The following is a 142,170-nucleotide window of genomic DNA, read 5'->3' as shown; positions in this document are numbered from 1 at the left end:
GGAGCGACTTCCAGGAACAACTGGAGATGCAAAGTGACTCGCTGCAAGAAGCGGGGGTGGCACTTGAAGCGCACCAGGGGGAAGTAAAGAATGACGCCGCTGAACATGAACAGAACGATGTAGAGGAACTCGATCTGGGGTTGGTCGATGATGGGAGCCAACACCAGGTACACGGCCGCCATCAGCACAATTATGGGGATGATAATCGGGACCTGTGAAAGCAAAACATCAGAGTAAAGACTCATGTAATCCTTGTGGGTCTGGACAACCCTAAAACTTGTGCAGAAGGCTTTTAGCTGAAATTCTGCTGCAGCCTGAGGTATTACCCAGAAATCCCAATTAATCCAGGCATCCTGTTTCCCAGCCCACTCCATTCTAAGCTTCTGGCAGGCCTGCAAGAGCTACGCCACCACCACGTACCCCAACCCCTTGACTTCCCTGACCTCCCAGACTCAAAGATGCAAACAGCACACAAAACATTACTGCAGAAACAGAACTTCATCTGCTTGAAGCCCATTCAGCCAACAGGTTGGGTCCTCACCCAGTGTCCTAGTCGCAGGACAGAGCCACAGGAACAAGTGACAGGAAGGCCTAACAGAGCACTGCTCTTCTTCATGCTAAGCCCTGCAGGACACTCGCTATTTCTTCGCACAGCCTGGCAGTGTCACCCTGTCATCTGTCACCTGGAGGAACCCCATGAAAATGAGGGTACTCATTCTGCTTGTCTCAGGGAAAAGCCACTGTCCCACCCTCACAGTCTCTTGAGCCCCCTGTTCTCCCTGGTCACTAACAAGGCCTTGCAACTCAACTCGCTCACGGCACCAGAGATAAAGCAGGTAACTCCTGATTTCCTTCCACTAAGCTGGTTTGTGGGGGGCAAACCCGTCCCCTGGCCATGGCAAAGGACTTGGGGCATTCTGGCTGAGTTTTCTCTCTTTGGCCAGGCTCTCACACCTGGGCTACCCTCTGAGGAGTGTCACTGTGCTCTCGGAGCGTAACCAGGTGGTTGTGTTGCTGATCAGAATCATCCTAAATTTTTCTCTTAAGTCTTGAAGGAAGAAATAGAATACGGTAGATATATTTACCATAGTAAGGGGTCATTATTAGCGTATCGAGAGAGAATTCACACTTGACTTATGGCTGCACACTCACACTATCTCACCCTCTGTAGACTTTTCTGAGACAAAATGTGAAATTAAAAAAGGAAGGACAACCACACTAAATCCATAGACAACTAACCCCAGTGCTCTTCCTTTCCTCATAATGCTGTCTCATTCATTCGAACAATCAAGGAAAAGGGTTGTGGGGGGTCCATGTTATTATTTCACCTTATAAGATCTGGGCAGTTCTGGTTTCTTGATTTTTAAATATAGGAGGCCGGAAATGGTCATGCCATAGAAAAACCATGCTATAAAACTGGAAAAAAAAAAAAAATTGGGGTGAGATCGTACAGCAGTGTCAGTCCTGCCTTGCATACCCCAAATGTACATATCTCCAATTAAACAGGAGAATATTGATATAAATGTAGTAGTCCTTGCATTCATTTCCTTTCCAGCACAAACAATGAGAACTTTAGAATGACCCGAATGTTGCAGATTCATTTCAATATGAGGATGAATCACACCCAGTTAAGTCTGTAGTGACTGAAGCATTAATGCATTGCAGAGATGCTGGGTCTTAAGCTCTTTTCCCTGCTTCCCTCCCCAATATGAGTCAGAAAGCAGTAGTTCAGGTTGAAAAAAAAAATAAGAAGAAACAAATAAGCTTCCAAAACAATGCCAAGAACCAGGGGCACAAGGGGATGCAAACAGAAGCGCTGTGCTTACCTGAAAAAGTTCACGATGCTGGTGAAGTTTCCTGACATTACCATTACCAGAGACATAGCGGATGTAAACAGCAGGGCAGGGGAGGGCGTGAGGCACCGCACGTGGGCCATGGACAGGATTTCTGGCTGCAAGCCGAAGCACAACAGCGTGTGGTCACCTCACGTTCGCGCAGACACGCACCCATCCCCTCGGCAGCTGGGGGCAGTTCTGCCTGCAGCCAGACCCTCTCTTAATCATCAGGCGAGCACTGTGATATAAAAGCCATTCAGCTGCAAGGAATGTAAACACGGAGCCCCCCGCAAGGATATTTTTATCATGTCTCGCTGATTTCCTATCAGATTGGCTTTGGTTCAGGCAAACATGATGAGCATGGCCCCGCTCTTCTGCCCTCTGTCACCTTGCTCTGGGACTTCTCCTGGGCTGACTGGAAAACGAGACAACTATTCCCAATATATGCATGCAGCCAACCATAAAGCAAACCAGGATTTGCTCAAGAACACAGAGAGGATCACTAGCCTCTTAATTTCTTGGCTCATTGGGAAAGTTTAATGGAAAGGTTTCTTGTTTTATTTTCATTTTCAACCAAAATATCATCCAAGTACTTCTCCTAAAGCTCAGAGAAATGGGGCAAGGGGGATGGTTGGTTGGTATGGTCACATTCATATCCACAATTTTGTGGACTGCCTGGCACAGAGCTTGCCACGGTGCAGCAGACACTGTCACCAGTAAGAGAAGCCACCACCCCAGTCATTTATAGATGTAAAAGATAAATAAACCACTGAAGAGCTATTGTTCTACCAGTTGAATGTATGTGGTGTTTTCCTTTCTGATTTAGTGCCACAAGAAGATAGAGTTCCTCAAAGCAAACCAGACCCCTGTTATGGGGTCCTTACCATATGGCCTTCCCTCGCAGCAATGTAGCACACGCGGCCTCCGCTAAAGAACGTGCCATTCGATGAGCCAAACGTAGACAGTGCCACCGACAGGGAGATGAGCCATGCCCAGCTGCCCAGGACTTTGTCCCTGAGGTGGGAAAGAATTCACATCATAACATCCAGCATATAGGTGGACCGGTTGCACACCCTAGAACAAGACAGGTTTCTTCTCTCTGTTATTTTCACTGAAAGTTTTCATGTATTTATTTGTTTTTTCCCAAAGCCTTTCTAGTGATTTAAAGTCTTCTCTCCATTCCTGTAATATTTAGTTGTTAGTCTCATCCAGAAGCGGCAGCTTTGCTTCCTGCCTGGTGTAGATACATTTCAATGGTGCACAAAGCTGTCACGACACACAAAACGCTTTGTGTGTACACATGCTGTGGTGTGAATCCTGGAGATGCTGCTTGTAGCACCAACAATATTAAAATGGAAAATGCAGAAAGACCATTGCCACCAGAGCTGACAAAATATCCTGCATTATAACCCCTTCCCCAACAGGCATAAGAATTTAACCCTCTAATCTCACCTGCACTTATTTCTGTTCTGTGGACTAGGTTAGAACCAAAGCAATAGTTTAAATTTCAGAAGTTTGGTTTTAGAACATGCTCAGACATTTGCACTTTGCTTTCTTCAGAACAGAAGAAGTAGCAGGGCTACAAATATTTCGAGGACATATAATTTTCTCACCTAGAAGTGAAGCCTGTCTTTAGGAATGAAACAGCATGAAGAATATTAATTGAGTAATAAGTGCTGGTGGTTTGGGGTAATTATCACATACATGAACAAACACACAAACACAGTCTTCATCAAATTGGCAAAAATCCAAAGTTTGAAAGTGTTTTTCTTTTTTTTTTCTTTTTTTTTAGGACAGATTTCCATCCGAATTGTGTGACTTTAAGCCTTATGTAGCAGTTTTTAGTATCACCAATCCCAAATGTTCAAAAATCAAGAGCTGGGCTTTCCAACATTATGGCAGCAGCTTATGTACCATAATAATTTCAAAAATGTAGTATGTAAATTTAATATCTGGGTTATGGGCCATTGGGATTCAAGTTATTAAGCTACTTGTCATAGACAGAACTAAAAATTTCCTTTTTTTAAAATGATGAAATGATGAAATCTGGGCATTTCACATGATCACAAGACTCCATAACCTCAAGATCTCAGGGGAAAACAACTTATATCACAAAAATGGTAATAAAATATTTAGCAATTGGGTATTTTGCACTTCTGAGATTAGTGTTGTGCTGCTTGGGCTCTCAAAATGAACTACGGGGGCTGCCATGAATAACTGTACACTTTGTATAACATATAATATATATATACACACACATTTAACATATATGTGTGTTATATATATATTATATGTTATATGTGTATACATATACAGATATATATATGTATAACATATTTTTAATATATATATATATATATTGAGATCTACACTTCTGTTAAACCACTGGCACCAAAGACATGTTGGGGAGAGTTTTGTGAGCCCATTTTCTGCCTGCACTTCTCATCTCTAAACAGTGTTTCTACCTAGCAATTTCCTTACTATATGGAGAGTAAATGTATTTAAATGTGAAGTGCCCTCCTCTGGCTTCTTTATGCTCCTCTCTTTCCTTAATGGCCTGAAGAGCTGCATCTCTTGCTCATGAACCACAAATATTGCACCCTCCTCAGCCAGTGGCTATCCACCTGTCCTCCAGGCTTCGAAGTGCCCAGCTTTCCAGTTGCTAGTTCAAAGTTTCTTCCTGAATTGTGCTCTTGGGGTGAAAAGGTTAATCAGGCAGGAAAACAGAGGCGTTAAAAAGGAGGAAGCTCACAAGTAAGTTGTTAATCAGGAATGATGGGAAAGGAAGTGCAGAGAAAGTTCATGACACTGCAGCTTAGTAAGGCTTTGTAACCTGTTCAAACAAAGCACTAGGCCTTTAAAAGCTCCTGTTTATAATGACATGAAAGGCTATTAGAGAACACAAGAGCTCGCTCAGATCTTCAAACTGGAGATCTTGCGAAATGCAAACAGCAGCAGAGCCACTGCCGACTTTTTAGGAAGAGGACGAGCAGCGACATAATCCCTGGATATAATGTGTCGTTGCTTCTGCAAGACTCATTTTCAGATATCATAGATTCTATGTCTTTGGAAAGATTTAGACTGGGTTTGGATATTCTGGTGGCAATATCAGTTGGTTCAAAGTCACTGGTGCCTACATTTCTCATGACAGTCCTTTCTATCTTATCCTAAAATCCTTGTTGCACACAGAGCCTATTCTACGTCACTAAACACTTCAGGTTGATGGAAGGTACAAACAGTTTGTAAGCAAATTTGGAAATTGAACCGATACACTCTGGTCTGGTCTAATTTCCGCGTGAAGAGTGGAGAGGATTAACCCAGCTGGCTTTTGTCTCTCTCCCAAACCGCTGCTGCTCCTTTGGTGGGGCAGCACATTGCTCTCTCCACTCTTATGGAAATGCTTAAATTGAGGGACATTTCCCAGTCCCCAGGCCTGGATATTCACTTGTACTGAGCCTACATGGCAAGGGTTTGATAGCAGGGGGCAGCAGGGGTGCCCTCTGTGAGCAGAGCCCAGCAGCTGCCCCATGTCAGATCAGAGCCAGCTCCTGCCAGCTCCAAAGAGGACCTGATGGTGGCCAGAGCCAAGCCAGTGAGCGATGCTGGGTGAGCCTTTGGGAGAAGAGATGAAGGAAAGAGAGGGGAAAAAAATAAAAATAAAAATGTTGTGCAACTGCAACTGGTAGAGAGGGGTGTGAAAATGGGAGAGACCCAGCCCTGCAGCCCCCAAGGTCAGTGCAGCAGGAGGGCAGGAGGTGCTCCAGGCACACAGCAGAAGTCCCCCTGCAGCCCATGGGTCCCACATGGAGCAGATCTCCACGCTGCAGCCCCCCCATGGGTGGAGGAGCCTCCGGTGGAGCAGGTGGACGTGGCCTGGAGGAGGCTGCAGCCCATGGAGAGCCCCCGCAGGAGCAGGCCCCGGGCCGGAGCTGCAGCCCGTGGAGAGGAGGCCATGGTGAAAGAGGTCTTCTGGTAGGAGCTGCTGCCTGTGGGGGTCCTGTGTTGGAGCAATTTGCTCCTGAAGGACTGCACCCAATGGTATAGAACCATCTTGGGAGCAGTTCTTGAAGAGCTGCTGCCTGTGGGCAGCTCCTACAGGCTCAGTTCGGGAAGGACGGCATCCCATGGGAGGGACCCCATGTGGGGCAGGGGCAGAGAGGAACTGTGAAGGCACGATGGAGGCAAAGTGTTGATCACAGCCCCCATTCCTCATTCCTCTGCGCTACTCAGAAGGTAGTTTTGAGGGAAAGGTTGTTTTAGTTTGCGTTCAGTTTCTCAGTGCTCTAGTCTGTTAGTAATAGACAATAAATTATATCAGTCTCCCTATGCTGAGTCTGTTTTGCCTGTGATCTCCCTGTCCTTATCTCAACCCTTGAGCCCTTTCCATCGTATTTTCTCCTGTTCCTTTAAGTAAGGGGAGTGAGAGAGCAGTGTGGTGGAGCTTGGCTGCCCATCAGGGTGAAACCTCCGTAATCCCCTTACTGCATCCTCATTGTTTTCAGGGAGATGCTCCTGGTGTGCTCTTCACCCTTTCTTTATAGCCACTCTCCATGGAGAAAAGCATGGGCTGGAGGACAGCCACAGTTTCCCAGTGTAAATGAGCGGGGATGGGGAGCAAGGAGTGCTCTGCAGAACATCACGTCTTGGCAGACCTCAGAGACCATGGGCCCGATGGGGCTGGTCAGCTTGGTCTTTGGTCAGGGAAGGCTACCTGCTGCTCTGAAAGCAACAGGGAGCTGCATGTCAGCATGCTTCCTTGTCTGCTTCCATGCCCACTGGGAACAGCGCCTACATCTCCTGCAACTCAGGGGAAAACCTGTGTTTTGTTAGATGGCTTTGGCTGCTTTGTTACCAGAAGCAGAGCTCACCCCCAAGTGACAGCCACAGCTCCCGAGGTCAGCAGTTCTGTTGGAGTCATGGCTGCAAAGTAACTCACGTTCACCAGCAAGTACAGGCAGGTAACCAGGGGAATAGCAATCATCACGGCTCTGGGAAGGGTCACCTGGAAAAGGGACCACAACTATGTTACAAGAAGCTTCTTGGTTGTTTTAACATTGATTTATTTGTTGGTGGTGTGTTATGGCTCTTGGTGTGATACATCTTCCCTTGAACATCCCACTGAAATGGGTGACATATCGGTGTGTTTTCCATCATATTTAACAACTCTAAGGTCTAAATCAAAGCTGGGCAGTACAAGGGAAATTTGCTCTAGGAAGGAATTATATTTTTCTTAATGATAGGATACTACCGTGGAGCTCCACAGACCATTTTAAGGCTCACAAAAATCAGCAAACACTGCTTTATGCAGGTGAAAGCACTGGAAAAGAACACCCATAAGGTGATCACAAAGCAACTTTCTATGTCTAAAAACCTGAAATATCAATTTTTGCATTCCCTGTTCTCACTGTAGGACAAGATATGGCGATTCCTTGTGCCGTGGCTTCCACCTTGCCAAGGTCTCAGTATCAGTGCACACAGTCCTCTGGGAGACAGCGCCGCATGACTCTGGGATCTTTGTTGCCATTTAGATTAATATTCAACTGCATATTTTCATGTAATCTGTAATATCATGTGCTCTGCACAAGCACAGTCTATACCCGCTGCACTCACACAGCTCTTTCTAAAAGAGGGTCGATACTGCTGTAGTGTCTGATCTGTGATCTCCATGGCACAGAGAGGGCTGCTGTGAAATGCGAGTGAGCTACTTCAGCGCCTATACCATGGACAGAACAATGCCCAAAAAGCAGATATTGCTTGACTTTCTGTAAAGTTCCCTCCAAGCAATGAGGAGTAAGAAGTGGGTTTTGAACTACACATTATAGATCAAATATTTTTCAGAGTACTTGGTGTTAAGAAACCTTTGTGAATTTTAGCAGAAGAGAGGCTGCAGTGCTTTTTTGCATAAGTTTGGGTGTCCGGAGTGCTATTCTCTGAACTCTAAGACAAAAGCTCATCCCCAAGACATTCAACTGCCTATAAGCTTTTTTTCCCAGCTAGTGAGGCAATGATTTCTTGTGGGTAGGATGTTAAATTGCTTAACGACCTATTTTTACTCTCCCTGTAACCTTTCCAAACACATCCATAGGTGTCCTGCCCCAGAACAACAACAACAACACCACACAGGAGGGAAGCTCAGCAGCCTTTCCTCCAGCTCTAATCCCTCGATTACCCCTCTTAACATGCTAATAGGCAGCAACAAACATAGCAGCAGCAGCACGAAGCAATAAAAAACACAGCTCACTCACCTCAGGCTTCTTCAGTTCCTCTGTTACGTAGTTCAGGTTGTTCCAGCCATCGTAGGACCAGAGCCCCTGATAAAACGCCACCCCGACCGTCCCGATCCCCGCGGTCGTGTTTTGAAAAGCGTTCTGAAAACTCTGAGTTTGTCCCTTGGCCAGCAGCACCATCCCGCCCGCCACGATCACTAGCAAAGCCAGGAGTTTGGCAGCCGTAAAAACGTTCATGATAGACGTCGCCAGCCTCACGTTGAGGCAGTTGATGATAGCTAAAACCAGGATGCAGGCGGCAGCTGCACATTTGACGACAGCCTGTGGAGACGAGCAGCCTGGGTAGAAGGGCGCAACGGCGTACTCAGCGAAGCTCAGGCAGACAGCTGCCAGCCCAGCTGGCCTCACCAGGATGACAGAAGTGTAGGCGAAGAGGAAAGCAGGAAAAGAGCCGAAAATCCTCAGGATGTAAATATATTCGCCTCCAGACTCTTTAATTATGGTTCCCAGCTCAGCGTAAGACAAGGCCCCGAACGTGGCCAGGACACCGCAGGCTGCCCAAATAAGCAGGCTGCTGGCAGGGCTCCCCATGTGATGTAGCACCCACTCGGGGGACATAAAGATCCCCGAGCCTATCATGGTGCCCGCAATTAATGACACCCCGCTAATTAGGCCGACCTCTTGCTTCAGTCTTAATTTCTCCCTTCCTTCACTCAGATCTGCGGGTGAAGGAGGTGGATCTGTTGTCTTCCTTTTCCTCATTATGGACTTGTTGGGAGATGTTTCCTCAGAGAAAGCGTGGAACAAGACTGAGTTGTTTGAATAAGAACCACCTCAGGCTTTTAGGGTTAGGTTAATAATTACAAGAGTCACACAGAACGCTGCCAAGAAATACAAACTCTCTTTACCTGTTTTGCATTCTTTCATTACCCATCTTATCTCGCTACTTTATAATGGTTCAGATGCGGCCAAGTCTGATGATCTTTGGTTGTCATTACAAGCAATGGGAACGGAGAGCATTCGGCACCACCTCAGGATGATGTAGCACCTCACTGGACTGTGTCCCTTATTGCCCCTCCTTTAAATCATGCTTCAAATGCCACCTGAAGCAAAATATAAGATAAGCAAAATCCCGTTGCAAATCTGTACTTTATTCTTTGTTTCAAAGTCAATGCCCAAGCACCTCCTTCAGTGCTGAATCATATTTTCATTCCCCGCTATAGCGTGACCCTAACAAGCCTGCCACCCAGCACGCTGTGGCTCTGCTCAATGAGCAACCTTTCCAATGTCCTCATCAAAGACACAAAGTGTTCTGCTAAAACCAGTCCAGACACTGCTTTCTTGCAGAGTAGTTGGGGCAGTTCTGGCTTTTCCACATTTTAGAAGCCACAGGGGAAGAGTGAAGAGGCAAAAAGTACATTTTTATGGGCCCTTTTTGCCAGTGTCCATGAGGTTTGCAGATTCTTACCAGACCATGATCATCAGAGGATTTTTTGTCACCACTCATCATATGCACATTTCATTGCACACTCAACAGAAATGTCGAAGCACAGGGTTCTGGCAATGCCACTGGCATCTTTTTACCTAACATACAATTTTTGACTTTGGAGAAGGTTCTGCTGAAAGTCTGAAGGTTGTTACAAGGCATGAGGATGTGTTTTGTGATCTGTTAGATGTGCGAAGCATTGAGCAGAAGGGAACGTCCATATGGATTCCTTTGGACATGAAGTAAACTTTCCTGACTGCAACCGTAAAGAAGGAGACTTAGTGTGCCTGGTGCTCTCGTTCAGACCGCTGTTGTGATAGATACCAGAAAGAATGGGGGAGACCTTCCTCAGCCCTTCACAGACACAGCAGACCTTGAATCTTTAGAACTATTTGTCCTCAACCACTCTGGCTAAAAACAGCATAAATATAAATAGAGAAGTATTTTTATTGTTTGTCTAAAATTTTCTTCTCTTCTAAATCATTTAGCTTTCTCTTTCTCTGCTTTTATTTTCATGAAATAATCTTCTTAGCTTTGCAGTTTTCTATGGGTAACTCTTGGACTCTTAACAAAACTCAGGCACCTGTAAGAAAAACAAGGTATATGAGTCACACCATTGCTCATGTTAAAGCAAATAAAGTAGAACAAATTTTAGCATCAAGCTTCAGGTTTTAATTTTTTCAAAGATGAAAAAAAAATCTCATTAAAAGTAGGTTTTCAGTATAAATCTTATTACCAGACAAAGAAAATCGCTAATATTTTATCTTTTTTTGTAAAAGTACACTAGATGTTACTCTTAATACCAACTCACAAGTACTCACTGGGAAATGGATCCCATTTTGATTCTCATAATTTCAGAGTCACTTATAAAAATTCACCGCTGACCAAGCTGTAGCTTTAACAAAAATGAAAGGTTACTTTGTCTGTATCAAATAAGTTTTTTAAGTCTCTCTAGTAAAGATGTGAGTTCTGAGAATAAATGTATGCACCTTGTACTGCAAGGATGTAAATTAATGCATTTCAAGTTAATGGTTTGCAAAGTGCTGGAAAACTTGAAAGCAGGCACATTTGGCAGAATAATTTGTTTTACTGCTACTAAGTGAGAGTGCTCATCTTGTTAGCTGGTTTAGCTATCTGTAGCATATTCTTTTTAAAATTAGGTGACAGTGAAATCCTTCAGAGGTCTAAAGGCCTGATTTTTTTCTGCACTATAGACACTCAACTTCTGTGTGCATCCAGACATATATTACGTATATTGATCCAATCTGAAAATGTATTCACAAAACAGGGCTAAATCAATGCTGAAGGAAAACTTAATGTGACTACTGGTAGCTAAGCACCCTTCTGGTCAGGTTACAGAAATATTTTAATAACTGTTCTCCTGTTTTAATGAAGGGTCTTTTCTGAAGTGTAAATGCAGAGTTCTGTGAAGGAGCTGAGAGGAGCTTTTCAAACCTTTGCAGTTCTTGCTTGTACAAATAAAGGATTTCTAATTGAATGCTGTAGAAACAGAATTTCTTCAAACTTGATCATGTCAAAAATTTCTGTAAGACCACTCAGATAACATGGATTAATTAATTGGTATGTCAATAGCCTCAGTCAGTTCCTAAAGGGAATCTATTTCTAATCCCAAGATCATTGTTACTCAGTTCTAACTGCTGCTACCTAAGGTAATAATTAATCTAATTAATCATGATAAGGACCTGAGGCTATTCCTGTTGAAGCTGAGACAGTCTGACTTCTCTGGATCTTTTTCCATTGACTTCGTTCATTTTTTGGCAGGTATCAGCAGTATGGAGTAGCCATAAGATATTTTAGTCAAATGGATTGGCACAACTATCAATGCATTTGTCAAAAACGGCTATATAAAAGTGCACCTCACCACTCCACTTCAAAAAAAAAAAAATATGTGTATGATCAGGAGTGAAAATAAAATACTGTTTTCCCTTCTGGGGAGTAGCAAAACTTTGTTCTTCAAGCTGTTGTGCAATAAATCTGCTACCCAAGCAACTCTCACTTTTCATGTACCTTTGACATTGCGATGGGTGGTTGCCATCTACTGGTCTCTGAACAATAAAGCAGCTTTGGCCAGTAAAATACGGCTCATTCTACATTAGGCTTTGATATCTTGCATTACAGATTAAAAAGAAACCCTACAATAAAAGTTCTTAAATATTAATGTAGCACAAATAGAGAGCATACTGGATTTGTGGATGAAAATTCTCCACAATGCCATTCGGGCTATTTTTATCCCAGCAATAGCTACAAGGACTAGAGGAAGCTAATTTAAGGTAAAGGCCAATGTCAGTAGCAAGATCTAGACAAAACATGTGGGCAAGTATTTCGCAATATTTAATTTTAGGCCCCAGGAGTGGTATTTGGAACACAGCTATAGGTTTGGCTTCCCTGCACTGTGCTTGGGAAAGAGTTATAAATCTCACAGTGGGAAGTAAAAATAACCCACAGTCTGAGGATGGAGTGGCCAAAGCCATAGCCTGTAACTTCCTTCTGAGGAAGGCAACTCTTTATACCCACCAAAAAAAATAATAATGATAAAAAAATGTGCAAGGATCAAGATTTTCTTCTTTAGAAAACAAACAAGCAAATAAACAACAAGTTGTGTGAGATGAGCTAACAGTTCGAGAACTCATCCAGGACATCAGATGTGGGTCTGATGGCCTTCTCTACCTGTGAACATGGGAAACCATGAATCCAAGAAGGATAGTCTCGCCTCCAAAATGCAGCTTCGAGCTGTATTTGAAGGCAGATCTTGGTATCTGTACTTGCAATATAAATAGAGATGCACGCTTGAAAAGAGGGAGGTAGGGAGTAAAGGCTGGGAAAGTGGAGCTCTGAAATAGGTCTTGAGCCCAGAAGAAAAAATGGGGGCAGAAGGAAAACCCGTCCCAGGTACCCTGTGTGAAAATAGCAGAAGGGAAAGAGGACTCATTTAGAGATGTCTGCCTGGAGAAGGGGTGCCCTAGAGTGTTGGACTCTGATCCCCTACCTCCCCACTGCCTCCTGGAGCTGAGACCCAGCCAGCCTCACCCCACTGGAGTTGGTCTGGACTCACCAGGTCTGTCTGACCCAGGGGCCTGCAGGGCTTGGTTATCCCTCAGGGGTCAGCAAATAAACTCTGGCTGTGATTCTAAAAATGCCAATGCCTGTGAGCTGCAGCTGGCAAAAGAAAACAGCTTGGGCTACTGGGAGTGGGATGAAAAAATAAAAATGCATGGCAGCCCTAGGCTTCACAACCACAATAATCACTAAAACTGAGCTTGTGTAAGTTTGGACAGAAACTGCCTTTCCCTGTCACGTTACAATAGCGTATCTGAGCCCTGGGGATTAGGAGGGAATCTCAAAAACAAGAACTTACCGTCAACTGAATTAGCTCTTCCGGCCGGGTCTGCAGGCAGCCTCCAGCTGGGGCCTCCGAAAGGTGAGCTGGAGGCTGCTGCTGCTGCTCAGTAAGGGCTCAGCACGTCCTGGGTCTGCAGCTATTACACTTTGAAAGATTTCCTTTAGTTTTGCTGATCTTCTGCATGAATAAGTAGTTGGTATCCCACCATTTTGCCAATCAGATAGTAAATATTTTGGTTGGTTATCCTGTTGTGTTCAGGAGGAGGCTACCCGTGTCGTCCTGTACCTTCCCTGTGCTGCCCGATGGAGCTGGACACAAGGCAGTAATAGCCCCACACCTCAGTGTTTCATGGAAATACGCTTAATTAAAAGAAATTACAGAAAATAGTAATGCAATGACACAAAACAAGAACCATTGCTGAAAAGAAAATAATTACTGCTTTCATCAGTACTGATCCCGCCACTGCTTGCAAAGGTCAGGAGTAGTGACTTAAGTTTAAACAAATATCAAATAAAAATAGACAATTTCATTAGAAAGGTTTATAATTAAATTAGAAAAGATAATTCTGCTTCTAATACGGCTAGAATAGCATTCTGAAGGTAAGCAGGCAAATAAAGATTGCATTTTTACCAATGGATACTGCAAACATCAGAAGCCAATGCAACCAGAGAAGACCCCAAGAAACCCATGGAGGGAAACAGGAGAGTATCTGTGTAAGTGCTCATTCCCCAGGCTGCTGGAGTAGCAATTTCTACAAAACAAAACAAAAACTATCAGAAAACAACAGTCTTAGACTGATGCTGGCTCCAGAACTCCCTGCCTTGGCCTTGCAGACAGTTACTATACCAAGTGCTGTTGCTACATTTTCTTTCTCCCAGGAAGGAATACTATATAATTTTTTTTTCCTTCATTTCTGTCCATATCTATATTTCCTGATTTTATATATCCATATACACACATAGTGTATATATGCATAAATATACAGTGTTCTAAAACTGTCCTGTTTTTTGTTTTTTTGTTTTTGTTTTTTCTCTTCCTATCATTGCTTTAAATTTGTCTTAATAATCTCTCGGCGTCTGTCTGCACTCTTAAGAATTCCTTTCAAAATTTGGAATTAATTATTTTTATTTATTAAGTTGAATTCAAAATTAGATTTTCTTGTGCTATATGAAGTCTGTTTTGCAGACTCATTATCAAATGAGTGCAGTCTTTCTAAATACCAGGATACAAATTGACATTTTCACTGAAAACTTTCTATTAAGAAAGATTAAAAAAAAAATAGAATTAAAACACGGCTGTGTTTTCAACTTGGAAATCACTTAAATCACTTAAATTCACTCCTGAATTTATGAACAGGGGTATAATTGTACTTTAACTGATACTAAATGATTTATTATTTTTAAAACAATCTTTTACAACACATGCTTAGGGTTTAATCTATACGCTCATGCTCACTATGTTAGGTATCACTCTATAACAAAACAGTGTTGTCTGTACAATTCTTTTTTTAAACATCGTAATATTACCGGTCAAAATCATTCAATTTTTTCTTAGATGAAAAGGGGACAAAGCAACTGGATGTACATAACTCGAAGCCTTCAAGACTTTACCAAAACTGACACCAATTTTTTAATGAACCCCTGTACTGTAAGTGACATTTGTGGTTACACTGGCTGTTAGAAAACAGGACGGAGGACTGGGTGAAGTGCAATTTGTTCAGTGAATTACAAGGCTGTGTTTTACACCCATATAAAGAGCCACTCCTGCACTTTGTGCCTGCTCCTTCCTGCCCTGTGCAGCTGCAGTGTTGTGTCTGGGGGACGCAGCTGGGGGCCCAAAGGCTGCTGCCTTTGCCATCGCTGCTGTGACAGCATCTTCCTCCCAACAGCCCAAGTGCCGGAATTGCTGCTCGCCCATCTCCCACTCTTCATGCATCCAGCTCTGGTGGTGCAGCAGAGCAAAGGGCCCACGTGGGGACGAGGAAACACACTTAGAGAACCACACCGAGGAAGAAAAACAGGGTAACATGGCCTGCAGCAGCTCATGAAAGTTTCGTGGGCTGCCCCTCTGCCTGTTTACCTTCTTTTGGTCACTGTGTGAGTGCAGGGCAGGGCTGGGTCGTCTTATCCCTGCCTCACACTGCCGTCTGCATGTGTGGCAGATCTGCCTTCCACTGTTCTTCCCCCCCTCTGGGGTGGGATGTGTTTCAGCGCCGCATCAGGCACAGCACGAGGTCAGGCTGTGCCCACGCATACTCAAAACATTTCTTCTGTGGAGTGGTATGGGCTGTACCACGGGCTCCTGGCCATGCTCGGAGCACTGCGAAGTCGATCTCCTAGGATAAGCTCAGTCAGGGACAAGGGGGCTCATCCTGTCTCCATGCTGGTTACTGCCTCGCTTTTCAAAAAGCCAGGACAGGGGTTTAATTTTAACAGTCTGTTTAATTATAACCTTGCTTTGACTCTGCCAAATGTCAAGGAAAAAAAATAATGTTTGCCTGGAAAAGTCACATAGGTTATGATGCTCTTCTCTATCTGTCTCTGGCTGGTCCTTTATGAAGTTGGAGCATGTATTTTGCACTTAATGGCTCATCTTTCATGGCGTTACCAATAGAAAAACTAATGATCTTGGGAAGAAAGTGATGTGTTGAGATTGTAATTACTCCCATCTGTAGCTTTGGTTGAAGTTATAAATAGATACGAATAAAAGGATGAAATGAATTACACATCTTTTTGTGGGCCTTACAGGGGAAGTGTGTGTGGGAGAAAGGAAAAAAAAAAATCCTACCAGGTTATAATTCCATTTGTTATTTTCATTCGAGATTGTATGATGAAAAGGACTGTGCTTAAAGGCTTGCAGGATCCTTTCTGGTCCTAGATCATAGCTTCCTAATTGCCCTTGTCAGTGATGCAGTGAGCTGATAAATTCGTGACGTAACGACGATGCCCAGGAATCCCTGTTAAGTCATACTGTTCTCTTGAATGCAACTGGGTGAATCTACAGACGTTGTCTTCCAGTTTTTAGCCCTTAGCTGAAACGAGTGGAAAAGGACTCTCATTTATACACGTAAAGTTCCTGTTTTGCAGTCCACCAACAGGATGCATTAGGAGGGAAGAAGAAGTTTTCCAGCCGAACTGGATTTCCGTCTGGAGCCAGCTAAAGCCAGTAGGCAGGGCAAGCCTCAGGCTGTGGGGTGTGGGCCGGTGCCTACTTTTCCTGTGCCGGGGGAAAGGGAATTGATTATTCCCCTTTGAACAGCTAATCTCTGCTTCCCACTTGCACAGCTCTTTGCCCCCAGTGGTACAGGAACAGCAAGGGCATAGCTGGATGGGTGGTGGGTTCTTCCCCGAGCGGTTCCTGCAGAAAAACAAAGTGCTGCTCTTCCTTCTTGCCCCGCCTTTCCCATTTTCTGCCACAGACACAGGCTCGCCCTCGGGCCCCCACCCCTGCTCTGGGGGGTGCGGGTGCAGGAGCGGCTGTTGGGCCCAGATAGGAGATTAGGTGAAGACAGGGGTCCTGTACTGCAAGGGAGGGAGAGCTTATATCATCGTGATGGCTTCTCTGTTTGGCTCTGTGTTTAACTAACTGCCTAGGAAGAGGAATGCATTGGAAACAGAAGAGGTACTTCAAAAGTCTGTAAAACCTGCAGATGTAGCTAAAGGTAAGCCCACATATGTATGAGTACACTGGCACTATTTATGCAATACTTTATGCAATACATGCATAACTTTGACACCTACTTCTCAGTATTGCAGTGCTCGACCATTTTGTTTACGCTCAGGAAGCAAGCTGGTATTTTCCTTCCTGAATCTCTGGCGTTGTGTATTCATTGTGCGATGCCTTGTTGCTCCGAAGGCACATTTGGCATAGAATATGCTTTGCATTCTTTATGTGCCAAGGAGGGCTCGTGGGTATGCCCTCACAGCAAAATGGCAAGCCAGAAGGGTGGCCTTTACCAGCTCTGAGTCGACGTGGCTGTGCTGCGTTTTGGTATTCAGATGATGTGTTCAGCCATGTAGACATATTCTGTTGCTCTTGGTCAGCCCTCTCGACACAGTAAGAACAGGAAATTCTGGGGAGCTTCAAGTACCATTAAAGAGAAAAGAAAAAAATATAGTAAATTACAACACAAGTGTAAGGATGTGTTGTAGTAAAATATAGTAATTACAACACAAGTGCAAGGACGATCACTGATGTCCAAGGCTGCCTTAAGCAAAGTCCCCTTGGTGCAGAGCTGTTTTTTTTTGATCCCTGCAAGAAGAATCAGCTGAGGTCAGGAGGAGCAGTATTGGATACAGCAATAGTTAGTATATGAGGTGTTGCTGAGCCTGAGAAGTGATAGAAGCACACAGTACTGTTGCAGATCTTTGTTCAAGTTTATCCTCTGTACTATGGCTCCTAATCTGTAAAGATTCAGAGAACTTCCAGTTCATTTAAGTTGCTGAAACTTCATGCAACAACATTACAATTTACAGATGTGCTTTTAGGATTTGTAGAATGGTTTTCCTTAACAGAATAAATAAATAAATAAATAAATAAAATCCCATGTTCCTCCCACTCTCCCTTGTTCCGATATGTCTAAACTATCTTCCTCCTCTTCTAATTTGCAGAAAAGAAAATATTATCTTTTTTATTTTATTTTTTTTCTTCCAGAGCTCACATGATTACTTCCATTGTCTGGGATAGTTCTTTGAACTTCTTTCCCTTCTGTCAGAAATTAGAGTGTTTACTTATTCTGGCTTGATATATGAAATGAGTGAGAATCAATTTAATGCTTATCTTGGAGGCTTCATTCTTTGTACTGAGTAAAATATAGGATCCTCAGTTCTGAGAGCCACTGTCTGCATTCAGCGTGAAGGGTTTCTGGAACTTATTTCTCCAATGGAAAGAAAAACATAATTCTATTGAGACATGCAGGCGTTTTTCTGGAGATAAGCACTGATAGCCACTCTGTTGTGAATGAGGTGAATATGAATCTAAAAAACAGCTGGCGTTATCTCTGACTTTGCCACTCCACAGCTATTCACATTCATGTACACGAAGTAATGTCATTAGTCACTCTTGTTCAGTTACAATGACCGACTCTGGTTGTTGTGACTCTGAGGTATGTTTATGAACCGTGTTTATACCTCAGCCAATTACCAGGAGGTGAATGACTCAGGGAGAAAAGCTGTCTTACTGGTGAAACAAGTGCTCAGCTGACACCTCTGCAATTCTAGCACAGACTTACTTGGCAAAGCACTTCCACAAAAGATACCTCTTGCTTGTAACAAGTTCGGGGAGACGTACTGCAGGGCAGCACGCTCAGTTCCGTGACACCTCCTGTCACGCGTTCCCTTCAAACCTCTTGCAGAACAGCTCCTTTGGAAAAGATGATACATTTACAGAAGCAATGACCATCTAACTGAAAGGCAGTTCAGCCTCCCTACATTTGGAAACAACAGCATAGTAATGAGAAAGTCCAAAAATTGGATCAGTGACAAAAGTTATTATAATTCAGTTTTGAATATTCTGGTGGTTCTAAACAGAAGCATCCTCATTTGTACTGGCTTAGTACCTTATGCCAATCCCTAGCTTGTCCAGAAATAAATAAATAAATAACCCACAAAAGAAGTTCTTCCTCAAAGAAATTTATAGTTGCATGGACAGGGGAAACCTATGAGCAATTTTGAGCAATACAGTGGAACTGGCCTTCAGCATGCTGATAGTGTGGCTGCTATTGAATGGTTTACAGGAATCATGCTAAAGGAAGGCCTTTTTGTAACAGTTTTTGTGTTGTTAAATGAGCAATTTGAGGATGCTAAGGTAGCTCAGAAGAGTTCTTCACCCCATACACACACGGAAAAAGGTTTAAAAATGTGTAGCTTTAACCATTAAAATTAGGAGTTGCATACATTGGACCAAATGTTTCTGTGTTAGAAGAGAGAGGACTGAGACAGGAGCAGGCCATGAAGTTTGTAGGAATTAAGGCAACAGCATCAGCAAAAGCAACCGGACTGAAGAGTCAGCCCCGAGTTAGCATAGTGAATGGCTATGGCAGGGAACTGCTGTGCTTGTGGAGCAATGGTGTGGCAAAAGGATGTGTGGGTGGGAAAGTCCCTCTGTATGAAGAGCCTGCAGCATGCAAGCACAGCTCTCTGAGGCCCCAGGGAGAGGCTGGCCAAAGGGGACGTTGGGTGCACCAGGCTAGAGTTCTTATCTCAGTAAACACTCCCAAGTATCGTAGTCACTGGTGGCCTAAAACATGAAGTGCCAACTGATTCCTATAGCCACACATTTAGCAGTGTGTCTGGTGAATGCAGTATTTCAAAATTCCTTTGGTTTTGTTGGTGGTGGTGGTGGTGGTTTTTTAATTAACAAATTGTATGTCTGTTGACAAAGTGGAATCCAGGACTGTGCAGTAGTTGCCCAGATGTACTACGCAGCATGTGGGACAATTAATAACTTCAGAACAGGATCTGCTCCTGTGGATGCACAAAGCATACATCTGGGTCAGCATATCTCAGAGATGGAGGTAACGAGGGATGTGCTGAGGGTATATACCACGACTCCAGGGCCCTGCTCTGGAATGTGGACAGATAGCTCTAATCGCCTCAGATCTGCAGTGCTGTGCTTCCCTGTGAAGGCAGTAGGTAGGTAGTTAACTGTGGCTCTTATTTCAGAGAGCTGAGCCAGGCTCACCCTTTTATGACTGCTCCTCACAGGTAGTAGCATGGTAGCTAGCCTGCAAGGCTAGCAAGATCTGAGACAAAGCAACTTGAATTCTTCTCTGCACCGTGACCGAGCTGGAGCAGAGGACAGCCCAAGTAGTCCGGTGATGTTCAGGATGCTCTGTAAGGAAATCAGACCTGTGGGGCTTAAGGAAAGGAAGCAAAGCTGGGTGCTCCCTAGTCCTGGAAGTGTAGGGGGGTTCACACTGGTTTAACTGAGTGCAGGCTTCCTTAGGAACGTGCTTCTTTTCTGGAGATGCTTTGAGAAGGTCTACCGTATCAAGTTGTTTTATTTCCATGGAGAAATACCTCTGTTTTAATTAATTCAGGTTAATTATTTGCTACCATCCAAGATCTAACAGCCTGGTCTGTCAGAACTGCTGGCACACGTGGATGTCCTGGCACAGCAAGAGGAATTTTGTTCATGTGGAGAGTTGTAGGTCCTGAAGCGTGTGGCTTTAGAAAACGTAGACATCTCCAGGATTAGACACTAGCTGAGTGGGGATGGTTAGGACTGCAGCTTTCGTTTTGAGTCAGTGCTCTTTGGTTGAGCGACTTGCCAATGGTTGCACAGGTATACAGTGGAGGAAGGCAACATTATCCCAGTTTTCTATGTCCTCATATACTTTTCTAAACTGTAGGCTGTACATCTGGCTAGTGTTTTTCATTGAGGATGATTATTTGAAGGGAAAAAAAAAAAAAAACTGTTAGCTTAGTTTATCAGAAACATTTGGAGTGTAAGCAGAGCCCAGTCAGCTGTTAATACCTCCTTGAAAAAAAAAAAAAAAAGCTAAGAAAAGCATTTTGTAAGGAGTGACATCGAGTTAACATATCTAAAGTATTAAGTACTTTTGAAGTTTCTTCTCAGAAGAAAGTAAGAGAGAAAGATTTCTTGAACTTTCTTTTTTTTTTTAACCTTAAAGATGTTGTTAAACTGCAATGTATGTGGTTGTGGAATTTCTTTATTAGAGAAACACTTCAGAAAATAACAAAGTGATCGTATTTCTCAGAACAAATCCTGAACTGATCGCACTTGAGCATTTTTCTGTTTCTTTCTTGATCAGCTGGGGTTTTCCAGAATTGAGGAGCTTGATACAGAAGTTCTTCAAGCTTGTGCTTATTGTATATACGTTGAATTCTTCCCAAACAATTCTTCATACAAGCACAGTTTGATGCTGATCAGAATTATCCAGGACAAACTGGGTCTCCAAAAGGGTCTGAGCTGTAGAGCTGGCCTGACATAGACCAGCTGCTGTTGTAACTTCGGGAGGGCAAGAACATTAATGGGGTTTCTTCAGTCCCAGCCTGCCTACATGAAGGGAAGGTTGTGAATTGGGGCTGTAACTTGAAGGCCTTCTCTCCTCAAGCAAGCAGAGGATACGGCTTTCTGGCCCTGCAGCCTCCCTGGGGAGCCCAGAGGTGGCAGTGGGACAGGACGCTTGGGATCACAGGGATTAGCAGCATCAGACGTCTGGCTACTTAGCTGACTAGGATTAAACTGACGAATTCATCTTCATTAATTGGGAAAACACTTCCAGCTCTATCGGGAGCCGGGTGCTTTTATGCTTTAAATCACATCTATAAACAGTGAAAACGGTGAGTTTTCTCCCTCAATCCACCCCTATTTTTAAGAACACGGTGGTCACAGACACCTTGTCCCCTACGGGCTGCAGCGAGCGGCAGCAGACACGAGTGGCGTTCCTGCACCCCAGCTCCCTCCTCCTTGTCTTGTAGCACCCAGAATTGGCACTGGGACCACGGGCACTGGGACCAGGCCTCCCTTGTGCCTACGGGCGGCCGTGCTCCCAGTAACCCAGAACGCCAGCCCTGACGGTTCGACTGTGGATGGCATCCGTGTGCCGCCTCCTGAAATGGAGTATTCCCCAGCGGGGCTCCGCTAGGAGCTGCTAAGAGGACAAAATAGCACGTTTCCTGACAAAACCCATATTTTGAAGTGCCACGGGCAGCCAGAGCCCCCTCTCTTTCTTTGGGGCTACTAAATGTGTGGGATTTAGGCTGGAACTCCGCGTGTCTGACAAGCCCCCTTTGCTAGCAGTGTTTATTAGCGTGCTGTTCAAGGTCCAATATTTAACTCTCAAGGGGAGGAAACGACCGAACCCTCCCCACACCACCACACACCAACTACCGGCGCGTTACTTTATTAATAACTCCGGCCATGCCTTTCTCTTTATTGTAAAAAACAAACAAACAAACGAAACGTGACCCGCCCCGCGAGCCGCGCTTGGGACGAAACCCGGTGAAGTCGCCCATCACCTTTTCGCCCACCCTTTTGTCCCCCAAACCCCGGCCAGCCCCGGGTGGGTGCTGAGGCGGGGGGGCGTGAGGGAGGAGAAGGGGAAGGAGAAGGGGACGGCGAGATGGCGGCGCAGGCGCCCTGAGCGGCGGAAGGAGCCGGGGGCCGCCACCGCCTCCCTCCCGGTGCTGGGGAGCGCATGCGCTGGGGAGAGAGGCGGCGAGGAGGAGGAGGAGGAGGAGGAAGAGAAGGAGGAGGAGGAGGAGGAGGAGGAGGAAGGGGGGGAGGGAGGTTTGCCGCGCTCTCGCTGTCCCTCTCCCTCCTCTCCCTCCGGGCTCGCCCTCCCGCCATGTTGTTGTGAGCCCCTCGCCGCGGCCGAGGGGGGGGTGGGGAGGCGGCAGGAAGGAGAAGGCGCCGAGAGGAGGAGGAGGAGGAGGAGGAGGGAGGAAGAAGAAGGAGGAGGAAGGAGGAGGAGGAGGAAGGAGGGCGGGGGTGTCCCAGGGCCCGCTCCGGCTCCATCGCAGCGAGCAGCGCCGCCAGCCAGCCCGTGAGTACCCGCGGGGGAAGGGGTGGAAGAGCCGCGGCCGCGCTGCTTCGCTTCCCCCCCCCCACTCCCTCCCTTCTCCTCCTCAATCCCCCTCCTTTTTCCTTCTCCTTCTCCCAACCCACCCCCCTCCCTTCCTCCAGCCCCCTTTTGTCTCCGGGCTCGGCTGCGCGCCGAGGGAGGGGAGAAGCAGAGGAGGGGAGCGGAGGGAGGGGGCCATGTTGTGGCAGGTCCCCGGGCGGCGCGGGGCCTGCTCGGCGCCCGCCCGCGCCTCGCCGCCTTTGTGTCCTCCCGCCTCGCCGGGGAGCGGCGCCGAGGTGGGGACGGGGAGAGTGTGTGTGTGTGTGGGGGGGGGGAGGCATCGTGCTGAGAAAAAAGGGGAAAAAAGGGAGCTGCCCCCATCCCGGGGTGGGTTTTGGGATGGAATTTAGGGGGTGTGGGTGAGGGGGGAGCCGCGCTGAGGGGTGTTCGGGGACCCCCCCCCCTCCCCGCCTCGTTAGTCCTGTGGGGTTGGGGTGAAGCAGGCTTTGTTTGGGCGGAATGGTGAAAACTTGTGGCTTTGTTTTTCTTAAAAAAAAAAAAAACGCGTTTGGAGGGTGGAAGGAGAAGGCCGAGCGCTTGATAGAAGTCCTGGGGTTTCATTTTTCTCCCGACCTGGCCGCGCAGACAACAATAAAGAGGAAAAAAAAAAAAGAAAAAAAAAAACCCAACTTGAGAAAAATGCCAGCTGTCCGAGGGGATCCGACTCGCAGCTCGGGTTTTTAATCTCCTTGGCAGTCCTTGCGCAAAGATTGCTGGCATTGTTCTGTCTCGTGTTTTTCATAACCTCGGACTCCGGTTCCTTGAGAGAAAAGGAACAAATTCGGGATGCTTTCTGCCCGCCCGCCCGCACGCTGGCTGCCCACCCAAACACGCAGAGTATTTTTAGGGGGATGCGATGAAAGAGGTTTTTACCTGCTGGTTTTCGGATGCTTTTTCGGCGTGGTGTGGCAGGGCACGAGCTATGTAGGTCATGGCAAATGAGAATCGGGAAAACTTTTTTATATCGCCTAATCGTTTGTCACTCGTACGCAGCGTGTTAACGGAGTACTTGGAGGTTTCTTTTTAGTGTAGCTTTTATTCTCTTTGTTGAGCCTCAACTGAGAGGTGAGGCTTTTTTTACTTATCCTCACTCGATGGTATGGATCTTGGGCTGTGGAACATGAGTGCGTTTGAGACATAATTACTACCTCACGTTACCATTTTCACATATAAAACTTGGTTTTCTGTTATATTTAGCAGTGTCTAGGTCTAAAACCAAGCGTTGCCAACAGATGCAGCTTTGTGGAGAAGCCAAATTATTTTCTACCTTTCTCCAATCTACAACTCCGCCAATCCGAGCACAATAAATGTGTTAGCTTGCAGGGAGAAGGAGGCTAGACTGAAAAGGCACATGATAATTTGGTGGTGGTGTAGCTTGGGCTGTATGCTTAGAACGGCACAAAATCACCTGGTGGTTTTCTGAAGTGTTCAGAGAGTTGAAAATTTGGAATTTGTCCCAGCAGAATGGTTAGTAGGCAAATGCATGTGAGAAACTGCTTGATAATGCACATTCTGTGGTTTATTCTGTGGATATTGCACGTACGGAAGTATATTATTTGTGTAGGTTTTTTTTCAGCATTAACTGGAAATAGCAGCTCTTTTCTGTAGCATCACCCTACTACTTAATGTTTTTCTCCGGTGTTTGGGATGCTGGCACAGTGCTGAGGTAATTACGGTCATATCTGATGTCATGACTGAGTTCATAGTGCGAGAAGCGGTTGGCTGAAGAAGCTGGATTTGCCTGTGTTTCAAAGAGAAGCTCTCTGGTATATGTTGGATATTGTGTAGCATTGTGGTGCACTGAAAGCTTTGGGTATTTGTTTTCCTTATGGTTTGCTCTCTGGAGAGTTTCTTTGCTGTGTTCTCATTGGGTAAGGTATTGCAGATGTTTGGGGCAAGTGTATTACCAGGACATCAGCTTGTAGAGTACTGTGAACTAGATCTGATTTTCAGCAGCAGTTTCTGGTTCAGTTTTCAGTTTATTTTTTCCCCCTTTGATTTATTGATATAAGTGTGCATTGAATAATCTGCATCTGTAGAATTTCTAAAAGCATTCTCTTTGATAACTTCATTCTTTTTCTTCGTGCAGTGGTTACTAAAACTCCAAAATGATTAGACCAAGTGCTTATACACAGAGGCAAGTAATGTAGTAGATTGTTTAAATTCCTGCATGTCTTCATGCCTTTTTTTTTGAATGTGGAAGTACAAAAAGAAAATTTCACTGTGTATTGCACTAAAAAGAACCCTAAATTCTCTTGAATGTTATTTGTGTTGGGCTCTCCTGTGAAGCAAGCATTAATGCCTTGCTTTCAGAAATTTCTGATAGAAAATCTAGAAAGGAAACCACGCTAGGCTGTAGAAGAGACTTTATAAATACTTCTCGTGGTGTGTATCACGTGTATAGGTATGTGAGGGTTATCAATCTTCTTTCTGTTCTGCAGTAAACTTAGTTGAAGATGCTTACCTCATCTGATGTGAATTTCCCCCACCCATAACATAGCTGTTGTCTTGATTATTCCACACAATGCGACCGTTCCAGTGTTGTCACAAAGCCAGTGCCCAGGCTCCTGGCCCAGAAAAGGGACAAGAAGTCTTGCGCTTAACAGCTTGTTTCCTCCTGCCTAACAACAAATACCAGCTATGTCATGCTTCTAATAATGAAGTCGGAGGCACTTCATCATCACATAGTAGAAAAGAGTTTCAAATGGCATCAGAACACATGAACGTATTCAGTCCTAGCTGCCTCAGTGTAATTTCAAACAAGTTCTGTAAAATTTATTTTATAGTAATGGCTTGTATACTGAAGCTTTATGGCAAGGTTGAGTGTAAGTCCCACTCAGAATACCTGCTGGGGCGTTTAGTGCTTTCCAGGCTGGCATGTGAAATGTTTTGCTTACAAATCAAGACCAGGTGTTATCTGTAGAAATATCTTTAAAGATTCTATCTCGTAATTGGTTAACTTTTTTTTTTCTCCTAAGCACATTTATTTAGGATCAGTTCTAGACATACAGAAGAAATGTGTCTGAAGAGGTTATGACAACCATCTTATGAGTAGAGAAAAAAGAGTAAAACTGAGATGTAGCAAATGTATCTCAGTACTAATAAAAACTTGGAATTACTGCTAGTTGCAAGTCTGTATCTATTTCTGCATTCAAGTCCCACACTAAACTTCAGAATGGCAGTGTGATCCTCTGTCCTGTGCAGGCTGTGCTAACACCACATCTGCAGCCTTTTTAACAGGCAGAATTTTACAATGTGTATTTGTGTGCATTGATCTAAATGATCTGATGTACTTTTTTTTTTCAGTTTTAATTTTTCATAAAGTTCTAAAATAGGTTACTTCTGACTTCACTGAGGAATTGGCAGAACTCTGTTAAAAGTAATAGGTCTGCCTGTCTTTCTGCTTTGAAGCACTCTGCAGGTAAATCTTAATGGAAGAAGGTGGTGTCAGACCTATGTTTGAGAACTTTGCTCTTAGTTTTCATCTGCATTATTTTCAGAAAGAAGTTAAAGGCTGGGGTATCAAACTAGTTGTATGCATTTTATGCTGTGTGGCTGGTCTGAAGTTTTACATGGAATTGGCTCACAAATTTCTTCAAAGGGGAAGTGATTTTGTAAAAGCTGGGTTTGTGTGCTTAGTTCATGAGTGTTTACATGTGCCTATTGTTTAAATACAAAGCTGGACTCTCTAGATTCTACTCACCTTGTGCAGTTTGAACTAGAAATAGTAAATATTACTTTTTTGATTCTCTTTTTTTTTAAGCATCTTGCTGTTTATCTCCATTGTAAGTTCCTTAAACTTCAGTCCTGTGAATACTGAATGAGTTGTGCAGTGTGAAGAAGCCACAGAACTGATTTTAGTAACATGTTTTCATAGTAAAGCAAATACCTACGGTAGCAATACAAATAAAACAAAGTAGCTTTAGACCTTATTCACAAAGCCATGTTTATTCAAGATTGTAAAACCATCCTGCTATCATATATCTACACATAAGATATTTTCCCTTAATGATTGGATATGCAATAGTTGAACAGGCTAGATTAAAAATGTAGGAACATGTAGAGGGATTAGAGGGCTGTGGTTCCTTTTGTCTACATCTTCAGATCTAAGTGGCCTATTTTGGTTAAGTATCTTTCTATATATGTCAGTTTTATTGTTTGGACTTGACATTCTTGTTTAGCATGAAAAGTGAGATATTTCTGTAACTTGAAAATTCAAGTAACTCCTTTTTTTTCCCACAAAAGTACTTAAGACTGTAGAGGAGACCTGTTTTTTTTTTTTATATTTGTAGTCCTATTGACTTAGAAATTAGACCATTTACCTACTAAAGATTGATAATACGTCAGTTATGGTAGATTGAGAATGGTGTGTCCAGGGACAGGTATTTATTTTTTTTCTTCTACCTGCAGAAGATTTTTCCAACGTCGGAGAGCAGTTTTTACTATTGCTGTTTATACTCCTTTCAAGTAGAATAAGTATTTTGAAAGGGAGTTGGCAAATTTCATTTTAATCTGAGCCTGAAATCTTTGTTTCATGGAAAACCCAAAATATACTATATATATAAAATATATATTATACTGTACTGGGTTAGTGGAGTTTAATGTCCATAGCTTACATAGTGTACCAAACTTGAAAGGAAAACCAAAGTTGAAATACCAGAATGAGATGAAGTTTGGTGAAGTTAAGTTTTCTGTGCGACTTCATTTCATGGTCTACAAATGTATAAAATCAGACATAACAGTATGGCAGAATTAGTGGCTTTACACATCATGCTGAGTAATAATGCAAAAGAAACTACTGCCATTACGATCTGAAATCATATTTTGATTGTTTCTAGCTAGAAAATTTGCAGGCAACCATTTATAATATATGGAATTCTACCATATTAATATACTGCCTTGACAAAAAGGTTTTATTTATTAATAGAAGCCATATTTGATAACGGTATTTAAAATTTAAAGTTTAAATAAATCAATAAACCTTTTGACAACGAATGGCTTGGATTTTTTGTTGAAATCCTAATTCTAAGAACCGCGCATTTCAAGATACGTAGAAAAGCCTTTTGTGTTATTATTAAGACTTTTTCTTTTTAGGTTTCTACATGGAATGAGCATTCCATGTGTCCTTCTAGGCATGAATGAAGTGGCCTGGCAGGAGACCAGAGGAATGATGCATGCCAACATCGGTCAGGAAGCGAGTGGGGTTGGAATAGGGGTTGCCCCAGCTGGAATGGTAGTTGGAGGAGCAGCCGGGCTCAGTGCAGGTGGAAACACTCCTCACCCCATCCCTGCAACTCCAGTGTCAGGTGCTTCCCGTGTCCTCAGTGGATGGACGTTCTCAGGATGATGTTGGGTATTTCTTCCAGAGACAGGCTGGTGAGCAGTTGAGTGGCTACTCCAGCACACGCTGCTGGCCCATAGGAGATAGCATTCATGTATATCATTCGGTAGGTAGCCTGTTTGTTTTTCATTGAAACAGCCATGTTTTGTGTTGAATCCGCATCTTAAAGAAATATACCTGTGAGTTAAGCTACCTTTCAAAGCCTGTAGCAATCCAACGTCTAAAATACTCAGTTACTGCTATTAAAGCAGTTATAAATCAGACTGCGTAAAATAATTTCAAAATGCTCAGTTTGGACCTTTCCTGTAATGTATATAAGCATTTCATGTTTCTGGGAGTACCTTGTTTTAGTCAGAATACTGTCAAATAAAACCTGAATTCATGCAAAACAATTTTTCTAGTTTAAAAAGGGACTAGCTTCTTGCCCGCTTTCTGAGAAGTAATACGGATTTTGCACACAATCATACTTGTTACACTTGTAGGTAACAAGTTTTGGTTAAGGTGCGATAGAAGCAGTGCAATTAAGTGTAGATCAAAACTTAACGCACTTCTGTTGCAGATGATAACCTGGGGGAAAAAAATCCAGTTTTAAGCTTTTACTTGCAAGTGTTTAATTGATAGAGCTTCCTCACTTTTCTTTAAAAACTTGATTTTGCACTTCAGATAGGAATGCTTTTCCCCCAGTGACTCTTGTAATGTGCCACCCTTAGGGCCACAAGGAACTTGTTTTACCTTCCCAAGCACAAGAACTTACGGGATGTGTTCCAAACATGTAGTAAATGCAGGAGCAAGTGTAAATAAAATGTGCTGCTCTTAAAACCGGGAGTATCTGTTGTCTCTTTGTTTTCCCTAATCTATTTTTTTCTGATTCTTTGGTGCTTTTGACTTTTTTTTTTTTTCTGGTTTTACTCTTCCATTCTTTTTCTTCCTTTTTCACTGATCAGTATAGCAAAATAAATCTTTTGCCCTGACATCCAGCTTTATGCTATATCCCATTCTGTGTGACATTTATACAGAAACTGTCGTGCAGCTCTTTAAAAAGAAAACTGCAATATTCTACTTGTCCACTTGGACGTACTTCCTGAATGTGTGAAAATGTTTTTTTTGACGTTCAGTCTGCTACAAAGGCAGCTGTGCTGATTTTCACTGGCGTTTCACAAGGCTGATAGGTTGTGTAGATAGAATTATCACATCCTCAGTGGGAATCAGAGCCACATCTTAATCAACAGCCTTGTTTAATAATTGGCTAGATCCATCACAATATTTCTGCATTCCTTTAGCAGGTAAATGTCATAAACATAAGGTGTGTTTTCAAGTAACTTGGATTCAAGGGAACTACTCTTATCTTTTGTAGTGCTTTCATAATTTTATACACTATAAAAATTTGGTGAGGGGAAAACTGCTGTGCATTATCACCTGTAGGAAAATAATATCTTCCAACGTGCTGTAATCAATACTGCGTCTGTTCTGCCATTTTTCACTGTTCCCATTCATCCTTGGAAACATGAACTAGCAGCAATGACGTACAGATCAGGAGACTTCTCTACTTGAGTTCTGTGATTTGAGTCTTCCTCTGTGTGCCAGTGCTTTTGGGGATTTTTGCTGAGAGAAGTTACTGCATTTATTTATTTATTTTAAAGAGGCAACTCCCGAGTTTAGAAGCACTGGATCAAGGGGGGGGGGTTTAAAACCTTAAATTATGCAGACTGGTAGGAACTCAGCTAGTCTCTATTGTGTTCTCAAAGCACTGGGTAGATAAGATCTCTGAATATACGGAGATTTTTTTTTTTGATACATTTAGAGAGAAATTGCAAAGAACATTAATAGAAATAAGTATAGTAGATAACAGTTGTTCTAAGTAAGTAGAAATGAAGACACTGAAATCTTTTATTCAACATACATTATCTAAGCATATCTTAAAACTGTGGATTTGACATAGTTTTAGCACATCTTAGTGAAGTCACAGCATGTGAGACTGCCAAAACAATTTTTAAAATGCTTTTTGGATATAAATAGCAAGACTGAACCATTTTTTGTAAGACAGCGGAGCTCTAGCTCCACCGCTTCCAGTAAGAATTTAAACTGTATAGAAAGTAAAATACAAAATGGAAGCTAGCAATTTCAGCGGGGATTTTTTTAAGTAAAAATAAAGCAATCCTTATTTACAATATATGAAAAATTCTTACTTATGGTGATGTGAAACTTTGCAACTCTTATGGCAAGAAACCAGCATGAGCCCAAGGCCTTAGCAGGAGGATTAATTAAACACAGAAGGTGGAAAAGCCTTGTGTTCTCTTCCATATTAGAACATACTGAGACTTTTGAGTGAGTGGTACAGAAAAGTGAGTCAATACAGTTGTGTGCACTTTGTTTTTAAGAGGAACATCAACTTGGTTGGAATCACCGATGGATTTTGAAGAATCTTCAAATTAGTTGGAATGCTAAGGAAGTCAAGAAATCTGTTCTAAGTCAGAAGAATAACTTAATAAACATGCTCCATTAATTCTAAGAAACTAATTCCTGGGAAGACCAGAGCAACATTATTTTGTTTTCCTGAAAGCAATCTGAAATGTCTGCGAAAGAACCGAACATCTTATTAAGCATAAGGCAACACAATGTCCTTAATAAAGATAATTATTTGTCTAGTAGCTATTTAATTTTTGCTCATGTTAAGACTGAAGATTTGCTTGTCGGTGTCCTTTGTAAGGGATTATTTAGAAACGAACTATGGTAATTACCAATGAAGTGTCAATTGTTGGAAAGCAGTGCATATGAATAAATTGTATCATTAGAGGCCTTGATGGCATGAGGAAGCAGCAGGTGGATTGGATTGTCCCGCAGTTCCGTGGCAGTACTGGCACCTTAATGTGTGCTGCTCTGGAAATCATAGAGTTATAGTATATCCTGAGTTGGATGGGAGCCACAGGGATCATCGAATCCAACTCCTGGCGCCGCACAGGTCTACCCAAAAATTCAGACCACGTGACTGAGAGCACGGTCCAAACGCTTCTTAAACTCCAACAGGCTTGGTGCCATGACTGTGTCTGTGGGGAGCCTCTGTCAGTGTGCGACCACCCTCTTGGTGAAGAACCTCTTCCTGATAGCCAGCCTGAACCTCCCTGTCACAGCCTGACACCGTTCCTGTGGGTCCTGTCACTGGTCACTAAAGAGAATAAATGGATGCCTTCTCCACTCCCCTCGTGAGGAAGTTATAGACTGCAATGAGGTCCCCCCTCAGCCTCCTCTCCTCCAGGCTGAACAGGCCCAGTGACCTCAGTCGCTCCTCATATGTCTTCCCCTCTAGGCCCTTCACCATCTTCGTCACCCTCCTCTGGACACTCTCCAACAGTTTAATGTCCTTCTTGTACTGTGGTGCCCAGAACTGCACACAGTTCTTGAGGTGAGGCCGCACCAGCTCAGAGTAGAGCGGGACAATCACCTCCTTCGACTGACCAGCGATGCCGTGCTTGATGCACCCCAGGACACAGTTGGCCCTCCTGGCTGCCAGGGCACACTGCTGGCTCATATTCAATATGCTGTCAAACACAACCCCCAGATCCCTCTCTGCAGGGCTGCTCTCCAGCGTCTCATCACCCAGCCTGTACATACAGCCAGGGTTGCCCCTTCATCATGAAGACCATGGTGGAAAAACTTGAGGTGCCACACATTTAAGAGAAGAGCAAGGAAGTTCAAACACGTCACAGTTGAATGGCATTCAGCTCTTGGTTGAGTTGGAAAAATCTTTGATGTGAAAGCGTGTTTGCCACAGTGTCTTAAACTAAGTAGCCGCTCAGACTGGAAGCTGATACAATTGGCTCATGGAAGGCTTCAGAGTAACAGGCACATGGACGTGTGATGCTGTTAACATTTATATTCGGTGCTTTTCTAAGGCTGCCTCAGCTGCAGCAGCAGGAAATCAAAGTGATGGACAACAGTTACTTGCACGGCGAAAACTTAATTTGGGAAGAGTTGAACTACTTGCCAGAGGGGAGGGCTGTGCAGAATAATTGGCATCATACAGGAGGGCAGGGCGGCAGAAGCACTCATTTGCATGAGAGATGGTATCCAAAAGTCATTTGGCGTTGGTTAGCTGGAAGGTAATGCATGCACAGCTCCGTGATCCAAGGTGACAAACCCCAAACTGTAGTTTGAGTCAGGTGGCCTCCGTTGTTACCCCTTACAATAAACCAGACGGGAGCACGTCTGTTCAGTGAACGACAGGATGAAGCAGAAATTTCTCAGTCTAGAACTGTACCTGGGTCTCATTCATCTTCCTTTTTAATATTTAATATCGGAAATAGCTCTAAAGGATAATAAGTTATGAAGGATAATAAGTATAAAAAACTGTCTCGGGTTTTTGACTTTTTTCTCCCACCCTTAAGAACAAAAAAGCGCTTTGGGCTCTTTGATGGTGCCATCTCTGAGGATGACTACTATCCACTGTGGCATCATCCCTTCGTTAACATCCCCGTAGGCCTGCAGATAGGTTACTGATTCACCGTTAATTCACATCAGTTCGGTGTGAATTTTTGAAGCTTAGTGATCAGCAGTCAATTGGTAATGTTTGCTTTTACAGAGATGAGGGTGTGGATTAGTTCAGGATATCATTGCTTGGATGTCAGAGCACTTGCACGTGTTCTTGGCCACATGCTGAAGCCAAGAGGTACGGCAGGGGGATGCTGTCCATGCTGTTCATTCCTCCCCATCTGCCCTATCTACTGCTATCCCTCACTGCAAAGGTGTATAAGTTCATCAACTTCTTTAATCAGAGTTAGGAATTTGAAGATGAGGTTTGCTATTTCTGTTCTCTTTGTCCTAGTAGAGCGGTTCGGTAGGAACTGTTGGTGAAAACATTCAAGTCTTGCAGCTTGGTCTGCCAGAGTCTTGTTGTCAGATCCTGAAGAAGCGAAAGAGAAATGCTGTGATTGTAGCAGCTTCTTTGGAGCTTTCTAAGGATAGTGGTGCTATAAACAAAAGAATGTAAATTGTTTTTTTGCCCAAAGCTTCGGTTAGGCTTCAGTTGCTGTAACTCATTTCTGGTAGAATTTATAGGCTTCTGGAGAAGTTCTCTGAGTAGCTGCTGACACAAAGTCCTTTTTGGGGTGTGAGGGGGCAATAGGGCAAAGAAGTGCCTTACCGAGATCCAGAGCTTTTTAGCACTCGTGGTATGGAGGAGAAACCGTGTATCGGTTATTACAAGTATTCAGTATGACTTGCACAAGGATCTGTTTGAATTCAGCCTCAAGGACATGCATGGATGTTATTAAACTAATAAAATGTGCGAATTTTTAACATTGCCTCCAGGAGCAAATGGACAATTCCTAGCAGAAACTTTGCTTTCGTATTAAACAATAAAATTGTTTTTGACATTCAAATAAGATACACACGTATGTTTGTGCAGTGCAAGTGGGGAGATATTTTTCCCATATGAGATCTCACAGCCACGTATCCATCTCTCGGAGCAATGATCATCGTCTCATCGTTCAAACTGGGAACAACATAATCTGTTTGCTCACCTTAGAGTGGGAGTCGCATCTCCTGAATCATTAGCTCTTCCTGTTGTAGAATCCACTTAAAACCATCCCTAGAAATCTGAGTGAGCTTGCACAGCGTAGTTTTTTTATTTCCTAATTTTGCAGCTTTTATTTAGTTTAAAAATAGTTTCAGTTGTTAAATAAATTTTATTTTTTTTCCAAAGTAGCTTTCATAAACAGATATTTAAGACTTTCAAGTGCTAAGCAACTATGCAGCACGTAAATAGTCCTGCTAAAAGCGTACGTTTTGTGCTACGTGATTGATGCTTCCCTCTCCCGGTCAAGTTTAGAGCAATCTGAAGCTGTGTTGGAGATGGTTCATTTCTGGTTCTGCCTTACAGGTTCTGTAATAACCTTGTTACAAGTGTTGTCTTTTGGTGATTTTCAGCATTTCTAATTATATTTTGCTATTTTCTTTATTTAATTACAGGAACATTTTCCTCCATTTAACTAGAAGCCCAGTTAATGACTGTCAAATTAATGTTTTAAGCAGCTTTTTGAATTTGCAAACTAGCAAAACTTTTCAAACCCCACAAATCAGGAGGAGAAATCTTAGAAACAATTTTTTGTTCTGGTTAACGGAGAGCTCAGGTGTTTGATTCCTCTTTTGGAAAACCTGTGCCCTGTCAAAACTTGTTTAATAAGTTCATGATTTTTTTCATCGTACTAGTGCTGTAGAATTTTCAGGAAGTCCCCCAAGGTTTTTTGGGGTGGATTTTAAGGTGATGACTTCTTGTGCACTAATAAAGGTCTTGCACTGTGCATTTTTGAGAAATCGCTATTATTACGTGCTTGAGACTGGCACAGTTCTGACTTAACTTTCATAGTCAGAAAGAGGTGGCTGTTGTTCCCATCTCTTTCATTAAAACTAGGTAAAATAGTATATTTTATGGCATGCCGCAAGGTGTTTTCATGTAATTTAACAGACCAAAAAGCATTGGGAACTTGTCTGTAACATGTTTCTTTATCTAGGAAGAGGGAAACTCTCTAGCTGTGAATTTTGCAGATACCTGATTTGATTTTAGCAGTTTCAAGGACATAGTACATGGAATAGCTGTCCTAATGGTCGGGAGGATGACCCAAGGGAATGGCACGGAGCTGCATCAGGGGAGGGTCAGGCTGGATATTAGGAGAAGGTTCTTCAACCAGAGGTGGCCAGACACTGGCACAACAGGATCCCCAGGGCAGTGGTTTAAGCACCACTGCTGGAGTTCAGGAAGTGTTTGGACAACACTTTCAGGCACTTGGTCTGATATTTGGGTGGTCCTGCGTGGAGCCAGGAGTCGGACTGATCCCTGTGGGTCCCTTCCAACTCGGGATTATCTGGGATTCTGAGGAGAGCAATTGCAGCCCCATTCTGCCTCACACAAACAAGTTCATTCCATGCAACGTGTGCTTCAGAGACTTACTGAATCACTCCTTCCAGTCATGGTTGCTGTTCTGATGCATCTGCATACTTCCTACATCTGCATACTTCCTACGTGCCCTTGTCACCCTTTCGAACCGCAGCTGATAGTTTCAGCTCTGAGTTACTCGGCCAGTCCCCACACTGCACGCACTGTCTCAGATGCTGTCAAGCTGCGAACTGCTACCTCCTCCTTGTGAATTTCGGTACTGGTTGCGTCTATTACTGTAAGTATGTTCACAAGTGGGCTTGTGCTTTGTTCAATTTGTGCTTTCTGACATACCTCAACCTTTTGCCTGCCCCGATGCCTCCAAATACCTGGCACTTGTGTGTTGTTAAGTGTCTTAGTGTGACTGTTTACCTTATTCTTACTTTACCAGTTCAATTTCGTGTATCAGTCTTTGTAACTTACGCTCAGACTGAAAGCTCTTTGAAGCAGAGCCCTTTATGCTCTCTTGTTCAGTAATTATTGTAGTGAGCCCGATACAGTACTGCAGCAAAACAAATGGCACGCAGTCATCTCAGCGTTCTTTGATTTACATACAGATAAATTACCCTTCATACTTGTACAGCGATAGCTCTGTGCAGAATCAGGTCTCTGAGGAATTACTGACAGCAGCATAAATCTGAATGGTAGTGCTGCCTCTGGAGACGACGTGGGTAACGTGGGCTGGGAGCAGCAGGCACGTTCATGTGCCTTGGAGACTGACACAGTGGGATGGATGCACAGACCCCAGCTGCTGCTGGAGCTGGTTGAGGTTCCGGGTGCTAGGTGGGTTTGTGACTGAGCCTCGTTCCAAACCTGATTGCTGCCCAGTTGTAGAGTTTTGTCCCAAAGCTAAAACTTTGGGGGGAAATTCTAGGGGAGTTCGTGTAGACACCCAGGATGAGCTGGTGGGAGCCAGTTAGCTTGGGGAGAAATGGCTGCAAGTAGTCACTCGGGCTTTTTGCAATTACGATGTATTCATATTTTCTATTCCAATATCTTGTAATTCGAGCTGTCGATAAATAAAAATATCTTAAATTGGGGTCAGTGTTAATTATTTTTTAAATCCAAGTTCTTACCCGCTGATGTAGATTGTATTTAGCTTTCTGTTTTCCTGTGATTAAAACCACTACAAAAATGTGTAACACCGCTTTATTGCACAGAGGTGCTACCTTCTGTTTTTTGAACTACTTCGCTTTGGCAGTTTGCAGTAAAGTCAGGGTAATCGGGATGCTTGTGTGCCTGTGTGAAGGTTTATGTGAAAGCTTCTTCACCTCAGTGAAGACAGGAGACTGGAATTCACGAAGCATAGTGGTGGGTAAGTACGTGAAAGGAAGCAGGGAGGTAGCACATAACACAGAAGATCTCCTTTAGTTTGATAGATGGTAATTCATGCTGTTGGTAATAACAATTGTTAGGGGGCTTGTCTTTCCCCCCACAGTCGTTGCTTCTCTCTGCTTGTAAATTCAGTTGTTTACGTGCTGATAGCTACCTTCGTGTGTAAGTACGCTTACATTTTTGGTTTTCTAACTGAAAAGATTGAAGAATTTGGCTTTTAATCTATTGTTACACAGATGTCTTAATGCCCATCTTTGAACTCATTTTTGTTACAAACCTTTTATTATTTTCATTTGAATTGTAAATGGCCTACTGTAGTTACAGTAGCTTAATTGTCATCAGCCTGCGGTGTTAGTTGAGACTTTTTTTAAGTTCCTTTGAAGGACTGTGCTGGCCAACGTTTAATGAGATATTAATGTCCAGGGCTAAGCTGCCACTCTTACTGAATTAGAAATGAGGCTTATTGAATTAGAAGTAGTCTCTTTGTAGGTTTTTGTGTAGTTGGCTGTTTTGTCGGCTTTTAGGCAATTGTAGAAATCTATGGCGAATTTCAAAACGCCTGTTGTTGAAACAGAACATCCTTAGCAAACAGCTGAAAAAATTGATAACAGCCATTGCTTTGTGTCCATTCCTTTGCTGTAGGCAGATAAAGTAGAAGACGTACTCTTCCCTATAGTAATTATTTGAAGATGTGTTGGAACAAACACGCTTTGGTGTTCCCTGCGTAACCTTCTGGGCTGTCCTTGGTGTTAGGCGGAGAGCAGCGCCTTGAAGGAGGAAGGCAGATGTTGGTGCTGACTGGCACATATTGGAAACTTTGTTTTTTCACTGACATTTTCTGGTGGTGATTCAGGGGAGTTGTGTGCTCTAGCAGCAGTTGTCCTTCAGAAAGCTAGGTATCCGTGCTTACGTAGCAGAAGGAGAAGTCTCAAAATTCTGATTTTATTTGTACTCTGTCTTTAGCACTCACTTGAGAAGATGTGGTGGTTTCACCTTGATGGGCAGCCAGGCTCCACGGCACTTGACTCTCACTCCCCATCCTCAAAAGAACGGGGAAAAAATACGGTGACAAAAAGCTCATGGGTTGAGATAAGGACAGGGAGATCACTCAACGATTATCATCACAGCCTAAACAGGCTCAGTGTAGGGAGAGTGATATAATTCATTGCCTATCACTAGCAGACTAGCACAGGAAGAAACTAACAGCAAACTAAAACCACCTTCCTCCCATTCTTCCTCTTCTGCCTCCTCCCCATGAGATGCTCAGAGGAATGGGGGCTGTGGTTAGTCCCTGAAGCTTCATCTCCACTGCTCCCTCACGGTCCCTCTTTGCCCCTGCTCCACCCGGGGTCCCTCCCACGGGATGCCGGCCTTCCCAAACTGAGCCTGTGGGGGCTGCTCAAAGGCAGCAGCACTTCAAGAACTGCTCCCACATGGCTCCGTACCACAGGGTCCATCCCTCAGGAGCAAACTGCTCCAGCACAGGTCCCCCACGGGCGGCAGCTCCCCCCAGACCCCCTGCTCCTGCGTGGGCTCCTCTCCACGGGCTGCAGCTCTGACCTGGGGCCTGCTCCTGCGGGGGCTCTCCATGGGCCGCAGCCTCCTCCAGGCCACATCCACCTGCTCCACCGGGGGCTCCTCCACAGGCTGCAGTGTGGAGATCTGCTCCATGTGGGACCCATGGGCTGCAGGGGGACAGCCTGCTCCACCAGGGGCCTCTCCACAGGCCACAGGGGAACTGCTGCTGTGTGCCTGGAACTCCTCCTGCCCTTCTGCTGCACTGACCTTGGGGGCTGCAGGGCTGGGTCTCGATCCTCAGTCTCCCAGTTACTGTTGTGCAGCAGGTTTTTTCCCCCTTTTTTTAAATCTTCTGTCACAACATCATTTATTGGCGTTACTCTGGGCAGTGGTGGGCCCCTTTGGAGCCAGCTGGAACTGTCCCTTATCTGACATGGGGCAGCTGCTGGGCTCTGCTCACAGAGGCCACCCCTGCAGCCCCCTGCTACCAAACCCTGCCAGGTGAACCCAGCATGGATCCAACTTTTGCTGTTCACTGGTTCCCTCTTCCCTTGCTCTGAGAAATGACCTAGCTCTTTTTTTCCACAGGGTACACTGTTCATTATTTCTCCATTTTCTCCCCATTTCAGATTTTACAATATCTAAATTATATTCACTTTTCTGTTTGCAGTGTGAAAAACATACATTAACAAAGAAGAATCCTAGATTACAGTGCAGAAGGCTAATTTCTGGAGATTTTCACTTGATTCTAGTCATGTACATTTTAATTGTTCTGATTCTTTATGAATTGGTAACAGATTGAATCAAAGCTTGTCGACTCTGTTAGAATGGAGTAGCTGTGTATTTAATTAATCATTACTATACATTAATTGTCCCTAGTTTCTGCTTGTGTGTAGGTGATCTTTTCTGTACCAAGTTTTCATTTTCAGAAAAGGCAAATTTCAAGCTTTTGTATAGCTTACAACCTACAGAGCACAGACATTTTTGTCAATTTTTTGACTTACTAACTTTTTGAATAAGAGCTAATTATGGAGTCACGAAGGTTGGTGTCTTAAAATAGCAGTGCATCATTTTCGTGTCACGCTTCCTAATGGCATTAGCTGTAGTATTAATACTCCCTGACAAAGCTTTTCAGTACCGAATGAAATAGTGATGGGTGGAAATCCCTCATGAGTTCCCGAATTCCTGTTACCTCCCCGGTGTCACTTACCACCGTGCTGGGGCAAGGTGATGCTACTTGACTAGCTTAACAAGAAAAGGGCAGGTTTTTAAAATGAGGAAAAAAACAGCTTTGCAATGTGCATACATGAAGTAATCAGCATCAATTAAATAATGAGCGTGTTGAGACAGCTGCAATTCAGACTTCGTTTCTCTGCTTAGTTCCCAAACCTGAATAGATTTTAGTGGCTTCCCTTTTTGTGTGTGGTGTATTTCTGCAGGAGGGTTGGAGATGCTGAATAACATAGCAGAGCAGTAGGGGGAAGGTTAAGAGTCTCAGAGTCTCACCTTAACTGTTCCTTGCTGAAGATTAACCTGTAAATTGTTGTGTATGAAAGTTCTTCAGTTGATTTATGAGGAGTAGATTTCAGTCTCTCCCCCCTCCTTTTTTTTTTTTTTTGAAGAGCTGCCTTTCCTTGTAGCTCATTTAAATAATAAAAGAAGTGTCTAAATAATGTATGGGCAAATATTATTTCAATAAATTAAAATAAATTTCCTGTTCATCAAAACTCTCACTGCACAAGTTTTTATGGGATTTTTTTCTTCCCTTGTTTAAGCTGTTAGGTAAATTATACATAAACACTTAAGCAACTTTAGATTTTTATTCTACAAAATTCTGTAATATTTGTCTTCCTGTTACCTTCCCTAGAAACTCTTTGGAGTGGGTAATTTTTTACACACTTAAGACTTCATTGAGAAATCTGCCCAGATATTTGGCTTGTATTCCAAGGCATGTAGGAACATAGCGCGTCACATGGAGCAAACAGTAGCTGTTAGGAATGGTTGCAAGTTCTGGTTTCACAGCCGCCTTATTAATAATGTGTGAGGCTGGTACTTCTGCCTGTGGGTGACCGTAGGGATTCAAGTCCTGACTTTGAGGACATCTGGCAGGAGTTGAGGAAAATTTCTGCCACCGAGCAAAACTTGAGCTGGTTGGGTGGAAAGGGGCGTGAAAGCCTGTGCAAGGAAGAGATAAGTTTCTTACATGACAGAAGGCTTGTTTGTGGGGAGCGAGGGGTATTGCAGCTTCCCTAGAGCACGTTTCGTTTCACAGCCGGGAGCAGAACCCAAGGTTTCCGAGTCTCACTGGGCCAGCGTAGTCACCAAATGGGCTGAAGGAGGTGGAAGGATGTGCTTCGTTTGCCTCTCTTGGTGGAGGCGGTGTCCTGTCGAGTGTGGTTTGTACCCTCTGTTGGTAGAGGACTGGGAAATGGGTCTGTAATTGGCAGCTGTGTCAGTGTCTTATGGGGTGTCATCCAGCATCTTGATATTTATTTATTTATCTATTTATCTATTTATTGCTGTTTGTAGGAATCTAGGAAGTTCCCTTCTCCAGCATGCATGATTCCAGATTCCTGGTGCTCCTATTGACAAGCCAGAAAAGCAAGCAAACAAGCAGAGGGTTACCCAGCCATTGGTGGCTGTGCATACACGTCAGCTGTATGTGACTTGCATTTTCAGTGGGTCGGGCAGTGCTTTTGCAGAGTATTTCTTGCTACGTGCTACAGAAATCCTACCTTGAAATTATAGATTCATTTTTTTTCGCTGTCACTGGTACGGATGCTTCTCAAACTTCTGCTGTAAGGAACAATAACACCCAGCAATTGCTGATGGGGGGCAGTCAGTTCCCTTTTGTTAGAGCATCTGCATGCGTGAAGGGTCATGGAGAGCAAAAGAAAAGAATTCTAAAATTCTAGATCAAGTATCAGTTCAGAAACCTAAAATACACAGATTAAAGAATTAATTCATTTGCTTGTGGAAGTTTTGAATTGATTTAGCGTCTTGTAATTCACTTTTGGGTATTTAGGTAAGTCTGCAGTTGTGTTACTGTCGTGTATGTTGCTCAGAAAATATTACTTATTTTCAAAATGTGCTGTGCCTGTAGACATTTAACCCAGGAGCATAAACTTCTATCAGGCAGCTTGGTATTGAGCGAGCTTCTGGCTCCTTGATGCTTCAAAGAGGTGTGAGTAGCTGCATCTCGCCAAGGGCTGTTTTAATCAAACAAATGCCTTGTTTTAATAAAACATTATGCTAGATATTTAGCAGTTTGTAATTAACTTAGATACAGAACATGGTTCCATGGTTGCTTATGATTCCAGAAGTTGCTTATTCAGCTGCTAAGCGCTTCTGTTATCTGGACGCAGGACTGGCTAGCCTCAAAACCAACATAAGTGAAGTATGAAACCAGCAACATACTCTGGAGTAGAAAACCATGTGTATGGCTGTGAACTACTGTATTTGGTAACACAGGCTCTGGGATTTGCAGTTCAGGCTTGTTGCATTTTTTTCCCTTGTTCTTCTTTGTTATAAATCTCTACTAGATTTATCGAATGCTTTAATTTATAAATTAAAAAAAAAATAGCATTTTTCTTCAGTCATTTCAAAATGCTGAAATGTTAAATGAGCTTTTGTGTATTTCTCACCAAGTGTCCAAGATAACAGTACAGGACAGGATTTAACTTAATCGGAGGGCTGGCAGAATCGCTACGTACTGTGTTTCAAAATACAGCCACTTCTGTGTTCCTGTGCTAGTTTAATTTGCTGATGTGAAGTCTCTGCCATAAGAATATACTACATATAAGAAGATAAAAGCTGCAGAAGAGCCACCCCCTGTAGAAAACTACTGAAAAGGTATTTTTCACTGAAGTCTTCCAGCAAAACACCGAAGGAGGCTCAGGCATTCGCCTCGTGACCAGCAGCCTCCCTTTCGTTCCAGCCATACTATTGCAATTGCCAGGTGTTGAATCTCGCCTAGGACCACAGCTTCAGCAGCAAAACCCCTCCTGCGGTCTCTGTCCTGGGGTTACAGTATTGACCTGGGAAGGGAGTGATGGGAATCCAAAAGTCTTCATGCAGGAAATGTGGCTTATGGGATTCCTGGTCAGCTTGTTTGTCCGCTTCTGATGTATAAAGTGAGATCATCTCTCTTTTGGTTTTTGTTTTATTATTTTTTCTCATATATATATATATATATATATATACACACACACAGATACCTATATTTAGAAAGGGCTCATCTTTGCTGTTTTATCATGGAAATTGTTCAGGAGCTTACTTCTAGCAGGATTCAGGATTACTGGACAGAGTACCACTACTCTCTCCTATATAATATCTATATATCTCCTATAATAATACTGTAGAGTACCTACCTCTCTGCTAGGACTCAGGTGCCTAGATTCCAGAAGGGGAAATAATTTTAAGCAGTGTTTCTTGGGGTAACTCTAGATGGCCGTGCAGTCAGCAGCCCGGCTCCTGGATGCCACCCCGAGGTCAGGGCACGGTTTCCAGTTTCCACCTGGTGCTGCCGGTGCTCGACTCCACCGTGCTCCAGAGCAGCTCCTGCTCGTTGCTTTCCCCGTCCCAAATCCGTGCTGCAGCCGGCTCAGCGGGCTGGGCTGGTGAAATCCTCATGCACAGAAAAGGGAAAGAAAAACCTGAATCAAAGGTTAAACCCTTTACTCGATGACTCCCGAGTTAATTGCAGGGGAAGTGGCGAAAGCTGCCACGGGAAGAATGGCCGAGCTGACCCGCTCAGCAGCAGCTCCCCAGACCTTTTTACCTCTAGCATCAGCTCAATGTGCTGCTTGGATGTTGCAGCGTTCAGAGGGAGGATTGCCTGGTGGACAGACCACGAGGTAGGAACGAGACGGAGCCGAAATGAGAGCCCTGCTCTGGGAGTTCAAACAGAGTGAAGGAAGGTCTTTACATATGTGTTTAGGTTTAAAATATATTTTTGGTATATTTTACAGCCAGGGCAGAGAGGGAGTGTACGATCAAGAGAGAAAGAGGCTATATTTAAAAAAAAAAAAAAAGCACACTATTTTTGGACTCAGCGTTAAAACCTCCTGCTTAATACAGTGATGAATAATGGACTAATGTACGCCAGCACGTTGTATCCAGTTTCAGTGGGAGTGGAAAAAGAACAGTTTCAGAGTATCCATGAACTTTTCCCCCTTTCATATATTGATAGAAAATTCTGATCCAGCCTTTTAACAGCAGTGTGTGGGAATTATAATACTTAAAGGATTTTTTTTTGGTGTGTCGTTTCCATTCGTGTGTAATTTAGTGGGCCCGGGGAATGATCTGACATGTATCAGAAGTGTGGAACGACTGCCAGCTTCTCCTCGTAGGAAATGTTTGTTCGCTTTCAGCTCCTGAAAACTAAGATTAGATCGAGCAGCTAATTCCAAGAGCAGGTAGGTGGAGGAAGAGCAGACTTCAGAGTGATTGTGGGGGAGAAGACAATGAGAAAATAGATGTCACCAACCAAAAACATGAAAAATTTGTAAATGTTGAGTATGTCTGTTAATAAAAAAAAAGTTCAAAGGATTTTTTTTTGTTGTTTTATGAATTATGCTAGACAGGGGATGAATAAAAGTTTTCTCAAACATTTTTGAATGCTCTGATTTTCTTAAGGTTAAGACCATATTTTCTGCCAAAGAAATGTACCTCTTAAAAATGCATGTTTCTGGAGCATATGAATTAGCTGAACGTTGGCACCATGTTAGAGAAAACATAATTAAAACTTCCTGGTAGTGTGGATAACCACCCAACGTTTCTTTTCCCGGGAGAGGGCACGTCTGTGTGTGGTGCTAGGTCTAGCTGGCTTGCCCATGTCGTAGATGTTTCCTTCTGTGGTCGTAGAGATGGGGGCTTGCACCGACAACAGCAGATCTTCTCCACATCCTAGTGCTGCCTGTATTTTTGCCAGTCAGTAAGCTAATCTGTGAAACCTGTACTCATGATACGGGACAACATTTTGTGGCTGCTGTCCTTGATGGAAAGGCAAATTGGGACCCTCTTTGCTCCGGTAATAGGACTGTTATTTTTCGTGCTGCTGCTAGCGAGAGATAACGCTAACTTAAATACCGTCTTTGTAAGAAAGGGGTGAGCGAGCAGAACCGTTCAGCGTACTCAAGTTTATTTTCAGTTTCAGGAAACTTCAGTTGACTTCAAACTCAGCAGGAAAAAAGAGTTAGCCGTGCTGGTACCCCACTTCTTGGAGTGCCTTTTCTTAGAGATTCGGAAGTGCGCGTGGCCTTGGGCTTGAACCTTGTTGAGCTGGGGAAAAATAAGTATTTGCTTTTAGGTCTTGTACAAAAAAAGACATTTATTTATTTATTTATTAGTTGAACCGTGATTATTTGGGTAGAATTGATGGCAAATACGAGCTATAAATTCTGTTTAGAAGTCCCGTTAGACCACAACCACATATCTTGAGACCTGAAGTACTTCTGAATTGTAATTGAAACTAAAGTTTCTAAACTAAACTAAAGACTTATTTTGGGGAGCGGCTTATGGTAAGATACTCAAGTCTCCCAGCTATCTACAGGTGAAATTCTGCTTTCCAAATTCTGACAAATTCAGAAGTTCTTCAAAACTTGAATCTTCAGTTTTTCTTTCTAAAAAAATTCCTGTTCTTCTACAGCTCATTTTTCCATGTGCATGCACAAAGATTTGATTATCCCTCCGAGCTAATGAAGAGCTTGTTTCACATAGTTTACAATTAACCTAATTTTAAATTAATTTGAAAAATGTGTTTAGCTTTTTTTTTTTAAGATACATGACAATCTGCTTACAGTGTTTAAAAGAATAAAATCAACATAATTAACTTAAATGTCAGCATCTCTGGAAAAAAGGCCAAGGTGCTGATATTTTTTTCATAATTCGCTATGACACTCAATTTGCTCTCACTGAAATTGTTTTCAATTGGCTTCACAATCTGACTTTCAGAGAGAAGATTTCATCTTTGATCAGTGAACTTTCAAAAGTATAGAGACACAACCTCAAATGTAATGGTTTATAGTGATTATGGGGCAATAAAAATACTTTAAGAGTAGAATTTTGAGATTAAAACATCTGTCAACAGGCAATACAAACTTCCTCAAAGCTAAGAAAGAATTGGTGAAGCTGTTTGTGCCGGAATATAAGCACAAGATTGTCTTTGAGTATTAGAGTATTTTTTTAAGGTGATCTTAATGTGTTATCAGCTGTATGGAATAACTTTATTTTGGTCTGTTTGTCAATGTGAACAGGTGGGTTTACTAGGGGGAGACAGGTATCAGGAGGAAAACTTTGATTTTCCTTTTTCTTTACAAAGCTGGAAGAATTTGTTTTCGTTATTTTACCCTGCTACATCTCCCTCCTGAGAAAGATGGGAAGAGGAGAAGCAACTCCAAATTTCCCTTTATTTATTTTTCTATGCTTATTATGGCTTTAAAAAGTGGAAACAAAATGTGGAAACAAATTTCTTAGGAGAGAATGCCCCTGGTGCCGCATGCTGTGGAACAGGGGGCTGCTTGTCTCAGCAGCAGCTCTTGCACTTGTAATACACCTTTTGTATTTAAAAACACAAAATCCACCCCCACCACTCCCCGCACACACGGAAGAGTGCTATTTCCTGGAAGAAGGCAAGAGAAATTGTGCTCTTGCAGTCATGCAGTCACTTACTGGGCCGTGATAGCAACAAGCTACGAGTAGCTTTTGTGGCCCGTCTTTTGAGCTGCTCTTTGTTTGCTGCCAAGTGTGCTCAGTAACGTTGTGTGCAACCAGCCATCCCCTTTCCGAACTATATCCTGTGCTCAGGTCTTCAATTTCCCTTTATTTATTGCAAATACAGTATTGGTCACTGTTCCCATAGTGAGTGATTTCCGTCTGTATATATGAATTTTATAGGTTTTTAAAATTTTCCATGGAATTTCCTGCACGTTGTCTATTTTATTAACTTGGTTCATTAAATTGATCATTAACTGTGGCTGTTTGCAAGATCAAGATTTGGGTCCAGCCTAGGTTGAGTAGCAAATTTTGTGTGCTCTCAAGTGTTAAAAACGCAGAGCACTGCAGACTAAACTTTTGAAAATACATTGGACTGTGTAACGGATCGCTCTTTTTCTTTTATTCTTCTTCCTGCAGGTCCGATCTGTGGATGAGATGAATCATGAGTTTCAAGCTCTTGCCCTAGAATCTCGGGGAATGGGAGAGGTAAGTATTGAGGGCTCAAAACCCAGCGGGCAGTTTGGAAATTTTGATACAATCTAAGAAGTCATAAATTATATCAAATCGAGTATGTAGCTTCTCTTAAGACCAAATTGATTTTTCAGGCCATTAAGATCTCCTTCCTAAGGTGAAGATGAACTAAGTGGCTTCTAAGAGCACTGGGATGCGTGGTGTTACTGTGTCAGTCTCAGCAGATGACTGATACTCTTGAGGAAGTGGCAATGTAATTTCTTTGAAACCTTGCTTAATTTTCTGAAATGAGGCAGGTTTTCATTGCCACTCTGTTTAAACGAGCAAAACAGTTGCTACCTCCAACAAGCCAAGGAGGCTAGGATCTGCTAAGGGGTTTTGGCTCCAGGAAAAGAGGCACTGGCACAACCTAGCAGAAATATGTGGTAATTTACTGTGCCTTTCCTGTTAATTACTCCTTAAAAGAAGATTTTAATCTAGCTAGATGGAGAGGAGGAGTTTTTTTTTCTTTTTTTTTTTTTTGTCAATGTACTTTTTGAAAAAGTTGTGAAGATAATAGAGGGTAACTTAGGGAACTGCCTTTGAAGGACCTGAATTATTTGAAAGGTAATCAGCATGCATTAGGGCTATTTGCCATGGCAGGATATGATAACGAAATAAATTCCTATTGAACAAAGATTTCAAATACTGGTCCATTTGTTTTGCTGGATCGTAGATAAAGCTTTTTGATAATTGAACCAGTGACAATATTTCTGCTTAATTTTTAAAAAATTACAGGACCGTATGCTGAAGGGAAACTAACTTACAAAAAACAAATGTCATGTTCTAGGTGCTGAACTCTTCTTGGCTGACACAGTGCTGCTATTCTTATTTGTTTTTTCTGATGTTAATGAAGCATTTAATATATTCTGCAGAACTATGAAGATTTATTTTAAAAAGAAAACAGTTCTGGTGCAGTAATCTAGTATCAGAGATCGGTATTATATTGTGACCTTGAGCTTACTAAGCCATTACACCTTTCATTTTGATAGATTCCAGGTGTCTTCATTTAACACAGGTTTTCAAATCAGTGGGTTGACTTTAGTAATTTTTTTAACGTATTGCACAACAATAGATTAGTTCCTGGAATGTATTCCGGGTTCTTTTGACCTTATTTTTTGTAATTTTAACATCCTTCCAAAATATTAGAGAAAATACCCTCATAATTAGCCATGTAAACTAGAATTGGCAGTTGTACGTTCTGTGCTTCCTTCTATGGGGAGAGGTTGAGAGACCTGGGTCTGTTCAGCCTGGAGAAGACTGAGAGGGGATCTTATCAGTGTTTACAGATATCTCAAGTGTGGGAGACGGAGGGATTTGGCCAGCCTCTCTTCAGTGCTCTATGGGGACAGGATAAGAGGTAATGGCCACAAAATGGAGCCCAGGAAGTTTGGCACCAGCATGCGAAAGAACTTCTTCACGGTGAGGGTGATGGAGCACTGGGACAGGCTGCCCAGGGAGGCTGTGGAGTCTCCTTCTCTGGAGATATTTAAGGCCTGTCTGGACACCTACCTGGGCAGCCTGCTGTAGGGAACCTGCTTTGGCAGGGGGGTTGGACCTGATGAGCTCTGGAGGTCCCTTCCAACCCCTATAATTCTGTCATTCTGCCTGCTTCAGAAGGCTTGAAAGGGAGGTTATGTCAAGGGCTCTGCTTCTAGATACTGGGGAGTTTTCTCCCTTAATTTTTCTCCCTAGATAGATTATATCTCTGAATTGAAATTAGGTTTTTTTATTCATAATTCTTAGTCTTCTTGGTCTTTTTTCCACCCACCGGGATTCAGTACTTCCTGACATTTGGAGCCCATTAGGTCTTACTGTTCACATCGTTACTGAAATTAAGGCAGTTTGTGAATCCTCAAGCAAGTATCACTTCCAGGTGCTAACACAAATGAATATAGTACAGAATCTGTTTTCATTGTACCAGAAAATACTTGGAAATAATGCATCCTGGAAGAGCTTCTGTGCAGGTATTCATCTGAGCTGGCTTCTGATAGAGCCCGGTGTGAGTCAGTGTCGGGAACAGGACTGGTAACGTGAGCCAGAAGGACTGGTTCCTAGAGCCACAGGATGGTCCTCGGTCTCTTTCTGTCTTGCAGTTCTCTGCTAATTCATTCCTTCTGTAAAGAAGCAGCCTGAAGTTTTATTAGCAAGAGATCTGCTGTATTGCAGGCATCTTTCTAAAAAGGTCTCCTAAAACTTTAGCTGTTAGACTCAAACGCAGATGCTGCTTCTGGCTCCAGCTCGCAGCTATCGTGACCCTCAAGGTCACGATGATATTCTGAAGAAATACTGACACGTGTTGCTATTTCTCTTCTCTGGGCATCTGCTGTTTGCTATTTCAGGGCTGGCATATTGGGCTTCGGGACCCTTCGTTGACCTAATACAGGCATACATGAAAATTAATTGTCAAACAGAATATAAAATAATTTTGTTCGGTAACATCTCTTCTTACAGAAATTGAGGGAATCAGTATGCACATAAATTGTGTTTTAGGGAGAACGTATCCATTTCTGGTGTCAAGACTTCATTTGGAGAAACTGTAGAAAGCTGTGTAGGAATAACTTCTGATCCTAAAAAAAAAGTCCTTAATTTAAGAGCCAGTAATTGAGACTGCAGTGACTTATCTGAGCTGGTTAAGAGGCAGCTTTAGCGTAAGTGGTTATCGTCTATGCATGGAAAGGGCTGTGTTCATCTAGCAGACATAACGAAGTCCAGTGCCAATACTGAAAAAGATACTTTGAGTGTCCTGTTGGAAGAGCTTAGTAAGAAATAGGGCATTTTTTTCCATTATTTTGAATTAGGAATTGATGTATTTTTGTACAGTTTTTCTTCAACTACAACTGACTGCATTAAATGCAGGAAATACTGAGCAAAAGGCATATCAAAGGGTAAAGCAAGATGATTATAGTTACTCGTTATATTTGTGATGACCTGTTCTTGATTACCTTTTTCTGTGGAACTAATCAAATGATTTTTTTCTTGCCTCTTAAACAGGAACACAATTACTCATTTTTTTCTTTAATTTAAAAAAAAAATCCATTAATTTAGATATTTGAGGGACTTCTTGTATAATTCAGGCAGGAGTTTCTCTTTAAATCTGTTCGATCTTAAATTTAGCCTCTGGATGCATAGATGATGGCATTATGTTTTGAGTTGAAGATTTTTGTTGTGTGCTGGAATAGTTAAGGCTGTAGGAAGTTGAGTGTATGTTTGGAACTTGAGCATGCACTTTAAAACAGAAGAAAAAAAATGCACACAAAACCCTAAACAAACAAAAAATAATCCACACACTGTAGCCTTTGCAGCTTTTCATCAGTGAATGGTTTCTTCCTCTGACAGAAATCCTGCAAATGAGTTTTGAAATCAAAACCAGTATTGCAGCGTGTTCTGCTTCAATTTGCTTATTGTTTGCCATGGTTTTGTCTGAACACCTGTGTGATGGTGGGATTGTAAAAATGATTCTCCACTTCCATACTGGGAGGTACCTGCTAATTTTATGACACCGAAGATACTGCTTGATCAGTTTTTGTTCTGACCTCCACTTCAGTTATTCCTTACAGCTCTGATCTCAGCTGGAAATATCTTTGAATTTCTATTGGGTTGCATTTAATACAAAATGTGGTTCTCCTTCCCTCTCTCAAACCTGACATTTCACAGATGACGTGAAGTGCTTGCTTGCTGTTATAATAATGTCACAAAATGAAAAGCAAGGAGTGTTGTGGACTTGGTGCAAAATTACCACATGAAGCAGAAAAAGATTAATAGATTGTCTAGGTTGATCTGAAATTTGCAATCTTTTGCTTTCTAGTTGACCTGTAATTTTAAGATTCCATGCATGTTTTCAAACCCCCAGATGGCTGGCTTCATCCAGCTCTTAAACCTGTAAAACTTCATATCCTGGTGCTCCCAAGGTGGTGGTGGTTCTCCCATGTATCGAGGGAGAGGACATCTGTCAGGGCAGGTCATAACTACGATACTCTTGCAATTATAGTACAGTCCCATAAATAGTTCTGTTGGGCTTTGGCTGTTGGTCATCTCTAACCCCAGTCTTTGTGTTATTGAATTTTTTATGTAAAGAACCCAGGGATTTAAGTATATAGCTTAGTTAATCAAAATATTTTTGTGCTAAAAGTTCTGGGAGACACAGGAAACATCAGTCAGCAATCCTTAAGTTACCAGAGAGGAGCTCCTTTCACCTCTGTTGTTTCATTATTAATATCTGTGACCTGCTAATGGCAGTCTTAACCTCTGCTTTAAGCAGCTTTCATGAACTCTTTTAAAGCTACACTAAGAAAAAAAAAGTGTTGTTAATAGTTCTATTGAGGCTCGTATTAGGCAGATGTGAAGTTGAATGATTTTTCCTATCAGTTAAGCAACAGGAGAGAGATTCTTATTTGTTTGTTGCTTCGGTCATGTCACGCCAAGCCTTGTTCTTGAAGACAGTACAGAAGTGATTCTGATACTGATAACTTTTCAACAAGCTTGAAAACTTCCTTTAGAAGTGGTAATGAAAAAAATCGTACAGCTAAATAAAATAGCTGGTAGGTGCAACTGCAAATGTGGTGGTCAGTGACTTGTAACCAGCAGATCCATATGGTGTGGAGCAGCCGACGTGTCATGGTGTGGGTTAGTTGCTTTCTGAAGTTTGGAACATGATCCGTTTGAGTGAGCTGAGCTTTATAATGAACTGCTTCTGTTTCTGTTCGTCGTGATGGTGTTAGTTAAAGGCCAAGCTTCTGAGCCAAAATGTGGAGAAGGCAGCGTTATGTTAACATTTCTGAGAGGATAGACATGGTTTAACACAGGGATTAATGTGATTACCTTTTTATCAGAACTGCTTCTGTATTCACTATCTCTTCCTCATAACTTCAGAATCTGTCTTGTTGGGGTCATTTCAACATTTTTTTTTTAATGCAGCATCAGCAACAACTTTTAAGTCTTTTTTTAAAAATTATTCCTTGGTTGTGCACGCTTTCTTATGTAAAGCTAACTTTGGTATTGGCCTCTCTAAAACAAATTGCCTGTCCTCTTTGTTATACTATTTATTTTTTTACCTATCTATCTATTTTCTTTATCTTTTTTACCTATCTATTTTAAATAAAACAATTTTCTCTTTTTAAACAGCTTTTACCTGCCAAAAAGTTTTGGGAACCTGATGATTCAGCAAAAGATGGACAAAAAGGGATATTCCTTGGTGATGAGTGGAGAGAGACTGCATGGGGAACTCCTCGTAAGTGATAAATTATGTACTGAGAAATCAGCCATGTTTAGTAAGTGTTATTTCAAAGTAAAATATTACAATGAATGATAGGTGTATGTTTAATTTGTTTTTCCTTTTGTTTTAGTTGGAAAAATCTATGTTTCACTGGTGTTTGTGTGCTAAAAATACTTTTTGAAAGTGAGGTTTGGATTTTCTTATGTACTTGAATTTTGGTCTTGTTTCACTTCTCATCTGCAATGAAATGCAAAAATATAACAAGTTGTGTTCAGAAAGTACAATTGTGATTATTTATTTATTTTTAACAGACCATTCTATGTCCCAGCCTATTATGGTACAGAGAAAGCCTGGACAGGGTTTTCATGGAAACAGTGAAGTAAATGCTGTATTGTCTCCGCGATCAGAAAGTGGTGGCCTTGGAGTGAGCATGGTAGAATATGTGTTAAGTTCCTCTCCAGCTGATAAATTGGATTCCCGGTTTAGGAAAGGAGCTTTTGTAAGTAACATAGTGTTAAGCTTGCTTAGTTATCTACTGTAGTCTTACTGAATTACATGGTTATATTTTCTACCTAATTTGTTCATTTTTTTATCTCTTCTTTTTAGAAGGAAGTGTGTAGTTGCTATCTGCCTTTCTTCCTTGGTTGGAGGGGGCAGAAGAGGTCAGAGGGAAGTGGTTTGGGAATCTTGACTAAATAGCTGTCTTAAAAACAGTACTTTCCTAATACCTTTAAATAAAGGTAGGAAAAAAGATCGCAAATCCATTAATTTAAAATCTGTAATGGGCTTTATTTTAGAACTTCCTATTTTGTGTTTCAGTATAAGGGGGTTTCATGTACTGGATGTTTTAACTGTGTAAGATAAAGTTTAATTTGAGGTGTTACTGCTTTAACAGTGCCGCTATAGTTAAGGTTGAGTTAGCTCTTCCATTATAAATCTTGGCATTCCTTTTCACATTCTGGCAGTTATTAATTGCATGTGGTTGAAACTTGATGACCAAGTTACCCACCAAATGCAATTTCATTGAAAACAAACTGTTTGTATTGTTTACGTGCACTGTAGTGTAGAATTAGGTCACCTTGTGGTGCTCCTATTGTGTTCTGTTAAATACTCAGAATCAAACAGATTCTTTTTCCTCAGGGCACTAGAGATGCTGAAACAGATGGACCTGAGAAAGGAGATCAGAAAGGCAAGGCTTCTCCATTTGAGGAGGACAAAAACAGAGATCTTAAACAAGGAGATGATGAGGATGTTACTAAAATAAATGGCAGAGGTTTGCCAAATGGAATGGATGCCGATTGCAAAGATTTTAAGTAAGCTTTTAACTGTTTCTCAAGAAGACGAGCATGTCTCTTAAGGCATTATTACAGTTCTGGTTTGTGTGTCAGCTTTAAGCATTATCCAGCTGCAGAGTGATTCTTGCTGCTACCTCACGTCCTCCCTTTCCCACTGTGCCACATGTTTCTTAGGATGTCATTAGTGTGTGTATCACTTCTCATGAGCCAGGTTCATCTTAATAAAGTCTTTCTTCAGAGTAAATGAGTACCTTCTCGATGTGGTGAATTAAAGAGGGATGAAAGCTTTCACCCTTTTAATTGCAAAGAAAATTCCTTTCTCTCTCTCTGCTTCTTTTTAATACTTTATAACTTTTGCATCTGATTGTTGTTGTAGAGAGATAGCGCTGCAGAATTTTAATTTGCCTTCTAATTTTGCTGGTGAATACCGCAGTCTAACACAGCTACTTCCCCACAAAAGTTTTTGTAGAAACCATTTATTTGGCTAAGGAGAAACGATGTATTTCTCTATTCACACAGCTGAATGTTATCTATTTGCAATATAGAATGGTGTTACGATTTAATTTGCTTTCTTACTAAACAAAATGGAGCAAGCTCAATGTTTTTGAAGTACAAACTCTTATAGGACAGCACAGCCACCCTGTTTTTGTTTTTGTTTTTTTTCACAATAATAAAATGCGTTTTAAATTGGGTGTTTTTAGAGAACTAATCTTTGATTTTAAATGACTGGTGCATTTATAACTGTCACACAGAAGAGTTAGCAGGGTTAGAAAGCTAGAGCGCTGCTCATAAATTTGTATCGATGTGATGAACGTGACTGAATAGTTGTAATTTCATTAGTTTATAATTAAACACGTATATTAAAATGTGTGTTTGAATCCCATATGTAAGTATTTCTTATCCTTTAAAAAAAAAAACACAGTGTAGTCACCTGAGGCTAAGGAAGGAGTTTGCAGGCCTATTTTTCAGGACACGTTATTGAAAAGAATATGTATCAACCATATCAGAGAGCTCAAGCTAATTACCTCCTTTCGGGAGCATATGCAAAATAAATTTGCTTCCAATATCATAAGTAGAAAATGCAGAATAAATTTTGTCCCGCTTTTCTTTTCCGGAATTTATTTCAGTTTTAAAATACTTGATTGCAAAGTACCCTTTGTATTATTTAAAGAGGGAAATGACTAAAAACTAGTGCAAAAAAGCATCCAAAGCCAGTAAACCTCTCAAAACATAAGGTCGTCCAATTTAAATGGCCCATGTAAAGTGATGGTATAGAGCCCTCCACTTAGAGGTTTATAATTGAAGTATTGACACAACTTTAACTATAGCAAGAACAGCACCAATATGAGGAGCTTCCTATGCTGAGTAAACAAGTATTAACAAAGAAACTTTGTCCTGTCTTCCTCCTTGTATTTTTATTGTACTTACTCATGGCATTTTTTTAAACTAAAATACGTACTGAAATAACTGCCTCTTCCTTTTGTTCTTCACTCTTTTGATGCTGTATGTCACTTGGGAAGAATAAGGAATGTTAAATGGCTTCAAACTCAGGTTTATTCATTGAGCAAGATAGACTTGCTAGCTAGGATACTTAGATGATAGCCCGTACATTGTACATGACTGAATGTGACAAAAACAAAACAAAACAAAAAACCTACCGTAACTCAGCTTTATCCTGAAGTATTTTGTCCAAAGTAGTAGGTTATATCGTACTGTTGACTGAGCTCATGAAAAGACTGCTTTCTAGTTAAACAGTCTTTAGAGTTGATATTAGCAAGTACATAAGTACTAGCAGATCACTTTGCATTAATCTTATGCTTTGGTGAAGAAGAGGGACTTCAGCTTCGGAGCCCTGAGGAGGGAGGAGAACAGGTACTAAAGGCTGTGTCTCTATCTTAGAATTAGTGTTCAGGCAGTGTACTGTTGGAATAGATACAATTTTAGTCCTGCAAGATTGCTTTTTCTGGTTATGAACCCAGTCTTCACAAATAAAGCAGATTTGCCTGGAATTTGTGTGTTTCCTGAGAAATGATAGATAGCTGTAATCACAGCACTCAACACAACTAATGTGTTAAGGGATCACAGACTCTCACACAACTCACTCCTGGTAGCTGACATTAAATTATTGTCAGTAAAGAAAGGCTAGTCTAAACAAAAGGTAAGATACCAGTCCAAATTAAGGTACCCTAAATTTAACGAAATGCAGGATTGGGAATCTGTTGAGGATGTGACTCCGTTGACACCTCAGTTCAGGTGTTTGCATGCAGGTGTTTGCAGGTGCACTGGGAGATTCCCCCGTAGTCAGAGGAGATGCAGTCAGTAAAGCAGTGGAGATGTGAGAATGATTCGGCTTTTACCCTACAGTTACTTCCTAGTGACTGGTCAGTTGAGTTGCTCTCTAGGCTCTGTCAATGGCACTAACTAAATTTTCATCCTCAGTGGGGTTTTAAACACCAGTGCACCTACAGATGCCTAAGTGTAGCCGTCTAAATCCCAGACAGTCCCCTCCAGCTCTTCCCGTTTGGAAAGCTGAACTTCAGGGCTTTGACACAGTAAACAATTTCCAGCTGCGTATCTCTGACTTGCTGTCAAAAGAAAAAAGGACACTCAGGTTTTTGCTCCATCCTAAGGATTTTCCTCTGGAACAATGGGCTGTGTTTATTCTTAGGAAAGTTGAGATGGAATGGATGGGGTTATAGTAGGAACGCTTTTTTCCCCTGAGCAATCATCTGGTGTAGTCTATTTAATCACTTGTGTAGGAAATGAAGTGTTTTAATTGAGTGCTAAATGAGGGACTTCCAGTTTTACTTAGAGGTGAAAAATGTATTGTTTGCTTTGAGATGTGAAGGATACTAGCTCTATTGTATGTTTGTCTTTCCCAGTTGAAGTTTTATTGTTTCCTTCTCTCCTTTGGCATGAGATCCACTTAGCCGTGTCCTTTTATTTATTTTTAATTATTTCTCTTCAGTGTGCTTTATAGTAATTGTCACCCCCAAAATGCAGTAAAGAGCCATCCCAAAAGTTACAGGTTATTGCAGTTCACTGTAAATAGCCTCAAAGTTTAGTTTGTTGTTCCTCTTACAATGATTTAGAGACATGTATATTCTAAAGTTTAAAAGAAAAAAAAAAGAAAGAAAAAGGAATTATGCTTTGAAATGGAATATATCCTTTATCTTGAGCCATCAGTGCATGCTGGTTAAAATCAGTCTCTTGTTCTCCTTTGTAACATCTCTGTTCAGAGATCCCTTTAAAGTAGAAATGCTGTACTCTGCCAATAGACAGTGTTATTTAAGACTGTAAGAGCCTATCTTGAATTTCTTCTAAACAGTCGTACCCCTGGAAGTCGACAAGCCTCCCCAACAGAAGTAGCTGAACGCTTGGGTCCCAATCCTAGCACCACAGAAGGATTAGGTCCACTTCCCAATCCTACAGCCCACAAGCCTCTGGTAGAAGAATTTTCAAATCCAGAAAATCAGAATCTAGATGCCATGGAACAAGTTGGTCTTGATTCTCTACAATTTGACTATCCTGGCAATCAGGTACAAATGGACTCTTCGGGAGCTACTGTAGGACTTTTTGACTACAATTCTCAGCAGCAGGTTAGTACTGGACTTGAAAAGATGTCAGATGGGTCCTTTAAGTTATGCATTATCCTCTTTGATAGTTGTTTAAGCATGTAATGAATTTGGTTTTATTATATGTTCTTAACGTAGTTAAAGGGAAATATATATTTAATCTGGAAGAATATTGGTGTGTCATTTTCCAGTTAAGTAACTTAGGGTAGAAGCCTGGTTTAAAATCTTTTTTTTTTTTTAATAAATAAATCCCAGTAAATTACAGCCATGACTTTTGAAAACTGAAGTGCTTCTTTTTTTCTTTTTCTTTTTTTTTTTTTTTCCTAATAGCTTTTCCAGAGGACTAATGCTCTGACTGTTCAACAGTTAACAGCAGCCCAGCAGCAGCAATACGCCCTGGCTGCAGCTCAGCAGCCACACATAGGTGAGGTTTTTGTCAAGTGCAGCAGGTGTCTGTGGAAACATTTGTGTGTGATGCTCTGGTATACTCCTGTGTTTCACCTGCTCGATTCTGATTTAGATAGATTGGTTGGCTCATTTTAGTGGTCCTTCTGAAAACTACCCTTAATTACTGCATAAGACAGTCCTGCCCTTAGAAAATGCTGTTTCCTGATTCATTCTTGTGTGTAATTTTTTTAATTTTGAACTGTTAATGTAAAGAAACGAAAGGTACTTTAAATAAGAAAAATCTCCAATAATTAGTGATAGAAACAGCACTTTTATTATGCTGTTATGCAGTTCAATATTTTTGATAGTCCAGCTAAAACCATTGTGTAGTAGAATTTGGAAATCAAACTTAGTGTTTGGGTTGATTAATTCTTTCTTTGTTAATGGCATCAAACAACACCTCTTGGTTTCTGGAAAAAAATTCCTTAGCAAGAATTTTTGCTGTCTGTTAAAGTAATGCAGTGAACGAATTGAATTCATAAAGTTCTTGCATGAAGCTCACTACCAGCTCAGCAAGGAGGCTAAGTTTCAGTGACACCAGTATCAGTTTTATCAGCCACTCTGGCAAAGATGTGCGTTTGGGGAGGGAGAAGCAGGTGAGGTTGGCACGTATGAGAAAGCAATTCCTCATTTTGGGAAGGGAGCTCCTCAAATTCTGACACAGTAGGACAGATATGAAGACACTGTAAAAGTGGTGGCTCTTCAGCATCATCCAGTTGATGGATACAGACTTGGACTTGGGAGCATGGCAGGCTGAGACATTTGTGTGAGACCACGAGTCCTCTCTAATGCCTTGCTTTGCCTTCTGAACTGCAGAGAAGCCCCCTTCCTACTAAGTGCTGGCTGAGCATTCAGCATTCATAACAAATTTAGCAGCCAGCCTCCTGTTTGGAAGGAGGAACATAGTTTGATGCCTAGCTTGATGATCCTTCAGTTGTTGCCTTCCATTACAATCTTTACATCAAATTTCGATGCTTGTGGAAGTGAGGTTAGCATTTCATAACTGGATAATTTAAATCAGATACCTGTTTTTTAAATATCTGATGGTTGTCTTTTTGTTTTGTTTTGCTACTGTCAGTGGAAAGAGGTTTATGTATCTAGCAGGTAATTCCTTATCTGGCTGATGCACCCAAGATACTAGATGGCTTGTCTGATGCAGATTTAGTTGTAAGACTAGTGCGACACGTAGATGGTTAAAGTTTGGCAAGGTAAATTCCACCTGGAATATTCCATTCTGTTTAAGGGTGGATAGATATATGAGATAATTTCTTTGGAGTCTGTAGATCAGCACTACAAAGCCGTTAGGCTCTGGGAGCAGTAACGAGGGACTGGTGAGGAAAGAAAGAAGCTTTGATTTTTATAAGGCTGTATCTGCTCTCACAAACTTCCAAAGCATAAGCAGTTCTGATTGTAACAGATATGCCTTGTGATTTGTTTGGTTTGAGTATGATAATGCTTGCTAAGGATGTTAGCTATAATTAAACTCTGTTTATTACTGTAGCAGGCGTATTCTCAGCAGGCTTGGCTCCAGCTGCTTTTGTGCCAAACCCATACATTATCAGTGCTGCTCCTCCAGGTACTGACCCATACACTGCAGCTGGATTAGCTGCAGCAGCCACCCTAGCAGGTAACTGAATGCTTCCTGGTGTTTATCTTGATAATTTTCCTGACTGAAATTAGAAAGTCCATCCTGTTTATTTTTTGTTAAAGGTATTTCTAGGAAGGAGGGACTTGTAGGGAAATATTTGCAGTTTTGAATTTTTCCACTCTGTAAAGGGGTTCGGTTCTTGTTACGTATGCATTCGGAATATTTCTTTCCTTTGAGCATCTGTATGCAACAGGTTTCTTCTTTTCTAAAAAAAGTTTATCATTAACGAGGTTGTATCTGACATTAGTAGAACATCTTATTTTCAGACGATGAGACAGCTGGCATTTCCTCCTACGTTTTTACTCAGTGCATGAGTTTTCTAATTCCAGATTTTCTCCTTCCCAGTGGGCATGAGAATAAAGTGGGTCTCCAGTGTGCTCAAACCCAGACACCAGATAAGCCCCAAGCCCAGGAAAATCTCTTTAAAAGTTGATACCACTGTGAAACAACACTACTGAGCATTCAAGTCCCAGCTTAGTGCTCAGACCTGAGCCTAACATTTCAAAAAATTCCAGAACTCCAGTTGGTGGTTTCACAGGAAAGGCAGTAGAACAGATGTATTATGTATTTGTATACTTACTTGTATACAACACAATGATATAAAAAGCTCTTTATAAGAAGAAATAATAAGCATTCTTCTATGTGTTCTATTTACCTGCAGGCTGAAAGGTAAGCGTGCAAGATTAAGCACACGCTGCAGTGTGTGGTGTAGTGGGCAGGGAGGGAGAGGCAGTAGTCATGTGCACATAAAGGAATTACACAGAAAGGAGGAACAGTGGATGGCCAAAGGCTCAGTAAATCACTGCTGGGGGGATGAATGTGGCTTATTCCATGACATCCTTTTTCCAGCCATGGGAACTGATTTTGAGTGTTCTTTGATTAAGCGTTAATTACTCTAAGTTTTCCCTTTTATCACCTGAGCCTCACAAGATTATTTTTTCTTGGAGAAGTTACAACTTCATAAGAATCATTTAAATTAACCCATTTGTGTTAATGTGTAACCATTTGGCTAATATGGGAGAATTTATTTTTGAATACTGATTTTTGTTTGACATTCAGAAGATAGATCAATGAGAGATGCTACAAGCAATGTAAACAATAATTTTAATTGGCTGCAATACATAGAATAATCAAGTTCTCTGTTTTTAGGTCCTGCTGTGGTTCCACCTCAGTATTACGGTGTTCCATGGGGGGTGTATCCAGCCAATTTATTTCAGCAGCAAGCTGCAGCAGCAAATACCACAGCAAATCAGCAAGCGGCTTCACAGGCACAACAGGGGCAGCAACCGGTACGTTCCTCCTGTAAAGGAGACATGCCTTTAAAGCCCTAACTTACCTTTTTCAATCTGTAAAACAGATCAGATTCCAGAAGACTTTACTGGATTCTTCTTGTTCTGTTATAACAATGAGTGAATATTAATGAATTTACTGTTTGATTTCTTTTAGTTCTCAATTTCTTTACATTACTGATTATCGTCTTAAAATTCACTTATTGCATACCAAATATTTGGCTTGTTTTGCAGTCACAATTTCTAAAAATACATGAAAAATAGTTTCTTGAATCTAGGTTGCTGTGCTGTTATGAGTTTACCTGTCCAGATAACATGGTGTGTGTACTTAAACTTTAAAGTAAAATTTAAAACTAATCTAGGAAAATAAACATGAGGGCTGGAAAGGGGATGGCATGGTAATTTATATTACAACACCCGTGTGTTTCCTATTATTTTTACCTTGGTAAATCATGACTAAGGAATTGGTACAAGAACTTGTTGGGATTTTCCTTAAGTGACTTTAAAAAATAATAATAATTTTCTACAGTTATTCTTGATGCAGTTTTGAAGCCTTAATGTGATACTCCAGTACAAAAAAAATGGCCTTTTTTCCAGAAATGAAAAATTCAAGATTTACAATAACATTATGCTTGATAGATGCTTGAATGAATGTTAGTTCATCTTCTACTAGCTATATGGTTAACTTCAGTGCCATTTGTAGGATTTTGATGTATAAGAGATGACTTAGAGTTACCATGAAAAACTTCAAGTTTCCTCATCATCATGGTTTTGCTATTTGGTGGAGCTTTCCTCCTACTGATCATGGTTATTGGTGAACTGCATCAGTTGAATTTGCATCTCCAGTAGCCTTTTGCTTTCTCTATAAAAATTAATATCCAGTTGGTACAAATCACATGTAATATATTTTATGGGGATATATTACAAATCTAGGGGATTGGAGTTGGATGATCTTTAAGGTCCCTTTCAACCCGAGCCATTCTATTATATTGTTTTCTTATTATTTTGGACCCAGAAAATATTATTTAAGCTGAGAGGAATAAAGTAGTTGCAATAATTTTGATTGCTTTTTCAATCTGATTGATTCCCACAGATAGGCTGTCAGAACATAATAAAAGAAACTTGTGTTGTAGGGTGATGTGTTACATGAATTTTTAAACCTTAATGGGTGCGTTTTTACAGCATTGTTGGCAGAGTAGTATTAATTATTTAGACTACAGGCTTTGAAGTATTTATACTAACACTGATCGAGTGCCTAAGAGTAATGTAAGCAAGTAATAAATGTATTTGTCAAGGAAGGATGAGTGTTCAGTTAATCTGGATCACAAATGTTACCACTTTGAGATTTTCTTTTACTTCATGCTCATTATCATTGATGAAGCATACATATACTTTGTCACACCTGTGAGCAAATTCATTTGCTTGTTTTTCTTTATATATCCTTGAAACTGATAAGGTGGAGTATTCAAAATACGAAATTCAAAATTTATATCAAATATGCAAAGCAACTGTTCTAGACCTTTTGCAGGATATGATGGATTTGTTTTCTTACCTTTTAAGAAAATGGTGTCATGTTGGCCTTTTGCAGGTTCTGCGTGCTGGAGCAACTCAGCGCCCACTTACTCCCAATCAGGGTCAGCAAGGGCAGCAGGCAGAGTCACTTGCAGCAGCTGCAGCAGCAAATCCAGCTTTGGCTTTTGGTCAGGGTCTTGCTACAGGCATGCCAGGTATGTACATCTACCACTGAATTAAGAGCATACTTGAATGTTAAAATATTGGTGGTGTTAGATACCAACTTAACTATCAAAGTCCTGCTGTGTTTATGATTAACTTCTTAGAATTGAGTTTTACATAGTCATATGTTCATAAAATACTCACAGAGGATTCTTCAAACACAGGAGTCAATCGAGCATTTTTGATTTGAAGCATTTTCTCTGCTGTTACAAATGCATGCACAAGGGATATCACAATTTCATATATAATGAAGCAAATCATGCTGTCTTAAAAGGTTATGAATTGTTTAAATGGTTACTCTGATGCAACATGAAGTAATAATTTGTCTTTCTGAAGTATTTTTTTTTTTTTACCCGTGGCATGTTATAATAATAATTTAAAATCTAAAAATCAGAACCCAAAAATAAATTTAAAAGGAGATAACTGCCTAATTTCCTCTGAAGACCCCAATGTCCTTGAAGTGGAGGTACTCTACAAAGTTTGGAGGCTCAGATGTTTTCAGCAGGCATGGCTTCTGACTTCTAGGGAATGGTTATTCTGTGTCTCAGTACGTGTCATAAATTCATAATGTCGGTTTGAATTTCAGCATCCTTTTTAAATGCTAGGTACAATTACCAGAGCAAGAACAAGTAACGCATACTTGGCCCTTCATTGGATACCTTCCCCGGTATCAAAGTTAAGTTTTTACACAGTTAAATGAGGTAAAGTTGATGGTAGCTGCAAATGCGCTCCACTTGCACAGGTTGTGTCCCTTGTTAGCAGTACTGCGAAAATGCCTTGCAGCCTACAGATGGATGGATACAGTTTGTCACTGGATGCTCTGGGACTCTACTGCGTGCTTCACCCAGCAGTGGGATTTCATACCTCTAGCTGCAGAATAGACTGACTATTGTACGTTGTCTGCTCTGTTTTATAACTTTTATTTTGTTCCATGCAGTACTATCTTCAGCTTTTAGCATCTTTCTCTTCCTCCTAAAATGAGAAGTCATCAAAGTGTGCTGTCATAGCACCTTTCAAGTGGTTTCTCTGCACCTCCCCAAAGCAGCAGAGAAGGCCTGCAAACAGCACAGCTTATCAGAGATGCTGTAGGCATCTTTGCAAAAGCCTCAAAGGCTTATCTGTGCCTTTTTGTGTGTGTTTTGTGGTTTGCTTTTTTGTTTGTTACTGCTGCTTATTAGCTCTTCCTTTCCACATGGAGCTTGAGGATTGTGGAGTGGCCTGTGCCTTGTAACAAGCTTGTGACACTTAGCTGTAGTCAGATCTGAGAAGGCCTTCATTATAGAAAGACTTATATGTGGCATTATTTTATAAAAGTATCCACATTAGATAATTCAAGGGTAGTTCTTAAAGCTCACAAAAGGCAAAAGCCCCCTCTCATCTGAGGTGCAAAGAGAATGTCGGAAATCTACTAAGTCTATTTCCAAAAAAATTATTGTTCTCTTTTAAAATCATCAAAAGTGAAATAGGTTTGTCACTGGAGTTGTGCAGTTACATTTGAAGTTCTTCTGGTCCTAATGTAGCAAGTCATTCAGTAACAAGAGTTCTTAAACCCAGGCAGTTTCTGGTAAGAAGAATGCGCAAGGCAAGGTCAGAGGGTACTCCCAATTTCATCATCTGTGTTCAGTACACATCTGTTTCTCCAAATAAAACCAGCCTTTATCACAGAGGAGGGCTGCGTTGGGCTTAGTCATCCAGATTTGGGAATTTCCATGTCCTCAGTTGTCTGAGGAGCTGTTGTGCTCCCAGGAGATGTAGCTGCTGTACAGATGCTGCAGGGCTGCTCCGTGTACCCTTAAATAGATGTCTGGTGGCTTAATCATGTGGAGATTTTGTTGCTTGTATAGGCTAGGTCAGGTGTAACTTCAGTTATATCCAGTTCACTCAAGTCTAGCTGACACTGCAGTGGTGCATCTAGTGTGCAGATGGACATCATCACAGAATGGCTCGGGTTGGAAGGGACCCCAAAGATCATCCAGTTCCAACCCCCTGACACAGGCAGGGACACCTCCCACCAAAGGTTGCCCAAAGCCCCATCCAGCCTGGCCTTGAGCACCTCCAGGGATGGAGCATCCACAGCTTCTCTGGGCAGCCTGTGGCAGTGCCTCACCACCCTCTGCGTAAAGAACACGTACATAAGTTGTCTGAATTATGTGCATAAAACACTAAAATCAACAGTTTCGGTTTATTGGCATTGGGAGTTTTATTACCTAGAAGAATTTGTAGTGTGCCATTGCACTGGGCTGTGCTCTCTGTACCTCCCAGGAAATAGAAGTCAAATTTAATTGTGGCAGATATACAGGGAATTAAGGGTATTGGCAAAATTGCAATGGTTATAGCAAGTCTAAATCATTTACTGATAGGAAAATACGTGCTGAATGTGATTTGTTGAGAGGAAGAGCACAGAGATAAGGCTGTGTACATCTTTATCAAGACAAGCAAAAGGATACAGCAGTTCAGTTCTCGGTGAGCTTGGGAGACTGAAGCGGAGGATGCAACATTTAAGGAAAGAAGATGAAAAGCTGAATAAATTTTCAAATCTCTATGCAGAGGAGAATAGCTGGATCTTGGGAATGTTCAGAAGGAAGAAGCTGTAAATTTCTCTACACAGGGACTCCACAGTGACTTGCAGGTTATGATCCAGAGTGGGGGGAGAGGTGTCAGGGTGGTGGTGTTAAAAGGGGCAGATAAGTGAGCTGGCAGTAGGAAGTGTCACATCTGTCAACTTGAGCAGAGAGAAGTGACAAACTTTGACATATGTTTGGCGTAAACCTGTGTCATCAGCGAGGGAAGATGCATAGAGAGAAAGGAGTAGGAGATCTGGGCAGAGCTTTGTGTTATTATATATATAAAAAAGTGAGAAGAGTGTATGAACTATCCAATGAAAGGCACTGAAGAAATTACTGGATGGATAAAAGCAATGCCGAGCATGGGTTGTAAGAGCCAAGAGAACATAATCTCCTCTCGTTTTCTCATTCTGTAAGAACATTTAAAGTTTGTGTGACAGGAATCCAAAAACTTTTCAACGTGTGGCTTTGGAGACATTTGGAAATGATTTCAGTAAAGCAGAACACTGGTAAACCAGGATGTTTATTTTAGTATTCCCTGCTGATCTTGAGACAGTAAGTGTAGATAGAGCAGCCAAGTTCTAAGATGAAAGGTGTGCTTAGGATATGATTAGGAAGCAGAGTGTGCTTTTTTTCTTGTTCCACTCTAAGACCACGGGAAGCTTGAATGTGAAGTCACCGAAATGAGGTTTGATGGCTGTTAATTTGAGGGGGAAATTGCATAGCCACAGGGAGGAGGAGAGTTGATGGAGAGATAATAAAAAACAAAACACAAGGAGAGAGGGAATTAGAGTGGAGAAGACCTGGCAAGTCACCATCGTGCCTTTGAGAAGGGAGAAAGGTGGGAAATAGTGTCTGTCGTTGTGCATGCCTCTCCGGGGTAGGGCACAAAGCTTGTCAAATAACAGTGTGATGAGGGAGGGGATGGCAGAAGGTTTCAACTTTGCCACGAGAGCTGCTGTGCTTCCATATTTGTGATGGCAAAGCAAATAATTTCATGCCTCACTTTGAGGCTCCAGATGCACTTGGCAAGGTCTCAGATATTAAATAATCTCTGTGTTGCTTTCTTCTGGTGGCTTGAGTAGAAAGCAGAGAAGTGCCATTATGTGTCACCTCAGAGATGAGGAGCGTGGAAGCATCTCTCCATTCTCATACTTAGCTCAGGCCTTCTGAATCACAGAATCATCTGGGTTGGAAGAGACATCCAAGATCACCGAGTCCAGCCTCTGACCTAACACTAACCAGTCCTCCACTAAACCATATCACCAAACTCTACCTCTAAATGTCTTTTAAAGACCTCCAGGGATGGTGACTCAACCACTTCCTTGGGCAGCCAAATTCCAATGCCAAACAACCCTTTTGGTAAAGAAGTTTTTATTTTGTGGATGGGCTGTATCTCAGTGCTAATGACCTAGCTTATTATTACTAGTTTTAAGTGGCCTGTTTGTGGTTGGTGTAAGAGTGGCAAGTAAGTGTCAAGAGAATTGTGGATTTTTTAATACAAAGGTCAAGTGCAAGTTGCTTCTGTTTTTTAATTTGGTGGTTTTTGTTCTCAGTTACTTTATGAAAACTGAAATTAATGTGTTAAAACACATTAGTATTAATTCCAGAAAATTTAATTAACTACAGTAGGGTAATTTTTTTATTAATTTTTCTTTTTCTTCCCCACCCCAAGTATTTCACATTGGAAAATAGGCTTATTTACATTATGTGGGCCTGAAGTCGTATAAGAGTGCTGTGTATTAGTTTCAGGTGAGATCAAGGGTGTAAATACATGATCAGTCCCTTTTTATGTAGCTGTAGCATTGTCTGTGGGTTCGAACATCTGGAGAGAGTAGGAGGACAGAGCAAATCCTGGTAAGTGTTAACCAGTTCTGAGTTTTCGAAGAGTGTTTTTCTATGATAACAGCAACAACCCAAAGCAGGACCAGCATGATCTTACCAATTAAACATGCTATGAGTAGAAGTAGAAAAGGAAAAGGTAATTAAATATTGTTAAATTAAACATTAAAATAATCAGTCTCACATCTCCCTAGCTTGGGAAGAGGTGAAGGTAGTGGAGCAGCACAACTCAGTTGTGCAGGTGGAACAGGCAGTGGCAGTTAAAGTTTTTGGACCAATTTCATTGTAAGACCCTGCTTTGGTTCTTTTTAGCTAAGTCACCCTGTGCTGCTGATGGGGAAAGAGAAAGTAGATGCACCTGCACCTAGAATGCAAAGCAAATAAGGAGCAGTGAGAAAAAGCAGGTTGAGGATGATAGTACTGGCAAGTTTTTGTAATTAGCACTACGCATGCATCTTGAACATGGAATTGAACCTGAACTTCTGGATTTTCATCACTCCTTTCCTGTTCGGGTAATACCTGAGTCTCTTCATATCTTCAAATTTTCATAGTGTGAGAGAATTTGGACTTGAATCTCCAGCTTCCCTGCCCATAGCCACCAGGCTGTAGGCAGCTGGTGTTTCTAGCTCTGTTTTTGAAGCGAGGCTTGTGAGCAGAAGAGATTATACATCTTGTTTTAGAAGTTAAGGAGAACAAACATGACTTGTGAGCCTGGTGATGAAGGTATTCACCTGGAATTAGAGGCCCTGGTCCTTATGCTGAGGTCTGTACCTGTTTCAGAGAGAGCTTGAGAAATTATGCCCTCTGTTAGACCTGGTTTTAAACGTGCATATTGACTGCAGACGATGTGCGAAGTCTTCATTCTTACAAAACAGTCATTTGTGTGATTTTTGCAAAATCTTTTTTTTTTCTTAACAGCATGAGTAATATTTGAATATGGAAGGAACATTGAAATTCTCTTTTCTCACTGCTTTATATTTAATAGTCAAACTACAAATTAGTGCTACAGTTCTGTTGTCAGTATCCTTTCCTAGGTTATTCTAGCTCTTGTCTTCCATTTTTAGGGATTCTTATTCCAGTTCTCCAACTTGATTATAAAGTATCAGAGCTTTAAAATAAATCCTCTTGCTCTTGTGCTAAATAAGAGTTTTTTTTTCTCTTTTGTATCTTTTCCTTTGCTTCATTCATGTCTTTTGTAGTATTTTTGTTCCTATTGCTTGCTTTTTTCCATTTTCAACTCAACTTCCTTTCTCCTCTAGTTTGAACTCTGTCAACTGAACGAAATGGTACTTGGATTACAGTCTGTTCTGTGAAACTGACTGGGACTAGATCGTTTTTATTGCTCTAAAATACTCGTGCATGTGGAGCACTCATTTCGTAATGTATTTTTGTCAGTGGTCTTTAAAATGTGGCTAGGCAATATAAGGAATTGCCGAACTTGCACATGGTCCAGCCCTTTAACTGTATAGATTTCAGTACCTTTTCAGGAGTATGAGACAGTTGTAGAATATTTAAAATTGCTGAAAAGAAGAAAAAAAAGATTCAGTAGTGATCCAGTTCTGACAAGTTGTGGCATTACTCTACCTTTTCAACTGTGGTATTGGAAACTTGATTTATTAACCTTGAAGATACACACTCAACTTCAGATCACTAAATTTAGCTGTTCTAGTTTCTTAAAGATGATGTAGAATACTCCTAGGCTTTTATAAGATTTTGGAGCTCTTTTACGGTGTTCTTTTTTTTTCTCTTTTGATGTCTGGTTGATGTTCTGGGGCACTACTGCAGAAATGCTGTTTTCCCCATCATGGTGTGGTGCCAAGATATTTCAATGAAAGAAGCGTTGGCTGATCAAGACAACATGTACTCCTAATTCTTTTATTCTGTATTGTGTAGGCTATCAAGTACTAGCTCCCACTGCCTATTATGATCAGACTGGTGCCTTAGTAGTAGGCCCTGGAGCAAGAACTGGCCTTGGAGCACCAGTCAGATTGGTGGCCTCAACCCCTGTTATAATCAGTTCTGCAGCAGCACAAGCAGGTAAGTATTGGGTCCTCCAGGGAGCTTTCTTCCCATTTTGTACTGAATTTCAGCAATGTTAGTTGACTAGTATTTCATATTGTTGATTTGGTTGGTATGCATCCTGTGAGGCTTTCCAGTTGTGGAGGATATACCATGCATGATCTTTTTTATTTTTTCACCTCCCTTTCTCTACCACACACAGCTGTTTTACTGTTTTTCAGAGATGCAGCTTTCCTCTTTTGTTTTTTTTTAATTCAGGTTTGCAGTCCACTCCCCATACACATACAGGCACATTTCTGCAAATGCTGTTGCCACTCTGATAAGAACAATTTCCCCTTTTCTCTCCCCATGCATACAACACACATTGCTCGTTGCTCCCCAGAAGAAGCATCATTTCATTGCTTCGGCCTGGCAGAATATGATGGAGTATTCTGGGGCCTTGCTATGCTTTTCTTATGAAAGTATTCTTTTTGTTTTTTGTTTTGTTTTGTTTTGTTTTTCCCATGACAAGTATGGCAAGGAAAAAATACTTAATGGATAGCAGAAAAGGAGAATTAGTACTGTGAAAAGTATAGAGCTTTCTTTTTCATTAGGTTCAGTCTGGTACCACTTCATTAAAGCACTGTATTTATTGTATTTATTAAATTAAAATCCAAAATATTAACACCAGATGAATTAATGTTTAGAAAATGGGATTTTAAGCTAATCTGTAGGCTTCCTACTGTGACATTAGTTGCTGAAGATGTCTTTGTTAGCTGCAACTCTGCCATTGTGAATTTGAGTATTGAAGTACAGTTCAGTGAACAATAATGTCTTACATGTTTACACTGAAAATTCTCTCCATTACATTAACTATTCTGCATCTTTGAATAGCTTACAACATACGCTGTCTTCATTTTTTTCCATCGTAATTAAGACTGCATTATATTATAAAGTCTCTTTTAGTCCTTTAATATGTGAATTTTTGCTTGTTTAAGAGGGTTTCGAAAAATAAGATTTAGATCTGAATAGTCCATTTTCAGTCAGAAATGTTTGGGAGAGTAATGACGATTGAAAACGTGTGTTTTACAGCTGCAGCTGCTTCAGCTGGAGGAACAGCAAACAATCTCGCGGGAGCCACGAACGGTCTATTTCGGCCCCTTGGTGCCCAGCCACAACAACAGCAACAGCAAACAAATAGTAGCCTACAATCCAATTCATTTTATGGCAGTAACTCTTTGACCAATAACTCCCAAAACAGTTCCCTTTTTTCCCATGGTCCTGGCCAACCAGGAAGTACATCTCTTGGCTTTGGAAGTAGCAGCTCTTTAGGAGCAGCTATCGGCTCCGCACTTGGTGGATTTGGCTCATCAGGTAGGTCGTTAACGTAGTGAGGACATTGTGAGACTTGTGTGATAAGGAAAAAAAAATGTATCTGTATCCAGACACATTATATGCACATACATTTCCAAAATCAATGTTGAAAAAAAGTTATTCAAGTTTAAAGCAAATTATAGGTGAAGAAAAAGGGGGTTTAATTTTGCTCTGTATACAAGATTAATTTTTGAAAAATACCCTGTAGTTTAAGATACCTCCAAAATGTTTTTCCATATTGAGCATTGTACTTTGCCCCAGAACTTTATATTGATTTTTTTATTAAGCTTATTTTTTTTATTTGCAAACATGTCTTCATTTTGTGTTTAAAATAACAATCGATTACTTTTAAGATACGCATTCTTTTGTTGTTCTTCCTATATCAGGAAAATTTCCATCTTTTTTTTTTTTTTTAATATCACATGATACTCTAAATTTAATCAAATATTGCAGTGTTTCTTTCCATAACATTTTTTGAGGATTTAGGCTGTCATCCTGGAAGGACTGAAAACCTAATAATAGTCCTCGTTAATTTCAATAGGTTTAATCTTAGATACATTTAAGCAGAGTTTGGGGCCTTAAATTATAGCAACAGATGCTCCTGTTTATGTTATCAAAAAAAAAAAATAGTTGTCATCTTTTGTATGCTCTATAGCAGAAATTCATTCTCACAGATTTAAATATAAAAGGTAGGTTTTCTTATATTTAAGGTTCAGCGTTAGTAAGGGAAGTTAGATGTTTTTTCCAAAGAATATTTCCTTTGGCCTGTTAGTGTCTGAGTTACAGAACTGATTTGTTTACTTTTATTATTTTAATGAGATAAATGGAGCATATTTATATTATGTATCCTGCAGATGTGTAGAAATTGGAAGAAAAAAATTATACTTAAACAGTATTTTTCAAAGCAAATTGCCCCATGAGGCTTTATAAAAATGTTGAAAGGAGTGTAGAAAGTGACTATTATTACAAAATAGCTCAGTATGTGGAAAAACAGAAGGAAAAACACACCCTTCAGTGTTAAAACATGATACCTCTCATTTGGTAACTAAGTGGAGAATAGTGACATCAAATTACCGCATACCAACACTGAGATCTTCTCAGTATTGTTTTTTCATAAAATAATCTGACAATTTGCTTTAACAAAACTAATGCTAGGAAATCCAAAATAAAGTTTTACACTGGTCCTCTCTAACCTCTGCCTTTAAAGAGTGGAGCAGGGAACTCTAAACATGCCATTTTCAAATTATTTTTTTTTTTAAAGGCCACTCAGATGGGTAGGGCTTCTTAACAATTTTCTGTAGGGCCACAGCAGGTAAATCTCACAAAACAATCGTGCTATCCCAGTGCTGTATTTTGTAGTGCAGATTTTTCCTCAGCTACTTGCAGGAGTTCAGTGAATTCTTAGCAGCTGTGTTTCGCTCTAGATACAGTTTCATTTCATTGATAGATGTGGTCATAAGCATATCTGTATATTTAATGCAGCAGACCCATTTTAAGTCTCTAGGTAGAATACTTTTAAGCCATAGAAAGAATTAAGCCACAGAAGTCTTTATCCAGCATTATCACAAGGACCTCCATACAATGCAAATTTTAGTTTTGTCTGCTTAAGAAGAAACAGAACAGTTTTTTTGTTTTGTTTTTTGTTTTTTTTTTCCTGGCACAGGAGATGATGTGCCTTTTTCTTGTAGCAAAGTTCAGTTGCAGAGCCTCGTGCAGAGCCTTCAGCATAGACAGCACGTTCTGAAATCTTGCAGCCGTGTCCTAGGTGATTTAATTAGCCTGGTAGTTTCCACAGAGGAGCAGGAAGCTGGTGCTTTTGCAGTTTGAGAAGTGCTGATGAAAGGTGCTACCTAAACCTGAAAGATTTTTAGTAGTATTACTGGAGTAAAAGTACATTGAAAGTGCCCTTCTGCCAAGTATAAATTGTACTTGCCATAACAGCCACTTAAAAATATGCTTCCTGATTTTAATTTTTTTTTAAAAAAGCAACAAATAATAAAATTAAAAAAAAAAAAAGAGCTGTATGTACATATGAATTGAATTACACAGATGAGTACTTACAAAAACACTGTTAATGCATGTTGAGGCAAATTAAAAGTGAGTTTATTTTTTGATTTGCCAAGGCTTCAGCTTATCTGTAGCTTGTCTAAGCGTGTTGTAAGGGCTGGATTTCAGTTAATGTGTTCCATGAGGTCTGACAGATGGCGGTACTGATCTTGCCCTTACACCTTGCTTATGTTTTCAGTTGCTGCCGGGAGAGAGCGGAAGAAGCTCTGTTAAAAAAATAAAATAAAATAAAAAAAGGCAAAGTTGAGCCTGTTCTAGCAGAATGACTGAGCAACAAAGGAGTAAATAGGAAGAGGCAAGCATAGCATGTAAATGAAATCACGTTACAGTCCTCTTTTATTACAAAGTTATTCACACTCCACTTTAAATATTTAGGTGCATGGTAAGGTACTGCAGCTTAACAGGTAACTGAGAATTAGATCGACCACAGCAGCTTCCCAGATGACTTCTTTCAGCTTGTAGCTAACACGGTTACATTTGTTTAGTGATAAAGAGGGCTGAGCTAATTCAATTTATCTTGTTTCCATGAGCTTTGCTTGTGTGTGTGTAAAGATTCAGCTCAGCTGGCTCGTGGTGACTTGTCAAGCTGCAGTAATCTAGCTGAATGAGAAACCCTAAGGTTTAGCTTTTTTTTTTTCTCCCCATAGCCAGTTGGAAAAATAACAATCCATCCCATAGCGCTGTATTAACATGCACATAGCTCATCAGCTGAGCCAGAACCTGTAGAGCTAGTCTCAAACCTCAAGATTTCTTTCAACTGTTCCCTTAATTTGCTCTTCTTACTCTCAGTCTCCTTGCCTATTTAGCCCAGTATCTTTTCCTCCTGGCTTCTCCTCCAGTATGTGTGCCTTCCCAGCTTCCAGGCAACATTTATCTCCCCTCCTGCCCCCAGTTTGTGTCTGTTGCTGCTCGTGCCGTGTGGTGTTCCCATTATCAGCTAACTGTTCCAGGGCCTTTGCCCCACAGTCGCATACACTTTCTATAAGCCTAGCTTTTCATCAGATCTGCTTTCTTTTCCATCCTCAGTTCCACCACTTCTGAAATTGCCTGCCAGTTTCCTTGCAGTCTCCTTGTTGGCTCCTTTGTCTGACCTTTCTCTCCTCCTGGTTCTGGTTTCATTTTTTTTTTCCTGGTCTATTTCTTGTGTTTGGCTTTTGTCTCCTCTGCATTTGAAGTAGATAACTTCCTTTCCACACTGCCTGATGGGGCTTCTGAACACCAGGTGGGATCTTGGACAGCAGCTTTAGAGTCCGTTTTTGGCATGGGACACAGAAGCCCAGAAGTACAGTTGCAGGAAAACCTTCATCAGCCATCTCAGACGTGCCATGAATGGGCAGGAGTTTGAGTTTTCAGCTACGAGTCTGTACCAGATCTCTGCTGAACTTGGATGAAATGTGATTTTGCTAAGATTTCTAGCTCAGAGCATGAAAATAAAGGTCTCCTGTTGCTAGCATGATGATCTGAGTAAATGAAAGCATCAGTTTCTCCAATTAAAGGTGGCTGGATTACTTCACTAAACTTGAAGCATCTTTCCTGCTAAAATGGCTGTGTCGTTTGGGCAGAACTTCTTTGAACAATTTGGTCCAAGGAGGTACTTGCCATGAAAAAATACTAGCCACATTGCTGATGTTAGGAACAGCCAACCTCTATTCTCTCAAAATGGGAAGTATCAGGCGACCTTTATGTGGGACCATGCTGCCAGATGTGGTAGGGTACATTGATGAGGATAAGGATTATGGAAGAATAAACTTTGACCTTTTCCTTTTTTAGATGAAGTAGAAATCAATCTTCCAAATTCAACTTAAGAAGCAGCTTTACATTGCCAAAATATCCATAGTCTTAGATCACTGATATAATGTTCCAGTGTTTCAAATAGGCGCTACAGTTAAATATGTCACTAGTATGCCACAGATAACAGAATTTAACGTTTCTAAAAGCTTTCTGTTCTCCTAATTTGTCCTAGACTGTTCATCGCCCTGCCGAATGATGCTGTGCAGGATAACCAGTCCTTCACTAATACTCTGTCAGCCAAACAAAGCTCATAGTCTAATTTGTTTGTCAGAAAGAGTGATAGCAGTAAAATTACATTTTTAGTTTCTCACCTTAATTTTCGTATCTCTGCTCTGCTTCTCATCTTCTTCTTAGCCTACTCCCTCTTTATATTATCTTTCCAAAACGCTTCTTTGAGAATTATAATTCTCTCAGGGATTTTTAAGTAGTCATTTTTTTTCCTAAAGACGAGGGGTTCACAAACAAGAGGAAGTTCAGAAACAGCTGAATAGTGACACAGTGTATTTTCTAAACCCTTAAAAAATTGTTTCTAGCCTTTTGCCTGCACTCAAGTATTGCTGACTAATAATTTCTGTTGGAAAAAAAAATCTTGAAGAGTTTAGTGGGAATATCTTTAGAAGCACTTACTATATGCAGTGACACTGTAATCTCATAAATTTCGTGTTTGTCCCAATGCCTGAAGCCAGGGTGTTCAAATGGAGTACTGCAATATTGCTGTGAGAAGTCTAGAATAAAATGTTGAAAGACATGGGCATTGATGAAATTACTTACCAGTGGTATGTTTATACCCACTTAGATTTACTTAAAAGCATGTGTGGTTATCACAGTAATTGTCTTTGTCATAACGATTGCTGTAATTATTGTGATCGCATCTGTTATTGCCCAGCTGTAGTTGGGGATTAGGTTTTATTCAGTTGACACTGTGTAATTAGGGTCTTTTTATTTCTTCTTCAGTTGGCAGTTCTGCAAGTAGTAGTGCCACAAGGAGAGATTCTCTATCTACTAGCTCTGACTTGTACAAAAGATCTAGTAGCAGCCTAGCACCCATAGGGCAGCCATTTTACAATAGTCTGGGATTTTCCTCCTCTCCAAGTCCAATAGGCATGCCTCTGCCAAGCCAAACTCCAGGACATTCACTTACGCCACCGCCATCACTTTCATCACATGGATCCTCATCCAGTTTGCATTTAGGTAAAAACAACAAAAACAAAAAACCAAAAAAAAAAAACCAAAAACCACGTTTTGTTTGTATGTGTGTATGTATTTCTATGTGTGAAATTATATGTTGCATAAGAGATGTCACGTTACCTTTGCTGTTGAACAGTTTTGTAATGAAGAGGGCCCCTTCCTGAAGGCTGAAGAGCACAGTCAAATGCTCGTTGATTTGGCAGTGGAGGGCACTTGAGCTTTTTTTGCAGTGTCGGGCCAACAGCTGATTTTTCTTCCCTTGCAGATGGCCCAGTAAGATTTACCCATCCCTTTTGTACTATGTGAACTGTCTGCAGTTGCCGAGCAAAGGTGCATTATTTTTGTTTGTGCTCCAGTGTGTTCCCACTTACGAATGCTTAAAGACGAGCTCTGTGTGGAGCAGTGATGTGACTTCCACTGCTGCCCCTTCCCATGACGAAGTGAGCAAAGCTGTCGCTGTAATGTGTACCGAAGGGTGGTTCTGAACCAGGGAGCCTGCTACCGTACGGCCCCGATGCTTTGCCAGGATGACAAGTGCTTACCGCCAGGCTGGTGGAAGAAAAGAAAATGGATTTATTAAAGACACAGCAAAAGCTTTGTCAGGGGTGGCTCTCTGTTATCAGATGTATTTTTAAGGAATGATGACAGTAATCTCGGAATTTTTTCAGCTAGCTAGATGACACAGGAGCTCAATCTTTAAAATAAACGTTAAAATCTAAAGAAACTCCACCACAGCCTACAGTATATTTAAAAGAGAATGCCTCTGACCTGAGGTTGCTTGATAAACTTTCCTTTTTTCACTGCAAGTATTTGCAGTCATTTAATTTGAATGCTAAAATTGTACAACAAAACTGGCTACGCTTATGAGATTGAGTTGCCTGTTGCTCCAGTGTGCACTCCTAGTAGGAAACCTAACCCCTGTACTTTTGGTTTAGTGCAAATTAAACAGGGAAAAAAAAAAAGTTAAAAGTGCCCAGCAAAATGCACTTTGTGAGAAATGTGTGATTTCTGTAACAATGTTAAAAGTAATTTAAATATATTACATTTGCAGTTCAGTATCCCCTTCATGGTTATGTGCTGAATACCCAAAGTAAAGCTGGGCAAGGGGATGTTTCAGCACGTTTTATTTTTTTTACTTACCTTTTTTCCTTTTCCAGGTCTACAAAGTGCACCTTTGGGCTGAGACCAAGCATGGAAAGTTTCAGCCCAAATGGAGGCTTTTGAGAAAGTTCTGAACATCTGACAATGGGGTTATCATGGAAATCTTTTTCTTTCTTTCTTTCCAAAGTACTCTCACAATAGTTTTCATATTACTGAAAACTATACTTCAGCCAAATTTTGGAAGGCATTATCTAAAATTGAAAACATTTGAAGTCGTGTTGCTTTACATCTGAAAAATGCTAAATAAAAGGCTTTTGGAGAAGATAAGCTGCAATCAGTATAGAGGACTACCTCTATCAGCAGAAATTGTTAATATATACTGATTATAATCTATTTCAGACTGTTTGGCAGTGTGAACAAAGTATAATATTTTGTTAAAATCGTGTACCAGATCAGTGTGCGAACAGCCAGAATGTACAGTTGTACTCTGAAAATTGACACATTTTTGGCTTCCGTGCCTGCAGCCTCTTCATCTTCCACAAGCAGTGGACTTTGTTGATGGGTAAACTTTTTGCTGCCTTACCAAACCAATCGGAAGTTTTGAATTTGAGGATCTCTTGGATATTTTCATTAAAAAATGCAGTGATTTTTTTAGCATTTCCTGCACTCTGCCCTTTGTGTTAATATCCTCGTGCAGTTGCATCCACGGTGCACCGTTGCGAAAAGTCCAAGACTTTTTCTGCATTTGTCTGTCCCGTTAAATTTATTCTGCTTGTGTTCATCCAACACTCTTAGAAGATTTGTTTTGTTCTCACGTAAAAAAAAATACTAATAAAGGCAAAGCTTTTTCACCAAATAAGAAGTTACACCTGAAATCGAGCAGGGAGTGTGTTTTGCGAAGGGTCACCCGGTCACTTTTCAGAGTAGAACAACATTGTAAGTTCATGTCTGCATGCAGTTTCCATTGGTACTCTGATAATGCCTGTCAAATGCAGCTCTCCCTCCACCTTCAAAACTCGTTGTCCTGCCTGCTTGTATCAACAGGTTCAGCTAAGTTTAACTCCTGTTTTAAAATGGGCATCAAACTCGGTTGCTCCTGTTTCAGCCACCAGAATACTAGAGCACAATCCTGGGGAAGGGTGCATGGTTTTATAACCCCTTTGTCAGACACTGCTGCAATTTGTAGCTAAAAAACAAACAAACAAACAAAAAAAGACACAACACAACAGTTGCCCTTTTACAAGAAACTTGTGATATTTTGCTGTTTTTATCTCTTCTCACCACTCTTACCCAACGTCCTAAAACGGGAACGCACTAATTACTTTGGTCTAGTGTCAGTTTTCCTGTATCTGAAGGGATTTATCAGTTTGTAACTGCTTCTTTACTGTAATCAGTTGGAGCAGCACGGTCATGAATTTGAACTACCCTTTCACTCCCAGGGACAAAAAGGTGCAAACAGAAGTATTTTTTCCCATGTTATAAAAATTCCTTTAGATTGGCAGCACTTCCTTGTAGGATGGTACATTGCAGCGTTTCAAGGGTTGGTTTTAGGGATAGGATCTTCAAAATGTGGGCTTCTGGAGGTACTTCTATTCAGTCTGTGCTTTGCAGACCGAGCTTGTTGGTAGATGATGTTGGTGTTTTTAGGAACGGCTTGTTCTGGGTAATAGGGCTATGCCAAGGGACCTCCATTCTGGGGAACCTTGCCTTGCCTCTGTCATGTACCTACTCTGTAGGACTTTGGTAAACCAGGCATAATAAGCACTTGCATTGATTCCTAAAATGCATATGCATGGATATACAGTCACACACACATACATAGTCTATTTCTCAGGAGTAGATAAAAATGTGTACTCGTTTTAGCTGAGGATGAGATTAAGCTGATTTTTTTTTACAGATAAAAAAAAATATATTTTGTATAAATCAAGTTTAACATGTTTATATAATTTTATGTTTTACTAAAAAATAACAGTGCTGGCTGCATTTAAACAGCAGTTTCTGTGCAATAAATCTGTTTTATGTCTTGGTTAGAAATAATTGAACCAAATGCTTTGGTAATAAGTACTAACAGACTAATGCTATCAATAAATCTGCATAGACCTAGATAAATCTAGTTTTTAATACTTTTTCATACTACCTTTTACATTAAATATGTTGTCTAAGCTAAGGAGGTCAATAATTTAACATGATTTGTCTCCTTAAAGCTTAGTAAGGCTCTGTTTTAGATGGCCTGTATACCTTTTATGCCTCTGAGCCTCTTCTTCCCTATGGACTAGGCACTGGGATTTGGGTTCAATTAAACTATAAAACAACTTAATAATATTCCTTGCTTTAGAGATCTTCCTTTTACAAAATCAGGAGTGATAGCTAAGTGATTAGCTACAAGCTCCTTGCTTTATTCCCCAGTGGTTTGTAATTGTGTGGACACACGGATTCCTGACAGCAGTCTTCTGAAGTGCCAGCATTTGCAGAAAAGTTTAGACTAGGTGTTTTGATCTAGTAGGGTAAGGGTGTTTTTTTTTGTGTGTTTTTTTTTTTTTCCCCAAAGTAATTAGTAAGAACTAGCACGTGTTACGTTCTGGTAGGAAGTCAGACTCTTTAAAACAATACTAGAAGTTCTTGAAGAGGATGGGGATGTGGTAGATGTGGTAGGCTCACCAGGAGGATTTGGGTGACTAGAACTCACATTTCAGTTCTTCAGTTCTAAGCCATTCACAGTAAAAGTTTTTGGGAAGGAGGAGAGCAGTTGTCTTCAATTTCCACACTAAGGCTTATAGCTGGCTTTGGGCAGAGAATTTAATGAGAATATAATATTTAATAAAATAGTCCTTTTTATACAAGAGTGTATTGAGACATAGTAAGTTTCTGTGACAATAGGATTTATTTTGTGGTTTTCTTATTTTTCAAATCTGCAAAGTTGCCACTCAGCTAACATTACTGCATAAATTAAAAAAGAGAAAAGCTATTTTTTTTGGAAAAAAATACCAAATCACAGTTTTTCTAATAGTTTCCAGGGTTTTACAGCTTATGCTTTTGAAGTGTGAGTTCCCTCTAGGAATGATGGATATGTTTTTAGCCATCCTGCATTATGACCCTGCTTAATGCGATCATCTTAGGTAGTTTTTCAGGCTAGAGAGGAAGTCTCCCAGTTGCAGCATTGTGTTCTTAAAACTTAAAAAGGGACCATTCCCAAGAGGAAGGACTTGATTGATAATCCTGAGTGCGAATTGTATACGTGCAGCTTTACTACACACATAAAACATTTATTAAAAGGTAGGAAGTTTCTTAATTAAATTGTTGGGTAGATTGTCACATTTATTTCATACTTACATGGAGGCTCAAGTTAAAAAAAATAAAATAAAATATAAAGATGGATAAATGATTCCTGACTCACATGCGCAATTTGACTGTTGATGCTAATTAGACCCATGCAGTATGTAAACTCATAGCTGAAACTCTCCTGTTAGTTTCTGGCAGAGAATTGAGCCTGTGATCCGGGAAGCAGTAGAAATGTTAGAAGAGCCCATTAAGGCTGCTTTTAAACGGGCTTTGCTGCCCTCTACTGGCATTAAGTACTGTTACTGCACAGCACTTCCAAGGCAGACAGGTTTCATTCCAGTGTTTTAATCATTTAGATCACAAAGTCCATGTTTTCAGGTACACAAGTTCCGTGTTGTTTAGGAGGCCATTCCTAGAAGAAGAATCACTGTAGAGCATCACTGCATCCTGCTTCACCTGCAGAATGTTGGGTTTCTTTTTCCTTTGTCTGTTAGTATCATGTCGCTGTCGTCTCTCTTCTGAAAGTAGTGATTGTCAATGAAAACTAAAAATGATAGTTAAAGATGATTTTTTTTCTGGCTATAAAGAATTAAGAGGCTTTAATTTTAAACAAAAGAAAAACTAGTAATTTTTTTTTAAGGTATTGTGGGACAAATTATTTTCTGAGTCTTTACTAATTCTTACCACTGAATTTTGAAAACCTGTATTTATTTTAGGGCATAATCCTGTAGAATTCAATAAATGTGATGCTTGATACGTCTTGCAGAGCACTAACATATCAGATCCTGGTATTTCGATTTGACCTTTCGAAAAAGATACTTGACCATTACTACGTTACCAGCCCACTGTAGCTCTGTTGTTGCCTGGCCTTATAAATGCTTGGAACCAAAGGAAGGCTTGGCTGGGGCACTGTCAGCTGATACATTTTTTTGTTCACTGTGTAATAGAGCACCATTCAAACAGCACATACTGCAATTTGTTTAAAATTCAAATTTAGTTGCTTCTGTTGACTTTGACAGGGCTATCAGTTACTTTCTAGATCATTTGTGGGGAAAATGAGAATATTTTTTCTTTTTCACTTTTTACTCGATGATTTTAGCTTGGTATTTTTTGGATGCTAGAGTTGAGGTATTGTGTCCTGCTTGTGTTATAGCAATATTCCTTTGAGAAAGCATACTGTAGTTGCAAAAGATGCATTGTTTGCATGCTTATTATGAAAATTGCTGCCTGTTGTGGAGGAGAGAGGCCTTGTGGCAGAGTTAGAGGGACGTGAAGTGGTGGAAGAGCAGTGTGTGAGGGGAAATTCACAGGGCTGGGAGAGGATAGCCGTAGGTGGGACCACTAGGAAAAGGAAAAGGACCTTAGCAAAGCAGTTCAGCTCATGGAAAGGAAGGAAAGACAAAGTGTAGTGAGTGGTGCATGTTTTCACAGCCAGGCGAGGACTTGATGCTTTTAAAAGGAACTTGTTTAATATGTCTTCTGGTTGTTTTAGAATTAAGTAGAGCGTTCTTAGTTTACCTGCTTTGAAATTTGACGCATTTAGTGCGTAGAGAGAGGTACCAGATCTAAAGCCTGGGATGCTGAAGTCATCAAATTTCCTGCAGAACAGGTACAGCCTGACAAGAGGCATCACACGTGCCTCCCCAAAAAGGCCCTTTCACGCTATGAATTGACAGAAAGGAACCTCAGCAGGGACTGAAGGGTAGTTCAGATTTCATGGTCTGTTTTGAAACAATTGGCTAACTTCAAGACTACTAACAAGAGTCTGAATCATCTGAATTGCTTGTGAGGTGGAGATCTGCCCACTAAGCCGAGGCCCACCCAGCCCTAAAGTTTCTGTATGTCTGGGTGGTCACTTTACCTGCTTCGTTACCCTCTTCTCACGAGATTTCTTTTCCTGGTGCCCTTCACGTAAAATGAAAACGAGGAGGAGAATGGTTTTATTTCTTGGCAGATAAAGCTATCTAACTCCTCAAACCAAAACGAGGTAAACGTAAATAACAAGACACCACTGTTGTTTCCTTTGGCTCCAAGGGTATCTGTAGTTGTAGTACACTTGCTGTTTTGCTGTTGTTTATTTTCCTTACGGCTTTCACTGACAGAGCTGCTTCCTTGTAGGAGGACTGACAAATGGTAGTGGTCGCTATATTTCTGCAGCACCTGGAGCAGAAGCAAAGTATCGCAGTGCGGCAAGTACCTCCAGTCTTTTTAGCTCCACCAGTCAGCTCTTCCCTCCTTCACGCCTCCGTTACAGTAGGTCTGATATAATGCCTTCTGGACGCAGTCGGCTGCTGGAAGATTTCAGAAATAATCGCTTCCCTAATCTTCAACTGAGAGACCTTGTTGGACATATTGTTGAATTTTCCCAAGATCAGCATGGTTCTAGGTAATTACTACAGTAAAGTTAATGACGTTTTACTGCTTTGATAATGTCATATTAACATTAAACATGCTGGGACTCTTCTTAATGCAAAGCATGCCAGTAATTGGAGCACATGCTCTTACACTGACCTCTTTCTTTTCTAGGAAATTGCATTGTAACAGTAGTATAAATTTAGCTGCTTATAGAAGTTTTCAGGTTAGGAACAGCCTTATAACTAGGCTTGTAAACTCTAGTTTTTAAGTATCAAAAAGGTGTTGATTAAGAAAACAAAATATCTGGCATCTGGAATGTTAAAACCATTTTTAGCAATACATCATCAGGTACTTGTTTATTGTTCTTATTCTTTTCATCTTTAATACTTTTCAAATGAAAGTTTTAAGGATCATTATACCGAAATGCATCCTTTCATATGCAAAGGCACTACTTTCATTTTAATAAGTTCTATAACGTTGAACGCTCGCTTCAGAGTGTCGAGGTGTCTCATTGAAACAGTGTTTGAGAGGTTTTCCTGTTGTTCATGTAAAGCATAATGTACATTTTTTGCACTTAGATTTATACAGCAAAAGCTAGAGCGAGCTACTCCAGCTGAGCGCCAGATGGTATTTAATGAGATCTTGCAAGCAGCATATCAATTGATGACTGATGTGTTTGGAAACTATGTAATACAGAAGTTCTTTGAGGTAAGCCTAACACAAAGTGTATGAACAGAAACTTGAATGAAAAGCTGTAAAGTCTGATTAAATTTAAATGTTTTTGTTTTTTTTTTCTTAACATCATAGCAGAATTCTACTGGACTCTCACTACAGAACCCAGGGGTCTAATAGTGCACACGTGTTTTCTGTTCTGTTCCACCCCCTTTTTTCATAACAGGCCTGAGAATTATAGGCATTGCTTTCTTTTGCACTGGTGATACACATGATAGTAGGCAGCATTGGCTGCACACTCGAGTTTTTAGCTTGATTTACGTAGACTTCCAGTTAGTGTTGGGGATCACAAAAGATTTGAAGGATACTTGTAGTGGTTACTGCATCTTGGCCAAAAAATGGCTCTGAAAAATGTTCTTGCACCCAGACGAATAGATGTGCGAATTTTGTCCAGTGCTCTGAAGGGACTTTTATCAAACACTGTGTTCAGGCAGAAAAAATTTGGGGAAGGGCTGTCGTATGATACATTCAGTACTAGTAAAATTAGTATTTAAAACTGCTTTGCTTTTGTGTTATTGTTGCCTTACCAAAGAGCTACAAGATTCAACCTGAGGAGAGGAGGAGAAAAGGCAATGCCTGTGCTTGTGGAAACAAAACAAAACACAACCTAGGACAGATCTCAAGCATGGTGTACTTCAAATCGAGGACCATATCAAAATACTTAGTTGGATATAAAGAGAAGCTGAAAAGTGTTCAATAAGAAAAAGTTGCCCAATTAAAAATACGATTGTTCACTCTAAACAGGAATGTAATTTTTTAATAAGTCTACAAAGCCTACGAAACAGTGTGCTCATTTTTTTGGTCTTGATATTCTTTCTACAAAATCAGAATATCTTCTGAAAAGTGTGGCTGATGTACGGCATATAAGTTCTTGATCTTGCTCAAGAGAGATAATTATTGACCATTGAGAGATGTTTCATCTTAATTTTGCGTAAGAGTTCCCAAGAAAAATACATTAACCTTTACACATAGCAAGGGAGTTTGTTCATCATCTAAGTGGGAGGGACAAGTTGTTGGAGCTTTCTTCAGAGCTTTTGGTGACTACAGATGTGGGGTTTAATATTTCCCACAGGGTTGTGTTATTCTGAAGCCAGTCTGGCATCTTCTTTGTTAAACAGGAAGCAAAACAGAAGGTTGTGGTGACACTGAGGAGGGAATGATATTGGCAGGAGCTAGCTACTGCTGAACAAATGTTAGTTAGCTTATACACTAATACAGCCAGCATATAAAACCATTTTGATTTTTCTCTCCAAAGCCTGGGTATTTCTAGATTTCCCCAAGCACTCATGGTGAGAATCATCCTCCAAGGCACATGAAGTTACCAGCTACAGGGCAGATGCTTCTTTTTGTTGTTTTTGGTTTCTCTTTCTCCTGTTACAGCTTGCTTACTGTACGTAAGATGTAAGGTGACCAATACAAATTTGAGATGGTGAAGAATACATAGTTTGAATTGGTATGCTATGGTAATCTGATGTAATTTGGCTGATACCATTTGTCTAAATAAATGGGTTATTGCACTTAAATCTTAATCTGTATTCCTACAGACAGGCAAGTATAAAGTACTTAGATTTTTTTTTTTCTGCTGCCTTTAAAGCCATGCAGTTGAAAGCAGGTACGTGACTGGAATGTAGAATATTGCAGAATGTTGCACTGAGGGGTGGGGGAAAGCTTTTGTAAATATACCTGTCAGAGGTAAAAAGGGAAAAATCATTCAAGGCCCAGTAAATCTTTAATATATCATGAAAGTTCTGACTGTCATGTAAAATAAATTCCAGCATACTTCATGTCTTCATTTGTTAACAGCATATTTATTTTCTTTTAGTTTGGAAGCCTGGATCAAAAGTTAGCCCTAGCAACACGCATACGTGGTCACGTTCTGCCATTAGCCCTACAGATGTATGGTTGTCGAGTTATTCAGAAAGCACTTGAGTCTATCTCACCTGACCAGCAGGTAATTGTAAGTTAGAACAATATTTTTTTTTGTATTTCATTTCTTTTTAATAGCACCCACCTTTATACTTGCTTAAATTGTGGATGGTTCCCTTCATGATGAAAATCATGAAAAGCCCTAGGGACCAAAAATAGTTTAAATTATAAGGTTATGATATGCAAGTAGATGACCAGTGCATAGGAAAAGTGGACAGTTAGAATGAAAAGGAACTTCTGTTTTTTGAAGAAGAAGAAGAAAAATCACTGAAAAGATAATCTTTTTTTTTTTTTCCAGAATGAAATGGTGAAAGAGTTGGATGGTCACGTTCTGAAATGTGTGAAAGATCAAAATGGAAACCATGTTGTCCAAAAATGTATTGAGTGTGTTCAGCCGCAGTCGCTCCAGTTCATCATTGATGCATTCAAAGGACAGGTAGTGTTAACAGTTGGTTTCCTTTTCTGTAGGGTTGCTTTGATTTACAGATCTTTTTCCATCATTTGCATATACAAGATAGCACTTGACACTTTACCAGTCAGCTTGTATTAAGTAGGATTAAAGGAGGGGATGATAAAATGGAAAAGCTGTTGAATAGACAGTTTCACGCTGTAAAAAGATGAATCTGTTAGAGCTGAGGATCTAGAAAACCTGTTTGGGTGTGCTATAAATACTGATAGAAGTATTTGGCTTATGGCCAGGCTGTTTGAGTTTTGTGTTGTGCAATTTTAAATTTCCTTTATAACTTTTAGCATTGCTATTTTTTATGTAATAATAAAGTATCTGATCCATGGAATATACTTTTCATTAAAATTTCCTTTCCATTTTTTTCTTCTGTTACTTATCTCGTACGTCTGTCTCAGTGTTTTCCAATTAATACCTGTCATTAAGGAAATACTTTGAAGAAATAGTAATCTGTTCCCTACACATGGGCTAGTGTTAAGTGAAGGGCGGAAGGTATTTGTTTATTTAAAGTTTTTTTTTTTTATGTTTCCAACAAAATTACATTCATACAAGATTGGTATTGTGCCGCGGGCTAGAGAATATATTCTGTGACAAACATGTACTTTTATAGTCTCAAAGAATTGTAAAACATCGTACGAACTTGGCTGTGTTGCTAAATTTTACTTTAATGGCTGACCATATGTGTTTCTTAGCAAAGTCTACGATAAATTCTCTCGCACTTAGAAGAGCACTACCAGAATTATTGTTGTACGTAGCAGTAAATGGTGTACCAAGATGCTGAGGGGCAGGTCTTTTCACATCAAAAAATGCGTATGGGATAGATGAGCTGCAGTTTCTAAACCATAAATAGAGCCCCATTGACTGAGGCATGACTGCTTATTTACTGGACATCCATCTACAAATCCAAGTCATTGTAAATTTAGAAGTATATATGTATTAGCTAATCTCAAGTGGCAAATGAAAAATACCGCACTTCAGTCATGTCACCCAATGGTTATGTGTCTTTGTCACCTCCTTCCACCATGTGGATCTCTGTTTGATCGACCAAGATTCTCTCTGTTCAGTTCTGACTGATACTGACTCTTAAATAGTCTGAATTAATTCCCAAAACACAAAACTGACTTCTGGAAAAGGAATAAGTAAGATCATGTCTGTATGTTTTAAATGCTTACTTACAAATATTGTATCTGTGACAGAGAATGTGAAAACAGTGAAAATCAGCTACTGTAATTGAGCTCCTTTTTATAAAAGACAAAATCTTAAAATGAAGAACAAAGTTGAAAGCTTGAAAGGTGAACCATGTTTAACTAAGGGTCAGACTTCAGGGGTTTTCTTTGCAGTTAATAGGCTAGAAACATCATAATGAAAACTTGGTTCTTAGGCAGCTGTATCATTACTGGAGTCCTTGATAAAAAGGAATATTATAAATGGCCTCTTAGTCTGTTTTTCTGGCTTTTACAGGGGATTGAATTCTGATACTAGCAGGCAAAAGCGTTCATATTTTTATAGAAGTAGTTGACAAGTTCAGTTCCATTTTGAACATGGCAATAGTAGTGCATCTGTAAACTTTATTTGGATTAACTTAAATTTGCAATTCTATTTTAAGGTATTCGTACTTTCTACTCATCCATATGGTTGTAGAGTAATTCAGCGTATTCTGGAACACTGCACTGCTGAGCAGACTTTACCCATCTTAGAAGAACTGCATCAGCACACAGAACAACTAGTACAGGTTAGTATATTCCTTTTTGCAATGCATTGTAGAGCTTTTTTATATTATCATAATTTATTCCCATTTCTTAGTGTATGAAATAGCTTAAATGCATTTGTTTCTTTTTAGCGTTGTAGACATTGATTTTTGTCTTTCTTTCCTTCCATAGTTTTAATGAAAATGAATTTGGAAGTTGGGAGGCAAAGAAGATATAAAAAGCCATTTCCTTACACTTTTGGCTGTAGCTTCAAGTATACATTGTACATGCACAGAATTAGGTTTTTGGGTTTATTTCTTTCTATATTTATTTATTGCAAAGATTGCCTTTTTGTAGTTTCTCAGTTCATTCCGGTGTCCTTCACATAACTTCTAATAATATCTAAACACAAATGCGTTGTCAAAAATATACATCGTGCGTTCCTACACACACAATATACATTGCATATTCATACACAATTAGGACATTTCTTCTAAAAGAAGGCCAAGCCAAAGACCTTATACATGATTTCCTGTCTTGGTCTCAAATGAACAAAATGTATGGCTTTGAAATGGATTCAGGTTAAAATACTGGAAGAGACGTGTTCAGTAGGAATTTCTACATGTTAAAAGGCATGAATTGCCTTTTGCTTTATATTCACTCTAGTTTACTTCTCACCTGTTTGTATATAAAGTCTCTATTAGACTGCATTTGGGGAACCAAATTTCAGGGAGATCTTACAGCTGTTACAGAACGATGATCTTAATTTTGAAGACTTCTTTCTTTAAGAGAATAAAAGGTACTCTAGCAAAATGCCATTTTTACAGATAATTTCCATGTTTCATGTAAATTTTGTGGTCCATTAAGTAATTCTTGATGCAGCGTTTTTTGCATCCCTTTGTTTCTGTGCTGTTGACATTACTGCCGTTTTCTTATATCCATATAAATAGTAAGTTGAAAGTTTATACAAATAGACAATAGCTACATGGATTGTTTGGTATGAACACAAAAGAAAATTGAAGTCATCTTATTTTCAGGATCAATACGGAAATTATGTTATTCAACATGTACTGGAGCATGGTCGTCCTGAAGACAAGAGTAAAATCGTTTCAGAAATCAGAGGAAAAGTTCTAGCTCTGAGTCAGCACAAATTTGCCAGGTATTGCCCAGCTTTCATATAATATTGAAGGTTCACTAACCTTTTGAAGTTGTAGTATTGGATTTATTTAGTGTGTTACAAAAAGATTTATTTTTCCCTTGTGTACCGTTTTCTGAAATTTCGTATTTTTATAGAGATGAACAGCGGTGGTATCTTACCCTCTGTGAAATATGAATTTGGGGAAAGAAAAGGGGAAATGCAACTCTCCAGTAAAACAAACAAGATTTTGTGGGTTTTATGGAATGTCTTGTGTTCACCCTCTACAAGTTCAGGGAATGGGGCTTCCAGACTCCAAGGAGAGGCATATGAGAATCCCCAGAGCTAGGTGAAAAGCTCTCCTAGAAGTTGCTTGATACACTGCTGAGCTGAGACCTCCAGTTTTTTGTTTGTTTTTTTTTTCCTATCAGTCCAGTCAAGCAATTTCCAAGCATAGAAAGGCTAGCTGTAAAACGTTGTGCTTCAGCATGACAAGGATTTTATGCATTAGGAAGACTCAAAGTCTTTATTTAGGACCTAAAAATCATCCTTCAGTGTTTTTTACTGAAAGGTAGATTGCACCTTTTTCTAATGAAAATATACTTCAGAATTCATCCTGGATGGTATAGTGAGACTAACCTTGTCGTCAATCTTAAGTAGAAACGTGTCGTGATATTTTGAGGGCATGGGTTTTAAAAAATCAGTTGTATGCAAAGTAGCAAGTTTGTCTGGATTTTATTTTTCTTTGCCTAAACAGAACTATTCACATTCTTCTCCTTGGAACTTGTTTAATTTCTAAAGCAGAAACTCATGACAAGAATCGTTTTGTTGCTGGCTTATAACCACTGATAGCATTTTCAGCTTCTGAGACATCTGGAGGTTGTGGACATCTACACAAAGAAATATTTGAGGGTTTCTCTGATTTAGGCATGCTCCTGAAAAGATCCTTTATTCAAAAAGTAGAAAGCCTTGTATCTGGCTTTCTCTATATCCTAAAAGGGTCCACAACTAAAAACAGATGTACTACAATACATATGCAACCCAAGGTCCAGTATATCTGCCGTAGGACCAGTGGAGAATCTCTCCTAAAAGTATCAGAAAATGACTTTTGGTGGTAATCCTTTACCTTCCTCAGGTATTACAGAGTAAAGGTTTGGAAATCAGGACTTAACATTTTTAGAATGGACTCTTCAGTAGCATTAAGGCACTTGAACTTGTTCAGATAAATGTAAAATCAAATTGCTACTTGGAAGAATGTTACATATTAAATCACAGGATGCATTTGTCTTATTTTTCAGCAATGTGGTAGAAAAATGTGTAACTCACGCTTCTCGTGCTGAAAGAGCTTTACTTATCGATGAGGTCTGCTGCCAGAACGATGGTCCTCACAGTGCCTTATACACCATGATGAAGGACCAGTATGCCAACTACGTTGTTCAGAAGATGATTGATATGGCTGAACCTGCTCAGCGGAAGATCATAATGCACAAGGTATATGGTTTTATTGCTTCAGAACATTTTCTCTTCATATTACTGCCTTATCTGTTAGAATCCCTTTCCCTCCAGACTTAAAACCAGCTGGTTCTGTAATCTAGAAGTTGGTGTATAAACATGACATTTGAGGGAATTTGATAAGGCATAATGTATTCAGGTCTGTGAGCGCTGTTTTGTGAGCTGAAAATGTAAATCTATAGAAAAGCCCTAAAAGTTGGATTACAAATCAACTTTTGGTGTCAGCTTTTCTGTGAAAATACTTTTTTTTTTTTTTTTACATTCAAGTATTTGTCATGTTTATTAACAGAAGAAAGACAAGTTTGTATTTTTAAAATAATAACAAATAATGCTAATATAAATACTTTCTGCAGTTTCCTCTGAAATGATTCCCATGCTTCCAACAGGCGGTCACATTTTCTAGTTGAGAATACCAGAGAGAAACAAAAATGCCATTGCCCCAGTTGCCCTGGGCTATTTGCTCCCATGGGAAAACTTTTTGGGGGTGTTCTTTTTTGCACTCCTGTGCACCCAGCTGTTCAAGTGCTGGGTCGGATTTGGGGAATGTAGTATGGGTGAGACAGCTCAGCCTTATCTGCCACTGTGGGTTAGGTCACACATGAAAATACCCCCCCCCTTAGCCTTGCCTGATGTGTTTACATCATGTAGTTCTGAGAGGTTTTTTGGTTTTTGTTGATGTTTAACAAATCCCAGTAGTCTAAAGTATGGCTTTGCCCATCTAGAAGCAAAAGTGGAGAGTCATCAGTTGAATTATTTATAATGTGATAGGTACCTCAATTACTTTGTGATTCAGCCACCATTTTTACATCTTTCCAGAAACTTCCAAAACTTATAGGTTTAGGTTTTTGCCATTTTTTTATAGAATTGCTCACAGGTGTAGTAACTCTGCTTACGGTTTTTGAGGAAAAAAATGATGGGTTTCTTCTTACAGATTCGACCCCACATCACAACTCTGCGTAAATACACCTATGGCAAACACATTCTGGCCAAGCTGGAAAAGTATTACCTGAAGAACAGCGCTGATCTGGGGCCAATTGGTGGACCACCAAATGGGATGCTGTAAAAGACAAAAAGGAAAAAAAAAAAAAAAAAGGAAATGGAAAAAATATTATTGTGAATGATCAAAACATACAACTTAACTATAAATGTTCTGATTTTTTTAAATCTATTTATTGACTTTGTTCATCCATTTGTAAAATTTTTATTCTTTTGTATATTTTTGGGGAGTGAATTATAAAAAATAAAATAAAAAAAAATCTCCAGCCCTGATCCGGAGACCTATCAGATTGGATGGCTGGCAAAGCACAGAATGCCTGTATATGATGTAATTGTATCAAAATAGCTGTCACATATTTTGTAAATTTTTACCTTGTAAAGTCACTGAAATAGTTTTTAAAGGGAAAAAGTACAGTATTCTTTTAATACACTGGCTTGCAATCTGGTAGGTCTACCCAACATCATAGCACAACAGGTTTATAGAGTTGTATATAGAATTGATCCTTATTTTTCCCTTTCGTGTGAAGTCTTTTATACCAGATTAAAATTGATCAGCTGCATAAACATTATTTAACACGTCAAAAAGTTAAGTTGTGTTTTGGTGGTTCACAACATACTATTCAAAAAATAAACTGGGCACGCAAATTAAAATAGGGAGTAATGAAACAATGGAAACTTCAAAAGACAGTTTTCACCACTTTGTGGACACACTTTATTTTTCTTTTTTTTTTTTTTTTTTTTAATTAGTGCCCTAAGGTTTTCTCTAGCGATGTATTAAAACTAAAAGTGCTGTATATACTTATATATTTAATTGTTGTACAAGGTAGAGGAATAAAATGATGGTGGTACTTCCATTCAGTAAAGTACACTGTTGGAGAAGGAGTGAACCCTGTATTAACTTTACAGTCAGTTTTACAATGCAGGAAGAGTAGAGATTTGTATTTTTTTATTTTGCATATAGAATTGTAAGGATTTGAAAGTGTTGAGCATTTATTTTGCTTTCTCACTGTAGATGCAAAAAATAGGTATTGATGAAGAGAAAAGGGGCCACTGAAAAGTAAACTTGATAGCTCAACATTTAAGCATGATTGATTAAATATCCAGATAGCTTTTTTGCTTCCTATAAATATATGCATTGTATACGTGTAGTTAATAGGTGTAAGTTTACAGTTTGAGAACAAATCTCTTGTTTCGATGTTTATTACAAGCCTTGCTAATTTAGTAGTGATGCTTACCTTGGTTGTACAGATGTACATTTGTAAACCTTCATGCTGTAAATGTAATTTGTTTTACCCTTTTTGGGACAAAAATTTGCATTTTAGTGTATATTCATATCCCCCTTCCCTTTTCTCCCCCTGGCATATAGTGTTGTATAATGTAAATTTATTTCAGCAAATCAAGAGTGATTTTTTTAAATTCTATCTTTATATGGTTTCAGAAATATGAACCGGCTTTCTTTTTATCTATTGTGAGAAACATTATGTTTTGTTTATAACATAGCTGTTGATTCTGTTAATATGGACACTTTGGGAAATCGATCTGTTCAAATTTTAAGTTGGGATAATAAGCATAGCAAGAAAGAAATGGACTGAAATACTTGGTTATCGCAGAAACCAATGCTTCTTCCATCTTAATAAATGTGGCATGATTTTTTTGTACAGAAGAGTACTGTATTTTTGAATAGCCTTCTCCCAGCGTAAAGCAAATATGTATGATACTGTCAATTTTTTTCTCTGGACATATGACATTGTAACAGTAACATAAAGATGATGTACATTTACAAGCGGCCTTATGTACATTTCCCAATGATCTTTTTAAGGCAGAGTTGTGACCATATGTGTATAATTAAAATCCTTTTTAATCCTTTGCCTATGGAAATATTTTGGAAAAAAAAAAAAAAAGCTTACTTTGTATATTCAGTTTCTGAAAGATAAAGGAAGTGCTTTGTATGTTGTCGAAGTAAGTATTTTGTGTAAAACATTCGTTTGGATGGCATAACCCGAAGCTGTGATCACCAAGATAGGTTGAAAGCAGTGTCGAGCATCGAGCAAATAAAAGGCTGTAATGGTAGGGCTCTGATCATGAGGAAAGAAAACAGTAGTGGTATTAACTTGTGTAAGGAATTCTGTTGTGTTACTGTTTATATCAGGTTGACATAAGTCTTACTGAAGCATACATCTGAGTTGCTACTTTTTTTTATATGCTAGTGTTAAATCATCAATAGGCAAATGGGAAAGTTTCTTCTGGCCTACCTTTGGTGTCTGAATCTGTCATTTAACGCCTGCATTAAGTGATGTAGTAGGCCTAATTATTTTTAGTAATCGCATTTCTAATTGCCAAATAGTTTTTGAATGGCAGTTCACAAAATTCCCTTCAAGAGGCACAAGCCTTGTCATTGGAGCCAGGGCTTTCCTGTAGTCGCACAAAGGATGGCATTTGAGGACCTTTCTTGAACATGTTAATTCTCCTGAGTATTTTTTTCCTGTGCATAAATGTTGTATGTTTTTATCTGAAGAGCTGACATTCTCTCCAACATGAGGCATTAAATTAGGCTTTTGGGAATGTCCAGGCAGAAATTGGTAGTGTCCAAGTAGCACTCATGCCATGGTTGAATTTAAACAGTCCTATAGCCATCATCCCTAGTGTTTTCAGTACCTTGAACATCTTCCACTTGCTATCCTAAAACCTTTTTTTTTTTTTTTTTTTTGCACAAATTATATGCAGGAACATGATCACTGGTTTTCCTTCCAACTATTTTAGGCTTTGGGTAGAACCACTAGACTTTTTGCTATCATATTGCTTTTTTGATATAGATTGTTTATGGACCAGTTTGATTAGGTTTGACTCCAGGTGGCTCATATCGAATAATGTAATGCTCACGTGTATATACTGTAAAAAAATCAAAATGAAAATGTGTGAATAACACTGTGTGAAATACATCTGGTCTTGTGTTTTTCGTGCAGGAAACCAGCATTTCGTTTTGTTCTCAGTTACGCCTCTTGTTTGCTGTCTGTGGAGCTCAGCTTTGAAACGGTACCCGCTTCAACTCAGTGATCTGAGGAGAATTATTTGAGAACCCTGTATTAGATCATGCAGATTCCAGCTCTGAGCAGCTAAACCATCATCATAAAAATGTTTACCGGTGGGTAATTAAGGCTACAGCCTCGCAGCAGTTCCTTTGCCCTGCTGAAACCCCGATGAGTCCCCGAGCATTGGAGAGGGCTGGGAGTGGGGGCTGCTCTGGCCATCGTTGCACCCAGTCTCTTCTGTTACTCCAGGATTTTCTTTCAAAGGGCCACTGTTGGCTTAAGGTGGGAGTGAAGTAGTCTAACTGGAGGGCAGCGGGTGCACTTTTTGGTATGACATTAACCCTCCTAAGTGGCCCATTACGGACACAGAAGCCATAATACCATTACTTCCATTGCTGACTGTGATCCCCTCATGCTCTTTCTCACTGGAGTCCAGGGAACCTTGAAGCTTCTGCAGCCATCATCTCTAGGTGCCTGAGGGTGCTGATGGCGCTGAGACACTGCTGTAGTCACTCCTCGCCTGGGGATCAGGCATTTTTCCTCCTGGCCTGCTGTGCAGCAGCCTGGTGAGTTGGTTGATCTCTCAACCAGTTTCACGCCACGAGAATGATGTTCAGGATGCCAGTACCTAGGAAAAAGATTAAGGAGTGAGGTGGCCGCTCCCACTGTATGGCATTCAGGGAAGTATAAATGAGAGAAAAATCGCAAAAGAGTTTTAAGATCTTGTGGCTGGTACTGAAAGTCACAGACTACATCTAAGTCATGCAGCTGGGGAGAAAACCTAATGCCAACTCCACAGATAAACAATTTTCCACTTGATGGTTGCAGTTAGGTCACCCCAGAGCCGTAATGCTGAATTTGTATCTGATCTTTGCTGTCCCTGTCCTGGTCTCCAACCTGCAGCTGTCACTTTGTTGACACAAAGGTCCACGTCTGGCAGAGCTCTGATAGTGTTGTGGACAATGCTGATGACAGGACGCGTGTGCTACAGCCACACTATGTCACGCTGCCCAAAGAGTTTCAACTTGGAGTATTCTCCGTGGTTGTAAACGATGTTGGAGCTCTCACAGGCTCCATCCATGCCTGAAAATTGCTCACTCAAGCACCTTTGGGCTTGGGAATGGAGAAGCTTGGTTCCTCTCGGGGACAGCAGATCCCGTCAGGCACGTGCTTGGTTCCTCAAAGTCCAGAACTGGGCTAGAGATTTGGGAAAACTTGGCAAATATCCAGATCCTGCCACCCTGAAAGATGCTCAGAGTGATGCTGCAGAAGGAGCCGGGGGTGTTGCAGCGCTCCTGTGTGGCAGAGCAGCCCAGGCCTTCTCTGCTCCCTCATCAGAAGGGCTAGAAAGTGGCACCATTGTCACAGAAAGCAGTCATGGTCACCTCCTCCCAGTCATCAAGGACGGAGAGATGGCCAAAGGCTGACAGCACTCCAGCTCCAACACGGTCAGGAGTGTTCCTGGCTGCTCATGCAGTGCCTGTGCTAGGGACAGGAGGCAGCTGCTTTATCCGGGACTGAACCACAGCCCGGTGTTACACGCTGGGTTTTGTAACGCAGAGGCTGTCGGAAAGCCCTGTCAGGAGCCAGGGGAGCAGCACTCGGTGTGACCGCCCTGCTGGTGCTCCTCAGCAGCGTGGTGCAGGAGCATTTCCTCCATCAGCCCCGTGGACCGAGCTTAGCTTCCTTGGAATTAGTTTCCTTTATCAGCCTCGTGGGTTCGAACCCGCTTCTCTCGCTCCACAGGAGCGTGGCCTAATCATGGGGAGCTGGGTGGGTTCACGTCGCTGGATTTGGGCTGGGCTTGGAGCAGGGCTGGAACCAGGGGTTGCATCACAGCAGCACAAGATGGAGCATGACTGAAGCGCGCAGGTGGGAGTGGGGAGGCCCTGCCCCGGAGATCCTTGTCTCCACCTTGCTTCTCCCAGGCTCACTTAATGTAAAACACATCTTGGGAGCAGCACAGCCCCGTCCTTAAACTGGAAATGCTCTGTGAGGCTTTTTTATGTAGCAGTTGCAGAGGAAGGAGTCTTACCCCTGAAGTCCCTCTTCATTGTGTGAGGAAGAATCACGTTTCTTCCCTGCCAAGCCTGGCAGGCAGGGGGGAGACAAACCTTCCCCTTCCCACAGGGCACGGGTGCCGGAGGCTGCTTGGGGCTCGCTCGCTGTGCTGCTGATCACAAGGCAGGCTCACACGCCATGGATAACCCTTATCGCTTTTCCTCTTCAGCACCGGGAACTCTTCTCACCGCTCCCCACGCAGGCACAGTCCGGGAGGAGGGAGTCAGGCACCCACAAGTTCCCACAAGCGAGGTCCTGGGAAGGTTTCCTCGCCCCGGTGGGTCGGCCTTAACCCTGTTCCCTGTTCCTTGGTGTAGCCGCTGCCGTCCAGAGGCTGGTGGAACGATGAGAGCAATTGCTCATTAAGCAAGGGTTACGGAGAGCTGAAGAGCTGAGGGTGGACAACCTCAGCACAAGCCACAGAACCAATTCCTCCCCCCACACGGAGGGATGGGATGAATGGAGCGGAGTTCACCCATCAGCTCCAGGCTATATGCTGGTCTCATTCAAATGGGCCACGTGGCTCTTAAAAAAAAAAAGGCTTTTTGTTCAAAAAGTGACCATCCTAAGTACTCCGAGACTCACATGATACCTCCGACTTCCTCGAAATGTCATGTGTCTCAGAACCCGGGGCTTGGTGTTCACCCCACTTCGGGAGCACTACGCACTTGGGTCCTGCTGGGCAAAGGGCAGCCCTACCCTCCCTGGGACACACAGGGAATCAAAAGCCCAGAGATCTGATGGGGGCATTGAAGATCACTCACTCCATGTGTCTGTGGACGCTGTGCAGCTCCCGCTGTCCTCTCAGAGAGGGGATGCTCCTGGGATCCCAGCTCACAGCCTCTTCTGTTTAGGTGCGGGCACTTCCATGCGGACACACACCCCAGGAGGCAATCCTGTTGCCTACTGCGGTGCCTGGTGCCATTCGAGGCACCCTGGGGCACCCGAAACATCCAGATGGGGCAAGGAAACATCCCCAGGGGATTGCCTCAGCTTAGCCTCTAGCTTCTGCTCCAGAAGGGCATCGATGATGGCACCAGGCACCTGCATACAGGCAATGGGTCTCTTCACCCAGAAGGCACCAGAAATAGATTAGCAATTTCTAATTAATCTGTAAAATAAAATAAATCGGGTTAAAAGAGGGTAGAAGGTAGGGATAGGTCCAAAAGGTTTGCTAGGGGTGGGAGTGGGAGCAGCTTTATGTTGTGGAATAGGATGGGACAATAATAATAAAAAGGCACCTTTATGCACAGCAAAACTTTCACGCCAAGCCTCCCTGTGATGTACAGTTAACATCACGATCAACTAAAAGATATCAGATTTTTTTTTAAAAGGGAGAAAAAAAAAAAAAAGCAAAATACCTGTGTATTTTACACCTAAAATACCTAAACAATTTAAGAAAAACTAATACCTAATTAAAATTTGCCACATCAGCCAGTGCTGCTCGTACCGCCTGGAGGGGTACGGTGGTGGAGCCTCCGAGACAGCCGGTATCTGCGGAAATCTGTGAGTGGCCTCGAAATGCTAAATGAAGGATGATAATTACAGCAGGATGTGTCCTTTTGGTTAATCGGGAGGAAAGCCTGTGTGTTACATCACACGGAACTGATGGCGTAGCCACAGCTGATGGCTGGAGTTATAGGAGCTGAAGTTAGCCCAGGTGCAGCATTCCTCAGAGGTCCTCAGCTAGTCTGGGGTCCAGATCACACCAGCTTACTGAAAAAAAAAAAAAAAAAAAAAAAAAAAAAAAAAAAAAGAAAAAGAAAAAAAAGAAAGAAAGAAAACAAAAAAACAACATTTTTTTTCACAATGCTACAAATGTCCAGCAGGCAGTTACAGAAATTGAGCTAAAGCCTCTGATGCAGCCTAACCCTGCCCTCAACGGCTGCTCTGCTGCAGCATCTGCTTCTTCCCAGACCACAGCCCTTTTGCATACGTGGGAGTATTAAACCTGCTTTGGCAGAATTCCTGGAGCTATACGTGCTCATTCAGATGTAGCAGAAACACCTAGCCCAAGTCACTTGGCTGCTTGCAAGTGGCAGTGTGAGAGCGCGTGGTGAACGTTTTTCTATGGCTGTGGCCTGAATGAATACTTCTACATTTAGGTTACAAGTCCTTAACTTTCATCCAGGACTTCTTAACCAGCAGCACAGCACCGGCTTATGCAAATGCTGCTTGCTGACCTCAAGGGTATGTTGTGCATTTGGTATGGTCAGAGGGAAACGGGCACGGCATCCCCCAGGGAGAACTTTTACAGCTTTCTGCAAGTTACTCGAGCATCCAGGAGGCTCTCGCACAACCCAGGACAGTGAAGGAGCACACAGAGGAAATACAGGAGGCTTTGATAAGAGATTAAGTACTTCATTCCTCTGAAATCCCTACCTCTCCCAGGCAAATAATGGGTCTCTGTGGCACTGCCAGAAGAGGCCATAGAACCAAAGCTATGTGTATTTTTTTATCCTCACAGCAGTCGTCAGGGCACTAAAAAGGCACTAAAAAGGTATGAAATATCACAGCACCTCTCCTACAGGACTCCAGGCAGGTGTGAAGTGTCCAGCTCCTGTCGGCTGAGCTGGAGGCACTGCAGCTCAGGCATCCAGCCCGTTCCTCTGGGTCTCAGCATCGGTGTGTATTGGTGAGCATGCAGAGGAAAGCCCCTGACAGCTGCACCAACAGAAACACCCGCTGCAAGAGACAGCAGGTACCCAGCAGTGGGTGCAGTGGAAATAATGCAGCTCTGGCATCCCCGTGCCGCTTCCCTCTTCATTGAAGCTCCCAGCAGCAGCAGCCTCTGGTCCGAGTGCTCCTGGGAAACGTGATAGCTTTCTCTCCGCACTCGTTTTCGTGCCAGGGCAAACCGCGTTCTGTGCTCAAATTATTTGGGGTCACAGAGGTTGAGGGATCACACACTGCAAGCCAGTGTGAGTCACTGCCAGTGAGCTGTCCTGAGCTAACCACACAGGTAAATGAATCACAGAGGTGCAGAACAGACTGAAGAAGGTTGGCCAAGAGAAAAAAAAAAAAAAGTGGTTATTCAGGTGAGTGCTTTGAGAAATACCTGCCTAGTCCACGAGCCCTGGGCCTGGTAAGACCAAAACAGTTGAACAGTGAAAGCACCGGCCAGAATTACGGCAAAAGGCCTCATTAAGAGAGAGCGAGTCAGCCTTTTTTGTGGGCAACATCCACGTAACTTCAGCCAAACCCCACGCAGGCTAATGGGAAACCCTCCGCAGGCTCTGATGCGCCAGCCCCCAAATCCAGCTCTGAGCGTGGAGGATCCGACCAGGCCCTCACGTGCAGCATCAAAGCAATGCAGGGGTTTTTATCACAGCTGTTTACGAAAACTACCACAGAGGTGGCACACAGCTGCCAGCTGGGCTTTTGCCAAGCGAAGCTCTGCTAAATTCAGTTGGGAGTATTTGGCTAGGGGCACAGACGCAGTAATATACAGTTTTCGGTGTCCACCTAGGAGCAGGACCCAGGGAAAGGGGATGGAGAAGAAAAAAAAGCCACCAAAATTCATGGGAGAGGCAGCCAAGTTGATTCAGCTGATATCTATAAAGCCAGCGCTGCAGCCACAATGACACTTGGACCACTAGGCACTGCATTGTTTAAACTGAAAAAAAAAAAAAAAAAAGTTTTTGCAAGAAGGCTGATTCTTGTCCAAATAAGCCAGGACATCCCTTCCATCAGAGCGTTACATGGAGCAGAAAGGAGCCCAGAGCAGACATCCATCCCCTCAGGGCAGCTCCATGCTCCCCGCCTTGGGGTGAGCTGTGGGGAGCCTGCTCTGGGCTCTCACTTCCTGGGAGGGAAAACCAAACAGAGTTGCTCAGAGATTTCTGACTCACGGCAAAAAAGGCTGGACAGAACAAGCAAAATCAGATATCACTGTGCAAGCGCACTGGGTGGGTTCAGGTGATCCTGCTGTAACTCACCATCGGCATTCGGAAGGGTCGGAATCAGTTATTTCTGCGTCAGTGCACAGGGACAGCCAAAGCAAACTGTGCAACAGTCGCCCAGGCATGGGAGGAGGCAGGAAGAGAGTTAAGTGCAGCCAGTACTGCGACCCCGAACAGAGAGCGACAGTCTGGGGAACTGGGGACCGCAGTGCCTGTGCCCCCAGAAGACGAGCTGGATGCCAAACGTTGCACACCAGTGGACAGATTTTGGAAACGCAAGGTTGAAGGCCCAAGCTGCATCCTCCACAGGCTTGCTCTTACACTCGGTATTGATTTAAGGCATGGGCGGATTGCTCTTTTGTTGCTGCAGGGAGCTAGCAAGAGCAGGATGTGAGCCATTGGTAACAGAAGCTTAAAGGGAACTTAAAGGGGAAGGAGTAGAGAAAGAACAAGTTGGCAGGGAATAAAACTTTGCAAATCCTCCTGGTCTCTGCAGTCTCCAAACAGACCACCAGCCACATTGCCCTAATCTCCTCCTGGCCCTTTCAGGATAAAAACTTCCTCTTCCACCCCCGGGTTTTAGGTCACCAGCCACAGGTCTCTTGCCAGCTCACCGTTCTGAGGCACCGTCCATGGGAAAAACCCAGACACATAAGGGAATTTCACTGACAGTGCTTCAAGCCCTCATCAAATACTTGTTTCAGATGCATTTCCCTCTTCACTCCAACCAGTTCCCGGGGCAGACTTTATCTGAATGCATTTAACATCCCATAAGTGTACCTCTTACCTCTCTGTCCAGCCCAGTGATCAATAGATTCGAGGCTTTCAATCAAGGTCTTGTCTACACCTTACAGCTGAAACAAGTGGCACATACAAGGTGCTGTTGGTTTCCCATTCTTATAAACCCCCTTTAATTAACTGAGGTACCCAAAAGGGAAAAGTCTTCTCTCTGCCACAAAAGCAGCAACTGAGAAACAGGCAATCAGCAGCAGGGAAGCCAATTATCTGAAGCCAACCAGAGATGGCACCTGTTGGTGCTGAGCTGTCAAGTCCACAACAACCCCAGTAGGCAGGCAAAACTGCCTTTACACTGAAGGCAACTCTTCACATATACTCTAGCCTCCCACCATGTATTAGGGAATATACTCCCCTTCTTCATCCCGAGGTGTCAGGCTGTAATATCCTAGACAAGTTTGCAGGTGAAGTCACTGAGATGTGATGTGTGACCACAAGGTCCTCCAGACCTTGTTGAGAAACTCAGCTTTTTCTAACCCAAGTCCATCTGGTCACACTCCGTTAATGCACTGTCTATGGATAACATGGCATCAGACTTTAGCAGCAATCTGCCCTGCAGGCTCCACTGCTCCTGGTGGGCACAGGCGAGGAGAAGACACACGGTGAAAGCGGCCACCACCTCATGCTGCTGTAGATAGGTCCAGCACCTGGAAAGCCAAGCAGGCAGCTCCCACTGCTGCATGATGCTCACACTCACAGAGCATAAGAGATGATGGCCTCTGCTGCAGAACACTGTGAAGAATGATGGTGGTTGCCCAACAGCAAGTCGCCATCCCAGCTCCCCCCCTTGCCTCCGGTGGTGGCGGAAGCAGCAGGCTGGGTTCATCCCCCGGCTGTGCTTCCCCTCTTCCCATGGCAGGACACAGTTCAAACCAGCCCCTTGTCCCCGGGGAGGCCGAGTTCAATTGGGCTACGCTGCTGGAAGCCCTTGATCCATTTCTGGGAAATCCCCACAGCTCCACTGTACTGGGCAGAGACAACCAACTCGTATCATCCCCTGAGCGCGGGGCTGCCAAGAAACTCCTTTCCATACAAGTCTCATCTGGCTTTTCAGCATGGAGCTCTTTTGACTGAAACCACAATACTTAGCATGCTTCAATGATCAAGCAGAGGGCACGGGAATGTCACTGAAAACACTTGGCTCCCAAACACAGCATTGTTCTTCCCCTTACCCCATTCACAGATCCTGACCAGAACATCCCAATCAAGCTTTAAATGTTTTCTAGCAAATCCAGCAAGTAGTACCACAGTGCTATTTGATCTCCCATCTCCCCGAACACACACGCGCACACACTCGCATGAAATCCATATGTCGCGAGGCCCTGCCAGCGCCTCCGCGCAGCTCACGGAGGCAGCCCTCATGGCAGCATTTCCTCCATGTCCGAAAGCTTCCAGCACTGGATACAGCCCGGACAAAGTAGCCTCTGCCACACCAAAATAGCCGAGAAGGGTGATGAGGAGCTGCATGCTAATTGCCAGTCACACCATCGCAGCTGGGATGTCCCCTTGCTTGGACTTCACTACCTGCACGTAGAGCCCACCTCACCAGCACCGCACTTCTGGGTGCCACCAGCTCCAGACATCTGTCAGCCTCCCTCACCCCTCTGCCCTGCCTGGAGCACAGACCGCAGTGTGGCGGCCATGCCAGGCACCCACATGCCCCCATAGTTTTTATTTTGCCTCCTCTCCCCACCCCACCTTGATTTCTGCCCCACCGCCTCACGCCCTGTGGCCATCTTGGCCACAAAGCCACAGTGGCGCCATCTTCTCCCCCGCAGCCCCAGCATGGGGGAGCGGAACATGGCGGCCGCAGCCCCGCTGAGGGAAAGGCGGCATGGCAGGGGTTGTTCCGAGGAACGCTGCATGAGCAATATAAGAGAGAGGGAAAGAAAGCGAGCTAATTAAAGACACGTGATAAAATCATGAGAGTTTTAGCCACATTGAATATCCAATTAGGTCTATTAGCCTTTGGGCCACAGCTGCGGAAAGGGATCCTCAGTCAGGCAGAGGTTGGCGGTCCCCTTCCAACACCCCCCTGAGGGCCCTGAGATACACCAGAAGCGCTGATTGCAGCTCTTTTTTTGTGTGTCCACCCCCCATTCGTCCTAGGACAGCACAGCCCCATGGCCGCTAGCTTGGCTGCATCCCTCCTCCATCCCAGCCACCCCACAGGCACGCGGTGCCCATTGACAGTGCCACCAGTGTGCACTCCCAGCAGCACTATTAGCTCTTAAAAAAGTGTTTTTAATTCATTCCTTTTTTTTTTTTTTTTTAAAGTCTGTGCAGACATTTGCTTGCATTGTTTATAGCCAACACTCCCGCGTGTGCTGGCACACACACACAAAGGCAAAAAGAAAAACAACTCGACAACTGAATGGACTGGGAGCAAACAGGAACTGCAGCCCCGGCCTTGAGAGCGGGGTAATAAAACTCGGCCCGTGCTGTATTTTGTGCAGGGTTATTGCCTGCACCGCTTGCACGATCAACAGCGAGACGTGCAAAGAGCGCAGGAGAGCGCGCAAGTTGCTTGTAACTCTGCACGGCCAGGCAGGAAGGGGCTTCTTTGAAAGCAGCCCTTCATGCCGCAGACCCAAAGCAGCATTTTTTTAACCCCATTTTACCCCTTTGGAAACCCTGTCCCAGCAGCAGCAGCAGCACGACCCAATCCCCACTTCTTTTTTCGGGGGAAAAAAAAACAAAACACAGAAAAACAGAAAGGGGGGTGAAGGGGCACAATAGCATCGTTCCCACCGCGGGAAGGGAAGGGAGGGCTTTCAAACTTCTCCTTATTTTTAGCCAGGAGGAAGGAAGCACGGCGGCGGCGGAGGAAATCGGGGAAGGGCGATCCGAGGGGAGCGGAGGCTCCGGGATGGGGGGGGACCGGCGGAGGGCGGCCGGGGGCTGGCGGCGCAGGTAGCGCGGGGGCGGGCAGCGCCGGGCCGGGCCGGGCCGAGCCGGGCCGGGGCAGGGCTGGGCTGGGCTGGGCTGGGCTGGGGCCGGCGCGGGGAGCCGAGGGGAGGGGAGCCGAGGGGAGGCGGAGCCGGCCGGGGGGTGGCCGTAAGGTGAAGGTTGTTGCAGTGGGTTCATTAAAAGACAGAGTTCAACTCCTCGCCGCCGCAGAGAGAGCACGAGAGCGGCTGGGGAAGGGAGGGTGAGAGGAGAAAAAGAAGGAAAAAAAAAAAAAAGAAAAAAAAAAAAAAGAAAAATATTGAAGAGTGAAAACCGGCAGGTCTTTCTTCGAGCGTACTCCGAGAGGAAAGGGCAGTGCCGAGCCCAAGGAGGAAGGATGATCGGCGCGGCGGCCGTGTGGCTGCTGGCGCTCTGCCTGCACGCTGCTGCCCTCCCGGTGAGCCCGGCGGCGGGGGGCTGCGGGGCTGGGGGGCGCTGCCTCGGCCGGCCGGGCCGGGCTGCTGCTTTGGGAGGGGATTCAATGGCCTTTTGTGCTGGCGGGAGCCGTAATTCAAAGCAGCCCCGCTGCTGCTGCTGCTGCTCCCGACCTGCCGGCGGCTCCGCCCCGCTGCGAGGCTCCGAGCACGCCGCGGCCACCCGCTGGCTCCCCCCTTGGGCTCTCGGGGCTGGGGGTGAGCCTCGCATCGGGCTCTTTGTGGCTTGGGAGGTCCCTTTGTGGACCTCTTTCTGGCCCGGGCAGCGGGTGGCGGTGTCCTGCTGGGGGTCCGGAGCCTCCTGGGGCCGTCCCCGGCTCGCTGTGCTCTTCCTCCCAACTCCGGAGCTCCAGGAGGGGCTCCGTGCCCCGGGCAGCTCGGGGGGGAGGAGGCCCGGTGGGGCTGCAGCCTCGGAAAGCCCCGGCTCCCTGCCGCAGCAGCAGCCGCCAGATGTCATCCGCGACTAGAGGAGAGGACGGCTGGCCCGGCGCTGCCCGGCGGGGCTCTGGCCGCAGCAGCCTCAGCTCCTCGTGTGGGAGCTCTCCGGGTGGTTTGTGAGGGGTGGGAGCCCTGCTTGGCACCCCCCGAGGGGCACACAGCCACCTTTTCCTCTCACCATGAAGGGTGCTCGCTCCCCAGGTGCTCGCATGCATCGTTTGGGAGCCCTCAGCCCCGCCGAGCAGCGGGGAGCAAGCAGAACCTGAGGCTTCGCGTGGGCAGGAGCACGCGAATCAAAGCACGCTTCCTCTTTTTATTTTATTTCGTTCAGAAAAGGTGTAATTGTTTTGAAACTGGTCTGGAGACGATCTGCAGCGGTAGTTGGATAAGGAGTGGCAGAACAAAGTGCACAGCAGGACCGAGGCCGCTCAGAATACCTGCGGTTTTGCTGTGCTGTCCTGCCTGTGAGCTCTGCCCGTAGATGTGGCCATCCATCCAGCCAGCCAGCTAGCACACATGGTCCTGAGTAGTTAGTCCGTGAGGTGGCCAAAAATGACAAGCACGTGAGCGTAATCAGCCCTGCCTCGTGGGGAGAGGGCTCTGCTCGTCGCTGCTGAACGAGCTTGCTAATGAATAACATGGAAAAACTGCAGTTTACTTGCAGCCTCTGCAGCGCGTTTGGATAAAATTACCCAGTGATAAATGTTTCTTATTAGAAATGGTAAAGGCATGCAGTGAACGCTCGTCTGGAGTTTTCCTGTGCGTGGGGAGACGGCCTGGCTGATGCTTCAGGTTGAGGGAGGTCCTGGTGAGCAACAGAGGAGTCCTCGGGGCTCTCGGTGGTGACTCAGCGCTGAGGCTGGTTCCCTCCTGGGCATCACGTGGCCGCCTCCCCATGTCGAAATGTCAGTGACACAGATGAGGCTGCCTTTCCCACCCAGCTGGAGCAATTAGGCTTTAGCATCAAGTGGCTGTGCTGGGTGTTGAGTGGAGAAAGCAGAGTGACCTTACGCAGCCCTTTGCATGTGGCAGGTCACGGCGTTAAGGGTGCTGGTGCGGGTGTGCTGGGCTCTTGGTGGTTGGTTATAGGAGGGTGTCCCACTGCCTCTGGCACATGGCTTGACCCTTGGCTATTACTGCAGGACTTAACTAAGCAGCAGGAACAAGAATGTGGCCAAATTATAGCTGTTTTCTTTCAGAGCATTCTTAAGAGAATGAATAGTTGTGGGTTCCTTTCCTTCCTCAAGATAACACTTTGCTACTCAAACATCCCATATGAGATTAAAATTCCTCTTTGAAACGATGGGGGCATTGAATTTCTTGAAATAAGAAGGCTGATGCATTTTAATGGATTAGCTTGGTTGTTGTCCCAAAGGGTTGTTTCTGTGGGATATAGCCCTGCCGCCAAGCCAGCTGAGCGTGGAGGACAGTGGACAATCCAGCCTGCACCTTGAGGAGAACGGGGTTTCGGTTGTTTCACCTGGTGTGGGTGCGTGCTGGTGGTTAACGCAAGCTTAGCAGGGCAGGCAGAACCCTTTTTCCAAGGGTGATGTCATTGCTATCTGAATGCAAGCTAATTAGAAGAAATTAGGTAGCCCGGCTTGCTTATTAAACATGTAGGCAGTGGATAAGAAGGAAACACTTTCTTCTGTAGAAGCACCTACAGAACGGCGTCACATTATTTATCAAGTACTGCAAACAGCACTTCTCCTTCTGAGCCTCGCTTGCTGGTGGCTCCCTCCCTGAAAAGAGTGAGTCAGCTCCGATGAGAGCAGAGAGCGGTAAGCTACGGTTTGTGCTGGGGAAGGGGGCTCCGCTGCGAGTTTCTAGCCTTTTGTTCCAGGTTTCTGGCAGTTTTAAGTGGCTAGAAGAGCTAACACTTCTAATGGCAGCACTCTGAAACTTCTGGAAACCAAACAATCCTCTCTAACAACCCGAGACAAGTTGCAGCAAGTGCGAGAAACCTGTAAGCCTTCTAAAATTAAGCGAGTGCACTAACCTGAAATGTAGGCTGCTGTTTTAGCAGCAAAATTGGTCCATTTTAAGTATGTGTTTTGCATTGCTAGTGGGTAGATGTCTCCAGGTGGCCTGTGTGGTAGCGCCTTGTCCTAACCTTGTTTGATGTGGCTTTTGTGTCTGAGGACCATAGTAATGCCTCTGAGAGGGACACTGCACCAATGTGTGTGTCACCTGGCACCTAGGGAGCTGGGGTTTTAGTGGGGCCGGCTATAGGAGTAGATAGAGGAGGGAGTTTTTTGGGAGAGAGAAGACATAACCTCTTTCCTCATCTCTGGAGGTGTTCAAGACCAGGTTGGATGAGGCCCTGGGCAACCTGATCTAGTTGGTGGTGTCCCTGCCCGTGGCAGGGGTTGGAACTGGATGGTCTTTGGGGTCCCTTCCAACCCAAGCCATCCCATGGTTCCTTCCTGAAGGGGTGATGTCAGTGATGAAACTACTGAAGCAATACAGTTTTATCTTAGATCTCCTTGTTATTAACACAGAGCTCTTAGTACAGAACTTCAGGACAGCAAGACCCTGATCGCTTGCTGAAATGTAGGATACTTCAAGTGGCACATGGCCCTCGGGACAATGTTCAGCTGATGTTAAGACACCTCAGCGTAGGTGTCTACGTGTGCGCTAGGTGCCCAAGCTCTTATTGTAGTCACAACAATGTAATCAGTCAGCCAAAGAGAGTGGTTATCTGACCAGCTCCTGCATGTCTGCTCCGAGGTGAATGGCTTTGTCTGGGCTCAGCTGATGGGATCTCATCCTGACCGTAAGGGGAGCACAGACACCTTCGTGTTAGTTCCTTAATCTGGGAGCGATGTACCTGAAAGCGCTGCTCCTATTTGTGAAACTTCCCTGCTAACCCAATCCATAAACAAATGGTCTAGGCCGCTGCTGTTCCTGTGCCAAGAGACCTAGCAAAGCAGTGGGAAACATCAGCTTTCAGCTAGAACAACAGCTCTCTCCTGTTCTGGTGCAACAGGATCAGTGCCTCCGAACAATAGCCCAGCCTGGCTCTGCTGGAGTAGAGCTGGCTTCTGTATCAGCGCTCTGACGTGGGAAATGGGAGCAAACGTACATACACGCATCTTTTTAGAGGGAGAAGGAACCGTGAGCTTTTCTGGGGGGATTAGAGCATTTTAGTATCCTAAGATGCTGTTTATTGGTGGATTAGAAGTGAGGCACCTTTGTTACTCCCTAGGCTTTGATACAGACGGTGAATTTGCAAAGAGGAAGCTGTTCTGACCAGCGGTACAAGGAGCTCTGGTATTTCTTACGGGTTCATTTATCCTCTGAGCTGAGAAGGAGACACTCTAAAGGCCAGGATCACATGCTGTCTCCTCTGGAGCTTGGTGCTGAGCATCAGTTTTCTTATCAGGTCCCAAAGTTATGAGCTGAGTAGCATGCGCCGTTTGAACCACTGCTCTGCTAGGCTCTTGGCGTACCGCAGAAATGAGCTTTATCTGGCTTGGCTAGAAACCTGGGGTAGCGCACTTTCAGCTGTGGAGGTGCTAGTGGAGAAGTTCCTGCACTGTGAAGCCTCACCTCAAGGTGAGATAACATTCGGACCTCCTACAAGCAGCCCTTGTGGAGCAACATCTGCTAATGTGGTGGTTTCCCAACCTCGCAGTTTCTCAAGCAGCGCTTGGCTGCAGTTGACGTTCTAGGTCTTGTGGAACCGGCACGGGTCCAGCAGAATCTGTTAGCTTGGGCTCCTTGCCACGCCGGGCTGTAATGTTTGCATCGCACCGCTGAGACCAGTCTCACCTGTGAGGCCTGCTGAGCTGGATGGGAACCAGTGTGCTAGTGGCGCTTGGACGGGGCTGGTGATGGAGCTTCCTGTTGAGTCACTGCAGCTCCAACTGAGTCACGGAGATGGTGCAAGTCATGGTGCTCCTGCGAGGTTTCGAGTTGGAAACTCTTGGGTTTTGATCAGTTGAAGCTCTCTTGCTGCTTCATGTGCACATCATACTGCCCTGCTCCCTGGCAGAGCTCTCTCTTCTCCACAGCCCTTACTTTTGTAATATTATTTGTTTTAATGTCCATTCATTTTGTTTCCTAGCGTTCAGGGTCCTTCTGATACCTGAAAGCTCTTCAGGATTGCTGTTGCAGAGTAACTCCTGACTAAATCGAAGGCAGTGATGTAAGATGGGGATGTGCCTGCCAAAAATACTCGGGCTATCTTGCCCTTCATGGTGGCTCCTGCCATCTCCACCCCGTAACTTTACAGCACCGCCTGAGCAGTAGTGGTGGTGCCTTGTGTGCCGTGGAAGCAGAGGCTGGCGGTCCTGGTGCTGGGCTGTAGGCAGTCCTTGGGGTGCCCTGTGTCTGTCACCTGTGTGTGCACAGCCTTAGCTCCAGAGGGGGTTGTTCTTTTGTCTGCCCTTGCCGCACGATGAGGAGCTCGTTGCCTCTTAATTGGAGGGAAACCTGAACTCTGTTCCCGTTGTAAGGAGAGCGACAAATGCTTTCTGGGCAGAGCTTGACTGCCCCGTGCTGAACACAGGAAAACTCTTCTAATTAGTTTCTAATGTCGGTGTCAGTAAACGTGGTACAGCCACTCCCGTCCAGCCCCTTGCATCTAGGGATTGCTAGAAGAGCAGACTGGATATTGAAGCCGGAGGTGGGCAGGGGAGAGTGGAGCCAGTCTGCCATCTGGAGAGCAAGCAGTGATTAGCCTAACAATTTCCAGATGAGCTCTTTTGTGAAGCTCCATGTCGTGGCGGTGCTGCTGTGGCTGTGTCGGTAGGGAGCTGTTGCATGGGAGCACACAGGGCTGGCAGATAGTGTTGTAGGAAAAGATTGCCTGGCTTTCCCCTGTCCCAAAACAGGACCTTATTGATGCCTTTTTGTATGCTTTTGGGACCAGTAGAGTGGAGAAACACACACGCAGAGGTCTCTGCATCTTGTGAGGTTTGTTGCCCAGCTCGCAGCAGGGTTTGGAGGTTGTACACCCTGACCCCAGGACGGGTGATCTGGGAGGCTTGTGTGCCTGCTCTCTGCAGGAGCTCAGGGCAGCCTGTGTCTACCAAAATGTCCTTCTGGGGTAGGAGCACCTCTGCAGGAGACAGGACGTGCTATCCCATTGACCAGCTAACAGATAGCTTCATTAGTAAAGCCCAAACCTTCTTTGGTCAAGAAGTTGAGGGTTAAGAAGAGTAGGAGTCCAAACCAGAGCAACTACAAAGCTTGCTTGAGTTCATGTCTGATACAAACAGTAATCTAAGTGATATTTTTCACTCTCCTTCTGTGCTTATGAAACTGTAATAAAGACTCTCGCACTGGCAGATCTGATGGCCAAATGAGATTTGTCCACCTCACTGGCTCTACCGGGGTGTAAGTGGCACCTACGTGCAGTGGAAAAGTGGTAGCGAGGCTTGCATCGAAACTTGCCTAACAGCCTGCAGCTAGGCAGCTTTGACTTCTAAATCTCTTTCTGTCCTAACGGAGGAATCATCTAGATCGTGACTACTTTCCCATCAGCGAACAAAGCGCCTAACAAAAGAGGCTGACTCTGGCATGTCTGGGCAGTGGCAAAGGAGTGCTCTGCTATCGGGCACTTACATCAACTGACTCATGGCCCTGAACAGGAACGCTGTGAGCTTAATCCTCCAGCGGCATCGGCCCCGCTCTGAAGCATCTCTAAATAACTTGTAAAAGGCTCCTCAGCAGTCACGGCTGAGGAATGGTGGTGAGCTTCTTGCTGCAGAAGCTGGGAGATGCGATCACAGCCCCGAAGTGCTGAATGCGCCGCGTGCCCCCTCCTCCCCAGCACACAGCCAAAGGGGGTAAAAAATGACTCTGTATTTACTTGTTCCTGTAAGTTAAATGGGCTGGAAACTGCTCTGTCCTGTGGCCAACTTCAATTCCGGAGTCCCAGTCGTAAAGCAAAGCTTATTTTCTCACCCGTCCCTCAGTGCCTCCCCCCTGCTCCGTTCTGCATCCAGAGGAGTGTTCCCATACATCATCTGGGGGCATACCACTTGGCAAGGCTCACGGCTGCCTGGGATCGTTCTAATAATTTGATGGTGTAGATTGTGTTCCAGTGCCCGGGGATGTTCCCTGATGTTGTTTAATTTACTAGTATGGATGTAGCCGGTGGGCCTCTGGCAAGAGGCCCAGGATATTATGAAATTGTGAAAAGTGCTGCACACAGTAAAAGAAAGTGAAAGCCCTTAATAGGATATCACGGCTCTCTCGGTGAGTACTGACCTCTCGGATGCATCAGAAGGATGAGCAACTACAGCTGTATGAAAATCCCATGGAATCAACCAGCTGAGGGCTGCAGGGTGAATTAATACGAAACAGCAAAGCAGTGTGGCCGTGATGGTGCTGGTGTGTGCCAGCGATTCGGCCTGTCCTTGTGGAATTAGCCCATAAGGTTGGTCCTTCCGCACGTTGTGTTCCTCTTTCTTTAGAGGTCTGTTGCCTTGGCTAGAGTTGGTGGTCACTGAGTAGACCCAGGAGCTTATTCCTGTATGACATGTCTTCAGCTTTGTGATGTTCAAGCAGTGTCTTTAGGATTAGTTGGATCTGCTGTTACGTAGCATTTGGCTGTTCTGAGGATACTCCTTGCCCGACATACAGGACGTTGTGCTAGGACTAACTTGGTACTTCAGCACTTTACCTTAACGGCTTGTGTTGCTGTCTTAATGATTTGCCTTAATGGTGGACAGTCCATCAGAGGTGGCATTAGTGATTTGTCTTCACGATACAGATGTGTAAAATTCAAAGGTGTCCAAATCATGACTTGGTGAGTCTTAGCAGCCCATAAGAGGCAGAAGGAGTGCAGACCCCACAAACGTGGTAGCATTTCCCCCTAAACTCAAACCTCTTCCAGTGACTCGGTGACTGCCCTGAAGCAAGGCCCTGGGGAGGGCAGGAGAACCAGCTGTAGGCCCAGACACGATGGCTTGAGGTAGCTGAAGCTGCTGTCTGTTATAGTGAGACTTGGATCAAAGGCAAGCTCTGTGATTTGTCCCGCCTTGCTCAGGGCTCCCTTCTACAGATGTGGTACCGAGCAGTTTAACTGAGCTACTCTAGATCAGAGCGGATTAATCCTAACCCACTAGGTGTTTACTCAGAAAAAAACCTCCAGTGCTCATTTCTGAGGTGAGTAAATCTGGGTAATTGGAGCGCAATTGCAGCAGCAGGATTTGAAAACGGTTTCTGATGGGAGGATTTCGCTCGATGCTTCAGCTTTGAAATGGTACCTCTACACCCTCGTGACTCAGCTTGGAAGCACCCCAGCCAGCTTCCATAACCTCATCCAGGTGTTGCATAATTTAACTGTAGCCGGGGGTAGCAGCAAGCAACTGCTGTCAGAGCTTTGTGTGATGAGCAGGGTTAGCAATGCTCCGAGACCACGAGAGTCGTGCCGAGAGCTTGAGCTCCGCACCTCTTACTGTGGGTAGACCACTCGCTGTGTGCTTCGGTGGTTGTGGGACTGCCTGTTCCCATGGGGTGGGGAATTCATGCGGGTTGAGCAGTGTTGGAATAGGTGAGTGAGATGTGGTCCCCTGTGCCCACAGCCATCCGTCCTGCTGCTGTTTGTTCCAAGGAGGCAAGCAGTCCCTGAAGGGCTTACCTGCTGCTTTCCTTCAGCATGGGCACCGGCGTTCAGGAGCTGCTAGGGCTGTGTGGAAGGAAGGGCTGAGGCTGAAAGCCCTTCTTTGAGAGGGATCTTGGGATGGGGTGAAGCTGGAAGCCCCTTTTGGGATGGGGGAGCAGGGTGTTCCCCACCTGAGATGGGGCTGCTGCATCTGGTGGAGATGTTGGGTCCTTTCGTGCACAGCTCAGCCATGCTCGTGTAACTGCATCTGCTTGGCAGGGGTGACTTCTGCATTATAAACCATCTAGACTTAGTCAATGCTATGAGGTGCTGTGGATAAAACAGACCTGATGGCACACCTCCTGACCTAGGGGAAGATGTAATTCCTTCACATCTACGCTGATTTAATTGAAACTGGAAATGGTGGGGCATAGAAGCAAGTGCAAAGAGTAAACTTAACCGTGCAGTTGTAGAGTAAGACCTGCCAAGATGCAGAAATCACACCCAGTTGGATCAAAAACGAAATCTAAAGCTGCTTGCATGCTTTTCCTGAGTCCAGCAACTGGCTGCTGATGGAGACTCACAAGTTCCCTCCAAACAGACTCAAATCTGGCCGGCGTGAGTCCTGCTGAGCAGCACGGAGCTCCTCAGAACGAGCTAGAGCCTGGCTGTAGCAAGCGTGACCAAACTGAAGGGAGCTGCTGCATGCCAGCTGTTGGCTCATTTTGTTGCCCGAGCTTCATCAGCTGCTGCAGCGCCCTTGCAAATAGTCGCTGCCTCCTGCAGCAGCCCGGCAGATAACAGCAGGAAGGGTGCAGGCTGTGGGGTGTGACCGGTCCTGCCATCTGACATGGATGCGGGGCTGCTGTCTGTGCAAGCCAGGCTGCTCGTTTTGGGTGCTTTTTTGGGGTACTTCCAGCTCCCTGATTCGTCGAACCCTCAGTGGGGTGTGCCTGGGGAGGGACGGTGCTGGAACTGAGGAGCTGGGGATGAGATCTCTGTCGAAATACATCACTTAAAGGCAGAAAATGTCTGGGATGTGGTATGGAGAATGGAGATTGTTAGGAAAAAGTTGGTTAACAAGCTTCAGAGGCTTCATCATTTCTTCTTCTGGAGCAAATGTGGAGCAGTCAAGAAGGCCCTGGATTGCTGAGCCTCAGGCTGGTTGTCACGGAAGACTTTGTGCATGTCCTGTAGGGTCAGCTACAGGCAAATCAACTGGAAAGCTGAAGCAGAGTTTGGCAGCAGCTGGTCTTAAAGCTGCCAGGTGTATCTGCCCCTGAAGTGTCAGCAGGCAGTAGTTCTTGTTGCCTTGTGCATAGGCAGTTGCTGTAGGATATATCCAGTTTCTGTAGGATGTATCTCCATACAAAAATCTTAAGTCTGGGTGGCTCCACTGTAACTTTAATCAGAATATCCTATCAGCATTTTGTTTTGTGTTGCTTTAAAACTAACTATTAGGAGATCTAAGTAGCCTTACTAAGTTTATCAGCTAACCTCCTTTAGCTAAGACCTTTGATACCTTTGGTGACCTGGTGTCAGTGTCGCTGCTGGAGCACAGGGCACTGAGCCAGGTGACTCCCGGAGGTCCCTTCAGATCTCGGTCATTCTCTGAGACCTGCAGGGTTGCAAGCTCAGCGTTCTGCTGAGGTTAAAACACCTTGCTAGCTGCTGGGAGCCAGAAGTAACCGCCAGTGAACCCTTAGTTTGATGATACACCTGGATTTTCTTATCTGGAACTTGGATTTCACTGAACAAGCGTAGTATTACAGCACTTTGCTCAAATCAGAGCCTGAATGTGTGTCACTAATGCAGTGAAAAAGCTTCTGTGAACCTTCAGGAAGATCTTACAGCTGTGTCTCCTGGCTCCTTGGCATATCTCGCACTAGGTAATTGCTGGAGTTCAAGGAGGAGAGGGAAACTCCCAGGATTAAGATAAGAACCTGGGTCTTCTCCTAGCCTTGTGCCTAGATACCAAAGGCTGTTGCATTCACTCCTGCCTGATAACAATTCCTGGAGGACGAAGGCATTGCAGGCTGCATCTTGGCTTCCCTTCCTGCGGTGAAGCAGAGCATCTTCTTCCCTCCCAGAATACTGCGTAGCGTGGTGGGGAGGCACTTCTGCCTCCTGGGATCACATCTGCTCGGGTCAGGGCACCCACGGAGCTATGGCCTTGTGCATGCTGATCACACCAAGGTTGGTCTGGGGCTCATATGAAATGGGTTCCACCAGTTGTGTGGCCTCCAGGAAGCAAGGCACGTGCGTGTTTTCCAGGTGCTGCTGAGTGGCATCAGTGACTCAGCGTGCCACCAGCCTAACCTGAAGACCTGAGATGCTCCAGAGCACACCACGCTTTCCTATAGACATATCTCCAGTTTCTGAGCTGGAGCTTCCTGAGCCAAATGGCTGAAGATGAAAAGATCAAGCTGTGTTCCTGTGGGACTGAAGTGTCTCCTGTGTCCTGGCGTTGGTGCTGCAGGCTCCCATTCTGCAGTGATGGCCAGAGCAGCAGGAGCACGCAGGTCTGATCCTGTCAGTGTTCTGGTGCGTGGCCTCCAGCTGCACACTGACCAGTTTGAGCTCGCGGGCCTACTGGAAGAAGACAGCCTCAAACAGGACGATTGGAGACACTCGCTGCTTTACAGCCCTGGGACTGGTGAATCACAGAATGATAGAATGGCTGAGGTTGGCAGGGACCTCTGAAGCTCATCTGGTTCAATCCCTGCTCCAGCAGACACCCGGAGCAGGGTGCCCAGCACCACATCCAGGCGGCTTTTGAAGGTCTCCAAGGAGGAGACCCCACAGCCCCTGGGCAACCAGTGCCAGTGCTCAGTCACCCTCATATAAAGAAAGTGTTTCCTCCTGCTCAGAGGGAGCCTCCTGTGTTCCAGTTTGTGCCCATCGCCTCTTGTCCTGGCACAGGGCACCACCAAACAGAACCTGGCTCCTTGCACCCCCCTTCAGGGACTGACAGACACTGACAAGATCCCCCAGCCTTCCCTCCTCCAGGCTGAAAAGCTCTCTCAGCCTTTCCAGAACTGGACACACTACTCAGGTGTGGCCTCACCAGTGCAGAGTAGAGGGGCAGGATCACCTCTCCTGACCCGCTGGTGATGCTTTGCCAGCTGCAGCCAAGATGTGGTTCAGGGCTGGGTCTGAGGGATGATCTGCAATGCTAATTGATCTGCTTTATTGGGATTTTCGCTCTGGTGACAGGCCTCACTGCTGACCCTGTAGCACAGGAGGAGTGGGTGGCTGGATATAGGGTGAGGAAAGGAATTCATACCCAGCTGCAAGCCAGGCTGTTTGTGGCCACAGAGGTACACGGATGGGAACAGGTAGCTGACAGCAGGGGCTGGTTTCACTGGGTCTGCTGTTGAGGACCTAAGGTCAGTGTGTACATACGTGTTGGAGGGCAACACTACAAAGTTCAGTCTCCCTTGAAGTGGCCGTGGCTGCTGCTGACTGGCCTGAGGGGAGTTGCTCAAGCCCTGCCTGAACCCCGTGGCATGGGCTGTGTGTGCTGCGGGCACCGTGCGGGTGAGCTGGCTGAGCTGCAGGACGTGGTAGCCACAGGGCACGTGGCTGTGCTGCTGCAGGGGGGTGAAGGCACATTGGGAACATTGCTCAGCTCCTGTCCCTGCTGATTTTTGCATCAGGAGGGTGATGTCTCTGCGCTGTGGTTACTGGCGTGGATAGGTAGTGAGTTGTGGGCTGCTGGAGTCCTTTAGTGGATGGGCTTGTAGTTCGTAGAGATGTCCTGTGACCTGCAGGATACACACACCTTGCAATTTTTACTTTCTTGGTGTTTCTGGCAGTGGCAGCCCACCACTGGCTTTGCCTGAACTAAGCTAATCTTGGTCTGTGCTTTTCCAAACTGGCTGGTGCTGCAAAACTCTGCCTTCCCTGCTGTTTATTTCTGCACTGGAAGCTAAGTAGTGCTGGTGACTTTAAACTGAAGGGTTTTTAGGCAAGTTAGTGTTGTCCAGTCCCAGCTGACAGAGCTCACTGCTCGTCTCTCAAGCCAGCTGAAATAGTTTGAAAGCAATTCCCCGGGATGAACTGGTGCTGTTGGCTGCATGGCCTCGTTTTGCTGCACCTCCTTGGCACAGCTCTTTGAGATTATGCATCGGCTGTGGCTTTCCTTTGCTATCTGAAGAAATGAATGACTGAACCATCAAGTATGCTAAAGAGCTGCAGCGAAGGCTCTTTAAAGAAGAGCAGTTCTAGCATAAAACTGAACTGACTGCTTCCCATGAGATTAGCTGCAGGGAAGAGAGCTCTTCATTTGGCTGCGTCTTCCAGCGCAGGCTGCCTTGAACGTGGGAGACAAAAGGTGCCTGGCTCTGGGACTTCTTGGGCTGTATCCTGACAGCCCACCCCTGTCCCCCATCCAGGTGGAAAAGCAGGAGCACAGGATCTAACTGAGCATCTCTGTACTGCCGAAGGAGTCCCTGGGCTTTTAGGGGAGCTGGTTATTAAGAGCGAGAACACGTGGTGTGTTATCACTGATGCCATGAGCGGTGTGCAGCCACAAACTTGCCAGCTGTGGAGTCTGTAGCCCTGTGGGACTCCAGCTGGCCTGGCATTGCTCAGCCCTGTCTGCTGAAGGACGTGCAATGCACTCCCTGTCCAATGCAAAATTAAAGTTGCCCTGGATGTCTGGTGAAGCTCAGGTGGCCTGAGACGAAAGCAGTGCTGCTACTTCCCTGACTGTGGCATCCATCCAACCTTGGCTGCTGTGACTCAGGAGCTGCATTTAGGTCAGGGAGGTCTTAAAAGTGCTGCTGTCAGACGTAGGGACCAACTTTATCCATCACGAACCAGGAGAGAAGTCTCCCCGCAGCCTCTCTCCTTGCTGTGTGTGTAGACCTGCGTGGCCCTTTGAGTCAGCCTCTGCTTTGCATGGTTGCAGGCTGAGGGTGGCGGTGCGCATTTCCATAATGCACGTTGGTGGTGGCGGGGTATTTTGCTGCCCCCCCCTGCCGCAGGGGAGGTGGATGTGTGTCAGCATCCCAGGAGCCCGGGCTGGGATTCAGGAGGAGCTGCTTCAGCAGCCCTGGCTGCCGCGCTGCGCCCCTGCGCCAATACAAACACTTGGGCATTCATGCACCGAGCAGGTCTGGAGAACTGGTCCTGCTGGAAAATTCTTTGCATGACGGTGTTGGCTTTCTTTTTTCTTTCTTTTTTTTTTTTTTCTTTTAACCAGACCAGTTCCCTGATCTGGTTCACCGTGAGACTGCGTGAAGAGCTATGTCCAGGGAGCATGAAGTGACATGCTCGGGGGGAGGCGCTGGGGCGAGCAGCCTGAAGTACAGGACGTGAAAGCCCAGCTGAAGGTGACGGGACATCTCCTTTTCACTCTTGGTGTGGTGATTGCTGTGTTTCAGCCCTGCTTAATTTAAAAAGTTGCCTTGTCACAGTAAAGAGAAAGTGTAGTGCTGATTGGACTGCAGCGTGGTAATTCCAGAGTCTTACCTGATTAACTCTTAGGACCGTAGCTGTGGTGCACATGGAGTAGCTACGTAGACAGTGCCCTCAGCCCCAAGCTGTAATCCCATTGCCTACGAAAGGGCAGGCTCTGGGTGCTCTTCTTCTTGGCCACTGCACTGCTCAGAGGGTCACAGTATGCTCTTACAGCTGTGGCCACAAAACTTCACAAATAAAAAAGCAAATCAAAGCCTAGCAGACAATGGGCAGTTCTTAGAACCGGTTCTGCCCATGGTGGAACAGATCCTGAAAGCTCTCATCCTCTTTTTGAGTCAGTGTTGGAAGGCATTTCACTGCCTGCAGAGCCAGTTGCCCGGAGGTGACGGCTGATGATCAGCTGCTTCGTGCTTCAAAGAAAAGCAGCTGTGCTCACATCCATCTAAGGATCCCTCAGACATGGTCCTCCTCTCGAGGCACCAGCCAAAAACAGAAGAGGAGGTCAGTAAGAGCTTACTTGGCAATGGTTTTCCAGATCCAAACGGAGATCTGATGGAGAAGCAGGCGGATTAAGTGGCGTACTCACCTCGTGCTGCTGTTGCAGTGCTCACCTCGCGGAGCAAAGGAGCATCCTTCATGTTCACCTTGGCAGCTGCCTGACCTGCAGAAGGAGCCCCCGGGAGCCAGGTGCCAGCCTTGCTCCAGTTGATACAAGCTGATATGTGAAGCGCTGGGGATGCTGAAGCCTGCTGGGGCACGGCAGAAGCTCTTTGGAGCAAAGGGGAATGAAACCGCCCGAAATAGGGAGGGCAGGTAGTGGTAGTGCTTTGAACAGCCTTGATCGGAAGACTAGCTGGGGATTAAAAAATAATCCTGCTGTGCAATCTGCGGGCTGCTCGTGGGACAGTTTGTAGCTGTCTTTCTGCTCTTTGACCCCCGCTGGAAGGCTGCTGCTTTGGCTCTTCTGGGAAGAGAGCTACTTCATTAACCTGTGGGGCCACCAAGCAAGCTGCTAGCAGTGGTGGGTCAGACCTGCATGCAAACATCGCTGCTGACTTATCACATAAAAGCATCAGTTCTTTCAGCTCCTCCAGGATTTAAGTCTGCCTGTTCAAACTGAAGGTGTGTGTGGCTGACAGTGCTAGCAGCCTGCAGGAGGAGGGGGGATAGGTGAGGAGGCTGGTGGCTCTGCTGTGCTTTTCTTAGGGAAAAAAAAAAAAAAAAAAGATTGCTTTTCTTAAGCTGTCTGAAGACCATGGACAGCTGGGACTGGAGTTAATCGTGTGTGGGTTTATTAACTTGAGAATATCAAGGTTTAACAAAGCTAAAATTTCTTTCAGCAGGAGGTTTTGTCTTCCCACACACTAATATAAATATTTTGAGGTTAGGAGCGCTTTATGCTGCTCTGCCTCAGATAGCAGGTCTGTTGGACTAGCTCTGCTCTTCAGTGTATAGAAAAAAAAAAAAAAGAAACCTTTCAATTTGGCTTTATTTTAGGGCTGTTCCAAATCCTTGTGCAAGTTGTTCATGCTTCAGTGTAATATGTGGCAGGCAAACTAGAAAGCAAATGCTTGTCTTATTCGTGTAAGTCTCTACACAACAGAACAAGTCCTTGGCTTTGCTTCCCCTAAAGCTGGAAGGATCCTGCAGGATGCTGAGGGAGGTGATTCGGGTGGGAGAGCTCATTCAGCTGAATAGGGAGGATTTACCACTTGGAGAAACAAACGTGCAAATTTAACAGCATTATTCAGATAAAGGAGGATTTCAAGTGTTTCTGACGCTGCTGTAAGAGGCTGATCCCTAACTAGGATTAATAAGAGTGGGATACAAATCATCCTTAATCTAGTTTAGGGCTTGTAGGAGCTTGTGGCAAAGCCCATGTTTTTGCTTAACCTCAAAGAGCAGTTTGAAATGAGCTGCTTCCTTTTACATACACCATGACTTCAAATTAAAGAAATGCGGTTCCCAGTTTGGGCGGGGTGGGATCAATAAACTGTAAATCTCCCCTTCAGCGTGGAGCAGGACTTGAGATCTGGGCTCAAGCAGGGGGGGAACTCCACGGCAGCACAAAAAGAGTCGTGTGTCAAGGCTGGGATCAAGACGAACGCTGAAGAATGGCTAGAAATGATGTGTTTTTTTTTAAAAAAAAAAAAAAAAAAAAAAAGTCTGTGTCAGACTTCTGGAGCCAATAATTTTGCTAATGAGTTGTGAAAGTCTGGCCCGTTCTTGATTAAATGGAAGATGCCACCGAGCAGCTTTCTGGTTGTCCCAGCAGAGCTGAATAACCATTGTTCTGTAACAATGCAGGGCTCAGCGAGAGCAGAACAGTTTCCCGAGGGTTTCCCCCAGACAGGCGGCTTTGTTACTGGGGGAAGGAGGTCCCCGCTGCCTACCAAGACCTGGTCAGTGCCACCGAAAATGCTGTGAAAATGTTTACCCTTTGCGTGATGCAGCCGCCTTCGGCATCACCAAACTGCAAAGGGTTTCCCTGGGCTAGGCAAATACTTCCTATCAGTTGTGTAGGTTGCTTTAAAAAAAAAAAAAAAAAAAGATGCTATCTAAATCAAATCAGAAAAAAGCAACGTGTTGTAAGCGCAATATCAAAACTGTCAGCTTTTTGACTAGAATATACAGGATGTTATCAGAGATATGGCCTTAAAGAATCCACAGCCTGAACTTAGCTGTGTTCATCCAATTTCTCTGGAATCAATTATAACGTGAATGGTCCCTAAATAGTCCCAAGGGCCTGGAAATTAAACTGGATGATGATGGAAGTGATTTCTGAAAGCACGTTGACAGTAGCTAAAGTGATAGAAAATTGTCAGTAGGGCAGTCTTGCTCGAAGCTGGAATTTATTTCCAGCTCCTACGCATGATGGCACAACCTGGAGATTCAAGCTGTGTTCTGCAGCCCTAATCCTCCTGACTTATCAAAACCTTTCCCATTGGTGAAACTCATCTTCAGCAAAAGGTCATGGAAAAGCCTTGACCATGAGGTTTCTTTATCTAAACCCAAATTAGTTCAATCTCTTCCGATGCTGTCCTGAGTCAGTGTCTTATGTTAACCTTGCCGTGCCTGAAATCCTTCAGCAGCTGATCATTACAGCAGCCTGACCTTTCAGCAGTGCTCACGGTGTGTGGTGTCACAAGGAAAGGTTACTCACTGCCTTTCCCCTCCTGCCAAAGTCTAGGGAGCAAGAAGGGTGGTCTTTGTGTAACTGTCCACTTAGAGAAATTTGACAAACGTTCCTTAATGCATGTGTAGTGAAACTGGATGCATGCACGATGGCACAGCATGGCCCTGCAGATGTTTGCACTGTGCTGTGCTTGCCCTTCCTCTCTGAGGGGTACCCAGCTATTCCTGATGAGATACAGAAACCCGAGTAGCCTTCCAGCAGGTACGTGGCAAAGGCTATGGAGAAGCAGGACATGCCTCAGCCTGGTCAGAGGCTGGAAACTCAGGTGTGAGGGGGGATGGCAGGCTAGGCTTGCTGAACATGCTGGGATAAAAAGGAAGGTGCTCAGTCATGCCATGCTTCCTTCACCCCTTGACACCAAAAGGGGAAGGGGTGCTGGTTCAGTAGTAAAGATCAACATCTGCTGTTTAATTTCCTGACAGTCTGATCCTTTCCACTGTGGTCTGCGGACCATCAAATCTGCACAGGTGTTCTTGGAAATCCTGCATTCAAATTGGGAGGGAAGTTAATCTTGATCCTGGGTAAAGGAGTGTGGTGTCTGGTCATAAACTGTGTTGGCAGTCTTGGTCTTCAGTGAAAACCTGGAGGGGCTGCTAAAAGCTTCAAGGCAGCATCTTTCCATGGGGAGGAAAAACTGAGTGAAAACTCAGAAACTGAGTGTTCTTGGGAAAAATTAAGAACAGAAGGCTGTGCTTGGTGCTGCTGATGGAAGAAAAGAGGGAGAAAAGTGACCCCCAGGTCCCCCGACCACCCCAGTGGGGCAGTGTCTGAAGTCTGGTTTCACTTGTGAACTTACTGGAAAGGAAGCTCAAGGAAGCAGAATTTGGGAAGCCAAAGTCTTTTCCTGTTCTTTTGGCACCAACGTGCTCAGATCTCATTGCACTTCTGATACCGCTCGGGTGAGTCACTGGCCCTGGACACGAGAAGGAAAGCGTTCGGGAAGTACTTACCTGACCTAGTTTCCATGGGTGAGTGCATGAGCACAGTGCAAACAAGCAGGGACAAATCTAAAAATCCAAATCACCTCATGACGTGCAGCTAAACATAAGATTGCAGGACAGTTTCTTCTTAGGAATTACTCTAGAGATATTTTAGAAGCCTAAAGATTTTATTTTTTTCTCCAGTAGAGAAGGCAAGTGACAACCAAAGAAGGCTGCTTAAAAAAAGGTTTAATTGTTTAGTGATCCACTGCATACTTTTGTGTTCAGAAAAGTCAAGCCTTTTAAACATCTAATGGGCTGGTTAACCACTTTGGAAACAAACTGTTCTATGGAAATGTGTAGAATGGATAAAGTATAAAGGAAGGAAGAGAAAAGTGGATAAATCCAGTATCTTAAAACAACAACAACAAAAAAAAGGGTAAATACAGCCATATAGGTAATGAAGCTGACAGTGAGAAAGCCACCAGGGGTATGATCTGTCAGACAAAGCAACGGAGCGAACTCCTTCCTAGGATGAAAATAATCTTTCTCTAGGTGTAGACCCAATAGTGAGTGGTGTTCCTCAGGTGCTGGTATTGTTGGTATTGGGACCAGAGCTGTTTGACATCTTTGTTGGTGACATGGGCAGTGGGAGCGAGTGCACCCCCAGCACTTTTGCTGATGATACCAAGCTGTGTGGTGTGGTTGACACGCTGGAGGGAAGGGAGGCCATCCTGGGGGACATGGACAGGCCTGGGAGGTGGGGCTGTGTGAGCCTCATGAGGGTCAACAGGGCCTAGTACAAGGCCCTGCATCTGGGCCGGCACAATCCCAATACAAACACAGGCTGGGTGGAGAATGAACTGAGAGCAGCCCTGAAGAGAAGGATCTGGAGGTGGTGGTTGATGAAAAGCTCAACGTGAGCCAGCAATGTGCGCTTGCAGCCCACAAAACCAACCATATCCTGGGCTGCATCAAAAGCAGCGTGGCCAGCAGGGCGAGGGAGGTGATTGTCCCCCTCTGCTCTGCCCTTGTGAGACCCCACCTGGAGCCTGCGTTCAGCTCTGGGGCCCCCAGCACAAGAAGGACGAGGAAGTATTAGAGTGAGTCCGGAAGGCTGAGGGAGTTGGGGTTGTTCAGCCTGAAGAGAAGGCCCCAGGGAGACCTCACAGCGGCCTTCCAGTGCCTAAATGGGACTACAGGAAAGCTGGGGAAGGACTCTTTGTCAGGGGGTGGAGTGATAGGACAAGGAGGGATGGCTTTAAACTAAAAGAGGGTAGATTTAGATTAGATATTTGTAAGAAATGTTTTATTCTGAGGGCAGTGAGGCACTGGCATGGGTTGCCCAGAGAAGCTGTGGCTGCCCCATCCCTGGCAGTGCCCAAGGCCAGGCTGGATGGGGCTTTGGGCTGCCTGGGCTGGTGGGAGGTGTCCCTGCCCAGGGCAGGGGGTTGGAACTGTATGATCTTTAGATGGTCCCTTCAACCCAGAGTGTTCTGTGACTATATGATTATATTCCTTTCTAAATGACACTAGGTTAATGCAAGCTAGAGAGCTGCACTGAGCTTGGTGCAAAGCTGGCAAGAATGTATGTTCCTCTTTTTACATAATAAAATGAGATTTCAGTCCTGATAAAACCATGATCAGAAACAGCCTCCGCTTCTGTGATGCAATGCAGTATCTGCTAAACTTGCAGATTGGGCAGTGCTGGAAAGGAATAGTGAGGGCAATTTGAGGATGGGAGAGAAGTCAAAATCCTGGAAAATGGCAAATGTAGTTGGACAGGAAAAGATGAAATTTATAGGAAGCAATGACTCGTTGGGTAATGGTAGTCCTGCAGAAATAGACCCGCAGCTAGACACGAGCGGAGAGTCAGATATGTCCGCGGATGTGAACGTTAAGTGGAGCCAGCAAGTAATCACTGCTTTATTTTAGTGTTGTCTTCTTTGGATATCCTGAACAGCTTTGAACATTGTGTGTTATGACAAACAGGTGCAGTAGAACAGGGATTTGGCCTCTTGTTTCAGCACTGAAATGGGGCTGCTGGTTATTGTACTCCTTGAAGCTTAAATGTAGGAGGCTGAGGGCTGTATTCTCCTACATGGAAGACTGGCTTCTGTCTCAGGAATTGATACGAGTGTTGACATTTATTAAAAGGGAATCTCATTCTACTTCGTTAGATGCTGTGGTTTCAGATATCTGAACACAGATGGGGCTGAAACAGGCAGAGCAGACAAAGTTTTCTGTTCCTTCTTCCTTTCCCCGCCCTTAGAAGCAATGTGGTAATTCACAGCTGAACGGGTTGGTATATAGCAAAGAAGTGAGCGGTCAAAACTTGCAGCATCATGGTTATGTTGTGGATGGACTGAGCATCAGCTGCTACTAAGATGCAGCTCTCTGAATGGATTCCTTGCTTTCCTCTTTCCAAAAGCAAGTACAGCCTGGAAGCACCACAGAGAAGGGAAACAGCAAGTCTGACCTTTCTGACATTAATCAGAACTTCCCCCTTGGGAAGGGGGAACAGAGTGAAGAAAGATGAGACAATACACTCTGAGCATTGAAAGTGTGCGTAACCTTCATGAGCCCTTAGATGAGGCGCTGCACAAGCAGCATGATTAGTTTAAGTTATCTCATCAGTAACACACCTTTTCCCTTCCTCTTTAAAGCAAACTACAAATCTGAACCTTCCTCCTGAAGATCTCGATTCATCTGGTGACGACGATGATGGTTTCTCAGGTTCAGGTGCAGGTGAGTTATTAGCACTTGTACTGCTGGCGCTTGATCCTTCCAGAATGTGCCAGCTGAGATCTTGATGAGCATCCTGGCTAGAAGGAGGGGGGGAAAATGATCACACCCCTTTGCCCCAGAATATCAGAGTTGGGAACAGAGCAAGAGCCTAATCTATTCATCTTGAATTGCTTTAGATATTAACAATTAGCAGAAAATGAGTTGTAGGAGACTTGAAAGGGAGCAGAAGCAGGTATGTCATTGCTAATATGAGATACCACATAAAAATATTATGAAACCACAGCGATTCTTTACTTGTGGGGCACAGAGGCTGCAAGAAGGCTGTTTGGCCTCTCTCACGAGCTGGAAGGAGATACCATTTGAGGGTGTGTAAACCCCTACCTGCCAGCATACATCCAGCACAAATTTTATCTGTCATCAGATGTGCAAGTTCCCATGGGCCGTAAAATTTTTTTTTAAACATAATAAAGCGTTTTTAGGGTGGGGAAAAAGTCTGTCAGAATGATTACTAAATGCATGAGAGACAACTTTGTTGTTCAGTGTTGAATTGAAGTCAAGATGCTACTGCAGAAAGAGCAAAGCTGTTGGAAACTAAACCGTGCTTCTGCTTCCTTCCAACCACAGGCTTGATTTTTTTTTTTTTTTAAGATGAAATTCAGCATGAATAATACCACGAAATGTGTCAGTGACTAAAGGTGTTGTGTATATGGGTGACTACTCAGAGTTGCATAAAAGGTACTTATGGCATAAGAGCCAGCTAAGCACCCAGAGCAGCCAGCGTACTGCATAGCAGACATCCTCCTTGTAAGCCTGTCTGCAAACAGACTCCCATGTGCTGTACAAGTGCTGTAAAGCAACTAACAAAGCGTTGTTGAATAGCACGTTGCTCTGTCCTTTCCTTGCTGCACTGAAAAAGATAAGGAATTGCAAAGAGAACTGCTATTAGGATGAAAAATGTCTGTGCAGGTTAGGCTTCCTCTCAGACTAGCGACCAGAAGGTAACTGCTAATAGGTCTCTGAGCTGGCCAAGGTTAATGTTTTTTGTTCTGCAGGTCCCCTGGCTGACCCGTCTCTCACCTGGAGAATCCCAGCAGAGCCGACTAACTCCTCGCTGCCAGCAACACCAGTGGATTTCAATGAGCAGCTGTTTCCCAGAACTGAGAGCCGAACTGAAAAGGAAGTAACAGCTCCCCCTGCAACAAGTAATGTGCTGACAGTGGAGCCAGTTGTAGCTGTGAAGGATGAAGTACCCATCCTGGGCTCACCCGATGAAAAACCAACAAACGATGTGGTTACAACAGAGAGAAGCCCCACTACTCACTTTCCTTTGGTGCTTCATGTAATTCCTTCAGAAGCCTCAGACACGGTCCACGAGCTTGAACCCAAAGCCCCTGGCTCTGACACGCCAGACACTATAAACATACTTCAGACTGACTCCACCATCCATCACGAGGTGGGAGGCATCACTGCTGCCCCCACGACAGCTCCAGAGGATGTAGCTCCTACACATGAGGAGGTTTCTGAAGATGGCTCCGGAGACCCGGTGAGGACTAGTAGCTTTGATACACTTTCCAGGGAGATGGCTCTAGTAACTTGGTAGTACCTTTGGTTTGCAGAAGGAGTGGTAATTTGTCAAAACCAACAATCAATTTAATACCTTATATTGGTGGAGGGCTTTAGATGCGGGGGAAAAAAAAAAAAAAAAGCTGTGTAAAGTCTCCAGTAACAGCCATGATGAGAAACATGAATAACCTGCCTTGTGTGTCCCAACAGGGAGACTTCATCTTGATTAAAGACGAGGATTTGGTCCCCACCCAGAACTCTGAAGTGCCGGCTGACTCTGGGAGGAATGCCAAAGCAGCAGGAGCCTCGGGAATTATGGACAGGAAAGAAGTTCTTGGAGGTACCTGATATTCTGGATTTCTAGTTGGTAGAAGTAGACTCCTGTAGGAGTGTCCCAGGCAGCAGAGGCTGCAGTTCTGCAAGTACATCTCAGAGCATGAAAGTGAACCTTTTACATTAGAGCTTTCTCAAATGAGGGTGGTGATCCATGGTTTTGTGTTGCTGAAACCTTAATGGGGCAAATTTTATTCTGATAATAACAAAAAGGCACCGCTAGTTATCTGAAAATTTAGGTTAAAATCTATTCCTTCACTCAAAAATTAGCGTAAAACTGCTCTCATGCTGCCTGGGTCAGGAGTTGAACAGCACTGCCTTGCTCCATTCATGGGGCTTTGCAGCACAGCCCAGTGGGAGAGCTATTTCCGTAGATTTACGTGCGGATGAGTAGGCTCTTGGTAATGGAAGGATGACTGGTTTTGGGGGGGCAAAAGGACAAAGTCATTTCTGGAAATCATGAATTGAGGGATCACGCTTTAAGGAACAACCTGGAAGCGTAGGATCAGACTGACGTTAACTGGCATGGCGCTGAGAGTAATTTGTGTTTTCTCCCCCTTCCAGGTGTTATTGCTGGAGGACTGGTAGGCTTGGTGTTTGCAGTGTTTCTAGTTGCATTTATGCTGTACAGAATGAAGAAAAAAGACGAAGGAAGCTATTCACTGGACGAACCAAAACAGTCTAATGGAGGATACCAAAAACCACACAAACAAGAAGAATTCTATGCATAAACTCTGATCTTCAGGACACTTCTTATTCCATCTTTCTTGGACTCTTCTCTCCCTGCACATGGACCTCCTAGTGCGCTTTGCATTAAACTTAAGCCATATGATCATTGGGTTATTTGCCCTTACCACCTAGCCATTGGAAATTTTTGTAACTACAAAGTAGATCTGGATTCACTGAACATTCCCTGCTTTCTTGCACAACTTTTTTGTTTGTTTGTTTTTTTAACAGAAGTGGGACTGCAAGTTCCTAAACTCGCTTTGGTTTATCTAAAGACTGCTGGGGCAGGCGGTGGGGAGAAGATAAGGGAGCACTGTATGTACAAACCTCTTGATATTTAGGGAAAGGGATGGCAAGAATAAACGATTAACAGTGCTCAAATTCTGTATAGCAGGGATTCTTCCTATTTAACTCATAGATGTGTTTTAAGTGTAACAAATGGCTGCGCTGGGCAGGAGTTTGGTACACTGCAATACTCGATCTCTTTCTAGCTGCCGTGTTTGGAGCACTTAATGCCTGTGAAACATCATGCTGACCATGACTTCTAGTGAAAGGAGGTGCAAGGGGCAGGGTAAGCAAATGACTGTCACATAGTTTAAAATAACTTATACTTTGGAAAAGATCACACAACATTATCCCCTACTCTGAACCAGCTCCTAAGCAGCTGGTGGACATAGTAATACAGAACCCCCAAAACTAAGTAGAGACTTCATGTTACCAGTAGCACTGGTCTATCCCACTACCAGTGCTCTTGATCCTTCTAGGCTTAGGCAAGAAGTGGATTTTTCTAAGCATTCTCATCTCAGACATTCCCTCTTAGGTGCTGAATCTAGGGTTGGCTGTCGAGCTGTAAATACTCCGACCCCGTGCTGCTGTGGAGTCACCAGGTGGCTGATAGCACATCGTAGCACCTAGCTCTCTGTGCCCTGTTCACGGTGGTTGTCTCAGAACGTGGTCAGTGCTACGACCTCGGCACACAGGGGTGGAAGGTAGAAAGCATCATATCACACCTTCGCAGCTAAGGAGTAGAGAAACACAGCTCCCGACCCAAGTCTGAGGAAGGCTAAGTGCAGATGGCCTTAAATACATACAAGAGTTGATGTGCTTGACTCTCGCGATTCCGGAACGCCTCTCTTCAGAAGCTGTTCCTGCACCTTGGAGAGAAGCAACTCTAGGGATATCAGACTAGCAAGGGCTGAGAAGCACCTCCTGAGGAAAGTCTGGATGCCTGAAGCTGTTGGTGGTCAATGTGTTGCCAGATACAAGGCACCGAAACCTCACAGGGTTTGGAGTTCTCCAGGGTACGTCAAAACCTAGTGAGAAGAGAAGTGTGGTGTTCTGCACAAGCCTTACTTCTGCTCTGCCTTCAGCTAGCTTCTTGCAAGTTCAGTTCCTCATCACTCAGCGCAGAAGGCATGGGGGGTGGAGGAGTGTTTACGACTGATGTAAATATTTGTGCTGTTGAGCCAGAGGGAATGATTGGAGAATACTGGAGAATATTGCAACAGTTGGTACAAATGCTGCAGGTTAACAGTAAAACTTAAAAACCTGTGTAATTTAAATGAAGTATAAAACACTCCTGAGCTGCTACGCAGCTAAAATTGGTGCCTTCTCTACAAACCCAAGAAAAAAACAATTTTTGATCCAAAACTCTTCTTAATGCACAAGAAAAGCTTGTGCATATATGTAGCTGGCTGTTTATAAGTAAAGCTGCAAAGTCCATTATGTCTTTTTTTTTTTTTTTTTACTGAATGAATTTTTATAGGTTAATGCAACAACCGGATGGTGTTAATTTCAGCTGTAATTCTTTGCTTTGTATAGGAATGTAGAAATGTTGTTTGATAGGTTTATCTATGAAAAGAGTCTTGTAAAGCACAGGAAGATAAAGTGGTAAACTTCAGTTGTACCTCACAACCTTGCTAGGGGGAAAGGAAAAACTGTATATTTTGGTAGTCTAAACTGACAGTTTGTGAAACAAACATGACATTCTGTGTTATTTAAGTGGTACAAATGAGATATGAGTTCTAACAAAAGATGCAACATTCGGTTATCTGTATGCCCTGTAAAGGTATACTGCAATAAATGGCATTTTGGCAAGAATGCGCCTGATGCGTGCGTGTTGCTCTACATCATAACTCCACAAAGTAAATGAGGTTTGTACAGCTTCCCGGGTCTTCAAGGAATTTGGATTCTTTGTATGAAATGTGAAGCTTGGTGCTAAATCTAAGGAGGCTCTGTGCAGAATGGGGAAGGTGTGAGACATTTCCTGCTCACCCTGCATGGGGTGGCTAGCTGTGGGGAGCAGAGGCTTGCCTAAAAGCTGTTCTTCAGAGCCCTGTAGCACTTCAGTGCTGGCCTGGGGAGCTCTCCTTGCTTGTGCAGGCTGCCACCATCCCCAAAAGGGTGAATAGGTTGGAAGTCTTCCATGGGGATCGCTCTTACAACCTGGCTTCTTGCCTCCAGGAGGGCTTCAGGATGGGCAGCACCAACTCTTCCTATTAAAACACACTTCCCAGGAGGAATTTGGAGACTGTACCTCCATGGAGGGAGAACAGAGCAGGCCTGTCCTAAATATTCTGCTATGCGGCATCAATTACTTCTGGGTGCTGCAGCTTGTGTTGGAGGAGATGGAGCAAAACAGAAGTAGAGCAAAAATGTCCTTCACAAAATAGGGAAGTCAAAAATGCTGCCTGTCTGGGTGGGCCACATTGCAGCCTACACAACAATTCTAATTTATGTGGCTTTGAGCTGTAAGAAACTTACTTTTTAGGTGGTGTTTGTAAACCAGCCACAGTATTTTCAGTTTGAATATCTCCCCTGCCTTGCACTGGAACCAAGTGGGTCGTGAATTAAGTTTCCATAGTAAAACAAAGCTGTAATGTGTTTTCTAGCTGTATCCCAACTTCATCAGCCCCTTAAACCAGGTAAAATTGTGAAAGAGCAGAAATAACTATTGCACAGCAATGTTACCAGGATCATTCCCTTCCCTGGGGATTCCCAAGACCTCTCTTTCCACTTTCCTAGTCAGCGATCATGTGGGAAGTTAGTGCGTCAGGGAGGGGAAAAAACAAAGTGGTGAGGAAAGTGGGAAATTTCTGTGCCTAAGCCCTTACAAATGAAGCCTTTTGATCCTCAGAGTGCACTTGAAGGAAACTTTGTTGTACCACTAGAGAATAATCTACAGAAGAGAGACTCGGCCTCTGTGTTCTGGCACGGGGCAGCCTGGGTTTTCCTGAGTCATGTTTCTATTCACTGTGCTTCCCGACTTCCTTCTTCATCCATGCTGGAGCAATTATCACATTTGCTCTTGTTCACAAGTGAGATGCAAAGAATGTGGCTGGCAGAAAACCTGACCCCTTCTTTGTTCTGGAAAAATGAGCTGGAGGGTGTAAATGCATCGGATGTCAAGGAAGGCAAACGATGAGAGCAGGAGGACTTCTCACAATTCTCACTTTGTCAAGTCGCATTAGGCCCTCTAAAGGAAACTAAAGCAAATCTAAGAGGCTGTATAATCTTGTAATTGAAATAGAGAAGAGGGAGGGGGAAAAGAGGGCAGCTCTGTGGGGGTACTGAGAAGAAAAGCTGTTTCAGATGTGGTCTGCAGTCTACAGAAATGCCTTATCTGAGACCCCATCATGACTGGGATGTAAAGTATATTGCTGGCAACGAGTAGAATAAAGGTCCAGAGTAAAATTTACTCCATTTGAGGTAGCATAAAACAAACACAAACATTTAAATAAGCAGGAGATGAGAGAAGAGATGCTCAAAACCAAATAGTTTACTTGGCGTTCTGGGGCGGTGTTTAGCTTATGGGACTGGAAGCCAGACGGGCGGCATTTTTAATGCGCTTGTCAAAGCAAAGGACAGCACTTTTACTGCAGACCATGAAGTGCAGCGGCTGCGCTAAGGAAAAAGGAAAGAAAAGGTCTGGCCTCAGCAGTGTGCAGGATCTTACAAAAGGGCTTGGCTGATAGAGACAGGGCACTGGCACATGGGATGAAATATAAAGCAGACTCACCAAAAGTAGATGGGGACAGACTAATCAGCTCTCCTGCTATCTGATAACATTTTTCCTAGTCAGAGGCAATCTAATCTAGCGGGACTTCAGGAACACAATTTATCAGTGCCAGGCAGAAAATGAATTGTTGAAAGAAGGAAGCCCGGGATTAATGGCAGAACGGTAAGGTGGTGAGGAACGGGCTACGGAGAGCCTGCAGGATGGGGGGCTGGCAGGGAGACCTCGTCTGGGGACTCCTCTTGAAATGGTTTCAATAAACTGGAATGGGGATACAGGGGGTTGGGCTCACTGCTGCAAATTTGTGAGGCTTCAGCAGGGCTGAGTATCTGAGCAGACTACTTGTATGCTCTGACAAGTAACAAGTAGGATCAACTTCAATAGGACAAGGTCAAGTGCTGGAGGATGAGAAATTTCTCCTCTGGACTGGGAATAAGAGAGGGGAAGAAAGTGCTATGTGAATTAGCCAGTTAATGATAATTATCTGTGTGACGTGGCTTTAAAAAGGGGGAAAAAAAGTGCAGGATGTATTAGTGAAGGCATTTCCAGCAAATGGAAGGAATTTTCAGCATCATGGGTATCACGATGGGTATCATTATACAGAGAACTAGTGAGCCCTTCACTGGCTTTCTGCAACTCCCTAGGATTCATTACTGCTGGGAAGGAACAGAAGAAAAGTATTAAAATTGGGTCTGGTGCATTCTGCTTTGTGTGTGCAAACATGCATGTGTGCATGTGTGCTAAGTGGAAATGAAAGCAGGAACGAGGTAAGGGCAATCATTTATTTTACAACAGAATATAAGCAATGCTTTTAGAAGGGAAAATTTTATTTTAAAATGAAATAAAGCAAAGAATAAATTGTTAAAATTTAAAAATAGTGACAGATTAGCACTTGGACAGACAGATTTATCTCAGAACACAGCTGTTGTTCGAGTTTAACACAAGCCTTGTGACTTTGTTGTACAGAAAGGGCCTTAGCATGAACCCCCATGTGGCTGAGCCAGCCATCAAAGCACTTCTGACCCTGAGAACCCGCCCTGGGGGGCAGCTGAGATGTGCCATCGGTCCCAGGGTCCCCAAACTGCGGTACCTGTGCTTCTGTGGTACGCAAACTATTCCCAAATAGTATGCAGAAAACAAACAAACAAACACTCCAAACCTGCAAAAATCCACCATCAAAGCCTGCCCCATCTGTCTTTTGTCTGGAAGTGACAAGATGAGCCAGCTAGATCCCTGCTGTACACAGAACGAGGAGGTCAAAGCTGGGGGACAAGAGGAAGGGATTGGGGAAGGGATTTAAGAAGCCTGTGCTGGTGCCACCAGTGCACTTCTCCCTCTAAACAGAGCCTAGGAACTCCTCTTTTAGGCGACTTGCTGGCTGGTTTCCTAGGGTGGTAAACCAGATTGCATTTCTTCCTCAGAGGAGCAGGGTTGGGTGCCAGCAGAAACTCAGCTGTAGCGAAGCAAGGAACAAGAACAAGCACTGATGCTGGTGCTACCCTGCAGGGCAGCAGCTCCTGAATCCCATCAGGTCTGGAGTCAGGAGGTGCTGAGAGCAGGGAGCTGCTCCCCTGGGAGATGCTCCAGGCTGCTCTGACTCCTGAAGCAGGGAGCACGCGCTGCTCATAAACCTGCTGCTGTCCTGCACAGCAGGGCTGCCCGATGCTGCTCCCCCCGGAGCAAAAAGCAGCCAGCTGTGTGAGCTGAAGGAATCACATTGGGCTCTGTTATTCCAACAGATACAGCCAGGCATCTTCCAGCAAAGCCCTAGCTGGGGCTTGCTTGAAAGTGTTAAAGCTTAAGATATGCTCTGTGGGGAACAAAATCAAACCAACTGGAAGTAATGTTGAAGTAATTTCAAAGGGGCACGTAGGGATGTTCTTGTCTTTAAAAATAAAAATAAAATCATGAAACAGATATACAAAACCCCCAAGGTCTACAAGTCCTGGAAATAATGCAGAGATGAGATAAAAAGTCTGTATGGTTCACAGTCGAGTGAGTGTATGGTCCACATAATTACTTATCCATCCATACCTGGAGGATTATTGGAAAAGCTACACTTGCTGACAATCAGAAGTCATCTCCATCACCCATGCTCTGTGCTCTGAGGCCTGTGCAGCCCAGCTCCGAGTGGATGCCAGGGTTTGTCTTCAGGGACAGGCACAAAAAGGAGCAGGACTGAACAGGCTGCACGCAGCCCTGCCGATGGAGGAGCCGGTCTCATCCCACTCAGCACAGCCAGGCCTGAAGCTGACCTCAGGAGTAACTTAAAGAGTTGAATCTTAAATCCTCACAACCTAGAGGTATGGGATAAGAAGGTCCCCTTGGTGTTTTGTTGTTCTCAGGGTGGCACAGGGGATAATATGGTGGATTTGGAGCTACATTACCCGCCTTTTACGCAGACTGAAAACATGGCTTTATTTTTATTGCTATTAATACACTATTGGAGGAAAAAGGAACGTGCGTATGCTCTCGAAAACGTTGGTTGGGACTGCTCTTCCTGCTTGAATACTGCTGTTAATATTTGATAGCAGCTGCCTGAAAACAGAAGCCTTTGAACCGTTTATTGTCCTTGGGAGGTGGCAGCGTTTTTTTGTTTGTTTTTTGGTTTGTTCCGTATTTAAACTGAGCCTAGCTGCAAGTTTCTTGGGCACGGCATAAATGATTAGAGCTCTGTTCAAAAGTATTGTTGGTTTGAAGTATTCTTTTCGGATGTTACCATTTGTACTTTCAAACAAAACCCCTACTGATGAGGCGCAGCTCTGTGTGCTCGCATGGCTCCAAGGAGTGGTTGTGCGGTTACTCCACAGTGAGGATTAGTTACACATTAACCACAGCTGTAAAAACATGTCTATGGGAAAATTACATCCAAACACTGAGGGCCTTTGAGTCGGCTGCTTATTACTGAAGAGGTGGGTTTCTGTATCGTTTTTCTTCAGCATTGTGCAACATGCATCTGAGCTGTTTACTTTGCTATCACGATGCATCCATCCTAAGTTTTTCCTCTGGAGGTCTTCTACTTCAACCCCTTCCACAGACCATGGTCTACTGAGGTCTTACAGGTGGAGCTGAGTCAGACAGTGTTTCCAAACCAGAAGGTCTCAGGGGGCCACTCACAGTTAGTTTAGTCACACTATTTCATTGCTACCTGAGGCAAAGCAGGTAGTGCCAAATGATGACTTGGGGCTCTGTGGTTATAACAACATCAGGCCCATGACACCTTTCTCATTACCAAGCTGGCAGCTAAAGCCTGTAGCAAATTCTCTTGGTTTTCACTCAATAGAAAACCATCACCCATCACTCTTGTTCTTCCTTTTACATGTACCTACACCCCATTCTGCATAGGCAGCCAACTCAGCATGGGTCTTGCAGTCAGTTTCCAAGCCCCGCTCCTCTCCAGACCTTCTCAGAGCCAGTAAAGCTGAAGAGCTTAGAAGGGAAGGAGACAGAGGACTGCATCCCCCCCAGAATGCAGGGTTGGCAGGGCCGCTCCGTGCATCGAGCACTGGCCTTGTGACAGCCATGGGTCCTGCCGTCCATGCTCCAGGGCTTCATGAACCAACCCTGGCCTCTGCTATCCCCCCATTGCTGTTGAGTTCCCTTGAAAGAAACCTTCTTAATGTTAAGGGGGAGGGCAGCGCAGATGAGAGATACACAAACAGGAATGCTTTCTCCAAAGTTGCTTTGGGCAAAGGAAGAAAAGCTGCGCTCATGAAGAGCATGTAATTACCATGTCCTCTGCCCCACCCTCGCCTTCTCAAGAGAAAATTCTCTCTTCGTACACCAGCTTGCCTTCTGAATTTACTGGCTTGCTCCAGGCCCGTGTCACATGGCCCACTGCAAGTCAGCAACCAACACAGCCTCTTTCATATACACAAGCAAGGCTTCCGTAGACTCGAGTTGCCTGTTAATCTCTCCGGTACCTCTGCAAGAGACGTCCCCTGTGGGGACCCTAAGTCCGCTTCCGTGGTTGCTTTCTGAAGCCCTGTCCTCGCTCTGGCTCCTCCCTAAGAGAGGCAATTTTGTCTGGGGTAGGAGCCAACGTATTACCACAAGGTGAGAAGCTGAATCGCTCTGGGAACATGCACGTTTTCTGTGCGCTGAGCTCACTTCCCCCCTCACCAAGCGCTGCTGCCTGCGGAGCCTGCTCCAGCTTGTTCTGCTAACCCAGAGCCATGGGTTTCAGATTGTCCTTCCCCTTCCCCACCTGCAGTGACTAATGGAAGGTTGCCTCAGGCTCCTCACGTTCTCCTTGCACAGGGCAACATAAACTCCAACTCCGCCTTGAGCAGGGAGCCATTACTATTGATCTAGTGCAGCCCTCTGAGAACCAGGAGATTGGAAATCAGACTCTGGCAATCCCCAATGGGACCCTAAAGCCTGCCCAGCACTACTCCCCCAGCCATCAGTGCTGTCACCCTTGCCACTCCACTGTGGCCCCTCAGCCATGTCCTCACACCCACCCGCACCCTGCCCACACCTGGCGGCCCCCACGCAGCTGCCGCCACTGCAAGCACCCCATTTCATCTTGATACACAATGAGAATGTCCATGAGCACCCCCAGCTGTTCAGACTAAAGAGACTTTTGGAATAGACTGGATAGCTGTGGTAGTTTAACTCAGGTGGGCAGTCGAGCTTCACCACAGCCGCTCTCTCACTCCCTCTCCTCAAAGGGAAAGGGGGAGAAAATACGATGGAAAAGGCTCAAGGGCTGAGATAAGGACAGGGAGATCACTCAATGATTATTGTCACAGGCAAACCAAACTCAGCATAGGGAGACTGGAGAAATTTATTACCTATTACTAAATGAGAAACTTCTATCTCCTCTCCCTGAGCAGTGCAGGGAAACGAGGAATGGGGGCTGCGGTCAGTCCCTGACACTTCATCTCCACTGCTCCTTCACGGTCCCTCTCTGCCACTGTTCCATGTGGGGTCCCTCCCACAGGATGCCGTGCTTCCCAAACTGAGCCCGCGGGGGCTGCCCACAGGCCGCAGCGCTTCAAGAACTGCTCCCACATGGCTCTGTCCCACGGGGTCCATCCCCCAGGAGCAAACTGTTCCAGCACGGGTCCCCCACGGGCGGCAGCACCGCCAGACCCCCTGCTCCTGCGTGTGCAACACTTCTCATTTTCGACCTCACAGTTTCCAGTTCCTGTTCGTACCCATTCAGACCTCCCCAGCCAAGAGGAGCACTGCTCCCCAGTGTGAACAATCAACAACAGTCCTTTGGGCTTTGCGACACAGGAACGGAAAGCAGCGGGTGAGAGGGAGTCCCCAGTAGCCGCAGCAGCACCCACAAACCCAAGGCATGGCCAGGGCCAGGCCCGTGCCTGCCCCAAGCCTCCTGGCCCAGGCTGGCCAGGCCCGGCTGAGACATGGCCTCCCCTCCCAGGCAGGGCCTGCCTCAGCACCAGCCCTGACTCCTACCTGCGGCTTCACCCCGGGCATCAAGAAGTAGCAGGCAACTGCCATCAGCAGCAGCCAAAGGAAGGAGTAGAAGGCCCAGAAGGCTTCTGGGCTGGGGAAGAAGCTCATTCCCCACATATCAGCCATGCCTGTGACGTTCCACAGAGAGTCCAAATTGGCTGCCTTGAGGAGGATCAGCTGGACCGCACTCATGGTCCCCTTGCTCCACGGGCCCAGCTCAAGCTTGTCCCTCTTCACTCGTCAGCTCGCGGCAAAATGGCAGCCATCCTCGCTCAGCCCCGCTTACATAAACCGCCCCCGATTGTGATGCGCGTGGACTCGGGGCTGTCATCCCTCACCAGCTGTGATGACAGCAGCGTGCAGCCATGGCAATGTTTGTGCTGCAGGGATGAGGTGGCCCTCCCTGAGCTGAGCTAAACCCCAGGAGGTGACCTTCACCCGAGCACCAGGCAGCAGCCAGCCCAGCTGGGCCAGCTCAGTGCAGCGCGACCATGGCCTCTCAGGTGCGTGTCCTGGGACCAGCACTGTTTTATATGTTTATCAGTGACATAGACTGTGGGATTGAGTCCACCCTCAGCAAGTTTGCAGATGACACCAAGCTGAGTGGTGCAGTTGATACAACAGAAGGAAGGGATGCCATCCAAAGGGACCTAGACAGCCTAAAGAAGTGGGCCCACGGAAGCCTTATGAGGTTCAACAAGAGGTTCAACGCATGGTGCTGCACCTGGGTCAGGGCAATCCCAGACTTCAGGACAGACTGAGAGAAGAACACATTGAGAGCAGCCCCGGGGAGAAGGACTTGGGGGTTCTGGTGGGTGAGAAGCTCAACATGAGCCAGCAGTGCGTGCTTGCAGCCCAGAAGGCCAACTGTGGTTCCATCAGCAGAGCAGTGGCCAGCAGGTGCAGGGAGGTGACTGTCCCCCTCTGCTCTGCCCTTGTGAGGCCCCACTTGGAGCAATGCACCCAGCTCTGGGGACCCAGCACAACAAATGTGAACCTGTTAGAGTGAGTCCAGAGGAGGGCTACAAAGATGATCAGAGGGCTGGAGCACTTCTCCTGTGAAGAAAGGCTGAGAGCTGGGGATGTTCAGCCTGAAGAAGAGAAGGCTCAAGGGAGACCTCATTATGACCATTTCATACTTAAAGGGGTGGTATAAAACAGATGGGGAAAGGCTCTTTACTTGTGTGGATAGTGATAGAGCAAGGGAGAATGGTCTTAAATTAAAAGATTTAGACTAGACATTAGAAGGAAATTTTTCGCTCAGAGGGTGGTGAGGCACTGGCACAGGTTGCCCAGAGAAGTTGTAGATACCCCAACCCTACAGATGTTCAAGGGCAGACTGGATGAGGCCCTGGGCAACTGGATCTAGTGGGTGGCAACCCTGCCCATGGCAGGGGGACTGCAATAGGATGATCTTTAAGGCCCCTTCCAAACCAAGCTATTCTCTTATTCTATGAGGTTATGATTCTGTCACACTGACCTCCAGGGAGCTTGGCAGCCCATGCTGCCTCTGAAAGCCTCAGGGGAAGGACACCCCCATCCCACTCGTCCCCACAGAAGCAGCCAACAGAGCTGCCAGCCTTGCCCATGCAAGGAGGGCCTAGCAGTGAGCAGGGGAGCCACAGCGCTTCCCCAGGAAATTAGAGGCACTAGCGCGTGAGCTTGCTTCCACTGACATGTTTATTGAGAGAGCCCCCGCTCCCTCGTGGGGCTGGCAGAAATCTGCTGCTTGCTGGATCCATGCCCTGCTGGGTCCTGCTGAACCTTGGACCAGTAAGGGGAAGCACGTGGCCAGACAGGGAAGGGGATGGGGACTCCCGGATTTAAACGTTTTTTGTGGTTCTGTGAGCACAGTTTGATGATGGTACCGGTGCCAGGACGACGACGCAGAAGCTTCCCCTCTGCACATACAGGGATTATTAGGACTCGATTGCGCCCCTCTGGCTGCTGGGTTGCAGAGATAGTCTTCTGGTCCTGTTGTCCCTTGGCCCTGTGTGTGGATGGTTTCTTCTTTTCCACTGTCTTTCCTTCAACTGCACCTGGGACTGCAGTTGCAGACTTAGCCAAATTCTGGGAGCTTTCATTCTGCCTCACTGTCTCTCCTCCAGCTGCACCTGGGACTGCAGTTGTAGATGGAGCCAAGTTCTGGGAGCTTTTAGTCTCTCCCACTGTGTTTCCTCCAACAGCACCTGGGACTGCAGCTGCCGACGGAGCCAAATCCTGGGAGCTTTCTGTGCCAGGGAGGTTGTGGTTTGGTGCTCTGATGCACTTAGGGCGGAGTCTTGCGAAGACAGGTCTGTCCTGGGAGCATCCCTTGTTCTTCCGTGCCCTTCTGTGTCTTCTGCGTGGCACAGCCCCAGTGCCCTCTGCTGCTGTGTCCATCCTTGCTTGCCCCGCATTGTCTGGGAACTGCTTCGACTGTGAAGCCTGCACCTGCTTCTCCAGATCTTTAGCAATTTGTTTGGCTTTGCGGCATTCTTTTCGTGCTGCAGGGACCTTTGTCATGTGGGGCATATCAAGAGCAATCCAAATGTGGTGTGGAGGCCGTGGCAGAGCTGAGGGTCTGTCCCCACTGGAACTGTGTTTTCTCCGTGGGCGCCTTCTTCTTGGAGGTGCTGGTGTCCCCATGTCCCCCGTAGCGGAGATGCTGGGGCCATCACCCTTCTTATCTGATGGACCCTGTGGAGCTCCCTTGCTCTGTGGTGACGCCTGCTCTGCCTGGGTAGAAGGGGAAGGACTGCAAACAAGCCCTGCTGCCCCAGGGCCCCGGTTCTTCTTGCTGGTGCCAGGCCGGGTCATCTTGCTGGTCATGCTGCTTCCGTTGGCTCTTCCTCCACACCCCGTCTTCTGTCGGGGTTTGTCCTCACCCTTCTGAGGCTTCATCTCTTGTGCCACTCTCAGAATAGGTGCCGGCACAGACTTGACAGGCTCCTTCATCCCCTTGGTCAATGTGTCCTTGGGGGCTGCTGCCTCTTGCTGAGGGCCAGGGGTCTGCTCTGACAGCTGCACTGCCGACTTTGTGGTGTGAGCGTGCTGCTGAAAGTGCAGCCTGGGTGAGCGCTGGCGCTGCCTGGTGTTCCTCTGCAGAGCCTTCCTCTGCAGAGCCTCAGTCTGGGTGTCTTTCTGTCCCAGGACAGGGTCTGAAGATCTTTTCCTGTTTCTTGGTAGCCCGAACAGCCCTTTGGTCTGCTTTTGTCCATTAGGCCCCTCCAGGTGACTGTTCACAGTCTTTTCCGCACAGGGTGGGTCCTTCTCCACAGGACTCACCACATGTGGCTCTGCTTGCTTTTGGGGTGATTGAGGAGCTGTGGTTGGGACAGCTGTCCTTGCTTCCAGGACAGTGGCTGAAAAGCTCTCCTCAAAGGACAACAGCATCTCTGACAGTCCAAATTGCTTTTGTATATACAATTTTTCCACTGCACGCTCCAGCCGATTTTTCTCAGCCTCGTCTATGAAGGCCACGTCCCACACCGTGGGAACCTTCTTCTCATTAGACTTTTCTTCTCGCTTCGATACTTTCGAAGCAGAGGCTCGGTCATCTCTTGGAGGCTTCTCCCCCTCAGCTGGCAGGCGCAGTTTCTGCTCCTTTCTCTTTTTTGGGGTGATGTAGATCAAGGCCTCTTTAGATTTCTTTTGTGGCAAAGACGTCTTCATTTTCGTAGACTGCAATTTGGGCACTGCTGGAAGATGGGTGGGAGCAGCCTGCTGGACCTGGACGTGTTGCTGCACACTGCTGGCCCTGTGGCATCTCACCACTTCTTTCCTGCAGGGTGGGCGAGTGTCATGGTAACGCTGCTTCCCAGGGCCAGCCTTGGGATGCATGAGGCCAGGTTGGACTGCAGAAGCATGAAGTGAGTGTGCTTTCTGCAAAGGAGTGGGGGTAGGTGCCCGTGAAATCTGTGTGATTTCATCCTCCGTGACGGTAGTGCAGAAGATGGTGCGCCAAGAGTCCAGAGATGTTCTTGAAGAGCAGCTGGTGTCACTCTCTATGTCAGAGGTGGGAGACTCACCGCTGTCCTCTGGCAACTCCAGGTTGAGCCTGTGTGAGGAGGAGAAGGAGAACGAAGATGATGGGAATGCTGAGCCAAGCACTCCTGAGCACCCTGTGACTCCCTCTGTCCCGAAGGAGCTGGCAGGCTGTGTCATTTCTCTGGGGTCCCCCAAGAGACCCTGTGGTCCCTTGCCCAAGGCTCCCTCTCTGCCGGCTGGGCACAGAAACTCCATCTGGCCCAGAAAGAGAGGGGACACTGCTATCTCTGTGCCTCAGCGGTAAATCCTTCTGCAAGGGCATTGCTCCATGGATTTTAGTTCGCAAATTTCCCTGTGCCCCCACAAACCATTGCACTCATCCATGCCCCCAAATTCTGTCCCTGTTCCCATCCCCATCCCCTCCTCAGCGGCCTCACATTTCCATGTATTTGTTGAAGTCCTCAAGGTTCGTGTTGAACAGTTTGGCTAGTGCCCGGACTCCATCCACCTTTGCGTGCTTGGGACATCTGCAAAGGGGCAAAGGGAAGCATTAGCAGGACCTCCTTTGGTGGGGAGTGACTAGAGGGGGCTGTCACATCCCAGAGGTGACGATTCCACTTACTGGTTCCTCTTGTGCCATGAAGAGTTGTGGAGGGTCCAAACTGCTGGCAGAGAAGACAGAGAGTCAGTGGATGGGGAGGCTGTGGGGGGGCGGCGGGCACATGGGGTCAGGCAGTGTCTTTGCAGGGCACCTGCTCTTGCCCAGCGCTGCTCACCTCTGCGATTCTCCCGGTGTCTTCTGCAGTGGTGCCTTGTCTTCCTCCCTTCCTACATGGGCACAGAAAGCAGCGGGTGAGAGGGAGTCCCCAGTAGCCGCAGCAGCACCCACAAACCCAAGGCATGGCCAGGGCCAGGCCCGTGCCTGCCCCAAGCCTCCTGGCCCAGGCTGGCCAGGCCCAGCTGAGACACGGCCTCCCCTCCCAGGCAGGGCCTGCCTCAGCACCAGCCCTGACTCCTACCTGCGGCTTCGCCCGGGGCATCAGGAAGTAGCAGGCAACTGCCATCAGCAGCAGCCAAAGGAAGGAGTAGAAGGCCCAGAAGGCTTCTGGGCTGGGGAAGAAGCTCATTCCCCACATATCAGCCATGCCTGTGATGTTCCGCTGAGAGCCAAACTCGGCTGGCTTGAGGAGGATCAGCTGGACCGCACTCACGGTCCCCTTGCTCCACCTGCCCTGCTCAAGCTTGTCCCTCTTCACTCGTCAGCTTGCGGCAAAATGGCAGCCATCCTCGCTCAGCCCCGCTTACATAAACTGCCCCCGATTGTGATGCGCATGGACTCGGGGCTGTCATCCCTCACCAGCTGTGATGACAGCAGCGTGCAGCCATGGCAATGTTTGTGATGCGGGGATGCGGTGGCCCTCCCTGAGCTGAGCTAAACCCCAGGAGGTGACCTTCACCCGAGCACCAGGCAGCAGCCAGCCCAGCTGGGCCAGCTCAACGCAGCGGGGCCATGGCCAACCCACCCCAGTGCCAAGAGCTGGCCCTGCGCAGGGCCCTGCAAAGCCACTGGACTCTCACTGGGTAGGGTTGAACCCCGGTCATAGGATTTCAACCCCCATGAGCTGCGCTCCCGCTTCTGAGAGACCATGAACTGCTTCATGGCCCTCATGCACCCAGCAAAGCAATGATGGTGACACCGTGACAATGGTGAATGCGCAAGGAAGCCGATTTAGACCACCCCAGCCAGGAGGAGCACTGCTCCCCAGAGTGTGACCACTCAGCGGTCCTTTGCTGAAATGGGAATTAAGGTGGGGACGGCTCGCTGCGGCTGGGCAGCCAGGAACCCCCACAGCCAGCTCACCCCCCTTACCTTTACTCTGAGTGGTAGCAGGGAGATAATGGGGAGGACAATAGTGAGAAAACTGTGTTGAAATAAAAGCAGGGCAATCGGTCACTGACTACTTTCATAGGGATAGGCTACTAAGCTTGGGGAATTTAACTGAAATTTAATCACCAAATTACTGGTTTGGCATAGGGAAGTGAAGGTCATAAACGTTTCCACACTTAGTGAAATGCAATGGGACTTGCGAGAGCTTTTCCCTGGCGTTCCCCCATATCAGCTCTCACTGCTCTCTTCCTCTGACTTGGGGATCCTGCTCATGTCCTTTTCCTTGGCCTTTTGCTCACCTCAGCACATGCTAGGGCAGGTAGTGCTGATGATGAGCCCCAGAGCTCAAGGCTGTCATCCTGGCACCCTCCCAGGACTTTCAGGACAGCACCTCCATGCTACAACCCCGACCCTCCTTGAAAGGGAGAGGCAGGGGTTTGGAGGAGATGGGCCCAGCCCATCCCACAGCAAGAAGCAGAAGTCCTGCCCACAGAGGCGCCTGTCTGCTGTTCTGCCTGTCCTAGTGCAACCAGAGCAACAGGCACTGGGCCTCCATCTTCTTTCCCTTTGCAGACACACAGAGTGCTTTCTCTCTGCCACTTGTTGTCCTGAAGGACCTACACTGCTCCCAGACCCAAACCATAGCTGTGGTGTGCAGGGGAATTCCAGGGAGGGGGGCAGCCCACGCTGCCTCTGGAGGCCTCAGGTGGAAGGCCAGCCCTATGTCCCTGCTCTCAGGCACCTGGAGCGCCATTCTAGTCCTGGCCTCTCCTCCAAAAGGTGCTAACAGAGCTGCCCACCTTGCTCATGTGATCAGGTATGAGCAGTGAGCAGGGAATGGTGCCTCTGCTCATCCAAAGGAAAGAAGAGACACACATGAGGTCGCTTGGAAAGAAACATTTATTGGGAGAGCTCGTGCTCCCTGGTGACTCCAGGCAGGGATGGTTGCAGCTTTCCATTTCTGCAGGAAGCCCAAGCAATCCCCTAATCCCATGGTGAGACTCTGCTTTCCAGCACTGGTTCTCTTCCTGTGAGGCTCCTCACCTCACTTCTTGATGCGGGCAAGTAGGGCCTTGCCTGCATCTCGGAGCATGGCCCAGGCACACTGAAGGCAAAAGCAGATGGGGGTGAGCACACAGCAGAGGTTGCCTGGCAGAGGTGGTGTCTCTGTCCTAGGGCTCCTGTGTCTGGCTGCTGCACGTCTGGGGAGCCGCTGTGTTCCTGATGGCAGGGTCCAGGCAGGGGCTTGCTGGGATGGAAGCCTCTCCTGCTCAACTGGAGGGATCAGTGTCACCTTTTTGTACAAACGGATCCCCTCCTGCTGCTGGGTGGCAGCAGCAGTCACCTTCTGGCCCTGCTTCCTCTTGGCTCTTTCCTTGGGTGGATGCCGCTCTCCTGATGTCCTGTCTCTCCCTGCGCCTGGGGTTGCAGCCTCAGATGGAGCTGAAGGCTGGGAGCTGTCGCTGCCATGCAGGTTGTGGTGCGGGGATCTGCTGCACTTCAGGCCAGGTCTCCTGGAGCCAGCTCTATCCTAGGTGTGCCCCTTGCCCTTCTGTGATTCTTTTGGTCTTCTGTGTGGTGAGGCAACGGGGTGCTCTGCTGCTTGCTTCGTGCTTGAATTCTGCTCCAGCCATAAAGCCAGCAGTTGGCTCTACAGGTTTTCGGTAGCTGTTCTGGCCATGTAGCAGTCTGTGAGTGTTGTGAGATCATCTTGCAGGTAACTACCGATAGA

The 142,170-nt window shown here is 44.3% G+C and overlaps 3 protein-coding genes and 1 long non-coding RNA gene across 10 annotated transcripts in view; 2 read left to right on the top strand and 2 right to left on the bottom strand.

Moving 5' to 3' along the window:
• Nucleotides 1-8,888, bottom strand: part of LOC137854814 (b(0,+)-type amino acid transporter 1-like) — a 10,438-nt gene extending 1,550 nt beyond the window's left edge. Inside the window, exons 1-6 of the mRNA XM_068678699.1 lie at nt 8,081-8,888; nt 6,704-6,837; nt 2,720-2,849; nt 1,827-1,951; nt 1,329-1,416; nt 1-212 (exon numbers count right to left, since the gene is read on the bottom strand). The exon at nt 1-212 is cut by the window's left edge and continues 1,550 nt beyond it. Of these exons, the coding sequence (XP_068534800.1) occupies nt 1-212; nt 1,329-1,416; nt 1,827-1,951; nt 2,720-2,849; nt 6,704-6,837; nt 8,081-8,824 (1,433 nt within the window). The 5' untranslated portion in view covers nt 8,825-8,888. The remainder of the gene's footprint in view (nt 213-1,328; nt 1,417-1,826; nt 1,952-2,719; nt 2,850-6,703; nt 6,838-8,080) is intronic.
• A 13,229-nt stretch (nt 8,889-22,117) lies between these two features.
• PUM2 (pumilio RNA binding family member 2) lies at nt 22,118-90,926 on the top strand. Of its 7 annotated transcripts, none has more exons than XM_068678695.1 (21): nt 22,118-22,420; nt 45,754-45,822; nt 50,971-51,076; nt 51,373-51,560; nt 52,202-52,374; nt 55,685-55,955; nt 56,262-56,355; nt 57,880-58,005; nt 59,176-59,315; nt 60,904-61,042; nt 67,349-67,492; nt 68,546-68,827; nt 73,640-73,876; nt 80,372-80,639; nt 81,187-81,316; nt 83,163-83,297; nt 83,565-83,702; nt 85,336-85,461; nt 86,455-86,576; nt 87,851-88,043; nt 88,996-90,926. In XM_068678695.1, exons 2-21 carry the CDS (start codon nt 45,772-45,774, stop codon nt 89,125-89,127), a joined length of 3,195 nt encoding a protein of 1,064 aa, XP_068534796.1. In that variant the 5' UTR covers nt 22,118-22,420; nt 45,754-45,771; the 3' UTR covers nt 89,128-90,926. The 7 variants fall into 7 exon arrangements, with proteins under 7 accessions (XP_068534796.1, XP_068534793.1, XP_068534795.1 ...); XM_068678692.1 differs by lacking the exon at nt 22,118-22,420 and adding an exon at nt 22,605-22,734 and having other exon boundaries at nt 57,883-58,005; XM_068678694.1 differs by lacking the exon at nt 22,118-22,420 and adding an exon at nt 22,606-22,734 and having other exon boundaries at nt 57,883-58,005; nt 83,163-83,291.
• LOC137854813 (uncharacterized) lies at nt 89,772-95,872 on the bottom strand. The gene is made up of 2 exons (XR_011095407.1): nt 95,562-95,872; nt 89,772-94,484 (listed from the first exon to the last, which is right to left on the bottom strand). It is a non-coding gene; the product is annotated as an uncharacterized lncRNA (long non-coding RNA).
• Nucleotides 95,873-101,896: 6,024 nt separating this feature from the next.
• SDC1 (syndecan 1) lies at nt 101,897-127,239 on the top strand. The gene is made up of 5 exons (XM_068678690.1): nt 101,897-102,193; nt 122,436-122,517; nt 123,570-124,060; nt 124,291-124,420; nt 124,978-127,239. Exons 1-5 carry the CDS (start codon nt 102,134-102,136, stop codon nt 125,142-125,144), a joined length of 930 nt encoding a protein of 309 aa, XP_068534791.1. The 5' UTR covers nt 101,897-102,133; the 3' UTR covers nt 125,145-127,239.
• The last annotated feature ends 14,931 nt before the right edge of the window (nt 127,240-142,170 follow it).

This window comes from Anas acuta, chromosome 3 (assembly GCF_963932015.1).
Source record: "Anas acuta chromosome 3, bAnaAcu1.1, whole genome shotgun sequence".
NCBI lineage: Eukaryota > Metazoa > Chordata > Aves > Anseriformes > Anatidae > Anas > Anas acuta.
Note: the sequence above shows the minus strand (reverse complement) of the source record. Positions and strands in the feature narration are given on the sequence as shown.

Bases quoted from the DNA above. Each gene is read 5' to 3' on its own strand.
- PUM2 (XM_068678691.1), top strand. From the start codon at position 22,636: ATGTTGTGGCAGGTCCCCGGGCGGCGCGGGGCCTGCTCGGCGCCCGCC. The intron at 56,356-57,879 runs GTGAGGTTTTTG...TTATTACTGTAG, and splicing joins AGCTCAGCAGCCACACATAG to CAGGCGTATTCTCAGCAGGC. The intron at 59,316-60,903 runs GTACGTTCCTCC...GGCCTTTTGCAG, and splicing joins CACAACAGGGGCAGCAACCG to GTTCTGCGTGCTGGAGCAAC.
- SDC1 (XM_068678690.1), top strand. From the start codon at position 102,134: ATGATCGGCGCGGCGGCCGTGTGGCTGCTGGCGCTCTGCCTGCACGCT. The intron at 122,518-123,569 runs GTGAGTTATTAG...TTTGTTCTGCAG, and splicing joins TTTCTCAGGTTCAGGTGCAG to GTCCCCTGGCTGACCCGTCT. The intron at 124,061-124,290 runs GTGAGGACTAGT...GTGTCCCAACAG, and splicing joins AAGATGGCTCCGGAGACCCG to GGAGACTTCATCTTGATTAA.